Here is a 121,793-nt window from a genome sequence, read left to right as displayed (position 1 = left end):
AAGCTTCATGAAGAGATCCCCTCCACTGTACAAGATCATGAAGAATCCAAAGAGGGTGACTCTTTGGAGCAAGACCAAAAGGAGGATTCCGAGGTTGATAGATGCTCAACCTCCGAAGAAGAGGAAATCCAAGATGCTTCATCCTCAAGGGAATGCAACGAAGGGAACAAGGAGGGAGCATACTCCTTGTTTCATATTCAAGATGATGAAGCCTCCACCTCTAGGATTGAGGGGGAGCAATCCTTGGTGACGCCGGATCAAGAAGAAGGAGAAGCTTCTACATCCGGGTCAAGAGACGAAGAGGAGGAAGTAGATTCTACCTCCACAAGTCAAGAAAAATCAAATGGAGGAGAATCAAAGTCCGATCAAGAGGAAGCTTCTACCTCCGGATCCAAAGAAAAAGATGTCACCCCTACAAGCAAAGGTATAAATATTTCAATTAATAATAAAAATCATATAATATGTTTTGAGTGTAGGGAACATGGGCACTATAAGAGCAAGTGTCCCAACTTGGCCAAGAAGAAGGGCCAAGTGGCACAAAAGGGCAAGGAGAAGCCCAAGGAGACCACCCCCGGGACAAAGAAGAGCAAGGAGCACATTGTGTGCTTCTTGTGTCAACAAAAAGGGCATTACCGAAGTCAATGCCCCAAGGGGAAGAAGATGGTCAAGGCTCAAGGAGGCACTAGTCAAGGGGGAGCCTCCAAGGTAAAAAGGAAGGTAACTTTCATTGAGCCTATTCCCTTGTAAAATGGTAAAAAGCATGCTAGGTCAAATTTTTATCATTTTAATGTGATTTACCATAAGAATAGGAAGCATGAGGGCTTTAAGGAAAAGCATGTGGCCCTACATGCCAAAACTACTATCCCTAAGGCTAGGAATGTAGGTAAAAACCTAGGCAATAACTCTAAGGATGTAAGATACAAGCCTAGAAACAAAAATGCTCATGGATCAAATGAAAAACCTAAAACTAAGGACTTAGTGATAGAAAATCAAGTCTTGAGGTCAAGACTTGATAAAATGGAAAAGACCCTAAAAAGGATGGAAAATATCCTATTAGGGCAAAATGAGCATAACCTAGGTTTAGGGGTACAAAAGCCATCCAATGGCCATAGAGGTTTGGGATACAAACCAAATGCTAAGAAGGATGTGTCCTCTTACCATAGAGTTCCATATAGTTATGGAACAAACCCTAGGTCTAGTGGTCAAGCCAAAAATACTAGGGAAGTCATCCCTAAGAGTACTTTTGCAACAAATGTGACTAAGACTTCTAAGAAGTCTAAGAAAGTCACAAACAAGGTCACAAGGGAGGCTATCCCTAGAGTTGACCTAGAAAATGTGACCAAGGCTTCTAAGAAGCCCAACAAGGTCACTAGGAAGGTATCTAGGGAAGTTATCCCTAGTGAGTACCTAGAGCATCCAAGGAGCACCAATAGGTGTTGGGTTCCTAGGAGCATCTTCTCTACCCCATATATGGGTTAGAGAGTGTCAACTCCGATTAGAAGGGTAGTTAACCCAACTTTGAGGAAATTGACACTCAAGGAGCATTTTCAAGATTTTAGTTAACCTTTGAAAATGAAATGGAATTATTGATTACTCTTTGAAAGAGTAAATGTGCCAAATTGGAGAAGTATTGATTTTAATCTTAAATGGCACATATTGAAAAATTCATAAGAACTATCAAGTTGGGTTTTTGGTATGTTCTTAGGCAATTTAAGGCAATCCGGGCCTTAAATTTAGAAGTGCTACTCTTGAGGAAAAATGGAATATGCCAACATTTGAGGACATGTTTATTTTAATTGGCATAAATTAATCAAGGGAATAAGAAATGCAAACTTAGGCTTTGGCATTTTCTTGAAGCACTTTAGGGCAATCTAGGTTTAAGGTGTAAGTTTAGCTAAGACTTTAAGGATACTTAGATAGTTAATCTAGGTATATTTTATTTATGCTAAATCTTGCCATGATTGTTTGCCCATCCTATGCCATGACATCATGTCTATTTTTGCATTCATGTTTTCTTATGAAAAATCCAAAAATACCATGTCATGACATTCATACATCATGTAGTAATAGGATATTTTCTTTTGAAAATTATTTTCTTTTGATGTATGCCATAACATAATCATGCATTAAGTTTAATTCCTTGTAATTAAGGACGAATGGCATTTAACGACACTTATTAACAAGTGACATCCTGGGTGGATGTCTAATATCTCTAAAATGCCTAGATAGATATGCATGATCCCTAGAATAGGGCAAAACCAAATTTTACATCTCACAAAGACCTCTAAGGTGACTTGTATGTGTTTTAGTGCATATTATATACAAGTGAGATGTTAGGATGATGAACAAAACTCAAGATGTTGATTAAGTGCATTCTTTTGAGTTTTAGGTTCATCAAAACACATAGTTATGTGTTTTCCCATCATTGGGAAAGCTAATGTACAAGTCATGTGCATTATGCCCAAGGAACATGATGGGATATTGGTTTTGAAAATGTTTTTAAAATGTTTTTGGAAAACCTTGGTGAAGGCTATCTTTTGATAGTAATCACCATTGAATAGTTAGACACAAACTTGAAGAAAAACACTAAAGTTTTTGCAAGTTTTCAAGTTTGTGTCAATCTTTGAAAATATGATGTATTTTCATAGAAAGCTATTTTCCATGATTAAGTATGCCCTAAATAATGTCTACACGAAATTTCATAATTTTTGGATTTTTGTAGAATTTTCTAGGGGTTTCTGAAGTTGACTGAAATGGAATTTCAGCAACTATCAGAGCTCCGATCGATCCATGGATCGATTGGAGTTCCATGAATCGATCCATGGATCGATTCAAACGGCAATTCCGCCGAAGCTCGCTGGATCGATCAGCCGATCGATCCAGGGAGTCTGAATCGATCCGTGGATCGATTCAGAAAGGTTCAATCGATTGGAACCCAACTCCAATCGATCCAAGTTGCTGATTTTGGCTGGGAAGGCCTGATTTCAGCATCTTTGAACCTATTTTAGTCTAGGTAACCATTCCAAACCCCTTAAATACATTTGTATACATACAAAGGGTGTTTTCATGTTGAAAACAAGGATGGATTGGTTAACGAAGACTAAGTAGAAGTTTAGGTTGAGGTTGTTTCAAATTTTGAATATTTGAACCTCAAAACTTCTAAATTTGGGTTTCCTAAAGGTTTAGGGATTCCAAGTCATTGTTGGTGCAATGACAGAAGTTACCACCATGTCTTTAGGGGGAGGGACTCTTTAAAGACATGAAAATTATTTTTCATGAACCTTGGAAGGTGGTTAACCTTCTGTTGTGAACTTGCTCAAGGTTGAGCATTTAAACTTGAAATGGGGAGAAATGGGGAGTGGATATCCTCATTATTTCAAGTGGACACTCAAGTGGTAGATAATGCTCAAGGTTAGGTAGTTGTCTACATTGAGGGAGAAGTTAAGGATAAATGAAGGGTATGAGACCTTCATTATCGTGTTGATCACAACGAGTGATGTTGTGAACAACGATGAGCAACTCTTCGGGGAGAGTCTTCAACAAATGGATTTGTTGAAGTGTGCCCAGAATTGGAGCATAGGTTGATGTGTGTCCAACGATGGGTTGATGTGTGCCAATAGGGGGAGAATGTATGGTTAAGCTTAGTCCTTCATTACCTATGGGAAGGTCATAGGGGGAGAATGAAAGGACTCATGAAAGGGTGTAAGTTAGGCTTTCATTACCTAGAGGGAGTTTACCCTCTTAGGGGGAGAATGAAGAGCTTAATTTATGCTTTCATTACCTAGTGGCATGAAGAAGGAGGCTATGGGATTAGCCTAACTTACATATGGGATTGTAAGTGATATTGTGGTATTGTCAAACATCAAAAAGGGGGAGATTGCTGGTGCAATATCCCTCAAGGTTGACTGGGTAACCAAGCTGAGTCTTGGTTTGAGTTTAGATGTTTGACAATAAGATATTGATTGAAGAAGAGTCAAGTAGGTCAAGGGTTGATTGGATACTTGATGGGAAGTCCTAACTGGGATGTTAGGCAAAATGAAAGTCTGGTGAGTGAAGCCAGACGGAAGAAAAGTCCCGTGAGTGAAGCCGAGCGGAAGGAAAAGTCCTAGTGGTGAAGCTAGGCGGATGGAAATCTGGTGAGTGAAGCCGGTGAAAGTCCTAGTGGTGAAGCTAGGCGGATGGAAATCTGGTGAGTGAAGCCGGTGAAAGTCCTAGTGAGTGAAGCTAGGCGGATGGAAAACCCTAGTGAGTGAAGCTAGGTGAAAGTCTCGTGAGTGAAGCCAGAGGAAAATCCAGATGGATCAGGATGATCGGACATCCGGTCTTGGGAAGTCAAGTAGGTCAAAGGATTGATGGATACTTGGCATGAAAGAAAAATCCAAGTAGGTCAAAGTTGGCCGGATACTTGCACGAGAGAAAAGTCCAAGTGGGTGAAAGGATTGGCCGGACACTTGGTAAGGGAGTCCTAGCAGGTCAAGGGTGACTAGATGCTAGGCATGACATACCAACAGGTCAAGGTTGACCGGATGTTGGTTTGGGAGGTTTGGGACTTGGTTTTGGACAAAATCAACTCTTTGGATCGATCGATGGATCGATCCGGCAGTTGTCGATCGATCGATTCGATCTCAATCGAGCCTCCGGATCGATCCGTGGATCGATCCGAGGTCAATCGATCGATGGATCGATTGGGGCTTGCCAATGGAATGGCCGGATCGATCCGTGGATCGATCCGAGGCCTTCCAAGAAGCGCTGGATCGATCTGTGGATCGATCAAGCCTCCGATCGATTGGGAACATTGAATCGATCGGGATCCGACCGTTGGCGTCGTTTATAGGTGCTGGCGTTCGATGGCTTCAGCAGAGCTTCACCGATTCACTCCAGCTCTCGCCAACTCCTCCACAGCGCTCACAAAGCTCAGATCGCCAGTTCTTGAAGGATCTTAGAAGCTCTCCAAGTCAAGAGGCGGATCAAAGCCAAGAAGAGAAGCTAGGGTTAGGGTTTTGTACTCATTGTGAGCTTGTAAGCTTGTATTTCTTGTATCCCTTCCCTCTCTTCTTGTATTGAGTATTGTAGGGCTTCTCCGCCCTTGGTAGTTACCACAAAGGAGAGTTTTATTTAGTGGAGGGTGTGTGTGTTGGTGTGGATCCTTGGATTAGTCACCTCTTGTGAGGTGGATACCAAGTAAAACCAACCGTGTTAGCGTTGTGTGTTTGTTTCTGTATTTTCCGCTGCACATCTTTGAAGGAACAAGCAACGCTGAGCAACGAGCGAAGCGCGACGAGCTATTCACCCCCCCTCTAGCTACTTTTGGTCCTAACAATCTCTTCATGCTTTTCGATTTCCTTTCTCCTAGCGCCTTCACCATATCTTGTTGCACCAACCAGTTCTTAATCCTTCTCTGTTATAATCCGAAGTTTTCGGTTCCATCAAACTTCACCATATCAAATTTAGCAGAAGTCGTCCTCGACATGTTGAAGAAATCCACCAAAACATATAGCTCTGATACCAATTATTACGCAAAGAAGAGGGGGCAACACCTCTCAACCTCATGGTTCAGAAGAAGATAAAGAGAGAAAGAGATCGCGCGGAGCAACAAGACAAAGACACACAAAAGGAGAACAAACACGAGGAAGGAGAAGAAGAAGAAGAGCAAGAAGAAAAGTTACTATGGTTCGGCGACGTGCCTACTCCACAAAATGACCGAAGGTTTATTAGAATTCTCTCTACACAAGATAATCATATTACATGATTCTTGTGATTGTTGTTGTACAATAGATTTACAATGATCCCTATAAATAATGCATAAACTCCAGGCCCTATAAAATCATAATAGAATTTTGTTATGAAAAATCGTAATAGAATTATATTATGAAAAACCATAATAGAATTCTGTTATATAAAATCACAACAGAATTTTATTACAAAAAATCTTAACAGATTTTTCTTCCATAACATCCATTGTATTGGTCTTCATCCAAATATAAGTCATCCATCAACAGAGAGGTTGTTAATCTAAGACAAATAAAGCTTATTAAAAATCTCCTTTTGTCATAAGCAAAGAAGCCTCTTACAAGCGTTGAAACATAGAACAATGAAGACAGAAAAGAATAATTTAAGTACAAGTGTTATTATAAAATAAAGAAGATCAAAGCTCTATTTATAGTTTACTGGTTGAAACAAGTCATTTGCTAACATGGCATCTCCGGGAGCCTATACCCTCTCCGAGCGTCCCTAGCGAGGTAAACTTTATCTCCATGCAACAGCTTAGAGATCAAATTTTTCCATGTTCGAGCGCCTGGACCATGTCCTGGCGCCCCGATCATTGCTGACATATACCAAAAGGTGATCCACAGTAAGAATACTGCGACGAGGCATTGTTAGGCGCCTTGGTGGTCCGGGCGCTCGGATCAGTTAGCCATATGCTGACCATCCGATGCCTTTTCATGTTGTTGGCTTCTTCTTAGGTCGCTTGGGTGATCCTCTAGTCTTCTAGAGTTAAGCTCACCTGAACCTAACTCCGACATTCTCCTCGAGCAGTCTTCTGCTCCGGCTTCTCGTCTATCGGAAGTATCACGCCTGTCCTTCTCGCTCTACTGGTGTACTCTTCCGTAGCTTCTCGTCCCTCGGATGCACCGAGCCTACTGACCTGATTCTCATGTTATCCTTCTCGTCCATTGCGTCTTCCTCTCAACTTCTTACATTTCTAAATCCTTGCACACTCAGACGCAAGACATCAAATACACAGAGCCTAACTTGACTTGGTTGATCACATCAAACTAACACAAGATACTTACAGTGTCTCCCTTTTTGATGTGATCAATCCAAGTTAAGTTAGGGCTTAAACCAAGACAGTAAAGTGAAATGACTATGTAAAATTTAAATGTAATAAATAAATATGCACCATTTAATGAATGCAAGTAATAAATTGAGAAAAAAATATTTCTCCCCCTAAACTTAACCTTATTTCTCTCTCTTTAATCACATTAAAAGTAAGGGTAAATATTCAAAAATAAATTTGAAAATAATTTTAAGGGTTACACATATAGTTATTAACCCTTAGAAAAATTTGAGAATTGTTTTTCGAAAATCTAAATTTTCATAAAAAAATCCAGTTTTTGAAGAATTTTTTTAAAAAAATATTTTTATTATTAGAAAATTTTTGAAATTTTTTGTCACAATTAAACATATGTATCCAATTTCGAGATAAAGTTTTCACAAGAAAATAATATTAATATTAGTGAAAATTAATTATTTTACTCAGTAAGGCTTATTTGTAAAGAAAAAAAATACTTACAAAATCAATTTTGAGCTCGAAAAACCTGAACTATTTTTAAGTATGTAAAACAGGAAGTATGTTTGTAAAAAAAATAAATTTTCAAAGATTTACTTTTTAAAAATTTTTAATATTAAAAATTAATATTTTAACAAAAAAAATAGTAGAAAATTAATTAATGGTCACAAAATTTTTGAAAAAAAAATCCAACAGAGGACATAATATTTTATCAAAAATAAATAAACTTTTCAAAAATAAATCTATGAAATAATTATAATTTAAAAAATATGTTTTTTTGTTGAAAAATCATAAAAAATAATATAGTGGTCAGAATATTTCAATTTTTTTTTTTAGTAGATAATATTTTTATTTTTCACAGATAAAATTTTGAGTAGAAAATATGACTAGAAATTTGATGAAATAATTGATTTTACCAAATAAATTAAATCTAGCAATGCATATGAAATTAATTTATTGAGCTAAACATGATTCTGATATCTAAAATAAATTATTTTCTACTGTATTAATCAAATATATTTTTAAAATTAATTTTTTATCTATTTTTATAATTTAATCTTTATGATATCTAAAATATCAATTAAGTCTATCATAATTTCTAAACTTTGAATTTTAAATAGAACTTAATTTAGGCATGCATCATTCTTTTTCAATAATTCTATTTGATTTTTTATTTTTTATTTTTTATTTTTTATTTCTAATTTACCAAAATATTCTAAATAATAAAATTTTTCTAAAGTTACTTTTAATTCTAAGTTTTCCTTTATTATTTTTTCATTTTCTATTTCTAATTGATAAGAATTTTTAGCAAGCATTTTAACAAATTTATATAATTTGTCAAGAGGTAGAGATTGTATATGACTTACCTTGTCGATCTCATTATTCGACGCTCCCGCTTCATTATTGCTTCCCTCTAAGGTAGCTTCCCCTTCTTCGATACTTATTTCGAATGAACTTGCTTCGTTGTTTTCTTGGTTACTTGCCATCAGTTCAAGTCCGATGTAGGCTTCAATTTCTGACACTGACAACGATGATTCATCTCACGTCGCTTTTAGGTATGTATGTTTTGTCCGAGTTGGTCTTTTGTTCTGATGCTTGTCCTTCAATTTTGGAAAGTTATTCTTGATGTGCTCTTTTTCTGCACCTTTCATTTGCTTCATGAATGTTTCTTAGCTAGCGACTTGTTAAACTTGTTAAACATAAGGAATTTACTAAACTTTCGTACTATAAGTGCAGCCATCTTCATCGAGTGATGTGTCTAAATTTGGTTCGTCCTTCTGGTTAGCTTCAGTGCTAGGTTATAAGCCGTCTTTTTTTCTTTATTTCTTAAGCCTGCACATCTCGATTCGTGAAGTTCAAAAGTAGAAAACAAATTTTCTAATTTACTAACCTCAAGATCCTTAGAGATGTAAAATGAGTCGACTATAAATGTCCATTCGGGTGTTCTCGAAAATTCATTTAAGCTTATCTTAACAAATCTCGGTTTGTTATCATTTCTCCGAGATTCGTGAGTCCAGTGATCACTCCTTGATCTTTGAGTGTAGATGTGCAACTGATTCACCTTCTTCCATTCGAAGGTTGACGAGTTGGTTCCAGAGAAGATCCCGTCTTATGAGTTTCGCCTCCAAGGTCCCTTCGTACAACTCCAGGAACTTCTCCCAGAGCTCATTGGCTGATCTGTAGGCATCGATTCTGTTGACCTCATGCGGCGGTAGCATGCTTAGGAAGTAAAACTCTGCTTGTCCGTTTGCTACGAAATTAGCTTGTTCTTTCTTGGTCCACAAATATTCTTCTTTTTCTTCTCTTTGTGAATCTTTGGGAACTACAAAATCGTATTTGATTATTAACAAAATTTTAAAATCAATTTTAAAAAAACCTCCATTCATTTTTTTTCCATATGACAAACTCCTCAAACTTAGGCGGGTAGATATTTGGTCCAGCCATTTTTTTAGTGCTTCGATCGACGGTTAGTCCCTTTGAAGCGTCCTTGCTCTGATACAACTTGTTGGTCCCGTGCGGCAGACAAGAGAGAGTGAATTGCCTGAAAAAGAAATTTACCCTTCTAGATTCTTTCGATTTTATATTAAAAATTACTTGTTAGAAAAACAAAATTAAATTGCATAGAAATGAAAGAGACTACTGGATTTTATTTGGTTACAACTGGGGAGGTTGTTAATCCAAGACAAATGAAACATACTAAAAATCTCCTTTCATCGTAATCGCAAAAGCCTTTTACAAGCATCGAAAGCAGAAAACAATGAAGATATAAAAGAATAATTCGAGTACAAGTGTTGTTATGAAATGAAGAAGACCAGGACTCTATTTATAGTCCACTGGTCGAAACTAATCATTTGTTGACGTGACATTGCCAGACGCCTTGATCCTCTCCGGGCGCCCCTAGCGAGGCAAACTTTATCTCCATACAACAGCTTCGCAACGTTTTGGAGATTGAATTTTTCCATGTTCGGTCATTGCTGACATGGAGTCGAAGGTGATCCACAGCAACGACACTATGACGAGGCACTGTTAGGCGCCTTGGTGGTTCGGGCGCCCAAACCATCTAGTCTGGGCGCCTAGATCAGTCAGCCATGTGCTGACCGTTCGACACCTTCTCTAGTCACTGGCTTCTTCGATTGCTTGGATAATTCTTCGACCTTCCAAAGTTGAGCTCATCTGAACTCAATTCCAGCATTCTCCTTAAGCAGTCTTCCGTTTCGGCTTCTTGTCCCTCGAAAGTGTCGCGCACGTACTTCTCACTCGACCGATGTACTCTTCCATAGCTTCTCATCCGTCAGATGTACCGAGTTCGTCGACTTAATTCGCATGCCATCCTTTTCGTTCATTGCGTCTTCCGCTTGATTTCTTGCATTCCTAAGTCCATACACACTCAGACGCAAGACATCAAATACGCATAGCCTAACTTGACTTGGTTGATCACATCAAAACTAACACGGGATACTTATAAGTAGCTAGGAAATTGTAATTGTTACAACTGTGTAGCAACTATGAAACTGTTGCTAGTACAACATGATCTAATTTAGATGGAAATATAGACAGGAACGTGCGCGTCAAAAACATGTCGTGTGTTAGAGGGTATTTATGTTATTTTACAAGGGGTGGGACTCACTTTTGATTAAAAAAATCAAAGTAGGATGCTCGTTGATGATTCAATAAAAAAATAGACGAGAGTGCATATCTCAAAAGTATACCACGTGTTAGAAGGTATTTATGTCATTTTATAAGGATAAAATTCCTTTTTGATAAAAAATCAAAATGGGATGCTTCCTCAACGATTTGATAAAAAAAGAAAGATCCTTTGATTTTTGCCCAACAAAAAAATTTATGAACAATACCATTCTAACCCGTTAAAACAAACTTGTTTATAATTTTTAGGGTCATTATATCTAATTTTTAGGATAATATTATATTTTATGAGTCAATTATATTCTTTTTCATCTATTTTCATATTTAATTTTTTAAATAATTCCTAATTAATTTTTATTAATAATATTTAATTTTTTAACTAGCTTAATTAATTTTTAACTAAGTAAATTTATTTTCTAAATGGTCAGATTTTAACCACTCAGATTTACCAAAATTGTATATATATCATATGTTCAAGAATATAATATTCCGACGCTAGACGCGTTTCATATAAGATAAAATGTATATTTGAGTAAACTTCTAATGTCTGATAAGTATAGATATTAATAAACTTCTAATGTCGCATAAAATATGGATACTAATAAATTTTTAAGGTGTATTTGGTTCATGATATGTCTGAGAGTTGAGTCGATGGATACTGGGAGCGTGACGTTCTCTGCTGACTCCGCGTAGACTCTGAGCTGACGTAGAATCCGGTGAACCTGTAGCAAAACCGAGCAGGGAGGGAGATCCCGGCGACGGCCCTCCGACGCTCAAGTCAGGCGAGAAGAAATTGAAACAGAATAACGAGACCAAGAGCTACAGTAGATGAGAATGCATACCTCCGTCGAAAGTTGGGGGCCCTTATATAAGGCTCCCAGGATACGCGTGCACGCTTTTCGAGGCGTGCACGCTCCTCAAAGCATACCTAGAAATGGTCGTGTCAGAGAAAGTGTGTATGACGTCATACCTCAACCGTCCGAGCATATCTCTGACATGACAGTAGAAACTTTCATCGTACAATTTTCTGTCTGGTCTGGCCGCCAGCCATGTTGTTTGTCGGCGACACATGTCTCAAGAAGGATATCATCGGCTGCCCCCTTTGTCCTCTTCTGCTCCTTTTGTCTGTTACTAGCCTAACCGGGAGAGATGCAGGGACCCACTGTCGTCCGGGAGGGGACGTGTATTGGTCTGAGCGGGAAGGCCGCTCGGCCACATACTCGGACGGGAATGTCTTCATTGATTCGCAACTTGTCCGAGCGAACAGGCCGCCCGGCGCCTCAACTTTCCTAGGCGGACTCATGAGTGTCAGAAACCCGGCCCGCGGCCGAGCTGTTTCTGCGCCGCACCGGGCGCGGTTGTGGCCGATCAACCAGGTGGCCTTCCGATCGGCCACACTTTTAGGTTGACTATCTTGGCTTTGACCTCCACGTGTCATTGACCTCTATCCCGCACGGGACTCCACTCTTACTACCGGATCACGTGTCTTCCCCTAAGTCTAGTCGAAGGAGGCTGAAAATCCGACTGACTGGACTGCTAGTTTGGTGGTGTACCGGTCGTTCAGCTACCGAAGTGAGTGCTTCTCCGTTCGGGCACTGTGGGGGCTCCATGCAACCACCCGGCGGCCTACCTGCTAGGCCTTCGGTAGTTTTGCTTGCCGCTAATTGCCTTGTCGATATGAGGACGATTAATGTTGACGTCTTCCGAATCTCCTCGAAATTCGTGCCAATCCTGGCCATTAAGGTTGAGCACGCACCCACGCTCGAGTAATGACGTTCATTAAATGTTGCCCCCTAACTTGCCGCCACGTGGCGCCGCCGCTGTCATCGTACGGCGAGGGTGTCAGCTCCGATGGGGCAGGCGGCGGTTTGAATTCGATGGTCAGATACAACTTCGCTTCCGATGACCTGGATCGGACGACTAAGGTTGATCGAGCCCCGAGTTTATAAGGCACCGGCGCTGACTCCCATTCCATCGTCCCTGCCTCCGCGTGCTTCTTCGACTTCCCTGGCCTCAGTGCTCCGGCGATCTTCGACCTCCCTCTAGGTTCTTTTGTAAGCTTTCTGACCCTCTCTTGTGTTCGTGTTTACTTCCTTTTGTTTTCCTCGATGTCTCCTCTATCGTTGCTCTTTCCGTCAACCTTTTCAACGAACCATTTGTGTTTTCATTCTCCGATTATGACCAGTTCATCTGCCCCCTCTCCCGGCCTTTGGTACCAAACCATGGAGAGTCGGTTTGACTCAGGGGATGCCTTTAAACTGATCAATGCATATGACATCCCTACTGACCACAAACTCACTCTGGCCGAGTCGTCCGACAGGCCTCATGTCCCGCCGGTCGGCACTGTTACCTTCTTCCGCGACCAATTCGTAGGTGACCTTAGGTTTCCAATCCACCCATTCATCATAGAAGTTTGCAACTACTTTCGTATTATGCTCGGCCAGCTCATGCCCAATTCCTTTAGGCTGCTGTGTGGCGTAGTTGTGCTCTTCCGAGTGCACAACATCCCCCTTAAGCCTCAGATTTTTCATTATTTTTACTATCCCAAATAGTCTGAGCTGGGCACCTTCTTGTTTCAAGCTCGGATCGACTTAGTTTTCTTTGATAAAATGCCTACCTCTAACAAGCATTGGAAGGATCATTTCTTCTTTTTGAGTTTTCCCGAGACGCCACCTTTCCGAACCCCAATGGCAAACTTCGCTGTTGACTCCCCCCGACCTGAAAAGGTACAGGACCGAGCCCGCTTTTCTACACGCGGCTAACCTGCTGGCTAGGTTGAAGCTGGACATCCATAAGCTGTTGCCCGAAGGGATGATGTACCTATTCGGTTTAAGCCCGATCCGAACGCGACTTTCGAACGACCCTGGTAAGAAATAACTTTCTCTCTTTTTCTTTGAGTCTAACTATTTCTTTTCTCTTTCTTGCAACCGAGACCATGATGAAATCGGTGTTGTTCGGCATGCTGAAATGCAAGGCCGTTGAGATAGAAGCGGCTGCAGCGCAGAAGACAGAGAGACTTGGCATCACCCCGATCGACTCACATGAAGGCGAGAGTGAAGAGGTGCAAACGGCGGGTGATGCGTCTGTCGCTCGGACGATCACTACTGATGCAGCCGAGAAGACCGCTCCATCGACTACGCAACCGGGCACTCGGCCTGAGAAAGCCGAGTCTACTGATGACGAACTCCCGTTGGTTGGGCGCAAACACCGTCGAACGGTTACACCAACCCGCTCGGCCACCTCAGCTGTTCACATGTCCGAGCAGATGGACGATCCTCCTCCACTGGCTCCAGCGACTGTGGAAGCGCTGTCTTCTGACCGGACCCTATCTCAAGGAGATTACCCTTCTGACCCCATCGCTGCTCGGCCTCTCAGCTCGCTCCCTTCGCCTCCAAGGGTAATCAAGCAATCTCTTATTCCGCTCAGTCTACTCCGGGCCGGCACCGGACTATCAAAGCCTCGCTCCACCTACCAACAGAGGAATATATGCAGGTGGTCGAACAGCCGACGAGCCCCGAACACTTAATAACCATCCGGGGACCCCTTGCAAAAGTATGGGAGGACGCCCGAGCGCACGTGAGTGTGATGCCCCCTGGGCTACTCGGCAACAGCTATTTGCAACAAACCACCGGGGTAACTTTTATTGCAAGCCTTCATTTCTTCTCCTCCGTTCGGTACTGACTGCTTTTCTTTTAACCGGGTTGTAGCATTGGGTGGAAAGTATAGCGGTATGCCACCGCTTAGCTTTCCTTGAAAAGGAGTTTAAAAAGCTCAAGGTTTCTGGTGGGGCTCCCCTTCAAGGCCCTTCTTACGCCGACGTGAAGGCCGACCTGGATAAGACTAATAAACTGCAAGAGGTCGAGCGGCACAAATCTTCGGGCTTACAAACTATGGTGGACCGGCTCGAGACCCAGGTCAAAACATACGACAAGAAGATCACTTTGGCCACCAACAGGAAGAATCAGGTCATCACCGACCTGGAGGCGAAGAATGTTGAGGCCCGAGCACTTGAGCTAAAAGTCAACGAGTTGACCGACCTACTCACTGTCGAGAAGAATGGTCGTTCGACGGAGGTGGCCGCTCTTCAAAGTGATCTGAAGACCTTTCAAGATACACTAGAGGCCTCCCGAGCCACCTTCAAAGAATATCAGGAGGTCGAACCTGGTCGAGTCATGATCATGCAGCAGAATTACATCCGCTCGGAGAAATTTGTTGAAAAAGCTTCCGCTCGGCTCGTCCATGCGTTCGAGTTGGTCATCTCCGCCATGGCTGACTATCTGAAGACAAAGGGTCGGCTTCCTGAAGACTTCCCTATTCCCGTCGGCGATCATGTTGATCTTCTAACCACAATTCCGGATGAGATTTTTAATTATTTAGAGTGAAGTCGTGGATATGTATTGGTCGTTCGACCTATTTCACTTTTTGTACCAGCCGTTCGGCTAATTTTGATCAATGAACCTTCTTTGGCCTTTCCTTGGCTGCTCGTCCAATGGCCGTGTGTATTCGAGCGAGCTGTCTGATTCGTGCGAGTCTTTGCCTCCCGATCTTTGAGCTACCGCTCGACAGTCGAGTACCAGACCATTATTCTTCCGTAAGTTCCATTAGGATTACGCGATGCCAAGGCTGAACCCTATGGTTACCGCTCGGCGGTCTACGAGCCGGGGGTTTACAGTCGCCGGTTCGACTCTGGGGTTTAACGTCGCCGCTCGACGGTTTTCAGGCCGGGGGGTTTATAGTCGTCGGTTCGACTCTAGAGTTTAACGTCGCCGCTCGACGGTCTTCAGGCCGGGGGGTTTACAGTCGCCGGTCCGACTTTAGAGTTTAACGTCGCTGCTCGACGGTTTTCAGGCCAGGGGGTTTATAGTCGCCGGCTCGACTTTAGAGTTTAACGTCGCCGCTCGACGGTCTTCAGGCCGGGGGGTTTACAGTCACCGGTCCGACTCTAGAGTTTAACATCGCTGCTCGATGGTCTTCAGGCCGAGATGTTTACAATCACCGGTCCGACTCTAGAGTTTAACGTCGCGGCTCGACGGCCTTCAGGCCGGGGGATTTATAGTCGTCAGTTCGATTCTAAAGTTTAACGTCGCTGCTCGACAGTCTTCAGGCCGGGGGGTTTATAGTCGCGGGTTCGACTCTAGAGTTTAACGTCGCTGCTCGACGATCTTCAGGCCGGGATGTTTACAGTCGCCGGTCCGACTCTAGAGTTTAACGTCGCCGCTCGACGGTCTTCGGGCCATGGGGTTTATAGTCGCCGGTCCGACTCTAGAGTTTAACGTCGCCGCTCGACGGTCTTCAAGCCGGGGGATTTATAGTCGCCGGTTCGACTCTAGAGTTTAACATCGCCGCTCGACGGTCTTCAGGTCAGGATGTTTACAGTCGCTGGTCCGACTCTAGAGTTTAACGTCGTCGCACGACGGTCTTCAGGCCGAGGGGTTTATAGCCACCGGTTCGACTCTAGAGTTTAACGTCGCCGCTCGACGGTCTTCAGGTCGGGGGATTTATAGTCGCCGGTCAGACTCTAAAGTTTAACGTTGCCGCTCGACGGTCTTCAGGGAGCCTAGTCGTTCGACGTGTTCTTTTCTTTTTGATATCCTTCCTGCATTTAAAGGGAGCCGAGGAATGGAAAGTACATAAAATGAATTACATGGGCACACCTTTCATTTGACTCGATGCGACTGGAAATGTTTAGCGCTTCATGGTCGTTCTAGCTGCCGTCCATCTTCATCTTCGAGGTAATAGGTGCCCGATCGAAGTTTCTCGATGACCTTGAAGGGCCCAACCCAGGGTGCCTCCAGCTTGCTCACATCTCCGACCGGCTTCACCTTCTTCTATACAAAGTCGTCGACTTGGAATGCCCTGGGAATCACTCACCTGTTGTAATTCTGCTTCATTTTTTGCGGTACGCCATTAGCCGGATGGCTGCTTTGGCTCGCGCCTCGTCTACCATGTCCAGCTCCAGTTGCCTCCGCTCGGCGTTACTCGCGTCGTACTATTGTACCCGATCGAATTATACTCCGACCTCCACGGGAACGATAGCCTCCCCTCCATACACCAAGTGAAAAGGCGTGACCCCCGTTCCCTCCTTAGGGGTAATGTGAATCGCCCATAACACGCTCGAGAGCTCATCTACCAAGCTGCCACAGATATGGTCGAGCCGAACTCAAAGAATCCGCAGGATCTCCCGATTGGCAACCTCAGCCTACCCGTTGCTCTGTGGATAAGCCACGGAGGTTAAGTGTTGTTGAATGTCATGCCCCTCGCACCATTCTTGGAGTTGCTGCCCGACGAATTACCGCCCATTGTCGGACATGAGCCGTCATGGAATGCCGAACCGGTATATTATGTGCTGCCAGATGAACTTCTTGACCATCTGCTCGGTTATTTTCGCGAGCGGCTCGACTTCCACCCACTTTGAGAAATAGTCTACCGCTACTAGTAAAAACTTCCGTTGTCCGGTCGCCATGGCGAAGGGTCCTACAATATCCATGCCCCACTGGTCGAACGGGCAGGCTACTATAGAGGCCTTCATCTCCTCCGTCGGTCGATGGGAGAAGTTGTGATATCTTTGACAAGAAAGACAAGTGGCGATGGTCCGAGCGACGTCTTCTTGGAGGGTTGGCCAGAAATATCCGGCTAGCAGGATTTTCTTTGCTAAAGATCGGCCGCCCGAGTGTCCTCTGCAAGATCCTTGATGCACTTCCTTTAGTATGTACTTCGCATCTTCCGGGCTGACACACTTTAGCAGCGGACGGGAGAAAGCCTTCTTGTAGAGCTGGTCCCCAATGAGGGTGAACCGACCTACCCTCCTTCTTAGCAACTGTGCCTCAACCCGATCAGACGGAGCAACTCCTGATCGTAAAAATTCCACTATGGTCGTCCTCCAGTCGCTCGGGAACGCGAGACCCTCCATCTTATTAATGTGAGCCACTAAGGATACTTGCTCGATCGGTTGCTGGGTGACGATCGGTGTTATCGAACTCGCCAGCTTTGCCAACTCATCTACCACCTGATTATCCGCTCGAGGGATCTTTTGTATGACAACCTCGCCGAAGTTGGCTTTGAGCTTGTCGAAGGCCTTCGCGTACAACTTCAGCCGTGTGTTGTTGATCTCGAAGGTTCCCAAGAGCTGCTGAGCGGCCAACTGTGAGTCTGAATAAATTAACACCTTATTGGCTCCTACGTGTCGAGCGGCCTGCAATCTCGCTATGAGGGTCTCATACTCGGCCTTATTGTTGGTTGCGCGGTAATCCAGCCGAACGGACAGATGCATCCGCTCTTCTTGTGGTGAAATCAACAGAAGACCGATGCCGCTTCCCTGCCGTGTGGTCGACCCGTCCACGTACACCCTCCAAGTGGTTTCAGGATTGGGGTTTTGCACTTCGGTGATGAAATCTGCCAAGGATTGCGCCTTAATTATCGTCCGGGGCTGGTATTGTATGTTGAACTCGCTGAGCTCGGTTGTCCATTTGATCAATCGTCTGGACGCCTCAGGATTGAGAAGCACTCTTCCCAAAGGGTTGTTCGTCATGACAACGATTGTGTGTGCGAGAAAATAGGGTCAGAGTCTCCGGGCGGCGAGGACTAACGCGAAGGCAAGCTTCTCGAGACCAATGTAACAGGATTCAGCGTCCTTTAGGATGTGACTCAGAAAATACACAGGTTGTTCTTCGCCGTCCGACCTTACCAATGTCGAGCCCACAGCGTGCTCGGTCAAGGATAAGTATATACGGAGCGGCTCGCCGATAGCCGGCTTGGCTAATACAGGTAAAGAGTTCAGATAAACCTTCAAAGCTTCGAACGCCCGGCCGCATTCTTCGTCCCACTGAAATTTGGTGGCTCGGCGAAGAATCTTGAAAAAGGGCATGCTCCGGTCGACAATTTTGGAGATGAACCGCGAGAGAGTCGTTATCCGACCGGTAAGGCACTGTACCTCCTTCAAATTTCTAGGAGGTGGCATGTTCTGCAATACCTTTACCTTGCTAGGGTTCGCTTCTATGCCCCGCTCGGTGACGATGTAGCCCAAGAAGCGTCCGTTTTTTGCTCCGAACATACACTTTTGGAGGTTCAACTTGACTCCGTACTTCCTCAGCGTTTGCAAGGTCTCCTCTATATCTGCACAAAGATCTGCCGCTCAGAGTGATTTAATAAGTATATCGTCAACATAAACCTCCAGGTTGCGCCCGATCTGCTCCCGGAACACTTTATTCATCAGCCACTGGTATGTTGCCCCGGCGCTCTTTAGACCGAATGACATCACGTTGTAGCAGTAGGTGCCGTCTGCAATTATGAAGCTTACTTTTTCCTGATCGTCACGGGCGAGCGGCACTTGATGAAATCCTTGATATGCGTCCAGTATGCATATCAGCTCGCACCCAACCGTCGAATCCACCATTTGATCAATCTGGGGCAAAGGGTAAAAATCCTTCGGGCATGCCTTGTTCAGATCCTGGAAGTCGATGCAGACTCTCCACTTGTTACCCGACTTGGAGACCAGCACCACATTCGCGAGCCAGCTCGGGAATTGCACTTCCCGTATATGGTCGACCTCCAGAAGCTTCTCGACTTCCGCTCGGATGATGACACTCTACTCCACGCTGAAGTCTCTCTTCCTTTGCTTTACGGGTCGAGCGTCCGGTCGGACATAAAGCTCATGCTGCGCGACGCTCGCCGAACACCGGGTAACTCGTGAGTTGACCATGCAAAGACATCATGGTTGCGTCGCAGGCAACCGATCAGCTCTTCCTTCTGGTTTGTCTCCAGGTCGGATGCAATGAATGTGGTGGCTCCCAGTCTGCTATCCTGGATCTGTTTCTCTTCCTTTTCTTCATAAACTAAGGACGGAGGCTTCTCGGTTATGGAGTTTACCTCAAGGCGTGGTGCTTTCCGAGTGAACCTCGATTTAGCTCGGATCATTTCCACATAACATCGTCGGACGGCCAGTTGATCGCCGCGAACTTCTCCCACCTTGTCCTCGACAGGAAATTTGATTTTCTGACAGAAGGTTGAGACGACTGCTTGGAACTCGTTGAGAGCCGGTCGTCCCAATATCACGTTGTAGGCGGAGGGGGCGTCGACCACGATGAAGTTAGTGGTCCGTGTCCTCCGCCGTGGCTCCTCTCCCAAGGAAATAGCCAGCCGGGCATGCCCGACCGGAAGAACCTCGTTGCCGGTGAATCCATATAATGGAGTTGTCATTAGAAGCAGCTCGGCTCGATCAATTTGCAATTAGTCGAACGTCTTCTTGAAAATAATGTTGACCTAGCTGCCTGTGTCAATAAATATACGATGAATAGTATAATTTGCTATTATGCTCGGATGAGGAGGGCGTCGTCGTGCGGCACTTCGACCCCTTCTAAGTCTCTAGGCCCGAAGCTGATCTCGGGTCCTTGTGCCCGCTCCTGGCTGTAGCCGACCGCATGGACCCTTAGCTGCCGAGCGTGTGCTTTTCTGGCCCGATTTGAGTCACCGCCCGTTGGTCCACCAGCGATGATGTTGATCTTGCCTCGAGCTGCGTTGCCTCTATTTTCCTCCTCCCGAGAGGAAGGCCTTGCTCGCTCCTGTGAGGCTCGGGGATTGACCCTTGGCGGATGATGATGATGCCGCTCGGGCGACTCCCTGGCCACCCGCCGTCCGGTACTCTGGTGCCGCGGTCGTCGCTCAGGTGAAGGTGATCGGCGGCGATAACTTCTCGGCGTGGGGTGAGCGATCAGGGGAAGGCTCCGATAATCATGGGTGTTGTGGGTGGTTGACTGGTGAAGCACACAAAACATGGGGGTCCATACCTTCCCTTTTTGCTTAGGTCGGTCAGTTGACACATGTTGGACGGCGTGCGACCTTGTTTCCTGTTGAAGGCGTGCTACCTCCGCACGGGGCCCACTCGGTGGCTGATAGTTGGGTGGTGGCCTCCGCTCAGCCGGCACTGAAAGTTCGGACGGTGCTCCTTTCCTTCTGGCCGTCTGGGCTTCCTCGACGTTGATATACTCGCTTGCCTTCTTCAACATGTGGTCGTAGTCTCGGGGCGGCTTTCGGATGAGCGGGCGGAAGAAATCCCCGTCAACTAAGCCGTGCATGAAGGCATGCCTCATTGTCTCGAACGAGACCGCGGGAATATCCATGGCCGCCTGGTTGAAACGCTGGATGTAGGTTCGTAGGCTCTCTCTCGGCCCTTGCTTCATTGAAAATAAGTTGACACTGGTCTTCTGATAACGTCGGCTGCTGGCAAAGTGATGAACGAATGCCGCTCGGAAATCCTTGAAGCTCTGAATTGATCCTTCCGGCAATCTCCGGAACCAACGTTGTGCCGAGCCGGACAGGGTGGTGAGGAAGACCTTGCATTTGACTCCGTTGGTGTACTGATGGAGAGTAGCTGCATTGTCGAACTTACCGAGGTGGTTGCCTGGTCAGTTGTACCGTTGTACTCTCTGATCGCTAGTGGGGTGTAATGCTTTGGGAGTGGGTCTTGTAGAATCGCCTCGGAGAACTGACGATTGATTCGCTCGGGGGATGACTCAGTCCGAGACGCCTTCCCCTTCCTGGCATCCCGCACGGGCGCTTTATCGGATGATCCCTAGTTGGCTTGGGCCAGTTTGGATAGAGTCTGGAACAATGCCCGATGGAATGGAATAGGGGCGGGCGACGCGTCTCCCAGGGTACCGGTCTGCCCCTTATTCTGTGCCTATGTGGAGTATTGCTTAGGTCGATCTTCTTGCGCCGCTCGGCTACCTGATGCCGAAGTTGCCTGCTGTGCCATCCACTCAGCTAATGCCTTTTGCTGTTGCTGCTCCATTATTTTTGCTGCTCTCGCCTCGATAAGAGCGTCGAGCTCTTCCTGAGAAAGCGTCACGGTATGCGGTCGTCCAGCTCCTTCCATCTTCTCCTCTCGGATTCAGGTGTGTTCCCACAGACGGCGCCAAATTGATCCTGTCCGAGAGTTGAGTCGATGGATGTCGGGGGTGTGACGCTCTCTGCTGACTCCGCGTAGACTCTGAATTAACGTGGACCCCGGTGAACCTGCAGCAAAACCGAGCCGGGAGGGGGATCTCGGCGACGACCCTCCGACGCTCAAGTCAGGCGAGAAGAAATCGAAACAGAGTAACGAGGCCAAGAGCTACAGTAGATGAGAATGCATACCTCCGTTGAAGGTTGGGGGCCCTTATATAGGACTCCCAAGAGGCGTGTGCACGCTTTTCGAGGTGTGCACACTCCTCAAAGCATACCTAGAAATGGTCATGTCAGAAAAGTGCGTCTGACGTTATACCTCAACCGTCCGAGCATATCTCTGACATGACAGTGGAAACTTCCACCGTATTATTCTCTGTCCGGTTCGGTCGCCAACCATGTTGTTTGTCGGCGACACATGTCTCGAGAAAGATATCACCGGCTGTCCCCTTTGGCCTCTTCTGCTCCTTTTGTTTGTTACTAGCTTGACAAGGAGAGATGTAGGGACCCGCTGCCGTCTGGGAGGAGACGTGTATTGGTCCGAGTGGGAAGGCCGCTCGGCCACATACTCGGACGGGAATGTCTTGTTGGATCGAGAAGCGCTAGAGGGGGGGGGGGAATAGCGCTCGTGGCTATTTTTCTTGATTTAAAACATAGTCGAAAATACGCAGCGAAATAAATAGAAAGAATCACACAAACACAAATCTTGCAAAACAAAGTTAGCACAGAATATGATAAATGATATCGACAGTCATCGGACTGTCCAGGTCTGACTTCGGATTTCCAACCGAAAACCCTAGGTCGTCCCGACGCCTACTGTTCCCTCTACGGGGAACGCGTCCTCACCTACTCTACTCAAGAGATTTACCTGTTGCCAATGCGATCCTCCAGATCGACTGGACTTTTACTCAGCGTTCGAAGCTTCCGGACTTTCTGCTGGACTTCCGCTTTCCGACCCGTCCAGTCTTCCACCTGGTTTGCGACACCAGAACTTTCCACCTAAGGTTACCCCCCTAGGACTTTTGCCTGAAGCTGTCGACCCACCAAAACTGTCCGCATAGGGTTACCACCCCCTATGACCTAGGGTTACCACCCCCTAGGGTTTTCCACCTGCCTAACCGCAGCTAGGACTTTTGCCTAAGTATCACTTAGGACTTTCCTGCAAGCTCCATGAATTTGTTAGATCACGACACTACTTAACTTTGAACCCTTTGTCATTATCAAAACTTGGGTTCGATCGTCTAGTGCTTCCCGCACCAACAATCTCTCCATTTTTGATTATGACAACTCAAATTCAAAGTTAAGTAAAAAATACATAAATAAACCTAAGCATGCTTTAAAATTATAAGTTTAAGCACAAACATAAGCATACTTAAGTAACAGGTTATGTACAAGCAAAAAGGATTTTAAAATTTAAGGTAAACTTAAAATTTCCAAAGTTAAGGCTCCCCCTTAATAAGAGAACTCTTATCCTTAGTTTGAATTTTGAATTTTTTGTCCTACTCTCCCTCTTTGCCATATATTAAAAAAGACTTTGTAGGAAAAACTTAGTAAAAATGTTGAAGCCCAAAGAATAACATTTAAAATACCTGGCTTTTAAAACTTTGTAGGAAAAAACTTAGTGAAATTTGGCTAAGTAAAAAATAGTTTAAGTGCAAAACAACTATGTTTAGTCAAAATTTTGGAAATTGAAGCTTTTAAAGACTTTATTTAAAGATTTTCCATTAAACTTTTAAAAGTCTTTTTAAAAGGGATTTTTTTAAGTACGAAAATTGAATTAAGTTTTGAAAAAAAAAAATTATAGAAAACTCTTAGCTTTAAAGAAAGGATGTTTGGCTAATTTAAAAAACTTTTCAAACACTTAGCTTTTTATAATTGTTTTCATTGTAAAGCTAAATGTCTAAAGAGATAATTTCAATTAAGCTAGTAGAAGGTTTACTTTGAAAAGTAACTTTAGCCAATTTTGAAACTTAGTTGAAATCTTTGGGGAAAAATACATTTTTCAAACTCTATTAAATAGATTCTAAAGGCTTTATGGGTAAATATGCTTTTTTTAAAAAAAAAATACATTTTGAAAAGTTTAAGACTATTATGTATTTATTTTTTTTAAATGAATAATGAATTTCAAAATATTTAATGGCCAAGGAGGAGCAATAAGTTTAAACCTTAATGTCCAAGCATGAGTTGAGTTGATTGTAATTTAATTAGGTTATTTTGGTAAGGTATTAGAGCCCTAATGTTTAGGCATGAGAGGTTAAAACAAAATATTTATTTGTCTAACTTTCCATCTCACTCATTCTAGATTAACAAGCATGTTCAGCTTATGAGTGATCGTGAGATGGAGTTGTCTTTGCATTTGATATAAAACATAAGTTTTGAATTTCAAATAATTTTAAAAATTATTTTCAAATATATATATATATATATATAATTATTTTCAAAATGATTTTTCAAATAAGTTTAAAATGATTTTTCAAATAAGTTTAAAATGATTTTCAAATATTTTTAAAATGATTTTTAAATAATTTTCAAAATGATTTATCAAATAAGTTTAAAATGATTTTTAAATAATTTTCAAATAATTTTTAAGATGATTTTTTAAATGATTTTTCAAATAATTTTTTAAAATGATGTTTAAATATTTTTCAAAAAAATTTTAAAGTGATTTTTAAAATAATTTTTCAAATAATTTTTAAAATGATTTTTAAATAATTTTTAAAGTGATTTTTAAAATAATTTTTCAAATAATTTTTAAAATGATTTTTAAATATTTTTTCACATATTTTTAAAATGATTTTTAAATAAATTTTCAAATAATTTTATGATGATTTTTTAAATGATTTTTCAAATATTTTTTAAAATGTTTTTTAAATAATTTTTCAAATAATTTTTAAAGTGATTTTTAAAATAATTTTTAAAATGATTTTAAAATAATTTTTCAAATAATTTTTCAAATAATTTTAAAAATGATTTTTCAAATATTTTTTAAGATGATATTTTAAATGATTTTTCAAATAATTTTTTAAAATGTTTTTTAAATAATTTTTCAAATAATTTTTAAAGTGATTTTTAAAATAATTTTTCAAATAATTTTTAAAATGTTTTTAAAATAAATTTTCAAATATTTTTAAAAATGATTTTAAAATAATTTTTCAAATATTTTTTTAAAATGATTTTTAAATATATTTTCAAATGATTTTTAAAATAATTTTTAAAATAATTTTTAAATAATTTTGAAATTAAGTTTTAAATAATTTTTAAATAATTATTAATTATTTAATTTAATTTGATTTGATTTTTAGATTAATTTGATTTACTTTTAATCCTTAGTCATCTTACCCGATCTAGATTTCAAATCAGGGAATCTTATAATTTTGTGAGATGAATAGGTTCAATTTTAGAGTTTTGGTTTAACTTTGTGTTAGATTCAGGTTTAGTTTTGGGTTCAACAAATATACATTCTTTGGATAAACTTCTGGGTTATGGTGAGTCACAAGGACATCATTAAAGCAACCATGCCTTCGAGGTTTTCCAAATAGTCCTACCCATTGAACTTAGTACAAAACCTTGGTCTAACTTTTTAGGATCCATAAAGAGTAGCTTCGGTTAGTTCCACTTAGCCAAACGCACCAGGTCGAAGCCATATCTTCCTAGACATGCGATGACTAAGCTTCCCCAACGTACTATTATCCAATACTTCACCAGTACCGTGAGTCAAGTTAAACCTAGCCCATTTTAATCTAACCTTAATTACCCTGCCGGGTAGTCTACTCTTGGTTACCCTTGTCGGGTAGATTAAGTTTTGGAGATGCCAGCTATTCTGGAGTCTTCCCTTAAGATTTTGTAAGAATTTGATATAAATTTTATTTGTCTTAAATTTAGAATTAATCTGAATTTTTAGTTTGAATTTAATTTGAATTTTAAATTTAATTTTATTTTTGATTTAATTAAATTCTTTTTATTAAGATAGTTTTTCTACTAGCTCCCCCTGGATCATAGCCTTGATATGGTCTATCAAGGTAATAGACTTGATCCTTGGAGACCCAATATTGACCAACTCCAACTTGATTGATCAGGTTGGACTTAGGTACTCATGCTTGGACTACCTTTCTATTTGATCTATTAACGAGTGATAAATATGATTGGTATTTCCTTTTAATCTTGAATCTAAGTCCGGATCGGTTGTAAACGACTTTTTATTTTTCGAGAATCAGATCAAGATTCTTGGAACCCAAAGTAAACTGTTTCAACATGTTCTTGAGTTCTTTAACTTGAGTTTTCAAATTGAAATTTTCTTCCTCAAATTGTTGGACTTGGGTTGAATTTCTAATTTGAACTGGCTCAGTTAAAGGACTCGAGTTAGTCACTTCCTTAAGGGTTGTTACCTCCTTTTGGAGTGACTTGACTCGGACGTTGGATTTAGTCAATTTCTTAAGTAAGTAAGGAATTAAGTTTTCCGAGTCATCTAGGTTAATACTAGACATTATAGAACTTACAGTTGGTTTGGGTCATTCGGAAATGGATATGGATTTGTGGCTTCGCTCGGACTCGGTGTCTGATTCGTACTCGGTTTCGGATTCAAACTCGGACTCGATTTCGGCAACATGTGCTAGTACTGGTAGAGCGAGGAGGCTTGGTTGTTCTTCTTCATCAGATTCAGATTCGTCTGATGACTCGGACCATGTTGCCTTTAACACTTTCTTCGTCTTGCTTGTACCTGCAAATGATGCAACACCTTTCTCGGCCGGAGTAGTATTAGTCTGCTCAAATAATTCGTTAATTAAAACATGCTTACCTATTTTCGTATCAGGAATACCTTCGTGAAGCTCAATCACTTGAGAATTTTCCAACTCGATCAAGCTCTGAATTTGTTAGTCCGCACTGTAGGGTGTAGGTTGTTTTGGCATTGGCCTCTACTTTCTTGATTAGGATAGGATCCCAATTCTCGCATGGTGTTGGTTTGTCGGTTCCGTCAGTTGATAGTTCGAATCCAGTCTTGACTATCATCCATATGTCGAATTGGGCCTGGAGAAAAGACTCCATTCAGCACTTCCAATAGCCGAAGTCTTCGCCAGAGAAGAGCGGGGGACGAGCAGTGCTGTAACCTTCTTGATGGGTCATTTGAGAAATGAATCTTGCACACAAAGAAACAAGAAAACTTGTTCCAAGACTTGGTCTTGGATTAGTAGTGCAGAATAAAGATAGAAATAACAATTTACAAATTTTGAGAAAAAATAATAAAATAATAAAAAAAATTAAAATAATATATAAAATATTATTTCAAAATTTGCTAAATGTGATATTTCTTTAATCCCAATCAATTGTGAAAAGATGAAAATGAAGTTTTTGAAAACAGTTTTGGAGGGAAAAAACGAAAGGCGTAAGGTTTTATTTTTAGCCTAAACAGACAAAAAAGTCAAAAAAAAAAAAAAATGCTCGAATGGTGGTTTCATCTATTCAAAGCGACCCCGCTCTGATACCAATTGTTGGATCGAGAAGCGCTAGGGGGGGTGGATAGCGCTTGTGGCTATTTTGCTTGATTTAAAATAGAGTCGAAAATACGCAGCGAAATAAATAGAAAGAATCACACAAACACAGAAGACACAGATCATTTACTTGGTTCGGAGCCTGTGGCGACTCCTACTCTAAGGCCTGCGATTGTTGATCGCTTACTGTGGGCAACAACTATATCACGCAAAGTTTGTACAAGTGTAAGTTACAATAAGTGCAATAATTAAAGAAAACTTATACCGACAACAGAATCTTAAAGTAGCGGAGCTCCAGGTCGTCGGAAACTTGTAGCAGCACTTCAGGGTGTTTTTTGAGGCAGCGCGTTGTAGCTTGATCACTTAGAAATTGTTGTCCTGAGCCTCTGCCTCACCCCCCCCCCCCCCCCCCCCCTTCTTTTAAACAGTGCTGGAGGTGCCTCCAAGCCTGTCTGAGGCGCCTCTAGGCCGCCGAGTCACACGCGTGGATCAACTCTGATTTGGTTGCACCTTATCCCATTGAAGGCACCTCCAAGCTGCTCCAAGGCGCCTTCAACTTCCTTCGAGGCGCCTACAGTGCCTCTGGACAGCTGGCTTCGGCTAGCACCCGAGGCGCCTCCAAGCCCCATGGAGGCGCCTTGGACAGTATTCATCCGAGGTTAAATGTGCTCCTTTGTTCCTGCAAAATGTGTTAGTCCCAAACACAAACCTTGCAAAACAAAGTTAGCACAGAATATGATAAATGATATCGATAGTCATCGGACTGTCCGGGTCTGACTTCGGATTTTCAACCGGAAACCCTAGGTCAACCCGACGCCTACTGTTCCCTCTACGGGGAACGCGCCCTCACCTACTCCACTTAGGAGATTTACCTGTTGCCAGTGCAATCCTCCAGATTGACTGGACTTTTGCTCAACGTTCGAAGCTTCCGGACTTTCTGTTGGACTTCCGCTTCCCGGCCCGTCCAGTCTTCCACCTGGTTCGCGACACCAGGACTTTCCACCTAGGGTTACCCCCTAGAACTTTTACCTGAAACTGTCGATCCGCCAAGACTTTCCGCATAGGGTTACCACCCCCTATGACCTAGGGTTACCACCTCCTAGGGTTTTCCACCTGCCTAACCACAGTTAGGACTTTTGCCTAAGTATCACTTAGGACTTTCCTGCAAGCTCCATGAATTTGTTAGATCACAACACTATTTAACTTTGAACCCTTTGCCATTATCAAAACTTGGGTTCGATCGTCTGATGCTTCCCGCACCAACATGTCTTCGTTGATTCGCAAGTCGTCCGAGCGAACAGGCCGCCTGGCGCCTCAACTTTCCTAGGCGGACTCATGAGCGTCAGAAACCCGACCCGTGGCCGAGTTGTTTCTGCGTCGCACCGGGCGCGGTCGTGGCCGATCAGCCAGGTGGCCTTCCGATCGACCACACCTTTAGGTTGACTATCTTGGCTTTGACCTCCACATGTCATTGACCTCTATCCCGCATGGGAAAGCAATGCAATAAAAATTTATTTGTTTAAATTTTTTAATAAATAACTATTTTAATATTTTACTATATTATCCTTCCATACAAAAACCAACTATATTATTATTATTATTATTGTTATTTTTTAAACTCTATGTTTTTTTTTATTTTTTCTTTTTCATGTTTTTTTTCATGTTTATGTGTTTTTTTTAATTTTTTTTATTTCTTTTCATTTTTTAAAGTTTTTTAATTTTTGTTACCTTTTTTTCTATTTTTTATTTTTATGTTTTTAATTTTTTATATACTTTTTATTTTTTACGTTTTTTTTATTTTTGATGTTTTTTTTCTTTTTTTTCTTTTTTTTTAATGTTTTTTTTTCTATTTTTTAATTTTTAATGTTTTTTTATATATATTTTAAAGTTTTTTATTTTATTTTTTTCTTTATACTTTTATTTTTTATCACATTTTTCTCTTATTCGAGGATATTTTGGGTACATTTTTTTGTTAACCCCAGAATCAAGAAAAATCTCAATTTTCCGAGGTTTTCCGATTCCGGGTTGCATGCCCTTTTGCCGACGTGTCGGGCATGAAACATTACTTAAGAATCATCGATTATCTAAATCAAATAAGATTTTAATTGATAATCTAAAATAGATAATCAAGATTATCAAAGATAATCCCGAACCAAACACACTTTTAATGTCATGTGTATTTTTTTTTAAAAAAAATATGTATGTAAAAGAAATAGTAAAAATTACAATTTTTTTTTTAAAACAAAAGACAAGAAAACAGAAAACAGAAAACAGAAAACAGCAAACTGTGGACAGACAGTCCAAGGACTAAAATGAGTTCTGCACTGTCAAATATTACATATCTTTCTAACCCGAACGAGAACGAGAACGAGAACGAGAACGAGATAGATCGAGCTCGAGCTCAACAGGTGAGAGGCCGAGCGGCGATATCCACCATCCGCAAAACCCTAAAACCTCACTCAACTGTTACCACCATCACCGCCTTGGCGACGAGGAGCTCTTCACTCAGAGGTCGCATCGGCAGCACTTCCTCGTCCTGCCTACCGCCGCCCATTTCCCATTTCCCATTTGAGAAGGGAATCGAAAGGGGATCCTGCTTCGACGAATTTGAGTCTTCCAGCCGCAACTGCAGGTAAAAGATTTCCTCAAGTTGGTTCCAATATAATGCTTCGGAGTGGAGTGCTCCGATGCGCTCATGACCGCCGTCGTGGATAAGGTGACAATGCCCTTTGTCATTAACAAACCTATCTTGTTTAATGGATGTTTTTAAAATTTTAACTAATGTTAGACAAATTGAAAGGATAAAGAAGGTGCCTTGTCTCATTGTTTGTGGTATTTGTTTCTTTGTTGCGTTCCTTTTGGTACCTTGGTGATTCTTCCACTTTTGTGCATAGAATATTTTGTTTAAAATGCATGCTTGCTATATACACTGAGACCCAGTTAACGTCTGGCTTAAACTCCTTGTTTCCACTATGGCTTATGTTTGTTTGCTATGGTGTCTGAAGAACAATGGTGGTGGCATCAGCAGTTGCCGGTTTACAAGTGGTAGGAGCAAACCATTGCGCCTTCACTTCTAGGAGGGTGTTCATGTCTATGACAACAATCTCCCAGTTCAACTTGAAAGTAGCCAGTCCAGGGTTCACAAGCTCGTCAAATGCCTTCTTTCTCAAATCTCTTTCAAAGAGACATCCACCTTCTGTAAAACATTCCAGAGTCATTACCAGGGCAATGTCTGGGGAAACTGAGAAAACATTGGCATACGGCTTACCCATTGATCTAAGAGGTATTCGATTCTTTATACATTTCTTTCCCACTCGGTATAATTTAAAATACTTTATTTTTTCCGTTTTATTTGTGGTAGCATATTAAATATTTTGGCATCTTAAATCAAATATTTGTTGCATCAACTTATAAAATTATTGTCTCAAGTGAATGTTAAGTGCACAGTGTTTGCATATTCACCACCCAGATCAAGAAAACCACTTTTCTAGATATTCTAATGCTTGAATTCCCTGATGGTATTGACTGGAAAATTTGGTAGTGCATAGTTCATTGCTTACAAGATGATAAATTGTCATTTACCGGTAAATGGCTTGCTGTGCTTTTCATCTTTAGTGAGTTACTTCTTCTGATTTTTAAGGTAAGAGAGCTTTTATTGCGGGTGTGGCTGATGACAATGGCTATGGTTGGGCAATTGCAAAGGCTCTTGCTGCTGCTGGGGCAGAAATTCTTGTGGGCACATGGGTTCCTGTATGTGAATTTGCATTCTCATAGCATTTTGCTTTTAATACTGAATAACTACTAACAAAATTTCATTATTGAGGCTTAGGCTCTAAACATTTTTGAGACTAGCTTAAGGCGTGGCAAGTTTGATGAGTCTCGCAGGTATGTGGTTTACAAGAATTATGAGCATTCACGTATTGTTTTTCCTGTACCTTATTGTTGTAGCTTATACATATATCCTTACACAATTCATAACTTTATTTGGGTGATTATGATAATGATTCTATTTTGAAGATTGCCAAATGGTTCTCTTATGGAAATTGCCAAAGTATATCCTCTTGATGCAGTTTATGATACTCTTGAGGATGTGCCAGAAGATGTATGGAAAAAAATGCCTGGGATACTGTTTCATTGAACTTATCTTTGCCTTTTCCGCTATATAATGACTTGATGTTATATTGCATTTTAGGTCAAAGCAAATAAACGTTATGCTGGGGCCTCAAACTGGACTGTCAAGGTAGATTGTTGAACAATTGTATTTGTTTATTCTCACTCATACCAAAGTCATGCTGTGGAATTAAATTGGCTCCTTATTGTTCAATGATTTTCTCGTTTGCACAGGAAGTAGCTGAATCTGTGAAGAATGATTATGAAAGCATTGATATCCTTGTGCATTCACTTGCTAATGGACCGGAGGTCTTCCTTTATCTTCTTATTTGAGCACATACATGCATGTATGATTTTTTTCCCCTTCAAAATTTCAGTGTCCATAAATAGGTAACAAAACCACTTTTGGAGACATCTAGAAGAGGATACCTTTCTGCAATCTCGGCTTCGAGTTACTCTTTTGTTTCATTGCTCCAACACTTCCTTCCAATAATGAACCAAGGTATATTCAGAGTAGACTAACTATAATAAAATCAGATTTTCTTTACTGTTTCCACTTTCCACAGATAAATGTAACATCCCTTCAATGTGATGCATGTGATCTTTCAAAGGGAACTGATTATAGGCATTACGTGAGATATTTTGACTCTGTCTGCCCATGGCAGGCTATGATTTTAAGATTTTATAGGAATACAAATCTACTCTAGTATCTCTAGCATAATCAAACACCATTACAGATAGTTTGTACGATTGCCAAAAAATAAACTAACAAAGTTAACATACACTAGATACATATTTTTCTTGATTTTATGGATATCATTATCATTCATTTTTTCTTGCTAGACAGTTTTTGATATTCTGTTTTTTTTTTATGTTAATATAGCAATTGCCTGTATCCATTAAACTTTTAAACTCCAATGTGGCAGGGGGTGCTACATTGTCATTAACATATATTGCCTCCGAAAGAACCATTCCAGGGTATATTCTGTTCTCTAGCTTCTCTAGTTAAACCAGTTGAAGTTGTTTAAATTGTGTATGCCCGTTTTTTATATCTATATGCAGATATGGAGGTGGAATGAGTTCAGCAAAAGCAGCCTTGGAGAGTGATACTAGGGTGCATTTGCTTTCCTTGATCTTTAATGTTATACTATACTGATGATGATTTGTGGTTTAAACTACCTGTTTTCTGTTCACTACATTTACTTCTGGCTACAGGTATTGGCTTTTGAAGCAGGACGAAAAGGCAAAATTCGAGTAAATACAATATCAGCAGGTATAGACTTCTCAGAAATATCATTGATCCCATTAATATTTCTCCGGATTGAAGTGTGTTTGTTTTGTAGTTTTTTTTTTGGGAAGGGGGGGGGGGGGGGGGGGGTAAAATGTGGACATTTATGAGGAAAACGAGTTGACTCAAGATGGGTGGTAGTTTTTTTTTTCCACTTAAGTTGCATATTTATCACTAAAGCATGTAGTCAGCTCAGCAAGCCTATGCTCGAATTATTTCTTCAAAGTTTAGTATCTAGGGAACTAACATTACGTCTAAACCGACAAATATATATTATATTATGAATATATAATAAGTCAAACCAAAATGTTCCATGGAAATTGTTCATGAAAATTTTACAAGCTACAAATATATATTATATTATGAATACATAATAAGTCAAACAAAATGTTCCATGGAAATTGTTCGTGAATATTTCACAATTTTACAAGTAGTGAAACATAACAGTTTTTGCTTTATTGTATTCAAGTGAAGGGATATGCCTGATGCTGGGTGTGCTAAAACACGTTTTGTAAACATGCACAGTGGAAGACTAAACGTAAATAAATCTAATTTATTACAACACACACCACATGCATATAAGGGTACAACATACCAAACATGATCGCATAATTAAATTTTTACCGAAAGTAAATTTACGCTAGGTATATCTTATGGATGACCTGTAATGAGAAAGGCATCAACCGTTAGCGACGTTGTCGAACCTCGCCTCTATTCGTATCCATGCCGAGCTCCCCAAGACAACTCCTCGAGTACAAGCCTCTCCTTTGAAAGTTATTAGCCACGAGCGAAGAAGAGAAATCAAGAGGAAGAAGAGGAAGCAAAACAAGGAAGATGTCTCTTCCTTGCTTGGTGGTCACAACAATGAGAATTTTTCTCCTTGTTGTTGTGTGGCCGGCGACAAAGAGAGAGGAGAGAGAGAGGAGGATTAGGTTTCTAAAACCCAATCAACCAAATAATGAAAATTGTATATAATTATCTCCCAATTACATCTATATATAATTCTCTTTAATGTGTTGGATTAGAAAGTACAAACCCAACTCATTATCCCTTAACTAAAAATTAGTCTATTAACCCCCTGGTTTGCTTCACAACTAAATCAAGTTGGTTCATGATTAATTCATGATTAAACCAAATATAGTCCAACTCTTCCATAAGAAATGTGATTCATCAATGTTTCCATTGCGACAAATATTTCCATATTTGTCTTATGTATGGTTCAATCAAACATTTATCTCTTGATATAAGAATCCTATTCTTTAACTTGTTTTATGTCTTTTAAAGACTCGTTAGTGCATGTGACTCAATTGGTTCCCGGTTTATTTTGACTGTCCACAATTAACTACTTAAGTATAGAGCGATTATGAGTGACACCTAGTAGTACATCATGATCATCAATTATCCAAAAAATCATAGTTGATCTTAGAATTAATTCTAAACCCTTCAACAGCTATGAGTTGTGCCTCGTTCCTTTCGCTTGTCTTATACCCACTTGGTTTAGGACATGGTCTATGTGTCAGTCCCCACTAGACTGATTACGTTACACCTAGTCTAAGTAATACTTCCTTATTCTGCGAATTCAAATTACTCGTACATGTGTCTAAGAGTCTCGCACTCTTAACATGTGATGCTTTGGCCAAAGATTTTGAGTAATAATTATAACGAGTGGTCATAGGGTATACGTCTCCTCGCAAGGAGCGGTGAATCCTCTGTGGGCTATCCAAACACCTTCGGGCACTTCGACTTATACTCAATCATCCTGGGTCCACACCTCGATGAGATGCGTGCTTAAGATGTCAAAGTATAAGTCTCCATGACTAAGATGACTTGTATACCTCAAGTCGAAGGAAACTTGCACTCATGATGCAGTAAGAACTTTCAGCGACATATCTATATATGTAGAGAACCATATGAAGTCTTTTAGCGAATCACTCTAATGAACTAGCTACCATAACTAGCATCCACGTTTAACTCTCGACATCCCAATATCTCCAACCTGTGAGAAAATAACTGCTTGGCCTAACCAAGGAGTATAACCCGTGCTAGTCTCACAAAATTGATGATATCCTAATGCATCAATTCGATGACTAGGAAATTTCAATACGCTCATAATTACACATGTAGAGATAATCACAAGTGATGATCCAATCACAAATTCTCACATGCTATGAATTGTATTGCGGACATTTAGTAAATGAGTTTAAGATAATCAAATATATAATATGCACTCAAATAGTGAATCTATATTTATCAAATAAATAGTAAAAAAATTATAAGACGATTGTCTTAGGATATTCCTCAAAATCTAACATCAAGTTCAGATGTTTCATTTACTCTTATTAAATATTTGTTCACTTAGATTTCCAAATGACCAAGAAAAAAAAAAGAGTTTCTACCAATTTGAATTTCGTTGTGTTTAGTATGTGCATGCAAACATTATGTTCCCTCCTTTTTTGTTTATGTTAATATGTTCTCAGGGCCATTGGGAAGTCGAGCAGCAAAAGCTATTGGATTCATAGAAAAGATGATAGATTATTCCTACGCTAACGCCCCATTGCAGAAAGAACTGCGTGCAGGTTGAAACCATAAGCTTTACTGCATAATTTCTATTGTATTGCATCCCAGTTCCATTCCACATTTTTCTTCCTGTTCAAATAATGACATGTTTGTGCAGAGGAAGTTGGCAACACGGCAGCGTTCTTGGTGTCACCTCTGGCTTCAGCAGTGACTGGTTCTGTAGTTTATGTGGACAACGGTTTGAATACCATGGGGCTTGCCCTTGACAGCCCAAGATTCACAACATAAGATATCGAACCAGGTTCTGATTTTCTTGTCCATGGATTCAATTCATTATATATCACTAAGGAAGAATTGTTTCTAAACATTTCGTATGAGTTATTTGTGCACAATTAACAACGTCAGTATTGGTGCTGGTGATACTTAGCATTTTGCATATTTTTTCTTCCATCTTATGTTGACCTAATTGTATAGTCTTGCATAAAATTCGGTATTCATTTTTTGAGCAAAGATGAGGCAATAATACCTGCAGAGATGACATTATTCACCTCTACAATTGGTCTTGCAACCCAAGCATCTGATCTCCATTTGAACCTTAGCTATGAACAGGAACATAACAAGAACAATATTTAACTTCCTCATGTGCTTCTTTCCAGCATCTCTTGGTACCTCCTATAAGATTCCTCCTTCTCCAGCCTAAACTTCTCATGGCAGCTAGCGATAAACTTCTCTGCAAGCTGGTCGATCTCATTCTCTCCATCCTCCTCCCCTAGAGCCTCCAAATCGTCCTCAACCCATTCGAGGTGTCCTGCAAGCGACATCTCTGCTTTGTCATCACCATCCTCAGTCAAAATTAATGCTGAATTCCAGGGAGAGTCATAGCACAAACTAAGTATCTAACTCACCAAAGACAGGAAGCTCGGGGATGGGACTGATGACATTTGGGGGTGACCAGTTCAGTTGCAGATTTAGCAACTCGAACTGTTGCTCCTTCTTTTGCCGCCTCCACTTCTTCTTAGAAAGGGCGTGTATCAGATGACTGGCATACCGAAAGACGCAACCCTTGAAGAGGCTCTTGATCTTGAGAGAGCCTGAGTTAAGGGAAGACTCTCTCTCTGTGAAATCAAAGAATGATTGTAGAAATCTTTTAGGATTTTGGTTGGCCATTAGGCTTAACAACTAATTCTTTGAGGACCCTTATAACATCTACACTTGGTAGCCTCATCCACTGTAATTTAATAGCACATGTATTATATAATTATATAGTTCTACATTTTTTCACCGAAGTAAAGTTGAACATAGCTATCTTTGCACAGGGACAATAGACATTTTCCACTTGAGGTTGGAAGGTAGGTTAGAATGGAGGTTTCAAACCCAACTGAGCCAGAGGTTGAGACTTGAGATCGACCTGACTAGTTTTAGGTAAAGTAGGATGTCTTGTTTGAGAAAAAAGATGAAGCTAGTTTTGTTGAAAACAGCCAAGCAAAAAACTATTGTATATTCATTCTAATATATTGTTCTAGTATATAGTTTGATTCGATCAGAATGTCTCTACTGGTTAAACCAGACTAGGTTTACCTCTGGTTTCTAATAATTGGTTGAATTGATTGGTCTGATCTGACTAGCAAAACATTTGGCATTGATAAAGTGATAAGAAACTCCAGGACAAGGGAACAAAGCAATGAAAGTAGAAATCGTAGGTACTAAACAAATATATTATCCACGGAGCAGTACTAAACACTGAAGTTATTAGGTTTGAGATAATTGTTCTACAAAGTTGGTAAGAGCTTTAATGACCAAGAAGTTTTTTTTTTTTAAATTTCACATGGAAATATTTTAGTAGTTTCTAGTCTTGCACACTTCCATGCTAATCCCTATGTAATTTGATAATGTTATTATAGGTGAAACTGAATTGTTTATGGTATACATTAATGCTTGTCTAGATAAAATTTTCACAGTATTTTTAGTTAATACAGATTTATAATTCTTGCATTTGAGAAGGGAAAATGGAAGAGGAAATAAGTTATTAATGTATTCATTAATTCATATTCGATAACTTGGGGATGGCTAATGGCTTAACCAGATAAAATTTAGATGGTCGAGGAAACGACACACTTTACACTTTCACTTTGACCAGAAAATGGTGGTAAAGGTGAATACGTTCGTCCCCAGCATCCCTGTCAACCCATCCGAGGGTCAACACGGAGGAGATAATCACGAGCGGCTATTAGTCTTTGGAATAATGACTAGCATATAAGGAAGATATTTACATCGACTTTGTCGAGATTTGAATCTCAGATCTCATGATGGTAACACCTTATGCACTAGCTATTATGTGAAAGGGATTTGAGGAGAACCATAAGAAAAATAACTAGTTGAAGGGTGTTTGCCCAATAAGAAGTTAGCGACATTGCAAAACCTAGATATGGCCATATTCGTATAAGTTTAGACATGAGAATGGCTTAGAAATACTTATATCATTGGTCAGCTGAAGGCTCTAGAATCCAAACTTTTCCATGCTATTTAAATTCCTGTGACATGTTTATGAGGCCACAAGTCAATAATAGAATTCCACAGGGATCTGCTTGAGTGAAAAAATAACTGCATTTACTCAACAAAGCACTCAATCTAAGACGATGCGCAGCATGTCGATTTAGAACCAGCAGGCTCTTGACCGGAGACTGCTATTTGAGTTCCTTTCAGTAGGTTCGTGTCCCCGGTAGGCTCAGCGTCGTCGTTGGCCACAAGGGACTTCTTGCTGACGATCCGGTAAATCTCGGTGAGAATGGTCACGAAAGCGCTCTCGACGTTGGTGGCATCGAGGGCGGAAGTCTCCATGAAGAAGAGATTCTCATTCTCAGCGAACTCCTTGGCGTCCTCGGTCGGCACCGCGCGAAGGCTTCCGAGGTCGGACTTGTTTCCGATGAGCATGATAACGATGTTCTTGTCGGCGTGTCCTCGCAGCTCCTCCAGCCATTTAGTCACATGGTCGAACGATTGGCGTTTGGTTATGTCGTAGACTAGCATCGCTCCCACTGCGCCTCTGTAGTAAGCGCTCGTCACCGCCCGATACCTGCTGGCCAGCATCATAACGACTTTGTCGCAGCAAATTAAAATAGAAGGCAGCTCAAGGAAGAAGATGACTGAAGATCTTCGTAGATCATTTAAACCATAATTAACAGAGAAAAAGTCCATTAAAAAAAAAACTGATTTTTGGAGTCAATGAAAATTTTGGACAGAGAACGAAGTAAAAAGAGATCCTTCATAACTAAGTTTTTGTTTATGTAGGATAGATCGAAAGAACAAAGCCACAAACAATCTGAGTTTTGAAATGGTAACTTAGGACGAGCAAATTAGGGCGATAAATCACGGAAAAAGCAGGGCGGGGAAAAGGGAAAAGATCGAGGAGGAAGATGAGGAGATGACCTTTCTTGGCCGGCGGTGTCCCAGATCTGGGCCTTGATGGTCTTCTGGTCGATGGTTAGGGTGCGGGTCTGGAACTCGACGCCGATGGTGGCCTTGGAGTCGAGATTGAACTCGTTGCGGGCGAACCGGGCGAGCAGCTGCGACTTCCCCACCGCCGAGTCGCCGATCAGCACCACTTTGAAGACGTAGTCGATCTTCTGGTTGAAATCGGGGTAGTAATTCCGACTGCTCGAGGACATCCTGCCTGCGTCCGATCGTTCGATCCCGGCACCGATCAGCTGATGGTTCAATCGATGGCCAGGGCGAAGAAATCGCCGCCGCAGCGAGGAACAGGAAGACAATAGTCAACGTCGAAGAGGAGGAAAAAGAAGAAGAAACAAGGCGCCAAATAGATCGGTAAACGAAAGGGGTTCGATTTGGTTGAGTCGAGCCGTAAACGCGTCGAGCGTGCTCGACCAAAATAATTAAAAGAAGATTTTTTCAATTGTACCCTTAAAGTTTATACTTCGTACTCCACGAGTTAGCCAAATAGTCAATACGGGAAAATCTTTTTTGTTTTTTTTAAATACTCATAATTTTGTATTTTCAAAATGCTTCTAATTTTCATGGGTCGAACTAATCACCCAAGTTCAACGTTACCGAGCCGAGCCTGATTAATTTTTTTTTAACTATAATGCAATCAAATAATACAAATAAATTTAATTTAATCTTAAATTTATATGTGTTTTAAATACTAGATATAAAAGTGTGATGGCAACTTCAATAATATTTATTATCTCTTTAATTTTTCAATTTAATATTCTTCTCTAAATGTTTTACATAGTATGTGAAAAAAAAATGACTTATACTAATAATAAAAAAAGGGATGTTATTCAGATTATTATCTAGGTATCTATGGTCTGATCCTGAGTAAATAGGGACATAACTAAAGGATACTAGATTTTTGGACTAGTCGCGGTGTGCGCTTCCTAACTTATCTTAATGGCCGATGAAAAAAATATATAAGATCAAACCGATCACCCTATGAATATCAATGAGGATAACAAATATATATATATATATATATATATATATATATATATATATATATAAGTGCATTATTTAAATTTTTGAGGCAAAGAAAATTTTCAAAGTGTTATGGTTTTCTTGTTTTTTAAAAATGCTCGTGAACATTTCAGAATAACTAAAGCATAAGCCTGAAAAATATGAAACTACATGGGTCAAAATGAAGTTATCCTAAAAAATTCATCGACCACTCCCATATTTCTAATTTAGTCCTCATGCACCGGCGATCCCAGTTTATTCTCCGCCGCCACCTGTCCCACCTCCACTTCCATTCCGGCGAGTCCGCTTCCCATACCTTTCCCCGATCGATCCCTCCTCCATGCTCCACCGCGATCTCCTTTCGCGTCTGCGATTCCATCCCTCCAATGGCCACTTTCGGCCTCGCCGACTACGACGATCTTCTGCGAGGGTGCACCCGCAGGCGCGCGATAAAGGAGGGCCGGGTCGTCCACGCCCACATGATCAAGTCTCATTTTGTCACTTCCGTTCGCCTAGCGAACCGGCTCCTTGTCATGTACGTCAAAGGCGGTTCCTTGGAGGACGCCCGACAAGTGCTCGACGGAATGTCCCAGAGGGACGTGATCTCCTGGACTGCTATGATGTCGGGGTACTCTCAGCACGGTCGAAGCTTTGAGGCCTTGGAGCAACTCCCCAGGATGCTAAGAACAGGTAACGTTGAATGCTTTTTGGCATTTTGATAATGTTAAGTCTTCTTTGTCTGAATTGTGCAGCTTATTGTTAAAACAACACGTTCCGTTTTGTTGTATCGAGATGTAGTGTTATAAATTAGGTTTTGGAGGCCCAAATACTACTGTGTGCATCACAACAGAGCTCTGAGGCTTTGGAGATGTAGTTTAAGATTCACGAAAGTGTAGCATTTGGTTTCCTTCATTGTTTGATGATAATTTTCAAAAAATTTTCTGGCATCAGTTCAGACATTGAAAGATTTAGAGTCCATTGGTTCTGTAATGAAAATGCTCAAAAATAGATGTGGGGAATGTGCTCGACGAGGTCACATTTTGACAATCAAGTCAAAAAAATGAACATTAGGGACTTAGTGCATACGTAAACTTCATTGGCCGTGGTGCCTTTCATTGGCTAGATTGTCCAATTTTCAACTGCTGAAAGTGTTGCACTTCATCGGACAGTCTTAACAAATATCTGTTTCATGTTGGTTGGAGCACAACTAAAAATGATGGTTCTGCTGTGCCATCTAGGTTATCAATGGTTTGTTTTTTTCATTGGTTATGTGTGATTTTGGTCAAGAGTTCTGATATATGTGTTCGAGAGAGGATTTTGAACATTATTTCTGACCAAAATGCTCTAGTCATCAAGCTGTACACAGCGAGTTCTTCTTATATCCACATAGATTTACATAGTCCAAATATATCTATTGACGTGCAAACATAGTCTATTTCTTCAAGCTTGATCTCTTCAAATATGTGCCTCTTGCATGGAATAATGTTTTTAGATATTCATATGTAAATTTTCTTGTCATTGCATATCATAGCAACCAATGCCGATGCACAAGAAGTCAAAAACAATTTCATTTTATCAAATTGAACTTGTAAAAGAAATAGGGATCTATGGCTGCACCAATTTTCTTCCTTTTAGTTAGCTTGCTAGATTTGAAGTCCTCAATTATTTTTTCCCAGAATCTACCAATAATTTGAGGAGCAGATCTAGTGGAACAAATCAAACTGCCCTCTTTGTTTAGCAATTGTTTCCTCAATCTTACTTAGCAGATCTAGTGGAATGAATTATGCTGCCCTCTTGGTCTAACAATTGTTTCCTTGATCTGACTATTCTTGGATCGGTTGGACCGAGTAGAGGGGGTGAATAGCCCTGTAAAGTAGAATTACAAATCTTCTCTTGCTACTTACTTAGCAAGGACACATGCATTAAATGTAAACAAATAACATAAAAATAAAGTAAGAGACTCAGAACTTTTACTTGGTTTGCAACCAGGAGATTGTTAATCCAAGATATTGAAATGCGCACTAAGTGGCTCCTTTGACAACAGTTGGAGACGGAGTAGCCCCTTACAACAGTTAAGTACAAAAGCTTCTAAACTCGAATTAGGAAATGAAATACTGTGTTGTTAAAACCAGTGTTTTAAATTGCGTGGCGTTGGTTCATAGCGTTTTTGTCTTGTCATCGCGTAGCGTAAATAGCGAAACGCATAGCGCAAGCTTTTCGTGCACGTCAATGTTTAAATTAAAAAAAACAAAATATACTTATATAAGTAAAATAAAAATAACATAACATAAAATTAATCATAATAATTCATTACATGTCAAAATATCCCATAACAATTTAAAAAGTCTTATAATTAAAACAACATAACATAAAAATAATCAATATCATCCAAATCTATATCACTATCATCATCAATAGTGTCTATAGTTGGAAAATTTCCACTATCAAAAGTTGTTGGAATTACTCCACCATAATTTTTAGCATTAAGATGATTATCTTCCACATCAACAAGACTCAACTTTGCTTGTTTGTCTTTGCTTCCACCTATTATATAAGAGATACGACATTTAAGAATCAATTATAGGTGAAGTAGATATAAGTAAATAATTTGCATATGCTTGGTGCTTACTTGAATTTTCAACAAATTTTTTTTTTTAATTTGTAGAAGGAACTTCAACTATATCCTCAACATCTTCGACTCGCTTATCTGAGTCGAAAAGACTTTCAAAGGTAGCCGACGGCACACTCACAATAGGATCACTTTCAAATAATTCATCATCTTCAAGCATTTAGTAGTTACGAGGAGGACTGGACCTTCTTTCTTAGTTATCCATTCATCATCCGAATTAATTTCATCAACTACAATGGGATCAATCTTGTCTCTCCTCCTAATGCTTCTCTCCCTAAGCTTAAAGTTATATTTCACAAACACCAACGCATTCAACTTTGCATGTTCAAGCATATTTCTCTTTTTTGTATGAATCTAATATTACAAAGAAAAAACATATATAAAAAAAATTAAACAATGATATGAGAATTATAAAACAATTAAAATTCAAGTAGAGTTAGAAACTTAGAATACTCACTGATTCAAAAGTGCTCCAATTTCTTTCACATCCCGAAACACTATAAGTGAGACCATGCACTCGAATTGCAAATGTAGTAAGTTTGGGTGTCTTACTTCCAAAACATTCCCACCACGAGACTAATAAGTAATAACATAAAAAAAAATTACAAGAATGTATATAATTTTAAAATACGAATGCTAGTATAATTTTACAAGAATGGTTACAAGAAGAAAATTTTACCCGGAGTTCGTAACATTCTTGTTCGTTTTGCTATTGGAGTTCCAAAATCTCCTGCAGCTTTGTTATACAAGTCCAATTAGATGTCCTCTTTAAGACGATCATCAGAAGACAACATCCTATCCATGCAAGTATACAATCCATCTCTAACTTCATCACAATAAGAAAATCTTTCTTCATAACGCAATTGCGGGTTTAAATAGTATCTGACCGCGTGTAGAGGATGATGAAGTTGTGGAGTCCATCGTGAATCAATTTTTTTCCAAATGGGCTTGTATTTTCTGTCAACTCCCCCATAATTAAATTTTATTATCTCTTTTGCCTTATCCATAAGTTCATAAATATATCCCATGGCCGATCTCTCCTCCGAATCAACTTCCCTTAATACACTTACAAGAGCAATAACACTCTTAACACAAAATGCAACATGTGACCAAAAGTTGGGATCATTAACAACAATTCTCTTCACGACCTTCCCCTGAGTTGTTTGAGATAGTGGTGAACTAACTCAATCTTCGGAAGCAAACATTTGTTCAAGTGGCCTTTTAACGTTATACATACTCTGAAGAGTGAGAAATAAAGTAGCAAAGCGAGTAACAGCGGGACGGAGAATTTCCTTACCGTTTGTATACTTTCTCATCAAAGAAAGTATAGTCCCATGACCATAAAGGAACTTCACAACCATCTTAGCATGCTCAATTGTGTCAGAAAAAATCTTCAACTTTGCAATATCCTCCAACATTAGATCAATGCAATGCGCCGCACAAGGTGCCCACCAAATTCTATGTCTAGTCTCCATAATTTTTTCCCCAGCCTTAATGCAATTCGAAGCATTATCCATGACAATTTGAATCACATTTTCCTCTCCCACCTCATCAACAACAACATCAAGATATTTAAAGATCAATTCCCCATTTTTAGTAGAAGTTGATACATCAATAAATTTTAAAAAGAAAGTGTCGACGGGACTATTTACCAAAAAATTGATCAAACTTCTATTCTTTCCATCCGTCCAACCATCAGACATAATAGTGCATCCATATTTTTTCCATGCCTTTTTATGCTCCTCATATATTAGGTTGATGCCATCAACCTTAGCTTTAAGTATCCAAGTTCTTAACTCATGCATTGAATGAGGCTTGAACCCTCTTCCATATTCCGCAATACCCTCAACCATAGGCAACCCAATAAGGATCATTCACAACATTAAACGGAAGTGCGGCAAAGTAAATAAAACGATCAACTTTACGCTTCACATCAACCAGCAAATCTTTTTTGTATACCGAATTTAGGGTTGTTTGTCTAAGTTCAAAACTAACAAACCCATGAAGAGTACCTTTACCTTTTGATTCACCACTACCAGAACATCCAATTGCATTTCCCCCTACACTTCCAACTTTTGATGATTGCGTACTCATACAATAGGGACCCTCACCAATCTCTCGTAACAATTCGGTTTGTTTGCTTTTAGATGCTTTAATTTGGTCAAGTGATTCCCTAATTTCTTTCTTAATATCATCCGGAGCACTAACACAAGGTGCAACCCCTTTATGAGTTTGAGCTAAATGTTCCTTCAAGTGAGTAATCCCTCCATTCGATATATGATGACAAAATTTGCACCGAACAGAATTTTCTCCCTCATTTTGATAACAATACTTCCAACCAATATCTTTTTTATCTTTTTTTTGACAAATTCGTAGACATTGCAAATTCTAACTAGACAATCAAAATCCTAGAAGAACAAAAGAAAAAAATCAGAACAAATAATTAATTAATTAGAAACAAATCAGTAAAAAAATGGGAATCGATCGATCCTGTGATCGATCGAGATCCCTTCTATTCGAACAGATCTTGATTGATCGAAATACCCTGGATGGATCAAGTGATCGATTGAGATCCTTTCTGTTCGAACAGAAAGGATCTCAATCGATCGATCCAGATGCCTGACTTCTGGAAATCGCGAAATCACTTTTGCTCCTTCGAGAAACAAAAAAAAAAAGGAAAAACAAAACAAAGAAAATGAAAGGAAGGAGAAAAGCTGACCTCCAATCGTTGTCCCTTGCCGCCGCCCACAAGCCACCGCTCGCCGATCGCCTCTCACAAGTTGTCGCTCGCTCGTCGCTAGTCGCCCGTCGCTTGTCGCCTCTGCCCTACCTTCTCGACGGTCACGATTCCACTCGCATTTGCCTCCTCGCCTTCGCCCTAGCTATTTTGTAAGCAATTTGCAATTATAGCGCCCGCTAGGTCACGATAGTGCACACTATGTGCGCTATTGACGCTTTTGTCCCGCATAGCGTGGGCTATTTGGGACAATCGCTAATCAGCGAACGCTCTATAGCGTTGGCTGATCGTAGCGCGCGATTGTGTGCTATGTAGCGCGTTATTCGCCGCTATTGAAAACCTTGGTTAAAACTAAGAGGATAAGACCTCTATTTATAGCATTCTGGTCGAAATGACCATTTTGCTGATGTAGCACATCGAAGGAGCCTTAGTTCCATTAGAGGCGCCTCAGTTCCATCAGAGGCGCCTCAGTTGTGCTGAGGTTGATCCACGCGCAATGGTTCTTTGTTGATCTGTCAACATTGGAGGTGCCACAGTTCATCGGAGGCGCCTCGGGTCGGCTGACGTGGATTCTGCTACTTATCTTTGCGGCAATGGTTGCTTCCTGCATGTGAGGCTCTTGAGATCCATCTGAGACGTTTTGACTTTTGTTCATCCGAGACATCTCAAGACAAATGAGGCACCTTGAGTCTTCAGGATGCCTCGGGTCACCCGAGGCGCCTCAAATGGTTAACATCAGAAGTTGACGATTCTTTGATCCATTCACTTGGGTGATGCTTTGGTCGTCTGGAGTTGAGCTCACCCGAACCAAACTCCGACTTTCTCCTCGAGTAGACTTCTTCCCGGCCTCTTATCCCTCGGATGCACCATGCGCCGTCCTCGCTCCACCGGTGTACTCTTCCGCAGCTCCTCGTCCATTGGATGCACCGAGCTCATCGGCTCCCTTCGCATGTCATCCTTCTTACTCGCTGCGCCTTCTGCTTGATTTCTTGTGTTCATAAGTTTCTGCACACTCAAACATAAGACATCAAATACAGAACTTTACTTAATTTGGTTGATTAACATCAAAACTAATCTGGGATACTTATAACTTTTGCTTTAGTGGAAATATATGTTGAAACTTTTGTTTAGCTTATTGTTAACCATATTCATCTGTTTCCCTCTAAAAAAATGTTGGAAAATAAAGTTATTCAATCTTAAAACTTGCATAATTTGGCAGGTATATTGCCCAACGAATACACATTGGCTACAGTTCTTCCTTCTTGTACTGGACACTCTGGTCAAGATCATGGCAGGCAAATACATTCTCTAGCAGTGAAAAGTAACTTCGATTCTCATATGTTCGTCGGGAGTTCACTGCTTGACATGTACTCCAAGGTTGGTGAAATCAAAGACGCTCGAAGAGTTTTCAACATGCTGCCTCATAGGGATGTTGTTTCTTGTACTGCTATTATCTCTGGATATGCCCAGTCAGGCCTCGATGAGGAAGCTCTGGAAGTGTTCCAACAGCTGCAGAGAGAGGGAATGGAATGTAACTATGTTACTTTTGTCAGTCTATTGACTGCAATCGCCGGACTTGCTGCTTTGGATTTCGGTCGGCAAGTGCATGGCTTGGTTATCAGAAGTGAGCTTCTGTTTTATGTAGTCCTCGACAACTCTTTGATTGACATGTACTCTAAATGCGGAAGCTTGAAGCATTCAAGAAGAGTCTTTGATAACATGCCTGAGAGATCAGTGATTAGTTGGAATACAATGCTTATGGGTTATGGTAAACATGGTTTAGGAAGAGAGGTTGTTCAGCTCTTTAAGTCCATGTTTCGAGAAGTGAAGCCCAATGGTGTTACTTTCTTAGCTGTGCTATCTGGCTGCAGTCACGGTGGATTGATCGACGAGGGTCTAGACATTTTTGGTTATATGGTCAGTGATCAAAGGTTGAAACCAGAAATAGGGCATTATGGATGTGTCGTAGATCTACTCGGGCGTGCTGGCAGAATAGAAGAAGCGCTAGATGTGATCAAGAACATGCCATACGAACCGACATCTGCCCTATGGAATTCACTTCTAGGTGCGTGCAGATTGCATGCTAAGATTTCGATTGGCGAAGTTGTTGCTCGAAAGCTTCTCGACATGGAACCTGACAATGCTAGTAACTATGTGATACTTTCGAATATTTATGCTGCTTCAGGAAGATGGCAAGATGTTGCCAGAGTGAGGGAGTCAATGAAACTGAAAAAACTGACGAAAGAACCAGGGAGAAGCTCCATCCAACTCGACAAGGTCATGCACATTTTCTTTTCCAGCGACCGTTCTCATCCCCAAAGGAAAGAAATTTTCGATAAGATTACAGAGGTGTGCGAAAGGATCAAAGCGGCAGGTTATGTTCCAGATCTTAGCTGTGTGCTACATGATGTAGACGATGAGCAAAAGGAAAGCATACTACTTGGGCATAGCGAGAAGTTGGCCATAGCATTCGGGCTGATGGGCAATGCTTGTCGCGAGTCGATTCGCATCACAAAGAACCTCCGAATCTGCATTGATTGTCATAATTTCGCAAAGTATGTATCGAATGTATATCAAATGGAGATATCTTTGAGGGATAGCAGCCGGTTCCATCTAGTTGCCGGAGGGACGTGCAGCTGTGGGGATTACTGGTGATCCACAGCGATCTGAGGGATCAGTCGGAGATGGAATTTGAACTGAACCAATTGGGCAGGCCGGAACCAGCCATTTGAAAGCAGACGGTGTTGTCGACATGACAAACTGATCGAATCTGACACAGTAAACTGTCCAACATGTCGAACGAAGTGGACTATCTGGGGAGCTCAACCAGGCTGAGTGAACCATAATCCATCTCATAGAGTGATTTTATTATCACCAAAGTTCGTTCATTTCCTATGATTATAACTTTCCTTTTCCTTGAGATTTGGAAAGATTTTAGGGCAAGAATCAAAAGAGCAGTCCTATATTTTTGAATATCACATGAGCATCTTTTTTCAGTTTTTTTTACCATCAATCCCATGTAAAATAACGCACATGAGTTATAGGTTACGTATGCATGGTAGCGATTATGAAACTATAATTATGTTGTTGAACAAGTAGGATTTAAATTTAAAATCAATAGTCAAAAAAATCAAAATCGATCAATAAAATATCATAATTGATCAAACAGCAGTCGTTAGAGAATAATTAATGGGTGAGATTTGATAAAAAAAAAATATATATATATCCTTTATAATTCCAATATAAAAAGGAGTTTTTTTTTATTGCTCTAGATTTTATATACAAAATGCTTTCTCCAACATGTGTTGTTTAGTAATTTCAGAATGTTGACTTTACATAGAACCCCTGGAAGAATGACCGAACTGATTAGTCTTCTAATCTCAATCTTTCCAATTAATGAGATTATCAATGACACTTTGATATGAAGAAAAAGCAGGCTTACACCATCCATTTAGTTAATGATCACATTTTGCAACATTAATATTAATAAAATTAACACAAAAACAAATACATGGAATATAATTTTCAGAATTAAATTGACAATTCTTTTTTCAAGGAAAAACAAAAACCCTAACGTAGTCCGATATTGATCGACTCGATGAACCGATTAAGATCGCGAGCGATGGTCAAGTTGGACTTGATCTCCTTGTCCTCGGCCATGACCATCACCAACTCCTTCGCCACCACGCACCGCCCTTCCGCAGCCAATTTTTCTTGGACACGTGGCGATGATACCAGAGCTTGAGCCTTTCTCTCTGTCTCCGGTGGAGCAGCCCAATTCTGCAATATAATAAGAAAAATAAAATTAGTTCATTATTTCTGTATTAAAAAATGAGTTAAAATTGTGCATTTCTAATTGGACCTTAATTGGGCCGGTGAATAATAGCCCAAGAAGGCCAACTTGGGCCTGCATGAACTTGACGTAGCCGCCGGCGGCCTGCAGCATCTCCGCCGTCGTCATCCTGTTCCCGCCGGGGATCAGCCGGCCCAACTCCTGCGTCTTCTCCGCGATTCTCTTCCTCCTCGCCCGTGCCGCCCGGCTCTGCGCCGACAGCTCCGTCCGCTCCTCCCTCGCCGGCGTCGGGAGTTGGTGGTGGCGCAGGTCGTCGCAACTTCGGTGGCGCTTCGGCCAATGCTGGAGGAGGCCGCTGCCGCTGGGTTCGTGAAGTGGTAGCGGGGCGAAGAGGGAGGAGGGGGCAGAGAAGGACGGGTGGATGCCAGCGGCGGAGGACTCCGAAGCGTGGAGGAAGTCGTCGAGGAGGAAGTGGGAGGGCTCGGAGAGGAAGCCGGTGAGGGCGTCGGCGACTTCGGAGTGGGCGTCGAAGGCGGCCGCCACCGCCGCTTCCATCGTTTGCTCTGTTTCCTTACGTAGCAGCCCAAAGTCGATGGTCACTTCTGCTGCCACCGCATGGTTATATTTCTGCGCACGTTCCTATAATTTCGGCACGTCATTTTGATGACAACCGACTCCGATGGAAAGAGCAACCACATGGATCCGACGGTCAACAATCGACATAGATTTCAAAGCAAATTCATGGTTAAATAACTGTTTGCAACGTGTCTTCATCCAATTATTCCAGAAAAGAAATACCTAAATATCTCTCAAAATTTAAAATAATTAAATATCTTGAGTAATTAACAGTTAGCATTTAATTTAATTACAAATTTTAAAAGTATAAAGTAAATGCTCATTTTAGTACCCTCTCTACCCTTCTTCCATAGCAAACATCGATTATGAGAAAAAAATACCAACTAAAACTCTGTTAACTTGATATTTATTGATATAATTAACTCTTTTTGTTTGGATCTCATTTCTCAAGGTTTTCAAAATGTGGAATTATCTCAAAATTGAAGAAAAACATTTAATTAAATTGATGAAAATGATAACTAAAGCGACATGGCAGTAGAGCACTAGGGATGACTGCAAGTAAACAGCTAAGTTTTTGAAGCATAAGAAAAGAAATAGTGTAGCCTAATTCAACAGATAAGAGCTTATGGTGTATACTACACTGAGATGATCGAGATGCAACATCAAGGAAGCTTAGGGCGTACCGAGAAACATTGCTCATCCGAAGCTACTTCTTCAGGAGTGGAAGGTGCAATCTGTATTCAACTCGCAAAGATGACAACCACATGAATAAGAAATTTGTCTGAAATTTCACAGCTGAAATTTAGCTAAGTGATAGTGTGGTATGCTACAAGCAGAGATCATTGAGCACAACCTACCGCAAAAGGTTGTCAATAAAAGGTTAGAGTGGAGGGGTTGCAATCTGTATTCATCTATCTCCGAGGTATTCCATATACATTGCTAGAAGATAGCAACGGCCAATGCGATTTCGATAACCATAACGGAAAACCAAGCATTGTAGGTCAACTATAGTGACTAGGAACATTGGTAAATATGTTACATAACAACCTAGTTAGAAACTACTTTCTAAAATTATAACATACAACCAGTAACAAGTCTTAGTAGAGTTCTTTTTCCACCCTTGTAAGTGTTAGGATCAAGCTGATGAAACCGAAAAGTGTCTGCAAAAGTAAGAAGGTATTAGCAATATACATCGGTCATCCATGAATCTAAGAACCAACTATATCATCGATCATCAGCATTAGTCTACCAGATCATCAATAAAGCAAACTATGGAAAGATAATGATCAAATGGTAAACAACCATAATTAATATGCATGACAAATCGTGAAAGGAAAGATAAATAAAGCAGCAGCAGATGTTTCAATGCATAACATATATTTCCAGGATAAGAATGCAATTATGAAGTAACTTAAATTTGTATATAATCTGACTTTCCACCTAAGCCAAAGTTAGAAGTTGACATTTCATATTATAGAAGATGGAGAGAATGGCTCAAGCTTAAATAAAGATCAATATATGGAGAATGATAAATATGCATGGCAAATCATGAAGAATTCATTCATCTTTAATAGAAACTGAAAATAAATACAGCAGTAGCAGATATGTTCAAATATATGTTTCAAGGGTAGGAAGGCACTATAAAGTAAAAAATTGCAAATAAACTAGCAGTCTTGTTAAACTAAATTTAGAAACAAACATTTTATATTATAGGTAGCAAAACGTGAAACCATCACCTCGACGGCCCCTCTAGGGTGGCCTCCACTGTTTGGGAGATAAATCACGGGGAGTTTTACCCAACAACAACAACACAAGCAAGGAGAGGGTGAGGCAACCAACGGAACATTTCGCACTCACTGAGAATCAACTCCAAGCCTATTAGTAGTAACACCCTTACATGAGCCAACTGTATCAGCCCATCAGGGCAACATTTTATATTATAGAAAACTGAGAGAATGACTTCGATAATAGATAAATAAGATGTACAAGTTGACAAAAGGAGATTACACTCGCCCCCAGTGCCCCCGCCAACCCATCCCAGAGCCAACAAGGAAGTAAATCATGAGTGACTACTAGCCCTTGAAATACTAACTAGCGCATGAGGGAGACATTTACCTCGACTATACGGAGATTCGAACCCCAGACCTCAAATTGGCAACACCTCATGTGCTAGTCATAGGAGCAACATTTTATATTATAGAAAACAGAGAGAATGGTTTCGATAATAGATAAATAAGATGTACAAAAGATGATATAAGGTGAATAATCTTCATGAAGAATAAAGTTGGAACACTAACAGGATTTTCTGCCAGGATTTTCTGCATGAGCATATACCATATTATCTGTGACAACATAGAACAAGTGCCAAAAAATTGGATCACAAGTTCAAGATAATAGTCCATCTTTGTGCATGAAGAAGAGAGGCATGCGGATGATTCCCTTCTCAAGAATGAAAGGAAAGAAGAATGAGAAACATACGCTTGCAACTTGTGCAATTGCTATAACTAGGAGGAATGGAAAATTGAAATGTGTCTGATCGCAAGGCATTTTCAAGTCTAGATTTTCTTTTTTTTTATTGACCAGAATGTTGTTGTATGTTATTTCATATGATTAGGGACAGAATGAACCATTGCTTAAGCAGGGGTCCAGAGCCTAAAAGACATCGTGGAGTGCATTTAGAAGTTGTGGCCTGTGGGTAGGTTAAACTATAATTCAACAAATAACAAAGTTTAGAATAGCGAAAATAAAGACCAGCCAGCTCAACCTGAGATTTTGGCAATCTCAATATGGGAAGGGACACAATAAGGACTGACGGTCTAATTCTTAGAGTTTTCTTGTTGATGTAGCTAGTTTTCTCACTATTAATCTGTAAAAGAAATTTCAGATTGAAGTGTGATTTTCTTTCTTGATCTGTTGTTAAGACATATGTATACATGTTTTTAGTAGCCAGAGTTTGTACATTGTTTTAAATTTACTATTACTATTCCCTTTTCTCGCTTCAACTAGCATCTTCTTCTTCCCTGCTATCTTTTTCTTTACTGTTTTTTGTTCCTCGTTTTCTTCTTCCCGCAACAAAAGCAAATGCCTTGATGGAGGACAGGTGATTAGGGAAGAAGTTGCAAGAAGAAGGAAAACAAGAAGAAAGCATATCATGAGAAAAAAGAGGATATTTTCCCACTTTTCTCTTGGATTTTCTCTTAGCCAACTTTTCTATGCAAACCTCCAAAGCAATCACTTTGATGCACAAAGAACTCAAACAAACTGATTTTGGGTCAAAATCAATCTTCACTTGTAGAGAATTCTGTGTCAATCATAACCAAGCAAATTGATTCTGAAATATGTTTGCACAGTCAATTTCTTATATTTATGCTCCATTAGGATGTGAGAACACCCAAAACGATCAATTTAGGCAGAAGTTAACTAAATAAGCCAATTTTGAGCTAAAATCAGTTCGTGGATCATCATGGGCTAATTAGGATGTGTGACACTCCAAAATAAATTTTGTAGGTGCAAAGGAATTCAAACAAATCTATTTTGAGTGATAATCATGCCTCAAACTGAATTGTCAAACAGGATGCATACCATTTTCTAGCAATTAGACCTATGCAAGCCTTGCATGGAAATTTATCTATATTTATGCACAAAATATTTTAATATCGACATTTTAAGTGCAAATGTACTCAAACCGGCTGATTTTGAGTGAAAATCATGCCAAAGTTGATTTGCAAATCAACTTGCAAATATGGTTCCATAGTTTTGAAGGGTTTTTTGAAATTGAGGAGTAAAACAGGAAGAATAATAGTAAGGGATGAGTTTTGGTAAAGGTTAATTAAAAGGGGCATGATCTGGTAAATTGACCTATATATGGCACCTGTGAAAATGTACACCTCACTTTTTCTAAACATGGGCATGCCTTTGTGTGTTTTAGGTAAAGTAAATCACAACAAGTTAAGGATTACATTAAATATAACTACATGCATATTAAGGAGATATCTTATCAAAATTCAGAATATGACATTTTAACTTCAACAATCAACATGAAAAATGGAAAACATAATTAAAAAATAATACATTGTTCTTTTATGATGCCAAACTCAAATTGCAAGGTCAAAAAAACTTAATATAGAAAGATGGAGCATAAGAGTGGAACACATGTCAACAGAAGATTTACAAAGCATTACAAAATTCTACAAATTCTACACAGAAGACTGCAGCAAAATTTTCCTCATGAATAATGATTACAGTATTCTAGCATAACACATTAATAGACAGTAAACATCAACTCATCATCAGCATGTAAAGAGTACTTATGACCAATAACAAGGCTTCATCTCAAGTAATGTCAGCTATCCTCAAATCAGCAAAGAGGAAAAAGGCATCTAGAGAAAAACAGCATACTAAAAAAAACAGTGTAAAGAGGAGATGATAGTTATAGATCATCTAACCAGCTATTTAATAGGATCATGTTTTTTTGAATAAATGGTTCTTCAGCATGTCGGTTACGCCTGTGACAGGGAAACTTTTACAACCAAGCAATTCTTCAAGCTTGGTATCGCATGTAATCACCATATTTGTATCATCCTACAAAACTTAAGGAATCAAAAATTTGATTACAAATAATAAACTCCTGGCAAACAAGGGATATATCAAATAGATGCAGGTGATCCCAAGTTCACATGAAATAATAAATGATGTTGGTACAATACCAATTATGTAAACACAAAATCATTATATAAATCTTATTTGTAAAAACAAAGTGAAATTTTCCTTAAGACTATGATCAAACAAACATAACCTAAACATGAATCAAGGGCATACAAGTACTAACGTAGAAAATGAGGGTGAAATAAAGATGGATACATAAGATCGTAAAAAGGAACATAGCATCTTGCAAGGGGAAAAGGAAACTGATTCGCTAAGCATGGAGGAAGAAATTGACTTTATACTGCCATCATCATGTGTCCGTTAGATTAAATGGCAAGCAATTCAACAACTCTTGATAGTGACAACTAGTTCACCACCCAAACCCCGAGTATCAAGTAGATAAAGTATTTTGATTGGTGTAACAAAGCATTCACTGAACCTCCTAATAAATTACAATGTTTCATAAGAGAATCAAAAAGCAGTTTTTCAATCAGAATAAAAAGACTGTTGGCGACTGATACAGTGGAGAAATGCTACACTAATCTTTCATGAATGTGGTATTGAGAGGCATATTGAACTAGCATCCTCCTAACCCAATCTTTGTAGGCATATAGTTCATGCCATGAGAAGGGTATATTAAGTAAATAAATGCTTCTAGTGATAGCATCCAAGTGCAATGTGAAAGTAAAAAATCTTTGACATAGAGAAAAAAACACTATGATTATTGATTGATATAAAAATCAGATATCATTAAGATTAAAAGGGCAACATTAGCTATCATCACTGACTCATTAGTTCTAACTGTATGGAGTCAACTACCTGTGTCTCATCTCTCCATTAAACTCTGCAAAAAGTTACATGGCTAATCATTTTAATTATTAATTAACACAAAACTCGGATATCTTGAAGAGTGAAAGGCAACAATACAGATATCATCGAATTGAGTTAGCCCAAACTATATGGAATTGATTACATGTATCTCAATCCTCCATTAAACACTGTACAAAGCTATACTAAAGATCTTAAATCACCTCTAATTGCATTAACTATAATCTCTCTCTACCCTTCCATCTTCAATTTCATCAGATCAATTTTCCTAACTAATAGAATTCATTATTACCTCGAACATATTCATTCCACCTCAACCTTTTTTCTTGGAACTACATCTAATTGCTCTTGAATGTTAAATCTTTTCCAAAATCTTCACATCTCTATCTTAGCAATCCTTAAAAAATCAAAAGTAATTATGCAAGCAGAAACTATTGGCCTCTAAGAAAAATATAAACGTGTCAATAAGTAATGAACTATGCATACGTGATATAAACCGACAATGTCATTTCATGCAAATAGCTAGAACTTACCTCCAGCTGATTGGATTTTATGTAGTCCCATACACGGCTCAAAGCATCAGATTGGAGCATCTCTCTTTCTTCACATCCAAAAAATTTGGCCAGAGCAACAGAAATAGAAAGAGGATATCCATCAGAATCAAGTTGAGAAACTTCAGGTGTAGTAACCTCTTCAGCCTTTAGCCTTTTGAATTCAGAAGCAGTCTCTTCTGAAAAAGAGAAACAAAAAAGTATTGTTCGGCTTTGCCTGACAAAGATGCACAATTAAATATGCAAGATAAACCATCATACTCGCACAATCAAGTGGAAGAATATGTTTAGCTAACAGCTTGTTCATTTTAAACATGTCAGTACTGTCAGTCTCAAACACCACCCTAAGTTCATCATTACATATGATCTTCCTCTTATTATTAGGATCTTGGAGATTGTTTTTTCGGATGTAAGCCCAGAGTTGCTTCACAATCTGCATTGAGATGAGTGATGACTAATTAATATACAGAACGATAGCAACTGTTGGAGCAAGGTTTTGCAACAGTGAATATGCTGATTGTAAGATGAACCTGAGTTCTTGACATTACTGCCTCACCAACAATAGGCTGGAGTTCAGGTGAAACACCACAAACTTTGTTTAGACCCCCAGAACCACCTTTTCTTTTAGCCTTAGGTGGTGCACTGCACAGTAGATGAAACAACAGTAACCAATACAACAACTACAGAACAATACGTAAATGGCACAACATATATGCATTTCTTTATACAATCAACTGTAGGATATATTGATCAGCTATAAATAAACTGTGAAATTTTAAAATGAAAAAAATGGTTGGACACAAAGCACATGAGACTGCACAACACTACCAATCAGAACTTCATACTAATTGATTACCTCCCCAATAAAAATAGAAAGAAAAAAAAAACCCACGAGATGAGCCTTAAGTCACGCACGCACGCGCACACACACACACAACGAAGGGGTAAGTAGATCTTTTTTTTCTGGATAGTAAGACCACACACACACACACAACGAAGGGGTAAGTAGATCTTTTTTTTCTGGATAGTAAGACCACACACACACACACACACAACGAAGGGGTAAGTAGATCCTTTTTTGGGGATAGTAAGACTAATATAATAGATTACTAGTGATGTAGCTTTTATATGGTTCACCAAAGGAATAAGATCCGTGTAAGTAACCTCAAATAGTTGGAGTAAAAAGGATTGGTCCTTGTAAATTATAATGATTATGAAGATGACAATCTGAGTAGATTAAGTTATCAGTGTATATACAAAAAAAGGAACAAATCTGCCCTCAAGAAATCTTAAGAATACGTTCAATCTTCTCTGTTACATACAAATCAGTCTAATCATCAAAGAGCATAGCATTAAGGCTTAAGTACATTGCATTTCAAGTTTACTCATTCCACGCCAGTGCAAGAATTGTGGATTGGTAAAAGCCACACAAGGAGTAAGGAAGCTTGGAGATAAATAAGTAACCAAGGTTTTTTTTTCAAGTCTTTAACATAGATAAACAGCTAGGATCATGAACGACTTGACAAATAAAGTAACAAACAGTTAAATGCTAGCATAACACTTCAGTTCATCCAAAAAAACTGCAGTTCTAAATAATGTACTTGTGACTATAATCTTGCAGTACATTCTTTCTCCATTTTCTTTTTGATCTCTTTTTGTCTAAAAGCTTGGATGTTCCAAATCTTAAGATGATCGCAGAAAATAACAACAAGACAGGATACTCGTTTAACTCTATCCAGTCACACGTGTTTAAGATAAATTAATATGTCAGACCAAATCTCCAACTTCTTACTACGGACGCCTAAACCATTAATCACCGTACTCATTAGCAAAGGGAAACTCAAAAATAATAAAAAATGGAAAAATATAATCACATAAGAAGTGGAGCAAAGCAAGGGATAGTTCGATATAAGCCCCAGAGTAACGTGGTTGGTGTATATGATGTATTATAAGCAAAAGGCAGAACCTTTCCTTCAGCGCAGACACAGCGACAGCTGCAGGTGGGGGGAGGTTGGCAGAATGGACGCCCTGCGGTGTCTGGTGGAGCTGCTGCTGTAGGTGGTATGCTGCCATGACGGCGGCAGCTGGCAGAGGCGGGGGCGGGGGATACTGGAAAGTGATTCCGGGGTGCTGCTGAGGGGGGAAAGGATCTGAGGGCGCGGAGGAAGTTGGCTGGTGAGTGGAGAACTGCTGTTGCAACGGCAGGTAGGGCAGGAGGATGTAGGGGCTATGCGGGGAAGCCGCAGGAGGAGGCTGCTGGGAAGCGAGAAAAGTGGCCGCCGGCAGGCGAGAGGGGCCCAGTAGGATCTCGATCTGGTCGCGAATGAAGGCGGACTTGTGGGAGAGGTCGACGCCTAGCTTGGCTTCGACCTGGCGGACGACGCCGGAGAGGGTGGCGGCGGGGTCGGAAGTCTGCCGGAGGATGGACTCGATGCAGCTGGCGATAACCTCGTCGGAAACCATGGCGATGGCTGGTACAGCGCCGTCCAACGGCGGCTCCAGCGAGACGGAGCAGCGACCTAAACTCAAATCGCCCGCTCTCCGTACCTCTCACTCAAATCCCTCTTTTCTCCGTGACAGGTAGCCAAGGAGGCCTTTAGAATATAAAGGACGGTGCGGAATGACCATAATGCCCTCAGGATTTTTTAAACATAAAATCTAAAAATAAAATAAAATAAAATAATTCTTTTTAATAAAACAGCCTCAATGTTTTATGAATGCCGAAGTACTCCTTTCCTATTAATGGTAAGAGTGAAGAGAATATTCTTCGCATTTAATAATCTCTTTGTTACTTTTTAAATAGTGGGTGTTTTTAGAAAAAAAATATATAAGGCCAATACTTACTGATAATAAATATTTAAGAAATAACTTTTTAAAAAGTAAAATATGTTAAATATTTTTTATACAAAATATATTCATTGCTTTTGTCTTTATTACATTTTCATTTTCATATATCAATTCCTTATAAAAATTATACTAACTGCACCTGGAAACTAAAAAGAAAAATGCAGTAAATATATTTATCATGAATCTTTTGAAATTTGCTCTAACAAATTTAAGATATTTATTTAATTTATTTTCTTTAAAAAAAATAATAGTAAATTATGGTTGAGAAAAAAAAGAAAGTAAATTGAATTAGTTGAGAAAAACGACCGTGATTTCTTAATTTGACATTGACATTTTCCCAATAAAAAGTCAAATTAGTAGATGGTGCCGTGGTGGTGTAAAGATCGGATTTGTATTTGGAAAAGTTTAATAAAGTTAGAGTAATTTTGAAAATAATTTTAATAGATATTGAAATATTTTTAACCATAATTCTTATATTAAAGCAATTTTAATGATATTTTTAATGTTTTATCCAGGTTAGAGCAATTTTAATGATTATATTTGAAGCAATTAGGGCTAATTACGGCATCTAATTACATTTGCTTTGTTGACTTTTGAGATAACTTCCAAAAAGTAGCTGAGATTTTCTCAACTTTCTGGATGTTGACGATCTCGATCTAAGATTTTGCTATTTTTAGGATGGAGACCTAAAAGATGACTTTTGGATATCATGCTATTTTTGTTAAAATGACTTTTAGATCTTTACACATTCTCACATTGGGTCCCTACTGGGTCCCTATTGAAAACCAATAATAAGTCCGTATCAAAGTCGAGTGAGATTTCACTACACCGATAGAAGTGAGATTCAGCCGTTGCCCTCGTCCCCAACCGAACGGCTACTTTTTCCTCCTCTTCTTCTCAAATTTAACCCTTCTTCCCCAGCGTCATGCAGATCGAGGGCGATCACGATGTCCGGTCCTCCATGCCTGAGGCCGATCTCTTACCGGCTATGTCCGCCAGAAGGCAAGGTGCTGCCGAGGACGCTTCATGCAGGGCGTACGTCGACCAACTCCATCTGCCTCCGATCTCTGAGCTCGGCGTTGCCTGGCCGTCAACAGCAGCACCCTCTCAATCTGAACAGATCCGTCGGTAGCTGCTCTTTTCGCTGAAGCCGCCACAACCCCAGTGTACTAAACCCATTTCAGGGTTGAAAAAAGCCCCCAAATCATCTTCTCGGCAAGACGATATCCACATGCTTAAGCTACTAGAGAATAGTTACACTCAGTGAAGATTTATCAATGCAAAAGCTCAGGCAGCTGAGGAAGCTAAGAGAGTCTCTGCGAGGTTAGAACCCTAGTAATTCAAAACATTTAATCTCTGATTTCGTCAAACCAATATTGAATTTTGGGATGGTTTCCAGAGATCATTATATGGAACATCAACGAGGATTGCTGTGATTCCATCACTCATCAAGTAGGATATGTTGGAGTACAATCTGTTGCCGGAAATTTTACGGGATATTAGCTGAATTTAAATTCACTTATCTGTTGAAAAGACCTGAACAGATAATCTCAGGCTGCCAGCAGGGGTTGGTTTCTGACCTCGGATCGGACGAGCGGTTGGATCGGTCGAGTGAAGGTCGGGTCGGTCGAGCGGAATGACCGAGGTCCTTGAAACAGATTCGCCCCCACCTCAGGCGGTGCTTCGAGGCTTACTCAGGTCGTCTGTTTCCCAGGATACAACAGTCTGACCGTGAACTCCACCAAGCACTGGTAGTCAGTGCGAACTGAGTTGACAGAGGAGGAGAATAAGGTGGAAAGCTTCTACTTGTTGTGTTTTTTTTTTTTTGCCTATGATCAGAGCCTCCTTATATAGGAGCTCGAATCAATGGCCAGAGTTAATGCCCATTAAGACCATTATTAGCCGAGCAGTGAAACGGTCACCGTTCCATTTGGGCAAATTTTTGCCCCGACCAGTCCGGCATTCATGTGCGCAGGTCGCGTTCAACTTGATTCAGTGCAATCCGGACCCTGGATTTGCACCCCCTGCGCACCCACGCGTAAAAAAAAGTCTCTCCCCATGCATTTATTCACATCCACAATGTATGTGACTCAATATAAATCAACAAAGATGTCAAAAAAACTCCCAATGTGGGACCAAAGTCTCATGCACAATAGAGCTTCTTCTCTTCCACCTCTTCTCCATTCACAATTATTCAACATGATACTGCTATGATTCCATCACTCGCAGCTTTCTTTTAGTTTCATATATATTTTTGGTTTGAGAATTGGATAATTAACCATGTCCTATCATTTTGAATTTTAGATGCTGCATTTGGACAAGTGGGACAGTGTTGAAGATGATTATTCAGTCAGGGATAACTAAAGCTCTGCAGGATGCTTCACTTCGACTCCCAATTACTGATGATGTTAAGGTATGATACCTGTGTAACTGTGTTAATAATCCTACGACGTATGTTTTGTTTCTTGGGTTGATTAAAGATGGTTAGTTTACTGAATTTGTAGGTTGATATAAGAGAACTTGAAGAAGTTATGAATGTGACATTACTAGAGCTGGTATCATTGTCACCGTGCACGGGAAGATTTCAACCAAAGGTAACAATTTGGAAGAGAAATAATGAGGTGTTACTTGAAGAAGTTTGTATATATTCATTTTGTTTAGTGAAAAATCACTCCTCCAACTACTATAGATTTTGCATCAGTAATTCAGTATACTTCAACATGAATAAGTATTTCATGTATTTAAGTATCTCTAGCATAGCTTGTTCTCACCTTTGTGTTGCATCTTTCTACCTTGAGGCTATAGTGTCTCTGTGCTGTTGTTTCGATCCTTCACTTTCTAATTTTTGTAAGTTCGATCATACTGTGCTTAGATTGTTTAGTGGAAAATCACTCCTGCAATTAACTAATACAGATTTTGCATCAGTGATTCAGTATACTTCAACAAGCACACGAATAGGTATTTCATGTAGTTAAGTATCTCTAGTACTTCTTGTTATCGCCTTTGTGTAGTTTCGATCCTTCACTTTCTAATTTTTGTAAGCTCTATCATCCTATGCTCAGACTGGTAATGTCTTATGTTAGTAGACTACTTTTGCAACAGGCTGAAGATATTTACGTCGGAGCCTCAAATTTAGGAAGTTGTACCAGTAACGAGAGGGTTTTGATCGAAGATTGAGGAAATCTATCATTGACTTCAGGGATATATTGACTAGGAATCTAGAACAAAAGTTTCACAAATTGTTTTTCATATAGGTCAAGGAATTGAGCTTGAGATCCCAACTTATTCAAACAAAGGAAAGCAGTCAGTCTGTGATCAATTCATCAATCGATTAATCCTCCTGTTCGATAGCCCTTATTCTTTTTTCAGAATGAACAACACGAAGTGCAGATACTTGCAGTTTGTGAAGGGTCGGCTTAGTTGATAACCCGTCGATATAGAACATTGAATATAGATTAGCTCAAAGCAAATAGAAATATCTTCTTTTTGTATCAAACAACTTGTATTCATGCGTTTTGTGAAATTTTCACTGTGAATACTTAATAATCAAATAGAATTCTTGAGTAGCTTGATGATAGTTGCTACTGTTGGTAGTTTTGAGAGCATGAAAACTAAAACAATACAAAGATAAAATAAAACGATGCGGTAATTATAAACACTCACAGTGATCTCCCGAAGAACCGCAACCGAAGACGCCGACGGTCGACGAAGAGGTTGCCGCTGTCGGAAGCACGATCACGGAGCAACCGGAAAGTGCTTCAACGTTCACGAACCAAATCCCAGCCGAATGCTCTCCCTTTGCTCTCCCACGATCTCTCGATGCTCCCTGATCACCTCGCTAAAAAACTCACACCCTCGATCTGCACTTGGACGCCTCTTATAAGAAGGCTAAGGAAGACGAAGGGGAAAGGACGCCCCTTCGTCTCCCTGGCGTTTGCAGCAGCGAAAGGGACGAACCCTTTCGTCTGCCAAGTATAACGCCCAACATCTCCCACTCGTCCAAGTCAATCCATATGGTCACATAGACCATGTCTGTCACATAGACTACAAGGTGATCAAGTCACGAAGACCGGAGCGAAATTAGTCACAAAGACCAAATAAGTCACGAAGACTTTATGAGGATCAAGTCACGAAGACCAGAGCAAAATTTAGTCACAAAGACCAAATAAGTCACACAGACTTTATGAGGATCAAGTCACAAAGACCAGATCAGAACATCCATTCCATACATTAGGGAAAATGGTTCGTGCGACAGCAAGCACAGTGAGCATTCAATTGCTAAGAAGATTGTCACACCTTACTTAGCTGCTCCATAGAACAAGTCAGAGACATAAATGTCCATAGAACGAATCAAAGACATAAATGACTTGCCTTTACCCCAGATTAAATTATTTACATCATCATGAACATCTCTAATCCCTCATATTGACCATATGTCAAGAGCATGTTCAATACCTCCAATCAAACAAATTATTCACAATTACATTTTATGTACTGAACTAAAAATGTAACCGGTACCAGTGAATAAATGTCGCAGATGTAAATAAATATTAATCTTCCTTTTTAGCTAGAATCCATTCACTCTAATCAGTTGCTTTCCTAGTTATGCTCCATAGACCGAATCATCCATAGCCAATAGGAAACATGCTAAAGTAGCAGACACTGATCAGAACTTCAAGTAGACAGCTAAATAGTCACTTAGGGTAAAATCGAGATTAACTTATAATCTCAAGGGTCTTACATAGTAGAGAAGCAGGGATCCATTCTCCTACAACCCTTCTTGTCGCCATAGCACATGTGGTATGAATCACATGCTACGATGTTATTCTCTTTACCAAAAAGAGCGCATGTTTATCCTAATTTTAACATCGTACAGATTATGATCTAGACATTCCCAATGTCTAATCCTGAATTCAACATATGAATTTTAATCTGGCTTCAAGCAGATTTAGTAAATGGTGGGTGCATTTACTCTAATCATTACACAAATGATCTCATCTTGACACAAATATCAAGGCGACCTTAACTTATGGGTATGTCTCTATTCACAGCTACAAAAGTTGTCCCATAAGCAACGGTCTTACCTCTATTCGTACTCAACAAATAGAGATGATTGTCCATGTGAGTGGACCAATCCCAATCTGCCAACATGCTTATCGAGACTTTTATTCGAATGTAACCAAGACATATACACTGAATAGATCATGGAAATTTTCATTTATCAAAATGTCTTTACAATTGTTACATTCTCCGAAGTTCCAAAGACTTCATATGCCCATGAAATGACTCTTTAGTCAATGGCTTAGTAAAAGGATCAGCAAGCATATTCCGTGTAGGGATGTATTCAAGAATAATCTTTATCGTGTCAACAATATCCCTTACAAAATTATACTTAATTTTTATATGCTTGCCTTTGCTGTGGTATTTGGGATCTTAGGAAAAAGCTATCGTAGCTTGACTGTCTCAGTACACAGTAACAGGACTCCCACCATCCTCAGTATTTTTCAGATGCTTCAGGAACCTTCTTAGCCAGACAGCCTCTTGCACAACCACTGCACAAGCCACATACTCGGCTTCCATTGTCAATAAGGCTACACAAGCCTGCTTCTTGTTGTTCCATGAGATGGCACCATCATTCAGCAAGAAGACATAGCCAGATGTGGATTTTCTGTCATCAAGGTCCCCAGCCCAATCTGCATCTGAGTAGCCACTTAGGCTCATATCTGATCCTTGGAAACAGAGGCAATAATCAGCTGTTCCTTTAAGATATCTGAATATCCTCTTCACCGCTTTCCAGTGTCTCGATCTTGGGTTTGACTGAAAACGACTAACTAAGCCAACAGTATAGCTTATATCGGGACGAGTACACAACATAGTGTACATCAAACTACCAATAGCACTGGCATATTTCCTCAGGAGTCTTGGGATACATACTTTTGCTCAAGACAGTACCTTTTGCAATAGGCGTCTGTTCAATATTACAATCTGACATATTGAAGTGTTGCAGTATCTTAGTGATATAAGCTTCTTGAGACAAACCCAAAAGCCTCTTTGATCGGTCTCTAACGATCTTCACTCCTAAGATGTACTCTGCTTCTCCCATATCTATTATGTCAAATTGTGATGAAAGCCAACTTTTAACTTCTATCACACTCTTTATGTCACTTCCAGCTATTAGCATATCATCAACATATAATGATAAAATGACAAGCTTTCCTTTTTCCTTTCTTAGGTAAACACAATGATCCTCATTGATCATTTCGAAACCATAAGATAATATTACTTTATTAAATCTTATGTTCCATTGTCTTGACGCTTGCTTTAGCCCATATATAGACTTCCGAAGTCTACATACTCTTTTCTCTTGGCCTTCAGCAACATAACCTTCTGGTTGTACCATATAGATTTTTTCGTCAAGATTGCCATTAAGGAAAGCCGTTTTTACATCTATCTGATGTAATTCCATGTCATATTGTGCTACTATAGCTAGAATGACACGTATTGACACAAACTTCACAACTGGAGAGAATGTCTCTTCAAAGTCAATACCCTCCATTTGGGTATATCCTTTTGCAATTAATCGAGCTTTGTATCGATTAATCGATCCATCTGCTTTCCTCTATACTTTGAGAATCCACTTATTCCCAATAGCCCTTTGGCCTGGAGGAAGATCGACTAAATCCCAAACTTGATTCTTTCTCATTGACTCCATTTCTTCATCCATTGCAACTTTCCATTCTTTTCTAACTGAGCTGCTCAAAGCTTCCTCAACTGTTCGAGGTTCCTCATCATCAACTGGGAGAACCATCAATGCCTCATTCTCAATATCAAACCTTCTCCGAGGAATAATCTGACGACTACTTCTTCGAAGGTTAGACTGTTGAGAAACTGAATCATTCAGTGACAAATTACTCCCACTCGGTTGACTAGATTCAGACATCTCCTGATTTGTTAATAAAGGAACATTATCCTCCTCCTCTATCTCATATAGAGGAATTGTCTTATCAACTTCACCTCGTATTGGGAACTCAGTTTCTAGAAAAGTAGCATCTCTTGATTCTATTTCAGAGATGGTTCCATCTTGTCGCTCACCAATAAAAACATAACCCTTAGAAGTCTCATAATACCTTATAAAGATACACTTCTTACCTTTGGGTCCTAATTTTCTATATTCGTGAGTCTTATCATAAACGTAGGCAGCTGACCCCCAAGGTCTCAGATTACTCAAATCCGACTTTCTTCCTGTCCAACATTCATGAGGGGTAGATGGAACTGACTTTGAAGACACTTTGTTAAGTATATAGGTCGCAACTAATAATGCATCTCCCCAATAGGAGATTGGCAAATTAGCCTGCGCCATCATAGACCTAACCATTTCAAGAAGAGTCCTATTTCTTCTTTCAGCAACCCCATTTTGCTGTGGAGTTCCAGGGATAGTAAGCTGTCTAATAATCCCTTTCTCATTACACATTGTCTTGAACTGATCAGACAAATATTCTCCTCCACGGTCAGTGCGCAAGGTTTTAACCTTACGTTCCAATTGATTCTCAACTTCATTCAAGTAACGAATAAAGTAATCCAATGCTTCAGATTTGTAAGAAATCAAATACACATGACCAAAACGTGTGAAGTCATCGATAAATGTAATGAAATAAGAACTCCCATTTCTAGCCTTCACATTCATTGGACCACAAATATCCGAATGAATTAATTGCAATGGTGATTCAGCCCTAATAGCCTTACCAAACGGTTTCCTAGTCGTCTTTCCAGCAAGACAATGCTCACATACAGACAAGTTAATCTTAGCATGAGTGCCTAATAGGCTCTCCTTAGCTAATCTATTCATTCGTTCTTGTCCTATATGTCCCAATCTAGCATGCCAAATTTCATCATTAACATCAGCATTACTAGTAAGAGCAATGTTTGAAAAACAACTATTATTATTTGGTTCTACATCAAGAACCATAAAACCATTTGTTACATAACCATATCCAATTAACACAGAGTTAATTCGAAGTTCCACACAACGGCTATAAAAATTTACATTGTAACCTAAATCAAGAAGACAAATAACAGAAACCAGATTCCGTCGAATCTCAGGAGCGTACAGGACATCATGTAGAAACAAGGTGCCTCCACCACGTAGGTTGAGCTTGCAAGTGTCAATTCCTTTGACTTCTATTCTTGCATTGTTTCCTACATATATCCATTTGTTGCCAGCTGGTACCCGACGGTACTCCACATATGTAGCTCGATCACGAGCTACGTGGTTCGTTGCTCCTGAATCTACAATCCACAAAGGATACGAATCAGCTAACAACACTGTACTTGCAACATATTGCTCGTGGAAAGAAGACAAAATTGTTTTTACCTTTTTAGGCTCAGTACAATCCCGAGCAAAATGACCCTTCTTGCCACAGTTGAAGCAGGTCAACTTGCTCCTAGGTTTTTGTCCATTTTTCTTTCCTTTCTTCTTGATTTGGTTTTTTGCAGCAACAACATTAATCTCCTTTCCTTTCCCCTTTCCTTTCTTGAACCACTTGTTCTTATTCTTGGAACCAGAACCTTCAGCTACAAAAGCTTGACCCGAAATCCTTGCGGATTCAATCCTCTCTGCCTCAAGTTCCACATGGCGTGAGACATCAGTGAAAGTCTTGATACTCTCACTATGGGTCAGGTTCTGTTTCATCGTTTCCCAAGAATCAGGAAGGGAACGGATAACTGCCTGAACCTGATGTTCATCGATCAACGTATAACCTGCAGTCTTCAGCTCTCGAATCATGTTACCCATCTCCCTGAGATGTTGGGCCATGGTAACATTCGAGCGCTTCTTACAACTATCAAACTTGATAGTCAACTGACGGAGCTTACTCAGACTGACTCCACTGTACTTCTCTCTAAGGGCTACCCAGACAGCATGAGCCGATGGTAATGGCTCATACTCAAATACCAGGTCATCCACCATTGAACTAATCAATATACCCTTAGCAATGGAGTCCTTCCTTTTCCATGCCTTATAGGCATCAAGGTCACGTCTGTGCTGTGCTGTGGAACCATCAACCGGTTCATCCATGATTTGGTTTACAGCCTCCAGAACTTCTTGTTCCTCAAGAACATATTGTATCTTGAGGTGCCAGATTTTGTAGTTATCCCCATATAATTTCTCACCCTTATTGAGTTCAGCTATGATGATTTTAGTTGCCATGATCTACATAAATAAATAAATTATTTATTATTTCAGTGTAATTCATATATGTGCAACTATTTATTGACTCAGTGTAAATTAGAGTTAGTTTACAAAATCAAGTGATAACATCGTTTCCACTCATCATTTGTATGTTCTAATCTAATCAACACTGATCAATTATATTACACATATCCCAACTAATGAACAAATCATTTTATATGAACGAATCATATTTATATGAACTAATCATATCATGAAATGAACTAATCATTTCCAAGTTAGTTAACATATAACATAACTTTTATTATATAATTCTGTTCGTACAAAACAACAGAAATTATTTCATGACTCAAAATCTAGATGAGCTAGCACTGCTCGTACATAACGACAGCAAACAGAACACTAATAAACTAGATAGGTCAGCACTGCTCCCACTAGGACAAACACTAGTATAGCAGCCAACATTATCCCTATTAACCGGGACTCATTTGGGATAATCTCAGATGGGGTAGCTTCAGGATTCTCCATTAGATCCATTTCTGGATCTTCCTCGAGCATCTCCTGGTCCTTTTCAGACTCTTCAGGCTCTTCTTCACCCATATGGTGAAGTAGTTCCTCACACAGTACTGAATATGTGACACGCCCTTGATGACGCCCCCATACATAGTCTGCTATTATCCTGGGATACTCTGGCAATGAATGCATCAATGCCCAGATCCTATAACTGTCCATGACTGGAAACTCTTCTTGCTCAAGTTTCCAAAATAGTCTATCCAGCCGTCTAACATGTCCGTCAACTCCATAAGCAGACTTATACTCTATCTCCTGAATCTCCTCTCGGAGCTGGTTTCGCCGCACTTCGCGACGAGTCAATGTGGTAATCGTCCGTGCCATCTGAAAAATTGAATTTAAATAAGTCAGTACAAAACCGACTAACCAGTACAAAACCAGTTTAATTCAATTTATACAGGCATACCATCATTATAAATCAAGAAAAACAAATCTTCTCGATTTTCAGGAGTTTAAGTCGACTGATCCATTAGACCGGTCAATCAGGAGTCTGGATGTTAAACTTAGTTTATTGTCCTCATTAGAACTAATCTAATTGGACCTATGTTCTGTTCTTATTTAAACCCATTTGAGTCAATCACAGACTTATTAATCAAACTCAGGTTCGTTTGACTCGTCCAATTGTCCATTGGATTAAATCTGACTCATTAGAACAAATCCAATGTTTCAGATCAAATTTTGACACAACGGAACTAATCCGGTCACATTTGATCAGTCCAACTTCTGTAATCAATATTACCCTATTAATTCAATAATAAATCAGACTGGTTAAACCAACAAATGATTTAAACCTACTTTAAGTATCATTGAATCAAATTGATCTGCTTAAATTAACTAATAATTTAAACCAGACCGGGGTTTGATTAGACAAGTTGGTCTGATTTCATTTTTGATAAATTAGACCATAAATTAATTAAATATATTATTTATTAATCAATAATACATTTCTTATGTATTTATTTAATTAATAAATATATTTAATTAATTTCTACTGTGCATGCATGTACGTGAAGAAGAAAGAAAAAAAAAACATGCATGCATTTGTTTTTTCACTTTCCTTCACTGTGCTTCGTAAAACATACGGTGCACTTTTTTTTCAATTGATTCATGAATCGATTCATCAGAACTGTGCTTCGAAAAAGAAAAAAAAAATGAAAGCACTATACATTACGATTTTGAATCGATTGAAATTTATTTCAATCGATTCAATTAAATCAAATCGATTAATGAATCGATTCATGCACAGTGTTGAATCGATTCAGCACTTCTTCTTTTTATCTGTCGCGATTTTGAATCGATTGGAATGAAAATTCAATCGATTCAATTTACTGTTCATCTTCTTCTTCGCAATAGAAGAAGAAAAAACACGAGCTTTTCGGCGTCGTTTTTCATACTTTCAAAACTATACATGCTCTGATACCATTGTCGGTAGTTTTGAGAGCATGAAAACTAAAACAATACAAAGATAAAATAAAACGATGCGGTAATTATAAACACTCACAGTGATCTCCCGAGGAACCGCAACCGAAGACGCCGGCGGTCGACGAAGAGGTTGCCGCTGTCGGAAGCACGATCACGGAGCAACCGGAAAGTGCTTCAACGTTCACGAACCAAATCCCAGCCGAATGCTCTCCCTTTGTTCTCCCACGATCTCTCGATGCTCCCTGATCACCTCGCTAAAAAACTCACACCCTCGATCTGCACTTGGACGCCTCTTATAAGAAGGCTAAGGAAGACGAAGGGGAAAGGACGCCCCTTCGTCTCTCTGGCGTTTGCAGCAGCGAAAGGGACGAACCCTTTCGTCTGCCAAGTATAACGCCCAACAACTACTTTATTCGTATTTCTCTTCGTTAAGCCGATCGTGGTTTCGTGAATTTCCTACACATTTAAATGTATCGTGAGCAAATATATAAGCTTATATAGATGGTTAATATGTCTTATACAAATATATTATTATCATGAGATAACGTTAAATTTTAGATGATTGATTCGGTTCTATAAAAATTTTTTATTAGTTATCAGGATAATTAAAAAATGCTCACGGTGAATGATCCAGGAAGTTTAGTATATTTTGATTGTGCATCTTATTTGAAAGAAAAATTTATACAAATATAGGGAATCAAGGACACCAACAAAAGAATTTAATCTTTATAATTAAAAGTTACATATATTACATTTATTAAATATAGTAATATAATCAAATTATATTATAAACATTTATTACATTACAAGTTGATTATATTATCCCAGCTAAACGTAGTTGTAGTAATAATAATAAAATATATCACATTTAAGTCTCTTTATATTTATTAATATTGATTATTAAAAGAACATATGTATTTTTAATATTACCTTGGTAAAAATATCAATTCAATATTTTATTTATGATGGTAATAAAAAGTATTTACTATTTTACTATTTTCTATTTTTATTATAAAGTATTAATATCAAACTTTGGATATTATGTCACATTATCTTATCGTATACGTATTCTATGCGGGCGAGCCCATCGACTCTTGTATTCGGGCGAATGATGAGACTTTCTCTGAGGCCTCTTGTTTCTTCCCTCGCTTTTTATTTTTCTCTTCTTCCTCCGTTCAAACCCTAGAAATCCAACCACAATAACCCCCATCACTCACCGGCTTCTCCTCCCCTCCCAAATTCTCGGAATCCTCCAGTCTTCTCGGCCGCCCTCCGCTCCCGCTCCCAAACGTCGCCGGCTCCTCGATCCCGGGCCCTAACCGTCCTCGTTCCGGGAAGAGCTGTGGCTCACAAGCGCTCTTCAAATTGCCATCGGGTCGTCTATTGTCTCCCCCCTGCAAGCCTTCCTTGCACGCGAGGAGTCAAGTTTCGTTGAAAAATCCGGCGCCTTGGTGGTCTTCCTCGTCGGTTCGAATCTAGGGCGTTAGCATATTGTAGAAAAATTGCATTTTGAGCTGCGCGCACGTGTTTTTGGGACGGGTTCGGAGTTTGAAGACACTGAGAATTAAGGGTTTGACTTTGCTTGAGCTTGTTGTGGAATTCGGGCAGCTGAACTCTGCTTTGCCAAAACCTTGTCGTAGCTGGGGAGCCCTAGTAGCCTGGAAGGTATTCCTCTGTTCCTCAAGTATCGGAAGTGACATTGTAGCTGTGTTTGATTGGTTTACTGAGTCATTGGCTTTCATTTTACTCCGACGAGCAGAGTTGTGTAGTGAGCTGATCAGAGGAATCAAATTGGTACTGGAATAGGGATGAAGGTTTGATATGAGTAGACTGTCATTTAGGCCTCGTCCTCTTGACATTCACAAGAAGCTCCCTATTGTAAAATCTATTAAAGAGTTCGAGGAGGACGATGTTCCTACTGCCACTAGTTCAACCCGAAATTCTCTCCTGCCACGGGTTGCAACTGCCCATGACAGTGAGGTAAATCCAGATTCCTGGAAAATATAGTATTCCAACTATTCATTGTATGCTAGCAACTAATGCTGCCTTAGTTTTTCTTAGACAGTGATTCCATTTTGATTGTTGTATCTTATGTCATGGTCAGATCTATTCAAATACACACAGTGTTTAATATGGATACACCACACGAAGCACCTGTGCTCTCAGTTACATTTTACACTACTTCCGAATGCTATTTCTCCATTTACTTGAAGCCTTGAAGGTTCTTAACTTATACAGAGTGGAATTTCAATGAGGAAAAAGCTGTTTATCTGCAGATAGTTTTCTTTTAATTTAATTTAATTATATTATATTTAATTTTAATTTGTATATTTTTTAAATTTTCAATTACTTTTATTTTTATGTTTTGGGTGGAGTATGCTTGTTATTAATCTAAAGTTCTAGGTGTCAATGGCACTAAAAACTATCCAGTTATTCACTTGCAGTTGCATGCTTTCAGATTTAATCAGTATGTTCTTTTTTAGCCTTACTTGAGGTTCGTTCCTGTTTCAAGTCTAAAAGGATAAGTTCTCTTACATTTAATTATGGATCAGTTACATATTTGAATAGTGCAAAAAAAACCCATGCAAATTCCTAGAAGAAATGAACTGCCATAACTTTACTCTGAAAACTGCTATCGCTTATCTCACTCAAAATTTAGTAAGCATCTATTTACTCATAGTTTTGTACATTCTATCAATTTAGATATATAAGCTGATGAGACTAATGTTTGCCTCTTACAGAAGCATCGAACTCTTGGAAAGAAAATTTCACAAGAAATTCCTACTCCCCAATTCAGCACTGTGGAAACATATGAAAGAGATTATTCTCAGACCTTTTCTCAAACAACTAGTTACATACATGCAAGAGGAGGTAGACCACCTTATTGTGATAGAAATAGGACATACTAGTTTTCCTTCACATTATTTCTCATGTCGCACATGTATATTACACTTTACAGCCAGGGCTGAGATTGGTGAATTTGTCGAGTATGATTTGGATAATGAGGATGAGGATTGGCTTGAAGAGTTTAACAATGAGAGGAAGATTCTGTCACCAGAAAAGTAATGATAATAATTCCTAGTAACTGAAATTGCCTTGTATGATTAGCAGCTATTTTATCTTACATAATTTTGTAATATGATGTCTGGTTCTTAATCTAGAATCTTAGTTCCAGTAAAATCCAATTAGTTCTATGTTGATTCTATTACCAGAAAAGTAATGATATCAAATTTTCATGTATGTCTAGTGACTGTTTATTATGCTTAATTTTGAAATATATTGTCTCATTTCTAACTGTGAATCTTAATTCCAGTAAAATTTCAATTTCACTATGTTAAATTTACTTTCTTTAAGTTATTGTTTAGTGCATCACTATTGTACATTCGATATGGAAAAGAATATATTTGGTTATATTCCAGGGTTCCAGAATCTGAAATCTAGTTTTCAATTGACATTAGCATTTTCAAACAAAGGATATGCATTCTTACCTCCTCACGTTCAATTGCATAGATGAGAATTACATTTTTATCCCCGCTTATGTGTTAAGACAAGATATCTTCTTTGTCAAGATAGGAGTTGTTTTCAATCTTCTAGGGAAGTTTATTTGTGTTTCTTAGTACCTTTCTGTTCCTATTGTCATGTCTTATCTGCTTCATTTGTTTACATTTTAAGACAAGATATTATGTTTTTCAAGAGAAGAGATTTTTTCAATCCATCTGGGGAAGCTTGTTTGTGTTGTTTATTCCCTTTATGTTGCTATTGTCATGTCTTATCTGCTTCATTCCAGGTTTGAGACCCTCCTGTTCAAGTTAGAGATTTTGGATCATAAAGCTCGAGAAAGAGCAGGAGTTCTAACACCTACATTTGGAGCTCCTGTTCCTGTTCTTTTGCAGCTTGAATCTGCAGCAGAGGTTAATCAGTAATAACAGTATCATGGAACCTTATTTGACAAATCATAAGGAATCAACCTTTTCTTTTGTTAGCAAGCTTGTTCCATGATTATCAATCTCTCCATCACCCAAAGAATATGTTGGCTAGCACAGATCTTTATGCTGACGTAGTTGATTTCTTTGGATCCTTATTGAATGTACTTACTGTAAATACCTAAACAAATTTAGAATGGACTCAGAATATCAGATAATTTCTGTTCGTAACTTATTCTTGCTTGTTGATAGTTGGGTTGGAAAATAATTTAAATTTAGATAAGATGTCTAATTGGGTTAAGCATGTTACTTTGACAAATTTGTTCTCGTACAAATTGAATCTAAGTTGGACAGGATCTCAACTCTGAACTATTCATATCCCCACAAGTTAAGGATGAGTTATAGAAGAAGTTGGTTGGAGGCTGGTGGAGGAGAAGAGCCATCAGTGAACTTGTCAATGAAAGGGTAAAATTTGGTAAAGGATTCTCATATTGGAATAGGTGATGATATGGCGGCACAAATGGAAGGTGTTAGGCATTTTGTAGTGACTTGGTTTATCATAAACATGATCATATAGGAAAAAAAGAAGATCACATATGTCATAATATATCAGTATTTTATAATTTGTTTTCCTGTTTAATCAAGAGATTATTGAGGTGATATTTCCAAATTCTATGGCTTTGGAAAAAATAGTTGATTTGAGCATGTATTGAAAATCTGAAATGTGAGCTTATATTTAATTCCTAAGAAAAAATTTCAAGAGCAAGACTTACTAAAAGTTTACACATTTGCAGGCTTTGCAATCTCTATCTGTGCGTTCCATCATTTTGCAATCAATATATAATTACTGGAAATCAAAGGTATCATGTAATATAAACAATCAATTTGGGAATGGTACTAGCTATTAAGCATTGATATTTTTCATTTTTAATCCTTTTGTTATAAAAATGAAAACATAGTTTATAATCTTGTTCACTTTGTTTTCTTCTCCGTAGTGCAAAGAATGTGAAATAGTTCATTCTGACTAGAATTTGCAGATTTTCTGTACCTTTATCTTAATCCTTTATTCTTATACATGTCTTATCTTTTTGGCAGCGAGAACAGTGGCAAAAACCTATTTTGCATCACTTGCAGGTTAGCATGGCTAATTAGATATGTTTAATTTTTGATTGATAGTTATTTTTTCTCACTTTTAGCATTATATATTAATATATTGACTTAACTTTGAGAAGACGGGTTGCTTTTGTCTTTAACAGTACTGGTCAAAAGTTTTAGAAGACAGCTTTAAATACAAAATGAGCATTTGTTGTCAACATAGATTGTGATTATACTAAAAAAATGCTAATACAGTGAGGTTGCTCCTTACTTGCAAGAGCAGACACTGAAATCTTCCTGAAACTTTAGTCTCTTCGTTGCGCCCAATGCTCTATGGAACTAGTACTATATATGTTCTTTCTACAGTTCAATAGAAGAAGTTTAACAATACACTCTTCCTCGTTGCTTGATGTTGATTATACTGGCTTCGTTGTTTAAGAGTTTGTTTCTTTAATGCAATTCTCTGCAAAACAGTCAACCTGAACATAGCTACTTCTGCTCTTGTGCAGCCTCCTCCCCCAGTAAACGACACTAATCCATATAATGTGTTTAGACCCAGGGAAAAGGCACATCGCCTTCATACAAGAAGGGTAAACCTACTGAACATGTCAGAATTGTTTATCTTCATACCATTTTTTTTCAGAACATCAATATGCCAATAATGTATATTCTTGACATTCATGAAGATTCTGTTTCTCAGATGCAAAGGAGGGAAAATAATGTTCAATCCTTTGAAAAGCTTCGGCAGGTAAATGCAACTCTTTCACTCTCATTGGAACATTATTTTCTGAAAAAAGCTTATCAAGCATTTATATGTGAAGTCATGTTTGACTTCTCACTTAGTCAATATTAATGTAAATGAATCTAGTAATTTCTCCTTTAGTGTTGTTTGGACCTTTACGATGTGGCCAATCCTAATTTTAAAGTTCATTTTAATTTAATATGAGATCTGAAAATGCTTGCTATGAAGGCATCTATATTTTTGTGCTATTTTAACCCAAAGAGATTGCCCACTGGACTCAAGCCATATTTCCTATCTGGTAGGGTGGCAAAAGAAGGCCTAGGAGTTTTAAGTTCTTATATGTGTTAGATTATACATGAATCTGTCATCCCGTCTATCTATTATTGACATATATGAGTTCATTCTGTTTGTTTCTACGTCCTTGTGGAAGAATATCTAGGAATTTTGTTTCTGACTAGTGACTATCAATATCAAGGATTTTCTTTAGTTCAACACAAAAACTTTTTTGTTTGGCTGCCAAGCATCTTTGCACTTCAAAACTGGCTTGTAAAGTAACTGCTCATTTGAGATTGATGTTTATAAAAAATCATATCGTTTGCAATTGTAACTGCATTAAAATTGAACACATTACTTATCAGTGTTTTGCTTGTAATCAATCACTTTCCAATAGTTTTCTCTCAAAGTAGCTATTACCATTTTTGCAAGTGGGAAAAAACATTTGCATTTGTGAGTCAATACCCAGCAACAAAGTATCATATGCAAACCTTGTTTGTGATAATAAGAAGAAAATTTAGAGCCTGATCAGTATGTTATTGCAGGTTAAAAAATTTGTTAGAGCCAAATTATCTTTTTCTATTGACCTCATGACTTCTCTACATCTAACTGTTCTGCTTCCTACAAATTAATGGGCCTAATTTTGACTGATCCTGAAAGCTCAAACAACGATATATTATTGGTGAGGTCTGACAGAATTAGCCATATGGATGATAATTACTTTCTTGGTCTTTTGGAATGCTACCAGCTTTGCATATTCCAATTGCTTTTGTTCAGTGTTGTTCCAGTATATATTTACTTCATTTTAGCAATGTTAGCTCTGGTACTTGTTATCCTGAATGAAAGCATTCAATTTCAGGTCAGGCTTAGCTTGGAGCAGGCCAAGAGAGTGGTAGAAGCCTTGATTAAGGTTTATAGTTACACATTCATCTATTATTACTTTGTCTGTATTCAATGCAGTGAAAAAAAAAAGTTAGCGATTCATCACTAGCATGTGTGCAGAGGGAACAGAAGAAACGAGAATTCATGGAATGCGCGGTTAATCTCCAACGCACCAAGTTGAAGTATAAGGTATATCCAAATACAAAAAAAAAAAAAACTACTTTTCTCCTTTAACTAGGCTATTCTTCGAGTTAATAATTCTATTTGAAGTGTTGATAGTTTTTTTATGAAACGCTTTTATGTGCAATATATTTGTTTCAAATTGAATATCATCGATTGCTTGTTAAAGGGCCTTCTAGTTTCCCGGCTTAACTAAAACTTGTTTCAGCATGAGGCACAACTTGTCGACGACAGAATGGCATTGTCTGGTTTTCCAGCATCATGGAAGTTTACTTCCAGTGATGATGATGATGATGATGATGATATGGATACCGACTACACACAATCTTGGCCCGCCTCATTTTATCCAAATTATGCAGATTCTAATCTTATGGTTGTTCGCAAAGAGCCAATAAAGCGAGAATTAAAACAGAGATATGTATCGGATGGATGGCTGCAGAGAATGGTATGCATTCACTTTCCAGAATTGTTTTGTTTTCTATCTGCGAGTTAGTAGAAAGTTTCAAACGAACAATCTTGATGACTTTGAAATAGTTAAATGATATAACACTTGAGTGTCCATATCTGTGGCAGGATCCTGATGAGCCAATAATGCTTTTCTCAAAACCTCTGGATTCAGATAGACTCGCAGCCTTTGGCATTATGCCACCATCTCATCCGCCCACTGATGATGGATCAGTCATACCGGCCTTCCGTGCCAGGATTGGTCGCGGAGGACGTATAATCTTTGACCGTTGTGATCCGCATTTGTAAGTTTCATTCGACCAAAAGAGCTTTCCTTTTGCTCCCTATTCAAGGCCTGGTCCTCGTCTGTCAAATGGCTAACACTATCGCTTGCATTTTTTATGTATAGGCCATTAGATTAAGCCTTTCGATAACACTGATTCTATAGCATTAGGGTTCTTTGATGCAAGCCAAGAAGCAAGCGCGACTGACTCAAAGGTCGTGTGCTGATTTAAGATGAAAGAGGTATGACTCGTGGCCAGGCATGGAGAGGTTTTTCGAACTGGCCATGGTGATCGCTTCTCGGTCTCTCTACCATTGGACACTTATTTGTCTTAGATTAAAGGCTAAGCATTCTTTGTTCCTTGTTCTACTATTGTGGATTTGAGTTTACTTCCAATGCTTGCTATTTTGGGTTAACTCTTTGACGCGATGAATATGATGGCTCGTGCTTGGATAGGGGCTCAGGATCAGCTTCATGAAAATCTTATATTCTCCAAGGAGGTTTTACCATGTGTAAACACTCTTTCATGGAACTTTAACTTTAGTCGGACGTGACCAAGAAACCACAAGTTTCGCTTGGTTAGTTCGGAATGCTAAACTTATTAATTTGTCCAGTATAATACTGCAAGGATCCGGCTTGATTTAGGCATTTCATTATTCTCATGTTTCTTCATATTTTGACTCAACCTAACGCACAATTCACATGAAACAAACCGTTTATATGTTACAACTTGATTGATTATAGTTACTCCACTAGCTTGATCCATTTAAACGCAATTCATTTTTAAATAAAAAATAATAAAATTTGAGTTTTTATTTAGACAATTAAAATTGAAAAGTCAAATTATACTATTAAGAGTGAAAAAGTTCATTCTTTTATTTTTGGCAATAAATCTTGATGCATTATTGAAAAGATAAAGTAAACTAACAACTTTAAATAACGATTATTGTGAAAAAAAATAAAGAGTTTCGTTAATCTATGTATTTAGTAAATTTATAATTTTAATTAATTTATTTTTAAAAATAAAAAATTTCAATAATCTACTAGCAATAGAACAGTCAACCAAACAATAATTAACATGTTTGATTTATCAAATCTAATATTAAATAGCTTTGTACATGACCCAGTAAACTTTCTGTAATACTTAAATCACTTATTTTATTTTTAAAATTATTAAACTCACTTATTTTATTTTTAAAATTATTAAATTAGGTACCCAATATTTATTTTATCTCTTGGTATTTATCCCAGTGCTTGTTATATTTTGGTTTTTTTTCAATGCGTAGATTTATTTTAAAAAGATTTTTTAGGAATCACTGTTCATAATAATATATCATCTTAAATTAATATTTTATTTAATATTTGAGAGTATAAATATAATCAAGAGAATTAGACGAATATATATGATTTTATTTTATTTTATTTTGAACTTTAAATCTATCCATTGACTTCAATTAAAATTAATTGATACATCTAGAAAATTCAAAACGATATGAATTATATATTGTTTTTTTTTCATCTATTTTCTCGATTATATTCACGTTTAATTTTTTTTTTTATCAATTATTGTAATTTACTGTTTAGGAATATAAAACCAATTTTAATGGACTGAGCACTCTTTTATTTTTTTTCACAATTAAAAAATTAATTCATGTTCTAAAACAATGATTACACTTAATATATTTAGCCAAATTAATACGTTATATATATATAATTAAGAAAATTAGATTAACACATAAATCAATCAATCGGTTTCGATTAAAATCGGATGATGGAGATAAAGAGCTTAGAATGATATAAAAAAGATTCTATGTATTCGTCTAGTTCTCCATATCTATACCATCAAAAATTCAATTTTGGATTAATATATTAAGAGTAATGTTTTTTTAATATGAATATATAAAAAAAACTAATTTATGTTAAAAAAAATCATTACATTTAATATATTAGGTCAAATTAATATTTGAGACTAGTATATAAACATTAGAATTAGACAAATATATAGAATATGATTTCATATCATTTTGAGCTCTCTAGATTATTTTAAATAAAATCATACATGTTTCCATGTAATTTTAAATGGTTTAGGTATCAACCAATTTAATTAATTTTAAATAAAATCGGTAGATTGATATAGAAAATTTAAAATGATATGAAATCAGATTATATATATTTCTTTAGTTCTATTTATTATATTCATACTTTTAATTTTAGTTTGATCCAGTATATTGAACGTAGTAATTTTTTTAATATGAATTAGTATTTTTAGATATATTCATGTTTAAAAAAATTTACTGTTCTCAATATATTATGTCAAATTAATATTCGAGAATATAAATATAATTAGAAGAACTAGATGAATATAGAATCTGATTACATATCATTCTGAACTCTTTAAGTACATCAGTCGATTTAGGTTAAAATCGACTAATGAACTTAGAGAGCTCGGAATAACATAAAACTAAGTCTTATGTGTTCATCTAATTTTTTTTTTATTATATTTATGTGTTTAAATATCAATTTGGTATAATATATTGGAAACAATATTTTTTTATTTTTTTTAAAAATAAATCAGATATTTTAATAACATCTGTGCATTTAAAAAAGAATATTAACCTAAATAATTGAGATAAATGTGAAGAGTTAAAATAAGTATTGAGTATGTATTTGATAATTTTAAAATAAAGTATGATTTTCGTATTTCAAACAATTTCATGCGCGTAAAAAACTGAATAATAAATTAACTTTATAATAGCTTTTAATTAGAAATAAATTACAACTTTTAACTAATATCATAATACTAAATTATATAAGGAAATAATATATCTTAAATTATTTGGTAATATATCTTTGAACGCAATTCAGTAACTTTGTTAAAAAATATATTAACTATTATTTAATAACAAAATATGAGTTTTCTTAAATTAAAATTTCTAAAAATCAATTAAAATTTTTAATATTTAATATAAACAATTTAAGCTATTCTTAATTTAATATATATATATATATATATATATATATATATATATATATATATATATATATATATATATATATATATATATATATATATATATATATATATATATATATATATATATATATATATATATATATATATATATATATATATATATATATATATATATATATATCCATCACAATTATAATCATTTACTATCTATCTCAAATTTATATATTATTATTTTTAAAAATAATTTTTAAAACTTAAAGAAAACTAATATTTTTATGAATATAAAAGTTAACAATACGTGGTTTAAACATGCCAAACCAACTAATATATCAGTTCTCAATTTAATTTAAAATTTATTTGAAGTGCATAACGTATGAAATTCTTGATTCTCACCGGGATCATTTGTATCGTATGGACATGAGAAATTCATCCAATCACATAGAGAATCATGCGTCGACATTGCTGTGGCTGTACTGCCAATGGATGAAAAGCGTACCATTGAGTTTGGCCTTATGAAAATCGATGAAGAAGGATGGATCATTGAGTTTGCAGAGAAGCCAAAAGGCGAGCAACTGAAGGCAATGCGGTGAAGTTGGTTTCTGGTTTTCATCTGAATTTACAAATGATCAAGAACTAGTTGGTTGATTTTCATCTTAAGTAGAGTAATTTCATTGTTCACAAATTGCAGGTGGATACCATAATTTTGGGTCTTGATGTAGAAACAGGAAAGACGATGCCTTTTATTGATAGCACGGGCATCTATTTGATCAACAAAGACATAATGCTTAAATTACTTCGCGATAAGTTCCCTTCAGCAAATGATTTTGGTAGCGAAGTAATTCCTGGGGCTTGCAACCTCGGATTGAGAGTATGTCTCTCCCTTCTAATTGTTTTTCATCTATTTATGATGTTATTAGTATACTGTCTAAGTACTCTGATTTGTTAGATGCTAATTTACGATTAATTTGTAACCAAAGGTACAAGTTTATCTATATGATGGTTACTAGAAAGATATTGGTACCATAGAAGTATTTTACCATGCTAATCTTGGGATTACGAAGAAGCTCGTACCTGAATTCAGGTAAATTAAGATAATTAGAGAATTATTTGCTTATAATTTTTTTTTATTGTAGTTACTAAAGTGTGTTTTTCAATTGCAGTTTTTATGAACTTTCATATTGAATATATACTCAAGCTCGATATTTGCTTCCATCTATAATGCTTGATACTGATGTTATCGATAATGTCATCGATGAGGGATGTGTGATTCAAGTAAGACCTTTTGAGATTCTTCATTTTAACACCTTTTCCTCCCTACAAAGTTTGCTAAATACTCGTCATATACTTTTGTATTTGTAGAAATGCAAGATTCATCATTATGTAATTGGCCTTCGTTCTTGCATTTCGGAAGGTGCAGTGGTAGAAGATACTTTACTAATGAGAGCTGATTATTATGAGGTAAAATTTACATTTGGTTGATGATCAGAGTTCGATAAATTGATACTTAGAAGTAACATTTTCAGTATTTCATGTTGTGTTTTCATTTTGCTTATGAATGAATCCAGAAAACACTGTTTGTGAATGTAATTCATCGTTTTCTTATATGCAGACAGAAGCCGACAAGATTCTATTAGCCGCATTTTAAGGTGTTGTGAAACCCATTGATCTTTCAACAATAATGACTTGTGATTCCCTTTGAAATATAAAATATAAAAAATTCTAACACACTCTTTTAACGATTTGCTATTGCATATCATTAATATTGAAAATGTGCCAGAAGCATCAAGGGATTCCCATGATACTTCATCAAAAGTGGCATTGTCACCCTAATAAAGCACCTCTTTTATTTTAATTTATAAGTTTTATTTTTTATGTAGAGTAAATGATAAAGTTTTTTTTTTTTGGATGTTATGTATTTGAATTTTTTTAACAGTATATATTTCTATCAATAAATAAGTTGAGATTTTGATTATTTGGTTGTGTTTTGAGAATTTAAGAAATTAGGTTACATTAAAAGAATATCTTTCAATTGATTTGGTAAAGTCCAAAATTAAATTATTTTAATATTTTTTATGAAATGAATTTCTAGATGCAGAATTTCTTAACATTAAGTTGGTAAAAGGTGTCAAACCTTTTTTGTTGTTTTGTTATACTTTTTTTTTCGTTTTGCAGTATATCTGGAATTCATTAATTGTATCCTATTCTTTGTAATAGATACACAAGCAAAGAAAATACAAGGGAAAGATGGCAAAAGCGAACTCTTTTATTTAGATTGATAGGGAGTTGTGGACAGACAAAAAGAGATAAAAGCACCAAAAATAATTTCAATTTAAAACTTATTAGTAATTTTAATTTTTTTTTTATTCTCAAATCATATTTATATCGCTTCTTCATCATTCTTTCTTCCACTCTAGAAGAATATTATTCCGAACTCTTTAATTCCATTAGTCGATTTTGGTTAAAATCGACTAATAAACCTACAGATATCAGAATAACACAAAACTAAGTCTCATGTGTTATTCTGATTATATTCATGCGTTTAAATATCAATTTGATATAATATATTAGAAACAATATATTTTTTGTATTTTAAAAAAATAAATCAGATATTTTAATAAAAATATGTGCATTTAAAAAATAATATTAACCTGAATCATTGAGATAAATGTGAAGAGTTAAAATAAGTATTGAGTATATTATTTGATAATTTTAAAATAAAGTACAATTTAGGTATTTGTTTGTAAAAAACTGAATATTAAATTTATAAAAGCTTTTAATTAGAAATAAATTACAACTTTGAACTAATATCAAAATACAAAATTATATAAGGAAATAATATATCTTAAATTATTTGGTAATATATCTTTGAACTTTCAAAATTGCAATATAGTAACTTTGTTAAAAAAAATATATTAACTATTATTTAATAACAAAATATGAGTTTTCTTAAATTAAATTTTTTAATATTTAATCTAAACAATTTAAGCTATTCTTAATTTAATATCTATATCTATCTCAATTATAATCATTTACTATCTATCTCAAATTCATATATTATTATTTTTAAAAGTAACTTTTTAAATTTAAAGAAAACTAATATTTTTATGAATATAAAAGTTAACAAATAGCATGCCAAACCACCATATATCAGTTCTCAATTAAATTAAAATTTATTTTATTTTACTTTTAAATTTTATTTAAATTTCAATTTTGTTCATAAATATTTAAACTTAAATAAGACTTTTCGATATTTCATCTTTATTCAAGCCCTTCACCGTACCATGAAAGAACCATTTATATGTTACAATTAACTCTATTAGCTTAATCAGTTTAAATACAATCCTTTTAAAAATAAAAAATAAAATAAAAGTTAATTTTTTATTTAGACAACTAAAATTGAAAAGTCAAATTATACTTCTCCAAAGTAAATTAACAGCTTTAATTTATTATTACATAAAAAAAGAATTTCATTAATCTATGTATTTAATAAATTTACAACTTTGATTAATATATTTTAAAAATTAAAGAATTTTGTTAATCTATTTATTTACTTGGAAACTATGAATCTTAAAAAGTAAAAAAAAACAATAATTAAGGTATTGGATTTATCAAATCTAATACTAAATTTCAATAAAAAAATTCTTAACTTAAAATTAAGATTTGTAATATTGAATCTAAACACTACTTTAAATAAGTGGTCAAAGAATGCTAAGTCACCTAATTTACCGGATTTTAATTTAATTTAAAATTTTTTTTTTCTGAAATAAAACAAATAGTTGATATTTAGGAGTAACATTTTCAATATTTCATATTTTATTTTCATTTTAGTTATGAACAAATCCATAAAACATTTTTTGTGAATGTAATTTATCATTTTCTTATATGTAGACAGAAGTCGACAAGATTCTATTAGCCGTGAAAGGTAATTTTTCAATCGGAATTGGAAGAGATTCTCATGTTAGAAAAGTTATTATTGATAAGAATATTTGAATGGGACAAAACGTTAAGGTGTTGTTAAACTCATTGATCCTTCAACAATTATGATTTATGATTCTCTTTAAAATATAAAAAATTCTAATACACTTTTTTAACAATTTGCTATTGCAGATCATTAATACTGAAAATGTGTAAGAAATATCAAGGGAGGTCCATGGATACTTCATCAAAAGTGAGATTGTCACCATAATAAAAGATGCTTTAATCCCAAGTGGAACAATAATTTGATGTCTTTCATCTTTCATTTCAATTTACAAGTTTTATTTTTCATTTTTTATGTAGAGTAAATGATAAAGTTTTTTTTTATGTTATATATTTGAATTTTTTTAACAGTACTTATTTCTATCAATAAATAAGTTGAGATTTTGATTATTTGGTTGTGTTTTGAGAATTTTAGAAATTAAGTTGACTTTAAAAGAATATTTGTTCTATATTGTTATTACTACAAATGTTTTAAAATAAATTAACATAATTTTGGATTTTAAAAAGATTAAAATTTTATGACATGAATTTTATTAATTGTTAAAATAAATTTAGTATGATAAATAAATCTTTTTATTTAATTAATAATTTAATTAATTGATTTGATGAAATCCAAAATTAAGTTACACTAATATTCTTTTTCTTTCCGCTCCCTTTCCAATTTTGCTAATTTTCTTCTTATTATTTTTAAATCACAATATATTATTTTTCTTTCCGCTCCCTTTCCAATTTTGCTAATTTTCTTCTTATTATTTTTAAATCACAATATATTAACTCATCTATGTAGTGGCATTAAACCATTTATATCTGATCGATTATTCAAAAAAAAAAAAAAAAAACTATATTTAAAATTTTCTGGTTCAATTGACAAAGCAATAAATAAATTAACAATTTTAGACAAAATCAATAAATGAACCTAAAAATTCGAAATAACATTAAATCAGATTATATATATATAAAAATAAAGAATTTTATTATTTTATCTATTTATTCGAATCTATGAATTTGAAAACTAAAAAAAACAATAATTAAAGTATTGGATTTATCAAATATAATACTAAATTTCAATAAAAATGTTTCTTAAATTAAAATTTAGAAAAAACTAAATTTAGATTTTTAATATTAAATCTAAACAATAATTTAAATAAGTGGTCAAACCATGCCAAGTCACCTAATTGACCGGATCTTATTTTAATTTAAAATTATTTTATTTTATTTTTCCTGAAATAAAATAAATATGAGAGATGGAAATAAATAAAAAAATTATAATTTTTCTCGAATCTATATAAACTCCAGAGAAGGCCTTTCGATACTCAATCCTTTCTTCTTCGAAATCCTCAAACCGCAATGGCTTCCTCGATCGGCGTCTTGTTCTCTTCCCCCAACGTTCTCGCCGTTCGTTCCAAGCCCTCGCCTTTCGCAGAGGACCGCACCTTCCTCGGCGGCCGCAATGGCCGCCTTTCCTTCTCCGACAGTCTCTCTGGCGCTAAATTAGTCCGCCAGAGGCCGGTGGCTGCGACGAGAAGAGAGGCGAGGACGAGGAGCCCCTTGGTCGTCTCCCCCAAGGCTGTAACCGACTCGAAGAACTCGCAGACTTGCCTCTTCCCCGACGCGAGTCGAGTGAGTCGATTGATCCTTTTACTTGTTGTTCTGGAATTTTGAATACTTGAAATCTGATAGGGTTTCCTTGATTTTGTAGTCGCTTTTCGATTTATTTTTTTTACGGATTGCTTTTGTTCTCAATGCACAAACTGATCTGTTGTGGTTAGATCCCTTTTTCTTCTCTTCTTGTGAATTATCTGATTTCAAATTTCTGAAATTACTAGTAGATTGAGGAAAAAGGTGTTCCTTTCCTTCGTGGATTTTTCTTTTCAGTATTTCAAGATTGGTGCATGTGATTAATCAAAACTCATTTAGAACTAAACTTATTGTCTCCCTTCGTGGACAGAGTGTGTTGGGTATTATTTTAGGTGGTGGCGCAGGAACGCGGCTGTATCCACTGACAAAGAAGAGAGCTAAACCAGCAGTTCCTCTCGGTGCCAACTACAGGCTCATTGACATCCCCGTTAGCAATTGCTTGAACAGCAACATCTCCAAGATCTATGTTTTGACACAGTTCAATTCAGCTTCGCTAAATCGCCACCTCGCACGGGCTTATGGAAGCACCATGGGTGGTTACCAAAATGAAGGATTTGTCGAAGTTCTTGCTGCCCAACAAAGCCCCGAGAATCCCAACTGGTTTCAGGTATTATAATACATAATTCAGTTGTCTATATTAAGGAAATTTTGTTCAAAATTCGTACAAGTTTAGATATAATTGGCTTGCTCAATACTGTATTTGAATATCATATTCAGGGTACTGCTGATGCTGTAAGGCAATACTTGTGGCTTTTTGAGGAGCATAACGTGATGGAATTCTTGATTCTTGCCGGGGATCATTTGTATCGTATGGACTATGAGAAATTCATTCAGTCACATAGAGAATCATGCGCCGACATCACTGTGGCTGCACTGCCAATGGATGAAAAGCGTGCAACTGCCTTTGGCCTCATGAAAATCGATGAAGAAGGACGGATTATTGAGTTTGCGGAGAAACCAAAAGGCGAGCAATTGAAGGCAATGCAGGTGAAGTAATTTCATCTGAATTTTCAAATTATCAAGAACTAGTTGGTTTTAATCTTAAGTAATTTCATTGTTCACAAATTGCAGGTGGATACTACTATTTTGGGGCTCGATGTAGAAAGAGCAAAGAAGATGCCTTTTATTGCTAGCATGGGCATCTATGTTATCAGCAAAGATATAATGCTTAAGTTGCTCCGGGATAAGTTCCCTTCAGCAAATGACTTTGGTAGCGAAGTAATTCCTGGGGCTTGCAACCTTGGATTGAGAGTATGTCTCACCCTTCTAATTGTTTGTTTGATCTATTAATGATGTTATTAGTATACCGTTTAAGTAATCTGATTTGTTAGATGCTAATTTATGATTAATTTGTAATCAAAGGTACAAGCTTATCTATATGATGGTTATTGGGAAGATATTGGTACCATAGAAGCATTTTACAATGCTAACCTTGGCATAACGAAGAAGCCCGTACCTGATTTCAGGTAAATTAAGATAATTAGAGGATTTATTTGCTTATAATTTTCTTCGTTGTAGTTACTAGATTGTGTTCTTCAATTGCAGTTTTTATGACCTTTCATATCCAATATATACTCAAGCTCGATATTTGCCTCCATCTATAATGCTTGATACTGATGTTACCGATAGTGTCATCGGCGAGGGATGTGTGATTCAAGTAAGACCTTTTTGAGATTCTTCATTTTAACACCTTTTCTTCCCTACAAATTTTGCTAAATACTCGTCGTATACTTTTGTATTTGTAGAAATGCCAGATTCACCATTCTGTAATTGGCCTTCGATCTTGTATTTCGGAAGGTGCAGTGGTAGAAGATACTTTACTAATGGGAGCTGATTATTATGAGGTAAAACTTACATCTGGTTGATGAACAGAGTTCAATAAGTTGACACTTAGAAGTAATACATGTTGTGTTTTCCTTTAGCTTAGGAACGAATTCATAAAACATTATTTGTGAATGTAATTCATCGTTTTCTTATATGCAGACAGAAGCCGACAAGATTCTATTAGCCGCGAAAGGTAGTTTTCCAATCGGAATTGGAAGAGATTCTCACGTTAGAAAAGCCATCATTGATAAGAATGTTCGAATGGGAGAGAATGTTAAGGTGCTGTTAAACTCATTGATCCTTCAACAATTATGACTCGTGTTTCCCTTTTAAAATATAAAATATAAAAAATTCTAACACACTCGTTTATCGATTTGCTCTTGCAGATTATTAATACTGAAAATGTGCAAGAAGCATCAAGGGAAGCCCATGGATACTTCATCAAAAGTGGCATTGTCACCATACTCAAAGATGCCTTAATCCCAAGTGGAACAATAATTTGATGTCTTTACTCTTTCATTTCAATTTAAATTTATAAGTTTTATTTTTTTTTTATGTAGAGTAGATGATAAAGTTTTTTTTGGATGTTATGTATTTGAATTTTTTTAACAGTACTTATTTTTATCAATAAATAAGTGAGATTTTGATTATTTGGTTGTTTTGAGAATTTTAGAAATTAAGTTACCTAATATTTGTTCTATATTGTCATTACTACAAATGTTTTAAAAATAAATTAACATAATTTTGGATTTAAAAAATTAAAATTTTATGACATGGAATTTATTATATGTTATAATAAATTTAGTATGATAAATAAATTTTACTATTTAATTAATAATTTGGATCTTTAAAAATTAACTTTCAATTAATTATATTCTTTTTTTTTTCTTTTCATACTAAAAATAATTTCAATTCAAAGCTTATTATAATTTGCTACTTTTTATTCTCAAATCATATCTATTCCAAGCTTATTATAATTTCAATTTCCTTTTATTCTCAAATCATATCTATAAAGATCTTGATTATCCTTTTTTGCCACATGATTATTCTTTTCTCCACTTTTTACTTTTTACATCAATCTTATTAATTCATCTATTTTAACTTTTTTTTTTGCATATCAATACAGTCAGTAAAATAACATTTGATGCACAGGTAAAATACTAGTTTACATTAAATTTCTCTGGTTCAATTGATAAAATAATAGATAAATTAACAATTTTAATGGATATATCATGAAAAATAAAGAAGCTTATAATGATTTAACTATTTGATTATCCAAATTATTATAAAAATATTTTTAAAATTAACTTCATAATTAATTTATAAATTTAAAATTTGTCATAGAAATTTGGAAAATTATTTCCTATTAAACAAGAGATTAGATATACACATTTGTTTTCATCTTAGTAGTAATTTATGAGGAAGGAAATTCTATGAGATCTTTAACCTGCTTATATTTATCTAGTCGGGAGTTGATGTTAAGGAAACAAGATGTCCATACGGTGAATTCATGCAAACAAATCTTGATGTCCAAGAACAAACTAGTTATGTATTTAATATGCTAAAACACGGGCGACTAACTGAAAAAAACATTAAAATTAAAATCAAATAATACTTTAATGTTTTAAAGGATTACTCAATTTGGTTTAGAAAATTAAAACTTAGAAAAAAATTGAAAATTTTTTTAAGTTAAAAAAATTCAATTTTTTTTCTTTTCTTTTAAAAAATTTTGTAATTTTAGAAATTTTTCAAAAATATTTCTTTTTACAAAATTGTCTAACTTAAATTTACTAATTTAAGAAAGTTTTTTTTACTTACAAAATACAGTATTTGAATTATTTTTGTTAAAATATTTTTTTAAAGTTAGTTAATCCGTTGCACATATTTTTAATTTAAAAATTAAAAATTTTCCTACTTAGAAATATTCTTACTTAGAAAGTATTTTGGCACATTTTTTTTAACCTTAGATTTGTTAAAGAACCATAATTTTTTATGTGATAAAAAACTTACTACAATACAGACACTTCTTACTTTAAACACAAATGGGAACGAGTTATGAACAACACAAAAACAACACGACAGAGATGAAAGAACACAAAGAAAGCAAACGAAAACCAGGATTGAAGTAAAAGGATAAGTATTTAGGAAATTTACTATAATATATACACTTCTTACTTCTAAGTTTGCCTGAGTAAGGCTCAAGTTAGGCTTGAATGCCTTGAAGAGGCTCCTCAACTCGTCTTTTATAGAAGGAAAGGAGAAAGCCCCGGGTGCACAGTGAACCCCATCAATAGGATTTCACCTTATCTGCTAAGATCGAGTATGAGGTGGCTTATTTAGAGAAGGATATTATTCCTTTTGTGACATGACTAAAGAAGGATTTGATTCCTTCTTTTACAACACGCTTAGATCTATTGACATCATTAAAGAAGGATTTGATTCCTTCTTTTACAAAGCACACAGTACTCTTAGATTTATTGACATGACTAAAGAAAGATTTGATATCGTACCGGTTTCACTGTACAAATTTTTTTTGTACAAGTGTCGAACCTTTCTTTAAATAACCTATTGTGTTCTTTAAAAATTAAATTAGGAATCGCAGACGGAACTTAACATCATTGATTCCAAATTTAACTTATCTGTTCTTAATGGTTTAGATTTGAATCGCAAGCGGAACTTAACACTATTGATTCAAATCTACCTAAATTATTAATTCCATAAATATTAATTTCCAAAATTAGCTTCTAGGACTGCATGGCGAGGCACATGACCTTCTTGGATATGGGAGCAACCACCACCGCCTAGGCAAAGCCTTTTAAGGAAAGCTAATATTTATTTCCTTAAATAACTCTAGGTTAACCAAAAAGAACAATCGAATCACAAATTCAAAAAAGAAGAAAACACAAACTCGAAAAACTATTTCGAAAACTCTAGAATCATATGCCTTTTGTATTTGGTATTTCCAAAAATAACAATACAAAGAAAACTAGTATGATGCGGCAAACAATTACTAGTTATACCTTTCTTTGTAAGCAAAAATAACCTCTTGATCTTCTACCGTATTCCTCTTCTAACCTCGGACGTTGTGTGGGCAACGATCTTCCGAGACGAGAACCACCAAGCACCTTCTTCTTCCTTCTAGGTTTCGGCCACCAAAAGTTCCTCCAAAGATGAAGAGGTTCGGCCACCACCAAGCTCCAAGGGATGCTAGAAATATCACCTCCTTTTCTCTTCTTCTTCTCCAAGCAAGATCCGACCACCACAAGGACTCCAAAGAAGAGATGAGGTTCGACCAAAAGATGGAGAAGAGAGAAAGAGGAGGGGCCGACAACACCAAGGAAGAAAAGAGAGGAAGAAAAATAGAATAGAGGTTGTACTACATGAAGGCTCCTCTACCTCCTCTTTTATAATCTTTGGTCTTGGCAAATAAGGAAATTTTAATAAAAACTTCCTTAATTCTTTTGCCATGAAAAGGAAAATCTATTTAATTAAAAAATAATTTTCTTTTTATTATTTCAATGGTCGACCACTTTAAAATCTCCAAGTAAATAAAGTTTTAAACACAAATTAAAATTTCCTTATTTGCTTCCTAAAATTTATAAAAAATTTCTCCAATAATTTTAATCCCATCATGATTGGTTAGTAAAAAGAAAATTTTATAAATTAAAATCTTTCTTTTAAACATGTGGATAATTTCCAAAAAGGAAAGTAATCTCTAAAAATTAAAAACTCTTTTCAATCTACAAATAAGGAAAGATATCAAATCTTTTCTTAATCTTTTGTAGAAACTTATAAAAGAGAATATTTAATTTTTAAACTGTCTTTTAAATTATGAACATGGTTAAAAAAGGAAAGTTTTCTCAAAATTAAAATCTACCTTTCAATCTACAAATAAGGAAAGATTTCAAATCTTTTCTTAATCTTGTGTAGAAAGCTATAAAAGGAAAGATTTAAATTTTAAACTCTCTTTTAAAACCATGGAATCCACATAAGAAAAATTTATAAATAAAATCCTTTTTAATATGATGTGGCCGACCACCTAAGCTTGGGCTCCAAGTTATTGGCCGGCCACCTTAAGGCTCAACCTTTAGGCTTGGCCGGCCCTAAGCTTGAGCTTCAAGCTTGGCTTGGCTGACCCCTATTGGTTGGGTAAGAAGGTGGGTATGTGGTGGGTATAAATCTCTCTATATAAGAGGCTACGATAGGGACCGAGAGGAGGAATTGGTTTTGGTCTCCTGATGAAATTAAGCTTCCCGTGTTCGCCCCGAACACACAACTTAATTCCATCAATAATAATTTATTCCACTAAAGAACTATTATTGAACTACCGCACCAATCCCAAATTACATTTTGGGCTCCTTCTTATTATGAGTGTGTTAGATGTCGAATGCCCACTAATTAAATGAGTTACTGACAATTCACTTAATTAATATCTTAGTCTAAGAGTAGTACCACTCAACCTTATCGTCATGTCGGACTAAGTCCACCTGCAGGGTTTAACATGACAATCCTGTTGGAGTGTATACTGAAAGCCTAAGATTTTGTAAACATTTATGTTAAATAAAGAATCACATTTAGTCAATTTATCTACATTTGTTTGTAGTTGTTCAATTAATTTATATTGTAGATAACATAGTATGTGGTGTCACATATAGAAGATGATGTTATCAGTACCTTATAAATTATAAACAGTAGCTCACGACCAAAATCGAAAGGAACAAACCATTGGGAGGTCGTAGTGTAATTAGGAATTAGTTTATCTTGACTATATAATTACACTAGTACACTTAGAGTGTATTGAGTAGGACCATTTGAGGTCGTTTCTTTTATACTGACTTTATAAAAAAACAAAGACCTCGGTTATTATGGAAGTGTGTGCTCTTAATCCTAATATAATAACAAGCACATATATTTGATATTTATTTCTTTAATTTATCAATGGGTGAGATTTAGTTCGATGAATCAATAAGCCTGATAAGTTGGGAAATGGTATCATTTATAGTGTGTGTTGTTGATTATAGAAGGAAACTGTGTCCTAGAGATACTAGGTTGATAATGTCCTCAAGAGGAGCTCATAAGGATTGTCATGTTAAACCCTGCAGGTGGACTTAGTCCGACATGACGATAAGGTTGAGTGGTACTACTCTTGGACTAAGATATTAATTAAATGAGTTGTCAGTAACTCACTTAATTAGTGGACATTCGATATCTTAAACACAGGGAGACTAACACACTCATAATAAGAAGGAGCCCAAAAATGTAATTTGGGATTGGTGCGGTAGTTCAATAATAGTTCTCTAGTGGAATGAATTATTATTGATAAAATTAAGTTGTGTGTTCGGGGCGAACACGGGATGCTTAATTTTATCGGGAGACCAAAACCAATTCCTCCTCTCGGTCCCTATCGTAGCCTCTTATTTATAGAGTACTATACCCACCTTCTATACCCACCAATAGGGGGCCGGCCAAGCTAGCTTGGGAACCAAGCTAGGGCCGGCCTAGGTATAAGATTGGGTGGCCGGCCCTAGCTTGAACCCAAGCTAGTGGGGGCCGGCCAAATTAAATTAAAAAAGAAATTTAATTTTAATTTTTATTATGTGGAAGATATAATTTATTAAAGAGAATTAAAATTAAAATATCTCTCTTGTAAAAGATCTACAATAGATTAAAGAAAGAGATTAGATCTCTTTCCTTATTTGTAGATTGGTGAGATATTTTATTTTCTCTTTAAAAATTATTCACATGTTGTAAAATTAAAATTATGTAAATTTCTTTTTATCAACCATGAAGAGATTTTTGAAGAGAAATTTTAATTTTAAAATTTCCGGAAACAAATTAGGAAGTTTTAATTGTTGATTTAACTTGTCCAATTTGTTCTTCATGATGTGGCCGGCCACTTGAATTTAATTGGGGAAATTTTATTTTATTTTTCTCAATTAAATCATGTCAAGGAAATTAAGGAAATTTTATTGTAATTAAATTTCCTAATTTGCCTAGGCCAAGGAATATAAAAGAAGGGGTGAGAGTGCCTTTAAGAGAAAACCTCTATTACTTCTCTCCCTCTTTTGTTCCTTGGTGTGGCCGGCCATCCTTTCCCTCTCTTCCTCTTGTGGTGGCCGAACCCCTCTCTTTCCTTGGAGCTCTTGTGGTGGCCGGATACTACTTGGAGAAGAAGAAGAAGAAGGAGAGGAAGCGAGCATCTCTTGGAGCTTGGTTAGTGTTTTGATTTTCTTCCTTGGTGAAACTTCTTTCTTTGTGGCCGAACCTAGCTAGGAGGAGAAGAAGGTGGTTGGTGGTTTCTCATCTCGGAAGATCGTTGCCCACACAACGTCCGAGGTTAGAAGAGGAATACGATAGAAGATCAAGAGGTCTTTTCTAGAAGGTATAACTAGTAGTTTTTCCTTTTTTGCATCATACTAGTTATTTATGGAAATAATACCAAATACAAGAGGCTAACGTTCTAGTATTTCGAATATGTTTTTCGATGTTGTGTTCTTTTGTTTTATTTATCCTTGTGATTTGATTGTTCTTTTCGGTTAACCTAAAGTTATTTTAGGAAATTAAATATTAGCTTTCTATAAAAGGTTTTGTCTAGTCGGTGGTGGTTGCTCCCATATCCAAGAAGGCCATGGGCCTCGCCACGTCGAACCAATTATGGAAATTAATATTTAATGGAATTAATAACTTAAGGTGATTTGGGTCGAACGTGTTAAGTTCCGCAGGAGACCCAAGTCAAAACCTAAAAGAACGAATAGATTAAGTTTTGGATCAAACGTGTTAAGTTCCGCAGGCGATCCAAAATTTAATTTAAAAGAACACATGGTAGCTAGGAAAAGGTTCAGACCTTTGTACAAATTTTTGTACAGTGGAACCTCTAGGTTTTCCGAGTAGCAACCAACAATTGGTATCAGAGCTAGGGTTTTGCCTCTGTGTATTTGGTATTAGTTTAATTATGCACATGTCATACATAATTTAGGCAGGTTAATAGTAGGATGTGCTAACTTTGTGGATGCAGGATCCAACTATTATGGCTTTTAGTTATTATGTGTGTGATTGGACCCTTGGACATGTCAAGGGCATTTATATGTGTATGCATGATTGTATTAAAATACAGCAGGAGCTGTATTTAGTTTTATTAGGATTTTATTTTTGATCTAGATACATGTACATTCCTTTTATGGAATATAGGATCAAAAATGTAAAATTCTATTTATGTCGCGGATCGAATCTTGCAAAGCGTGGAACCTTCTAAGGACCAGAGGCGCATCGGATCTAGGAGCAGGATAGACCCGGTGGCGGTGGCCAAATATGGCAGCAGCTTGAGATGACAACACACGGAGGACAACTAGAGATAAAAGCCATAATAGTTGAAAATTAGATTTTCTATTTATTACTTTTATATTGTGCTGTGTGTATATGTTAGTTTACATGTTTAGTAGGCTAGCATAGTTAAAATTCCTTATTTATAAATAACTAAGTGGGAGATAGATTTTTAAATAAATCTCATGGTCTCCATTACTGGTTTGTAAGTGATGCAAACAAGCTTGCGCGTTGGCTCTGAGTGCCTTCCTCCATAACAGATGAGCTTGTTTGTGGATCACTAGAACAGACTTCCATTTTTGGATGACTATATGAAGTTAATTAAGAGCGTGTGATCTTCCCCAACGGAAGGGGCATAATCTTATTAATGGACTTAGTGTCAAGTAATGATATACACTTAGACACATCTAATAGTATCCTCCCCATCGGAGTCACTGCTATTATTTGTGTGACCAAAAGACACCAACTATTAATTTTATTTGTCAAAAAGTTAGGTTGACAAGATAATAAAATTAATGGGATAAAACCCTCCTTTTACAAATGTTGAATTTGTATACGTCCACACTAACGTGGCATACAAAATTCACGGTGTTATGAGGTGTTGGTTAATTTAAAATAGTATTGTTTGAGGAATCAATATTATTCTAAATTTAGAGTTCTAACCAAAAGTTATTTGTGATTCTTAGGATGACTTTCAACCCACTGTCCATCATACTTCAACAGAATAGACTTACTGGACCTAATTACATAGATTGGAAAAAAACCTAGACATTGTTCTTACTGCTGAAAGCTATAAATTTGTACTGACTGAGTAGTGCCCTGAAGCACCTACTGGTGAATCTATCCAAGAGGAGATTGAATATCATAGGAAATGGGTAAAAGCAGATGAGATGGCGCGGTGTTACATTTTGGCTTCAATGTCAAATGTATTGCAACATCAGCATCAAGATTTACCAACAACCTATGACATTATGAACAATCTCAAGGAACTCTTCGTCATCGTGATAGGGCTTCTAGGCAAGAAGCCATGAGAAAGATAATGACACCACCATGCAAGAGGGTACTCTGTGAGGATCATATCCTAAAGATGATAACTTATCTGAACGAGATCTGATCCTTGGAGGAGAAATTGATGGGAAACCGGATCGATATGATCCTCCAAACGCTACCTAGAAGTTTTGAGCGGTTCCGTTTGAACTATAATATGAATAAGAGGATTTATTCATTAGGGAAACTACTGACAGAAAGAAGGATTATTCGTCACAATTCTCAAATTCACTATCTTGAAAATTTTACTTCTAAACCGAGAGGAAGAAGAAGAAGAAACAATGGCTCCGGAAAGAAAGTGAATAAATCTCAGTGTAAAGAGAGTGAAGAAGAAGAAGGGCAAGTGCTTCATCTGCAAGGAGGCTGGGCATTGGAGTCCTCGTAGGAATCAGAACAACAAAGGTATATCTCATGCTCTAGTTGTTGAAACATGTTTAGCGGTGTTATCTACCAGCACCTGGTGTGTAGATACGGGAGCCACTGATCATGTTTGCAATTCTCTGCAGGGGTTCCATGAAACCCGACGACTAACTGAAGGAGAGATTACCGTCTGCATGGGTAATGCTACTAAGGTAGCGACTGTTGCAGTGGGAGACGTCTACTTATCTTTTAGTAGAAATAGAAATTTGGTTTTAAGAAATTGTCTTTATGTACCCAGTTTTAGAAAGAATTTAATTTCAGTTTCTAAACTATTTTTAGATGGATATTCAGTTTCTTTTAGTAACGATGTAGTTATTAAAAGAAATAAAGTGATTATCTGTTCTGGTGCATTAGTTGACAATTTGTATACTTTAAATCCAAATTCTTCCACAAAGCAAAATATTGAAATTTATAACTCATCTTCTAACTCTAATAAGAGAAAAGAACCTTCGGAAATGAACCAAGCATATCTTTGGCATCTAAGGCTTGGTCATATTAACTTAAGTAGGATTCAGAGGCTTATAGCCGATGGACTTTTGAGTTCATTAGAGTTGGAAAATTTTCCAACTTGTGAATCTTGCTTAGAAGGTAAAATGACCAAGAGACCGTTCAAGGCCAAGGGGTATAGAGCCAAAGAAGTGTTAGAATTGGTTCATTCTGATTTGTGTGGTCCTATGTCTGTTCAGGCAAGAGGTGGTTTTGAATATTTTGTCTCTTTTATAGACGATTATTCAAGATACGGATACATTTACCTAATGCGCCGCAAGTCTGAGTGCTTTGATAAGTTCAAAGAATACAAGGCTGATGTGGAGAAACGACTAGGTAAAAGTATCAAGACACTACGATCTGATCGTGGTGGCGAATACCTCTTAGGAGAGTTTAGGAATTACTTATCAGAGGCCGGGATTCAATCCCAATTGTCTGCACCTGGAACACCCCAACAGAATGGTGTAGCAGAACGAAGGAACATGACTCTTATGGAGATGGTTAGATCGATGATGAGTTATTCAGAATTACCAAATTCTTTTTGGGGATATGGTCTAGAAACAGCAGTATACGTTCTGAACTTAGTACCTTCTAAATCAGTTTCTTCTACTCCCACAGAATTGTGGAATGGGCGAAAACTCAGTCTAAGACATATTCGGATTTGGGGTAGTCCAGCACATGTGCTGAAACCAGATGCTGATAAGTTAGAATCTCGTACAGAAGTTCGCGTGTTTGTGGGATATCCCAAAGGAACGAAAGGAGGTTTATTTTATAGTCCTAAAGACCAAAAGGTCATTGTTAGCACCAATGCCCAGTTTTTAGAAGAAGACTATATAATGGATCACAAGCCCAGTAGTAAAGTTGTTTTAGAAGAACTAAGAGAGGACACGTCTACTTTAGTACCAAGATGAAGTACCACAAGAGACGCAACACGTGTCACACATGATACACAACCACGGACATGCCTCGTCGTAGTGGGAGGGTTGTAAAGCGACTGAGAGATTCATGTTTTGGGAGAGTCTTGGACTTGATCCGGGTAAACATGAACTGATCCTGACATATGATGAAGCACTCCAAGATATAGATGCAGCATCTTGGCAAAAGGCGATGAATTCTGAAATAGAGTCTATGTACTCTAATAAGGTCTGGGAGCTTGTAGAACCACCTGATGGTGTAAAAGCCGTTGGATGCAAGTGGATCTACAAAAGGAAAAGAGGGACAGACGGGAAGGTAGAAACCTTCAAAGCTAGGCTTGTTGCGAAAGGGTACACTCAAAAAGAGGGAATCGATTATGAGGAGGCCTTTTCACCAGTAGCTATGCTTAAGTCTATCCGGATACTCTTATCCATTGCTGCTCATATGGATTATGAGATTTGGCAAATGGATGTCAAGACAGCTTTCCTTAATGGAAGTCTTGAAGAGAACATTCATATGAAGCAATCAGGAGGATTCATTGAAAAGGGAAAAGAGCATTTAGTGTGTAAGCTCAATCGGTCCATTTATGGACTGAAGCAAGCTTCAAGGTCTTGAAACATCCGGTTTAATGAAGTAATCCAGTCATATGGATTTATTCAGTGTCCGGATGAGTCTTGTGTATATAAGAAGTGTAACGGAAACGTAGTGGTATTTCTTGTACTATACGTAGATGATATTTTGTTAATTGGCAACAATGTCAAGATATTATCAGACGTAAGGGTATGGTTATCCAAACAATTTTATATGAAGGACTTAGGAGAGTGTGCACACATTCTTGGGATCAAAGTAATAAGGGATCGCAAGAAAAGAATGTTGTGTAGGACCGTTAGATTCGATAGAGGGGGGGTGAATATCGATTAGAAATTTTAGAGTATAAACGCAGCGGAAAAGTAAAATAGACGCAAATGTTTTTTACTTCGTTCGGAGCCTATGACGACTCCTACTCGAAGGCCCGTGGTCCTTGACCACTTTCGTTGGGCAATCACTAACAAGTCGAAATATGATTACAGAATGAATACAGGAAATGCTAGTGAAAATAAAGCAATACCGACAAGGAAATTAAATAAAAACCGAAGGAGCACTTTGTCGAAGCGTTGTTGGTGTCGCACTGAACGTCGAGCAGCAAGACCAGCAGTAGAAGAGTTCTCAGATTAATTATTGATTCTGAAGCTCCTGCCTGGGGCTTCTTTTATATGCTGCTCCGGGCGCCTGGATTCCTTCCGGGCGCCTGGAATGTGATGTAGCTGCTCAAACCGAAATGCTCCACGTGGCGACGACTTGGCTGGATAGAATTTGCCTTTCCGGGCGCTCGGATCCCTTCCAGGCACCCGGACCTCCGGGCGCCCGGATCCCCTCCGAACGCCCGGACCACCTTGTTCCAGAAATCTCCTTTTTCCTGCAAAATAAAGTTAGTCCGAGGCAATATATATCCTGCAAAACAGATTGTTAGCACATTTTATCATAGTAGGAATTAGCACAAGTAGCATGGCTTAGATTCCGTCTTTCTGAGACCGGAATCTAGTCACAATCTCGACTTAGACATCCGAAATGGTTCTAAGCCGGATCGACGCCTAATGTTCCCTTCCCGGGAACGCGTCCTCGCAGTCACTCCCCTCCAGTGACTTACCTCACTTACCTGCCAGACGTCCGGTCAGCCCGTCGACCCGTCTGGACTTCTCGCCAAGCGTCCGGTCAGCCCGTCGACCCGCTTGGACTTCTCGCCAAGCGTCCGGTCAGCCCGTCTACCCGCTTGGACTTCTTGCCAGCTATCCGGTCAGCCCGTCGACCTAGTTGGACTTCGTGACAGGCGTCCGGTCAGCCCGTCGACCTGTCTGGACTTCTCCTGCACACTCGATCAAAGTATCAGACAAAAACAAACTAACTTAATCTGATTTGTCATTCATCAAAACCTGCGTTAAATCGTTAGTGCTAACCGCACCAACATGTTGTGTCTGTCCCAAGCTTCATATATAGATACAATCCTTGCTCGTTTTAGCATGCAGGATTCCAAGAAAGGTTTCTTACCTTTTAGGCATGGAGTAGCTCTATCTAAAGAGATGTCTCCGAACACATCAAAGGAGATAGAGGACATGAAAGCAGTTCCTTATGCTTCGGCTGTAGGAAGTCTAATGTATGCAATGCTATGTACGAGACCTGATATCTGTTTTACCGTAGACATGGTTAGCAGATATCAGAGTAACCCTGGACAAGGACATTGGACTGCGGTAAAGCATATATTAAAGTACCTGAGAAGGACTAGAGATTATATGCTAGTTTATCAAGCAGACGATTTGCTCCCTGTGGGTACACGGATTCAGATTTCCAATCAGATAGGGACAACAGTAAGTCTACATCAGGCTATGTGTTTACTTTAGGAGGTGGAGCCATTGCATGGAGGAATGTTAAGCAAAAATGTGTTTCGGACTCAACCATGGAAGCAGAGTATGTAGCAGCCTCTGAGGCGGCTAAAGAAGCAGTATGGCTCAGGAACTTTCTAATGGACTTAGATGTGATTCCTGGTTTGCCCGAAATCATCACAATTTATTGTGATAATAGCGGTGCAGTTGCAAACTCGAAGGAACCATGAGCTCATAAGGCAAGTAAATATATAGAGCGCAAGTACCACCTGATACGAGATATCGTGAAGCAAGGAGAAGTTGTCATCGCCAAGATTGCATCAGCAGATAACCTGGCAGATCCTTTCACTAAGGCCCTTCCGGCGAAAGCTTTCGATCGGCATGTGGAGGGGATGGGAATCAGATGTATGGCAGAAGATATAGCAGCTTAGTCATTAGTATAAGTGGGAGATTGTTGGAATGTATACTGAAAGCCTAAGCTTTTGTAAACATTTATTTTGAATAAAGAAACACATTAGGTCAAATTGTCTACATTTGTTTGTAGTTATTCAATTAATTTATGTTGTAGATAACATAGTATGTGGTGTCACATACAGAAGATGATGTTATCAGGACCTTATAAATTATAAACAGCAGCTCACGACCAAAATGGAAAGTAACAAATCATTGGAAGGTCGTAGTGTAATTAGGAATTAGTTTATCTTAACTATATAATTACACTAGTACACTTAGAGTGTATTGAGTAGGGTCATTTGAGGTTGTTTCTCTTATACTGACTTTATAAAGAAACAAATACCTCAGTTATTATCGAAGTGTGTGCTCTTAATCCTAATATAATAACAAGCACATATATTTGATATTTATTTCTTTAATTTATCAATGGGTGAGATTTAGTTCGATAAATCAATAAGCTCGATAAGTTAGGAAATGATATCACTTATAGTGTGTGTTGTTGATTATAGAAGGAAACTGTGTCCTAGAGATCTAGGTTGATAATGTCCCCAAGAGGAGCTCATAAGGATTGTCATGTTAAACCCTGCAGGTGGACTTAGTCCGACATGATGATAAGGTTGAGTGGTACTACTCTTGAACTAAGATATTAATTAAATGAGTTGTCAGTAACTTACTTAATTAGTGGGCATTCGATATCTTAAACACAGGGAGACTAACACACTCAAAATAAGAAGGAGCCCAAAAATGTAATTTGGGATTGGTGCAGTAGTTCAATAATAGTTCTCTAGTGGAATGAATTATGATTGATAAAATTAAGTTGTGTGTTCGGGGTGAACACGGGATGCTTAATTTTATCGGGAGACCAAAACCAATTCCTCCTCTCGGTCCCTATCGTAGCCTCTTTTTTATAAAGTACTATATCCATCTATACCCACCTTCTATACCCACCTAAAGGAGGCCGGCCAAGCTAGCTTGGGAAACAAGCTAGGGCCGGCCTAAGCTTGGTTTATGAGTGGTCGGCCCTAGCTTGAACCCAAGCTAGAGGGGGCCGGCCATAATAAAATTAAAAAGAATTTTAATTTTAATTTTTATGTGGAAGATATAATTTATTAAAGAGAATTAAAATTAAAATATCTCTCTTAAAAGGATCTACAAAAGATTAAAGAAAGAGATTAGATCTCTTTCCTTATTTGTAGATTGGAAAGATATTTTATTTTTTCTCTTTGAAAATTATTCACATGTTGAAAAATTAAAATTATAGAAATTTCTTTTTATCAACCATGAAGGGATTATAAAGGGAAATTTTATTTTTTTAAATTTCCAAAGACAAATAAGAAAGTTTTAATTGTTGATTGAAACTCTCCTAATTTTTCTATTTGAGGTGGCCGGCCATGATTAATTGATTAAGAAATTTTATTAAATTTTTCTTAATTAATTGTTGTCAAGGAAAGTTAAGGAAATTTTATTATAAATAAATTTCCTTATTTGTCAAAGCCAAGGAATATAAAAGAAGAGGTAGGGGTGTCTTCATGGTGGACAATTTCTATTGTTCTCTCCCTCTTTTCCTTGGTGTTGTGGCCGGCCATCCTCTCTTTCTTTCTTCCTCTTTGTGGTGGCCGAATTCTTCATCTCCCTTGGAGCTCTTGTGGTGGTCGGATACTACTTGGAGAAGAAGAAGAAGAAGGAGAGAAAGCTTGCATCCCTTGGAGCTTGGTTGGTGTTTTTTTTTCTTCTTCCTTGGTGAAGCTTTCTTGTTTTGGCCGAACCTAGCTAGAAGGAGAAGAAGGTGTTTGGTGGTTTCTCATCTTGGAAAATCGTTGCCCACACAACGTCCGAGGTTAGAAGAGGAATACGGTAGAAGATTAAGAGGTTTTTCTAAAAGGTATAACTAGTAATTTTTCTTTCCGCATCATACTAGTTATTTTTGGAAATAATACCAAATACAAGAGGCTTACGATTCTAGTATTTCGAATATGTTTTTCGATGTTGTGTTCTTTTGATTTATTTTTCCTTGTGATTTGATTGTTCCTTTCTGTTAACCTAAAGTTATTTTAGGAATTAAATATTAGCTTTCGATAAAAGGTTTTGTCTAGTCGGTGGTGGTTGCTCCTATATCCAAGAAGGTCATGTACCTCGCCACGTCAGTACTGGGAACCAATTACGGAAATTAATATTTAATGGAATTAATAACTTAAGGTGATTTGGATCGAACGTGTTAAGTTCTGCAGGAGATCCAAGTCTAAACCTAAAAGAACAAATAAATTAAGTTTTGGATCAAACGTGTTAAGTTCCGCAGGCGATCCAAAATTTAATTTAAAAGAACACATGGTAACTAGGAAAAAGGTTCAGACGTTTGTACAAAATTTTTGTACAGTGAAACCACTAGGTTTTCCAAGTAGCAACCAACAGACAACACACGGAGGACAACCATATATAAAAGCCATAATAGTTGAAAATTAGATTTTCTATTTATTGCTTTTATATTGTGCTGTGTGTATATGTTAGTATACATGTTTAGTAACTAGCATAGTTAAAATTCCTGATTTATAAATAACTAAGTGGGTGAGGGATTTTTAAGTAAAACTCATGGTCTCCATTACTGGTTTGTAAGTGATGTAAACAAGCTTGCGCGTTGGCTCTGAGTGCCTTCCTCCATATCGGATGAGCTTATTTGTGGATCACTAGAACAAACCTCCATTTGGGATGACTATAGAAAGTTAATTAAGAGCGTGTGATCTTCCCCATTGGAAGGGGCACAATCTTATTAATCGACTGAGTGTCAAGTAATGGTATACACTTAGGTACAACTAATAATATCCTCCCCATCGAAGTCATTGCTATTATTTGTGTGACCAAAGGATACCAACTATTAATTTTATTTGTCAAAAAGTTAGGTTGACAAGATAATAAAATTAATGGGTTAAAACCCTCCTTTTACAAATGTTGAATTTGTATACGTCCACACTATCGTGACATACAAAATTCACGGTGGTTTGAGGTGTTGGTTAATTTAAAATAGTATTGTTTGAGGAATTAATATTATTCTAAATTTAGAGTTCTGACCAAAAGTTATTTGTGATTCTTAGGATAACCTTCAACCCACTGTCCATCATACTACAACAGAATAGACTTACTGGTCCTAACTACATAGATTGGAAAAGGAACCTGGGTAATGTTCTTACTGCTGAAAGCTATAAGTTTGTACTGACTGAGCCTTGTCCTGATGCACCCACTGGTGAATCTACCCAAGAGGAGATTGAATATCATAGGAAATGGGTAAAAGCAGATGAGATGGCGCGGTGTTACATTTTGGCTTCAATGTCAAATGTATTGCAACATCAGTATCAAGATTTACCAACAGCTTATGATATTATGAACAATCTCAAGGAACTCTTTGGTCATCAGGATCGGGCTTCTAGACAAGAAGTCATGAGAAAGATAATGACAGCCACCATGAAAGAGGGTACTCCTATGAGGGATCATATCCTAAAGATGATGGCTTATCTGAACGAGATACAGATCCTTGGAGGAGAAATTGATGGGGAAACCCAGATCGATATGATCCTCCAAACACTACCTAGAAGTTTTGAGCAATTCCGCCTGAATTACAATATGAACAAAAGGGTATATTCATTGGCGGAACTACTGACAGAACTTCAGGCAGCAGAAGGTTTGTTTCGTCATAATTCTCATATTCACTATACTGAAAATGGTTCTACTTCTAAACCGAAAGGAAAGAAGAAGAAGAAACAAGTTGGTTCAGCAAAGAAAGTGAATAAATCTCAGAGTACGGGACCTAAAGCCGAAGGGCAAGTGCTTCATCTGCAAGCAGTCAGGGCATTGGAAGGCAGACTGTCCTCGTAGGAATCAAAACAACAAAGGTATATCTCATACTCTAGTTGTTGAAATATGTTTAGCGGTGTTATCTACCAGCACCTGGTGTGTAGATACAGGAGCCACTGATTATGTCTGCAATTCCTTGCAGGGGTTCCAGGAAACCCGACGACTAACTGAAGGAGAGATTACCGTTTACATCGGCAATGCTACTAAGGTGGCGGCTGTTGCAGTGGGAGACGTCTACTTATCTTTTAGTAGAAATAAAAATTTGGTTTTAAGAAATTGTCTTTATGTACCCAGTTTTAGAAAGAATTTAATTTCAGTTTCTAAACTGTTTTTAGATGGATATTCAGTTTCCTTTAGTAACGATGTAGTTATTAAAAGAAATAAAGTGATTGTCTGTTCTGGTACATTAGTTGGCAATTTGTATACTTTGAATCCAATTTCTCCCACAAAGCAAAATATGGAAATTTATAACTCATCTTCTAACTCAAATAAGAGAAAAGAACCTTCAGAAATGAACTAAGAATATCCTTGGCATCTAAGGCTTGGTCATATTAACTTGAGTAGGATTCAGAGACTTATAGCCGATGGACTTTTGGGTTCATTAGAGTTGGAAAATTTTTCAACTTGTGAATCTTGCTTGGAAGGTAAAATGACCAAAAGGCCTTTCAAGGCCAAGGGGTATAGAGCCAAAGAAGTGTTATAATTGGTTCACTCTGATTTGTGTGGTCCTATGTCTGTCCAGGCAAGAGAAGGTTTTGAATATTTTGTCTCTTTCATAGACGATTATTCAAGATATGGATACATTTACCTAATGCGCCGCAAGTCCGAGTGCTTTGATAAGTTCAAAGAATACAAGGCTGATGTGGAGAAACGACTAGGTAAAAGTATCAAGACATTACGGTCTGATCGTGGTGGTGAATACCTCTTAGGAGAGTTTAGGAATTACTTATCAGATGCCGGGATTCAATCCCAACTGTCTGCACCTGGAACAACCCAACAGAATGGTGTGGCAGAACGAAGGAATAGGACTCTTATGGAGATGGTTAGATCGATGATGAGTTATTCAGGATTACCAAATTCATTTTGGGGATATGCTCTGGAAACAGCGATATACGTTCTGAACTTAGTACCTTCTAAATCAGTTTCTTCTACTCCCACAGAATTATAGAATGGGCGAAAACCCAGTCTAAAACATATTCGGATTTGGGTAGTCCAGAACATGTGCTGAAACCAGATGCTGATAAGTTAGAATCTCGTATAGAAGTTCGCGTGTTTGTGGGATATCCCAAAGGAACGAAAGGAGGTTTATTTTATAGTCCTAAAGACCAAAAGTTCATTGTTAGCACCATTACCCAGTTTTTAGAAGAAGACTATATAATGGATCACAAGCCCAGTAGTAAAGTTGTTTTTGAAGAACTAAGAGAGGACACGTCTACTTTAGTACCAGCAGTACAAGACGAAGTACCACAAGAGACTGCAACACGTGTCACACATGATACACAACCACAGACAGTACCTCGTCGTAGTGGGAGGGTTGTGAAGCAGCCTGAGAGATTCATGTTTTTGGGAGAGTCTTCGGACTTGATCCCGGGTAAACATGAACCTGATCCCCGGACATATGATGAAGCACTCCAAGATATAGATGCAGCATCTTGGCAAAAGTCGATGAATTCTGAAATAGAGTCTATGTACTCTAATAAGGTCTGGGAGCTTGTAGAACCACCTGATGGTGTAAAAGCCGTTGGATGCAAGTGGATCTACAAAAGGAAAAGAGGGACAGACGGGAAGGTAGAAACCTTCAAAGCTAGGCTTGTTGCGAAAGGGTAAACTCAAAAAGAGGGAATCGATTATGAGAAGACCTTTTCACCAGTAGCTATGCTTAAGTCTATCCGGATACTCTTATCCATTGCTGCTCATATGGATTATGAGATTTGGCAAATGGATGTCAAGACAGCTTTCCTTAATGGAAGTCTTGAAGAGAACATCCATATGAAGCAACCAGAAGGGTTCTTTGAAAAGGGCAAAGAGCATCTAGTGTGTAAGCTCAATCGGTCCATTTATGGACTGAAGCAAGCTTCAAGGTCTTGGAACATCCGGTTTAATGAAGTAATATAGTCATATGGATTTATTCAGTGTCCGGATGAGTCTTGTGTATATAAGAAGTGTAACGAAAACGTGGTGGTATTTCTTGTACTATACGTAGATGATATTTTGTTAATTGACAACAATGTTAAGGTATTATCAGACGTAAGGGTATGGTTGTCCAAAAAATTTGATATGAAGGACTTAGGAGAGTGTGCACACATTCTTGGGATCAAAGTAATAAGGGATCGCAAGAAAAGAATGTTGTGTCTATCCCAAGCTTCATATATAGATATAATCCTTGCTCGTTTTAGCATGCAGGATTCCAAGAAAGGTTTCTTACCATTTAGGCATGGTGTAGCTCTATCTAAAGAGATGTCTCCGAAGACATCAAAGGAGATAGAGGACATGAAAGCAGTTCCTTATGCTTCGGCTGTAGGAAGCCTAATGTATGCAATGCTATGTACGAGACCTGATATCTGTTTTGCCGTAGGCATGGTTAACAGATATCAGAGTAACCCTGGACAAGGACATTGGACTACAGTAAAACATATATTAAAGTACCTAAGAAGGACTAGAGATTATATGCTAGTTTATCAAGCAGACAATTTGCTCCTTGTGGATTACACGGATTCAGATTTCCAATCAGATAGGGACAACAGTAAGTCTACATCAGGCTATGTGTTTACTTTAGGAGGTGGAGCCATTGCATGGAGGAATGTTAAGCAGAAATGCGTTTCGGACTCAACCATGGAAGCAGAGTATGTAGCAGCCTCTGAGGCGGCTAAAGAAGCAGTATGACTCAGGAACTTTCTAATGGACATAGATGTGATTCCTGGTTTGCCCAAAATCATCACAATTTATTGTGATAATAGCGGTGCAGTTGCAAACTCGAAGGAACCACGAGCCCATAAGGCAAGTAAACATATAGAGCGCAAGTACCACCTGATACGAGATATCGTGAAGCGAGGAGAAGTTGTCATCGCCAAGATTGCATCAGCAGATAACCTGGCAGATCCTTTCACTAAGGCTCTTCCGGCGAAAGCTTTCGATCGACGTGTGGAGGGGATGGGAATTAGATGTATGGCAGAAGATATGGCAGCTTAGTCATTAGTATAAGTGGGAGATTGTTGGAATGTATACTGAAAGCTTATGCTTTTGTAAACATTTATTTTGAATAAAGAATCACATTTGGTCAAATTGTCTACATTTGTTTGTAGTTGTTTAATTAATTTATGTTGTAGATAACATAGTATGTGGTGTCACATACAGAAGATGATGTTATCAGTACCTTATAAATTATAAACAGTAGCTCACGACCAAAATGGAAAGGAACAAACCATTGGAAGGTCGTAGTGTAATTAGGAATTAGTTTATCTTAACTATATAATTACACTAGTACACTTAGAGTGTATTGAGTAGGACTATTTGAGGTTGTTTCTCTTATACTGACTTTATAAAGAAACAAATACCTCAGTTATTATCGAAGTGTGTGCTCTTAATCCTAATATAATAACAAGCACATATATTTGATATTTATTTCTTTAATTTATCAATGGGTGAGATTTAGTTCGATAAATCAATAAGCCCAATAAGTTAGGAAATGATATTACTTATAGTGTGTGTTGTTGATTATAGAAGGAAACTGTGTCCTAGAGATACTAGGTTGATAATGTCCCCAAGAGGAGCTCATAAGGATTGTCATGTTAAACCCTGCAGGTGGACTTAGTCCGACATGATGATAAGGTTGAGTGGTACTACTCTTGGACTAAGATATTAATTAAATGAGTTGTCAGTTACTCACTTAATTAGTGGGCATTCGATATCTTAAACACAGGGAGACTAACACACTCATAATAAGAAGGAGTCCAAAAATGTAATTTGGGATTGGTGCGGTAGAATAGTTCTCTAGTGGAATGAATTATTATTGATAAAATTAAGTTGTGTGTTCGGGGCGAACACGGGATGCTTAATTTTATCGGGAGACCAAAACCAATTCCTCCTCTCGGTCCCTATCGTAGCCTCTTATTTATAAAGTACTATACCCACCTTCTATACCCACCTAAAGGGGGTCGACCAAGCTAGCTTGGGAATCAAGCTAGGGTCGGCCTAAGCTTGGTTTATGGGTGGTCGGCCCTAACATGAACCCATGCTAGAGGGGGCCAGCCATAATAAAATTAAAAAGAATTTTTATTTTTATTTTTATTATGTGGAAGATATAATTTATTAAAGAGAATTAAAATTAAAATATCTCTCTTAAAATGATCTACAAAAGATTAAAGAAAGAGATTAGATCTCTTTCCTTATTTGTAGATTGGAAAGATATTTTATTTTTTTCTCTTTGAAAATTATTCACATGTTGAAAAATTAAAATTATAGAAATTTTTTTTATCAATCATGAAGGGATTATAAAGGGAAATTTTATTTTTTAAAATTTCCAAAGACAAATAAGGAAGTTTTAATTGTTGATTGAAACTCTCCTAATTTTTCTATTTGAGGTGGCCGACCATGATTAATTGATTAAGAAATTTTATTAAATTTTTATTAATTAATTGTTGTCAAGAAAATTTAAGGAAATTTTATTATAAATAAATTTCCTTATTTGCCAAAGCCAAGGAATATAAAAGAAGGGGTAGGGGTGCATTCATGGTGGACAACTTCTATTGTTCTCTCCCTCTTTTCCTTGGTGTTGTGGTCAGCCATCCTCTCTTTCTTTCTTCCTCTTTGTGGTGGCCGAATTCTTCATCTCCCTTAGAGCTCTTGTGGTGGCCGGATACTACTTGGAGAAGAAGAAGAAGAAGGAGAGAAAGCTTGCATCCCTTGGAGCTTGGTTGGTGTTTTTTTTCTTCTTCCTTGGTGAAGCTTTCTTGTTTTGGCCGAACCTAGCTAGGAGGAGAAGAAGGCGTTTGGTGGTTTCTCATCTTGGAAGATCGTTGCCCATACAACGTCCGAGGTTAGAAGAGGAATACGGTAGAAGATCAAGAGGTTTTTCTAAAAGGTATAACTAGTAATTTTTCTTTCCGCATGATACTAGTTATTTTTGGAAATAATACCAAATACAAGAGGCTTACGATTCTAGTATTTCGAATATATTTTTCGATGTTGTGTTCTTTTTATTTATTTTTCCTTGTGATTTGATTGTTCCTTTCGGTTAACCTAAAGTTATTTTAGAAAATTAAATATTAGCTTTCTATAAAAGGTTTTGTCTAGTCGGTGGTGGTTGCTCCCATATCCAAGAAGGTCATGTGTCTCGCCACGTCAGTACTGGGAACCAATTATGAAAATTAATATTTAATGAAATTAATAACTTAAGGTGATTTGGATCGAATGTGTTAAGTTTCGCAGGAGATCCAAGTCTAAACCTAAAAGAACAAATAGATTAAGTTTTGGATCAAACGTGTTAAGTTCCGCAGGCGATCCAAAATTTAATTTAAAAGAACACATGGTAGCTAGGAAAAAGGTTCAGACCTTTGTACAAAATTTTTGTACAGTGGAACCTCTAGGTTTTCCCAGTAGCAACCAACATATTTGTCCCAGCATTAAAATATTTTCAGGGAGTATTAACGTTTGTATTAACCTTTGTAGATCATTCGTTTCCTCTTTCTCTGAAATGCTGTAGATGGCATCACTAAGGTTTTCGCCTTATTGAACAGAGAGGATTTCACAGTCATCTGGATTATCAAGTTGCTCAAACATAGAAACTCTTTTGTTACTTCTTTTGTCATTTGGACAATCTCGTGCAAAATGTCCTTCCTGTCCACAAAGATAGCATTTGCATTTTTTATTCTTTAATAAATGCTTACGATTTTCTACCCTTGCATGTGTATCATGTAGCTTTCCTTTGTAAGTCTTGCTTCTTTATAAGTCATACTTCTTTGTGCCTGATCCTGATCCTTTGTAATACCCTGGGATAAGTATTTGACTACAAAAGGATAGGTCATTTAATGATCTTTTAAAAGCAGCATCCTTACATCCCTGTTCTAAAAATTTATAAGCAAATAGTACTCTAGGGATTACACCAATTGTTTGTCCCTTGTACTTCGTATCAAAAGCTTCTTTAATCCTCTTACCTAAGTCTCCGAACATTTTGAACCAAAACTTTTCAGATAATTCTGGTCCCGTGTATAAGCGTCCTGTCTTTGATGCAAGGCGCATGTAATCATTCATGTATTGGAGGATAGTTTTGACATTTTCACAGGAGAGTTTTTCAAGATCTCGATATGCTTCATCTTGTATCAAAGTTGATCCTTGTGTAGGATCCTCGAATGAAAAAACTCACCTCATTTGAGAGAGTATATTTTGAGTACCTCGCCTGCCTTTTGCTGCTTGGATTAGTGCATCATATTCATTGAGATATGTCATCCTCCATTGAACCCAGACTAGCTTTTCCATTTTCCCAAGTAGATTTTCCATATATTCAATTTTTTCTACGGGATCAATAAATCCTTGAGCAGCAACATGATTTAGGGTAATTGATTCCCATCGGGAGAAAACATCTTGGAATAGTCCAAGTTGTTCTGGTATTACAAAGATCGCTCCTCCTTGTTGTTGTGCTAACGGAAGGGTCCACATTTCTGTGTTTCTATCTCTTTGGAATTTAGGGTTTCTGGAAACAGGTTGTGCAGCTGGTTGCTGTGGGGTCGTACCTATTCCTTGCACAGCTGGGGGGTAGCCTGGCAATCCCATAGCTGTATCTACTGGTGGTTGATCCGGTGAAACCATTGTGCTTGTTGAATAGACTTGCTGATTTGGCTCCTCCCATGGTAAAGAGTTTACTAAGCTCTGGAGAATTGGATACTCCATCTCATAACCCACAGTTAGTAGTTGGGAGATGGCAAAAGGATTATAGAATTCTTCTTCTGATACTTGTTTGGGTTGGGATAACTGTGCTAAATATTAGATATAGAAAAGGTCACTATCTTCTTCAAGAGTTACATCAAAAGGATCCTTGGACCGGGGTACAGAGGCCCATGGGCTTGTAGTCCCTGCAAGGTCTTTGGATGCTTCTTGTGGATAGAGAGCTTCCTCCTTAAAGAATGCGGATAATGTGTGTTTTTCTTTTGGCAAAAGCACATCCCAATTTGGATTTGGGTTCTTGAATTCTTCTATAACTTTATCATCCCATGATGGATCATCCCATGATGATGGGGAAGTTCTACATTCGAAAGTGGCTTAGGGATATCATAATTAACATAATAATTAAATTTTCCACTGGGTAGTCCCAAAGTATCCCATCTTCCTGTGGCATATTTGGATTTTACTTTAGATTTCTTCGTAGAACTGCTTCCTGCTGGTGATGAGGTGTTGGTGGATCCAAAACCTCCCTTTCCTCTTGCCGCGGTTGATAACTGAGTGACTTCATAAATATTTGGATGAATAATTTGTTCAAAGATTATTTGTGCAATAGTCATATTCTGTGGGATAAAAATTCTTTCATCATAATGATTAAAGATTAAAACAAAAATTTCACCTCGATAACCTGAATCAATTACTCCTGCTCCAATATCTATCCCGAGATTCCATGCTATGCTTGACCTAGCTGCTATTCTTCCATAGGTTCCCAGGGAATTTCCAGGTTGAGTCCTGTTGAGATAAGAGCTCACCCTTTGGGTTCTATAACAGTACTTTGATCTGCAGCAAGGTCAAAACCTATGGCACCAGTCATCTTATTTTTTGGTATTACAGCAGTCTTGGTTAACTTGTGGACTAGAATATAGGGAGGATCTTCTTGATATGAAGCTTTCGAATTTTGTGTATAATTGTCATCATAGTCCTCATTTTCTTCAATGGCCTTATATGGTTTTGTTAATACTGCCAAAAGCTCATGTTATACTTCATCATTTTGTTCTCGAGCTGCAATGTAGTTAGTAAAACTAACAGATATTCGGCCATCTACAAGATTACGGCTATTTACCTCAGTTGGTTGCATGGGTATGCAAATTTTTGTTGGCTTTATTGTCCAGTCCAGGCCTAGTAATGGTGTGGTTGAGTACCGTCTTCCTGGTTAGGCTCGAACACCATGGCTGGTTAAATAATCCACCACTCCTTGAATTTCATATGCAAGACCGACGTTTGGAGTGTTTGGTTATTAAAAGATTTGCTTCTCCTCCTTGCCATTGGTCATAGCCTCTTGTGAGAATTGAAAGCTGTATATTTCTGTAGAAATCATTAATTGTCATCATAATATCCGGAATAATATATACCATTTGGCTACCTCTGGTTAAATCTACTTCCATGGTTGCTAGAATAGCTTGATCACCCATCCAATGGTTATCTCGAAAGATAATAAGTGCTAAGACTCCTTCTTGTCGATGAAGTGTTTGGATACACACCTGAAGAATACCAAGGTGGATATACTGCATACGGCTATGTTGAAGTTGTCTAAAACTTTCTTCCTAAATGAAATGTCTGTCAACTTGATTGTTATTGACAACTAGGAGGGGCTCTTCTGAACGATCCATATAGACTCGATGATGTTCATCATCCCTTCTGGAGTGGTATAATACTTCTGTAGGAACTATAGATGCTCGCTCCGTCATGGATGATTGTAACTCAACTTGAGGATCCAACTGCTGTTCGATAGTATAAACAGGAGAGCTTCTTCCTGTTACCGTTCAGTTGATTCTCTGGACAACTCTTTTTGCATTATGTATCCTTCATTGGGATTGCCGATATTCTCAAATCTGATCTTCAAATAATGGTGTCGGCGTTATAGATCCCATTTGTTGTTCCGTCATTATTTTTGCTTGAGCTTGGTCTGCTCCTGTTTTAGTATGGAATAAGGGTCCTTAAAAACCCATAATTTTCCTATTGTTTCTTTGGTTTTGTTTTGAGTTCCTAATGACAGGTTTTGGAGTTTACTAATGATATCCTCAAGAAATTGGTTCTTATGTTTGGATTTATCAAGGTTGGATACACTAGCTTGGATTTCTTCTAGTTTTTCTGAGATTTGGACCAAAAGTTGTATTTGGGTATTGTTTTGTTTGATAATGGTAGCTAGTGATGAGCTCGCTCCTTGATAGTCACTTGGTTTTGCAAATCCTACGGCTGGGGATTCTATGGGATCAGTTGCTTGGAAGGCTTCACGATATGGGGTTGTGTTTTTGGTTATAACAAAGTTGTTCATAACAAACTTAGGAAGGGCAGTTCCTCACTAGCTTAGCTCACACAAGTGATCTCCTAAGTCACAAGCTTCTTGCTGTGATCGTTTAGGGTAAAACTTGTTCTTTTGCTAATTTAGTTTGCATAATACCAACTTCATAAGTAAGCCTAAACAAACCTCGCTCTGATACCAAAACACGAACAGGAATGGGTTATGAACAACACAAAAACAACACAACAGAGATGAAAGAACACAAAGAAAGCAAACGAAAACCAGGATTGAAGTAAAAGGATAAGTATTTAGGAAACTTACTACAATACAAACACTTCTTACTTTAAACACTAATGGAAACGGGTTATGAACAACACAAAAACAACACAACAGGGGGAGAAGAATGTTAAGTCTAGGGGGAGGTGTATTCAAAAATTTTCATTGAAAAATCTTATTTACACTTATTTGCAAAATTATTTGTTTATACATTATGCTTATTTTACTCTAGCTTAACTTGGGTTGGTCACATCAAAAAGAGGGAGATTGTTGGAACCCCAAGGTGTTTTGATGTGATCAAACAAGTTAAGTTAGATCCTGTTTGGTGTTAACCCTTATGTCTAAGTGTGCAGGAGCTTAGGAACACAGGAAGTCGAGCGGAAGACGTGGCTAGCGAGAATGATGGCACGGGGAGAGAACCGACAAACTCGGTGCATCTGGGGGACGAGGTGATCGCGGAAGAGTACACCGGTGGACGAGAAGAACGTACGCGACGTTTGAGGAATGAGAAGGCTGCTCGAGAAGAAGGTCGAAAGTTGGGTTCGGGTGAGCCTTATTTCGGATGGCCGAGATCATCCAAGCTAGGGAGCCGGAGCGAAAGACCCGGATTAAGGCGAGCTGAACCGGAGCAGAGGTCCCGAACGAAAAAAGTCAACCAGAGTTGACTTTGGGTGTTGTTACGAACCACAAGTGAACGGATTCATCGTCAGTAATAAAAATATCGATCCCACAGGGACTGGTTATAAGCACTAGCAACTGTTCACTAAGGGTTAGCTAGACTACCAATGGTTGTGAATAATCTAGGGAAGAAAGGTCAGGAAGAAGAATCGAGAGCTGGTGAGTCGAAGTGTTCACTTGGTTATGAGGTGTTCTAGGAGGTCGATTTCATTGTGGTGGTATTAATGTGTCACGTTTTATCCTACATCCGCTGTCCTTTAACATGCAATTGCCGGAAGCTAAAGCGGCTAATCTTAAATGCCAGAATAAAGAGGGACCCTAAGAAGGCCTGTTATGGTTTAACCCTATCACTAGGCCACCTCGGCAAGTCTTGAGGGCACGACTCTAATTGGTAAGTCAAGAATAGTGTTTAAGAGCTAAGGTTGGTCTCTCGCTTCCTTAAGGAGAATTTGCCTTTCCTTTCAAGGGGATATCCTAGATGTCCGTGAACGGGTTACCCATGCCACTAAGGCCCCTCAGGTGTACGATCTAGGGATAATCCCTCTACGAGGTTAACAAGTTCTACACAATCAAGCAATATGCAATTGAGAAAAAGCATAAAAGATCATCCAATGAGTATAAGCATAATACGAGTTTTACATCAAACCGAACCATAACTACTCCCTAGTCCTAGAACAAAGGATCTACTCCATAAGTATCAGAGAAATATCCAAAGACATATTGTAGATAATCACATAATCTTCAGACACGGAGAAAGAAAGAAAGAATATGCTTATCCGGTGACGACGAATGGCCTTCGGATCCAATCCTCTACTTCTGGAGTCGATATGGTGGTGGAAGATCATTAGGCGGAGGTCCAAGATGGCGTGGGATGACTTCAAGATGTTTCTCCAATTGACGGCTCGCTTCCCCGTGCTCTCCCCTAGAGAAAAAGGGTTAAAACCCTTATATAGACTAGGGTTTGGCTGCGGCGACACGGTCGTGCCAAGGTGGCACGACCGTGTTCATTCTCTTCTCTGGTGGCGCTGCACGATCTGCCAATTGGCACGGTCGTGTGGTGTCTGGCCTCGGTCCCTGCTGCACGGTCGTGCAAGGATGCACGGTCGAGCACTTCCTGGTCTCGATCAAGGGGTGGCACGACCGTGCAGGGTTGCACGGCCGTGTGTTGATCTGCCTCGGTCTTAGCCACACAGCCGTGCAGGGTTGCACGACTGTGCACTTCCCCTCTTCGGTCTGGTCACACGGCTGTGCGAGATCGCACAACCATGTTCTTTGGCTTATTCCGGTGCGTCGATAATCGTCGTTTTCACTCCGAAAGATGTCCCTGTCAACACGAAACCAAACAAAGAGCAGATATCCGAACAAAAGAGCATATATAATGAATACAAGATGAAAGAGGCAATCATGCAACGAATATATATGCACAAAGTATGTAAATGTGCGCTAAAACATGCATAAATGATCATAATATTTGTGCACATCAGGTGTCCAGGCGCCCGAACCGAACTTTTATCCAGATAGCGGTCAAACCATGATTCGTGCAAAAGGGATAAAGTTTTATCCCCCCCCCCCCAGCGCCCAGAACCCTTCAGGGCACCCCGAATAGTGCTATAAATATAGCACTAATTTTCACAGTTGAAACAACTCGATTGTAATCAAATTATTTCAGTTCTACATTTTCTTTTGTGCTGTCAACATTGTAAAGAGGCTACTCCACCCGAAGGAGATCGTCGGATATTGCGCCATACTTTCCTTGGATTAGCAATCCTCTGATTGCAAACCAAGTAACTCTTTTGTGTTTGTTCTCTTTTTTAGTCTCTTTTTGTTTTAATTACAAGTGCTATTTATTTAGTTGAAAATCCGAGAAAAGTTGAATTTATTTTTCAAGGCAATTCACCCCTCCCCTCTTGCCGGCCTCCAAAGGGACCAACAGCAAGGACTGTAGGATTGAAAAGAATTTAGATATCTCCACAATGGCATGATATTGTCCACTTTGGGCCTAAGCCCTCATGGTTTTGCTCTTGGGCTCTACCCAAAAGGCCTCATACCAATGGAGATATCTTTTCTCTTTATAAATCCATGATCTTTTCCATGTGTTTTCAATATGGGACTATGTTTGCAACCCCAACAATCCCCCCCTCAAATAAAGGACCATAGACTTCCCACGTCAGGTCTTCCTGTCCCTCGGTCCACCCGACCTACTAGGACTTCCTTGCCTAGCCGCAACTAGGACTTCCTGCCTGGTATCTGGTCCTGTTGATCCGAACATAAGCGCCCTCACTTTCTTTGTTCGAGGTTAATATTGTACCCACATGGCTCAATAAGACCATAGCTCTTGTGCACAGTCGGCGGTTAAACCTTCTGGTAGCCCGGGCTCTGATACCAATTGTAGGATCGAAAAGAATTTAGATATCTCCACAATGGCATGATATTGTCCACTTTGGGCCTAAGCCCTCATGGTTTTGCTATTGGGCTCTACCCAAAAGGCCTCATACCAATGGAAATATCTTTTCTCTTTATAAATCCATGATTTTTTCCATGTGTGTTCAATATGGGACTATGTTTGCAACCTTGCAACCCCAACAAGGACCTCCAGTCTTCCCTTTGTCTAGAGATGGAAGAACTTTGGTTAGTAGCTAAGTCTCCGACCCTAGTTGAGGCGGCTTTGAAGCATAAGGCTCATGCAGATCTGGAGAGCCGAACTCACTTTATCGCCTATTTGAAGATAAGACATGAAGACTCTCTGACCCTTCTCCAAGAAGAAGGTCGGCTAAAAGATGAAATTATCGCCCAGCAATATCGCTCCATTCAGCGTATCAAGACAGAACTGATACAGGTACAAGCCCAGCTAGAGCAAGCAAGTCGGGCAAATCATTCCAACTGTCTGTGTCAATCTGACCCTGCTAACTGAGAAGGGATTGGGCTGTTGGTTGCTACTCGAAAAACCTAATGGTTCCACTGTACAAAAATTTTGTACAAAAGTCTGAACATTTTTCCTAGCTACCATGTGTTCTTTTAAATTAAACTTGGATCGCCTGCGGAACTTAACACGTTTGATCCAAAGTTTAATCTATTTATTCTTTCACTACAAGAAAAAAGTCTAACAACAACGGTTTTTCACCGTTGTCGTAGCCCCTTTCGGACTGTTGTTAAATGTCGTGTTGTTAAAAGGGGTGCCCAAAGATAATAGATTTTAACTGTTGTCTTTGAAGGCAAAGACAACAGTTTTACAACGGTGAAAAACCGTTGTCTTTTCATTCAACGACAACAGTTTTTCACCGTTGTCTTTGAGCGCCTACCTTTAACAACAGGGTCTTCAACAACAGTTTTAAACTATCTATGACAACGGTGAAAAATCGTTGTCTTTTTTAGATAAAAAATAAAAAAAATTAATACACAATTTTCCAATATTATAAATCATTCAAAATATTAAATTTTAAAATAAAATTTAATATACAATTTTCTAACATTCAAAAATAATATCTATAACATTCTGAAGAAATTTCATGAACAACCAACAAAATGATAACACTATTAAAACAAAGGTAGAACAATATAACACGAGATTTTCTACTTAGATGTGTGTGAAGAGGAGGGACTGCAGCTCCTAGTGCTCCTTAATTTGTTAAAGTCTCTCCATTTTTTTTGGCTTTTCGACATTCTTCCCAGTACTCTTGAGGACACCTATTCGAATAAAGATATATATTACAAATTAGAAACTAAACTGTACGCGTGAATCTAATTGCACTGCATAAATGTTACATAACCATAAAAATCATTTGATCTAGTCATCTAACAGAAGTGCAAAAAGCGTTATCTATGTAACATAAATGGTAAACTCTTGAAACAATATGGTGGCTCTTAAAGTCATGAACACGTTAAGGTTTTCACCAACTATATTAGGTATGGCTGCAGTATACCTGTGCTTCCTCTTTCTGTGTATGGAGCTGTTGCCATGGCACATAACATAGACACTGAGGAGTACTCTTCACCATCTCAGTTCTTTTTCTATCTCTATGATAAGAGAAATGTGAGCAAATCAATATTGTTCTTTATCATGTTTTAGTCAAAACTCTAACTTATAGATATGCTTCGGTTAAATTTCATCTTAGACAAAATAATTGAGACTTAAAACATTAATCACTTGACTATTTAGATGAACCAGGAAATGTGAAAGATTCATATGGAGTCAGGGCAACTTTGTTTGTCAGATGATAAGCATTGCAATATTTATCATAAATACATAATCAATATAGTCAATTTGTCGATAATATATCATATATGGTACTATAATACTTCATGGTCCTTTGCTCATGTTCCTGGCCAATTTAACATGTAACTACTATTCATATAGTTGGCATTATGGATGTTCTTCATTTTATCATTTTGGTTTATGTGATTATTATCTATCGTTCATCTAACTTCAATTGCCAAGTGTTGGCATATCTATAGTTGGCATTATGGATGTTCTTAAAATCAAGTTAACATTATGACAAATTGTTGAATTTTAAAATGCATATATACTAAATTTAACATTCATAAATAAAGAACTAAGTTACAAGTGAAATTCAAGTATAATAAGAAAGGTAACAAGGAAAGACCTTTAAAGCTTAAGCTTCTGATGTCTTAGGCCAAAACCTCCACTCACTACTTTCTTCTATTCCTGCAATTGAGGTTTTAAAGTGACTTGCTGAAGAAGCATAGAAAACAAGCAAGTCTATGTGCTAAGTTTATGTGCTACTAAGTCTATGTGCTACTAAGTCTATGTGCAACTTTTATTGAAACTTAAGAATTTGGCTAGCTATTTATTCGTAGAAATAAGGATTGTTAGGGATCAAGCAAATTAACACGTGTTGGCTAGAATTTGACTAGAATACTACATACATGTTGTTAGGGATCAAGTTAACACATGTACAATTAAAAAAATAGCTTAGTTACAGTGTTAGTACGGTAATGAAGTTGCAATTTTAGTACTTATGCCATAGTATTCAAATATGCGCTAGTAAACAGATTGACTGCAGATGGCAACCTATATCCGAAGACATGTACAATAAAAAAAATGTTGTTAGGCTAGAATTTGGCTAGCAAATTTTTGGAATGCAACTTGCATGTTAGGGGTCAAGCTAACAAACGTACAATAAAAAAAATAGCTTAGTTGAAGCTCTAGTGGCAATCTCCCTATCTATAAATCTATTGTTCTACAAGCTTGCCAAGGAGAGTCGGCCTGATTGAAAAAAAGGTGGATCACCACCTTAGCAAGAGTTCTAAGACTTGCATTATGAAAATTGGAATTCATTAAGCATAAATCAAACCCTGCTAAAGCATCAAAATTAGCATATATCTGCCTTAGCAGCACAGCTTCCTCCTAGTGCATATCTTCCAGCTTGCACAGAATGCAGTGATGGAGGGTCTGAATATTCTATAGTGAACGTTTTAATCACCTGAATGATAAAAAAAATCTCCAAATGTTCTTGTCATATCAGTAATTATCCAAGCACCTTATTAACAAAATCAACAGTACACAAGGATGCTTAGGCTGCTGGAGGCGGATCAAAAAGTTCTCTCTAGGGTTCCAAATATTCTTGCCTTTCTCTCTAGGGTTCAGATTGACAAAATCAAAAGTACACAAAAACAAAAGGTATCAGATAACAAAGAAATACCTATAAAACTTCATATTGCTTAGGCGGCTGGAGGCGGTGGCGACAAGGATGCTTAGGCGGTTGGAGGTCGGCGGCTGGCGGCGCCTGGAGGCGGCACAGACAAGGATGCATGAATGTGGGTGAGAGGAGCGGCGACGGCGAGAGCAGGTCAATTAGGGAGGAAAAAGGGTGAGGAGCAGCAATAGAGATGATGAGCATGGGTGAGAGGAGTGGCGACGGCAAGAGCAAGTTAAGGAGGAGAAAGAATTGGTGCTCAGGAGGAACAGCGACGACGACGAGAATTAGGGATTGCGCGAGAGAAAGAATCGGCGCTGAGGAGGAACAGTAGGACTCGGGCAAAAAAAATGATGCGGCTGCTGAAAAAATAAACGCTAACTCATATAACTCGTATAAGTGTATAGGTTATATAATGACATTATTAAAATTTGTCACCATAAATAACCTAAAATGATATTTTAATATTAAAAATAACATCTTTGGTTACATGTCATTAAAAATTATTTATAATACCATTTAAAATTAAATGTCATAAAGAAAGTGTCATAATAGATCATATTTCTAGTAGTGACTCCAGTGATCAGTGGAGAAGAGCCTTAGCCGGCGGTGGACGCTTGGTGCTAGCACGATCGATTTCCTCATGGCTCCGGCGTTGGGGAAGAGTTAGGGCTCGGCGACGACAGCTATGGCGTTGATTGGAGCAAGGAACGACTCAATGAGGCTTCAGCCGACGTCGAGTAACTCTTGGCTGGTGGTTATGTATGCGGGGAGAAGAAGTATCGGGTTGGGAAGGAGGGGAAAGGGGAATCGGCAGTGGTGACCTAGCCTCACGCGAACAAAAAAACTCTTTGTTCGTGAGTTTTTTTTCGTGAAGTTAAAAAAAATTATTATTTTTTTGGGATTCAACAACATTCAATAGACAACAGTTTAATAAAACTGTTGTATATTATCATGTAAGCAACGCTAAAAGATAACAGTTTTTTAAAACCGTTGTCTTTGACATACATTAGACAACAATTTTTTAAAAATCGTTGTCTTTGACATACATTAGACAACAGTTTTTTAAAAACCGTTGTCATTTAAAAAAAATTATGATGAACAACAACGGTTTTCAATAAAACCGTTGTTAAATGGCAAAAAGACAACAGTTTCTCGAAAAACTGTTGTCTATTAGGTGTGGTTAAATCTAAAATTTCTTGTAGTGTTTTAGGTTTAGACTTGGATCTCCTGCGGAACTTAACACTTTCGATCCAAATCACCTAGGTTATTAATTCTATTAAATATTAATTTCCAAAATTGACTTCCAATTCTGACGTGGCGAGGCACATGGCCTTCTTGGATATGGGAGCAACCACCACCGACTAGACAAAGCCTTTTAAGGAAAGTTAATATTTAATTTCCTTAAATAACTTTAGATCAACCGAAAAGAACAATCAAATCACAAGGAAAAGAAAAACAAAGAACACAACATCGAAAATAAATTTGAAATACTAAAATCGTATGTCTCTTGTATTTGGTATTATTTCCAAAAATAACTAGTATGATGCGGAAAGGAAAAATACTAGTTATACCTTTTAGAAAGACCTCTTGATCTTCTACCGTATTCCTCTTCTAACCTTGGACGTTGTGTGGGCAATGATCTTCCAAGATGAGGACCACCTAGCACCTTCTTCTTCTTCCTTCAAGTTTCGGCCAAGCACCAAAATCCAAGGATGAAGAACTTTTTCCACCAACTAAGCTCCAAGGGATGCAAGCTTTCTCTCCTTCTTCTTCTTCTTCTCCAAGTAGTATCCGGCCACCACAAGAGCTCCAAGCAAAGAAGGGTTTCGACCACCACAAAGA

At 37.8% G+C, this 121,793-nt stretch overlaps 8 protein-coding genes, 1 long non-coding RNA gene and 1 pseudogene across 14 annotated transcripts; 6 read left to right on the top strand and 4 right to left on the bottom strand.

Annotated features, from left to right (window-relative positions):
• Positions 1-29,217: 29,217 nt before the first annotated feature.
• Positions 29,218-36,327, top strand: LOC122043180 (enoyl-[acyl-carrier-protein] reductase [NADH] 1, chloroplastic-like). Of its 3 annotated transcripts, XM_042603671.1 has the most exons (14): positions 29,218-29,491; positions 29,865-30,142; positions 30,500-30,609; positions 30,689-30,744; positions 30,877-30,961; positions 31,052-31,099; positions 31,204-31,278; positions 31,360-31,471; positions 31,896-31,947; positions 32,032-32,083; positions 32,185-32,242; positions 34,735-34,833; positions 34,932-35,075; positions 36,091-36,327. In XM_042603671.1, the coding sequence occupies exons 2-13, from the start codon at positions 29,869-29,871 to the stop codon at positions 35,060-35,062; spliced, it is 1,152 nt and encodes a 383-aa protein (XP_042459605.1). In that variant the 5' UTR covers positions 29,218-29,491; positions 29,865-29,868; the 3' UTR covers positions 35,063-35,075; positions 36,091-36,327. The 3 variants fall into 3 exon arrangements, with proteins under 3 accessions (XP_042459605.1, XP_042459603.1, XP_042459604.1); XM_042603669.1 differs by lacking the exon at positions 36,091-36,327 and having other exon boundaries at positions 34,932-35,224; XM_042603670.1 differs by lacking the exon at positions 36,091-36,327 and having other exon boundaries at positions 29,218-29,575; positions 34,932-35,224.
• On the bottom strand, positions 35,251-36,708 carry LOC122043182. 2 transcript variants are annotated; one of them, XM_042603673.1, is made up of 2 exons: positions 35,680-36,708; positions 35,251-35,597 (listed from the first exon to the last, which is right to left on the bottom strand). In XM_042603673.1, the coding sequence occupies exons 1-2, from the start codon at positions 35,939-35,941 to the stop codon at positions 35,413-35,415; spliced, it is 447 nt and encodes a 148-aa protein (XP_042459607.1). In that variant the 5' UTR covers positions 35,942-36,708; the 3' UTR covers positions 35,251-35,412. The 2 variants fall into 2 exon arrangements, with proteins under 2 accessions (XP_042459607.1, XP_042459608.1); XM_042603674.1 differs by having other exon boundaries at positions 35,251-35,582.
• A 564-nt stretch (positions 36,709-37,272) lies between these two features.
• LOC122043181 (ras-related protein RGP1-like) lies at positions 37,273-38,575 on the bottom strand. Its single transcript, XM_042603672.1, has 2 exons — positions 38,201-38,575; positions 37,273-37,847 (listed from the first exon to the last, which is right to left on the bottom strand). Exons 1-2 carry the CDS (start codon positions 38,437-38,439, stop codon positions 37,403-37,405), a joined length of 684 nt encoding a protein of 227 aa, XP_042459606.1. The 5' UTR covers positions 38,440-38,575; the 3' UTR covers positions 37,273-37,402.
• An 881-nt stretch (positions 38,576-39,456) lies between these two features.
• Positions 39,457-47,654, top strand: LOC122043179 (putative pentatricopeptide repeat-containing protein At3g13770, mitochondrial). Its single transcript, XM_042603668.1, has 2 exons — positions 39,457-39,934; positions 45,830-47,654. Exons 1-2 carry the CDS (start codon positions 39,481-39,483, stop codon positions 47,263-47,265), a joined length of 1,890 nt encoding a protein of 629 aa, XP_042459602.1. The 5' UTR covers positions 39,457-39,480; the 3' UTR covers positions 47,266-47,654.
• A 433-nt stretch (positions 47,655-48,087) lies between these two features.
• Positions 48,088-49,609, bottom strand: LOC122043177 (transcription factor bHLH52-like). Its single transcript, XM_042603667.1, has 2 exons — positions 48,473-49,609; positions 48,088-48,390 (listed from the first exon to the last, which is right to left on the bottom strand). The coding sequence occupies exons 1-2, from the start codon at positions 48,956-48,958 to the stop codon at positions 48,181-48,183; spliced, it is 696 nt and encodes a 231-aa protein (XP_042459601.1). The 5' UTR covers positions 48,959-49,609; the 3' UTR covers positions 48,088-48,180.
• A 493-nt stretch (positions 49,610-50,102) lies between these two features.
• On the bottom strand, positions 50,103-57,589 carry LOC122043176. The gene is made up of 6 exons (XM_042603666.1): positions 56,969-57,589; positions 55,533-55,644; positions 55,264-55,435; positions 54,985-55,181; positions 53,425-53,560; positions 50,103-50,139 (listed from the first exon to the last, which is right to left on the bottom strand). Exons 1-5 carry the CDS (start codon positions 57,463-57,465, stop codon positions 53,441-53,443), a joined length of 1,098 nt encoding a protein of 365 aa, XP_042459600.1. The 5' UTR covers positions 57,466-57,589; the 3' UTR covers positions 50,103-50,139; positions 53,425-53,440.
• Positions 57,590-58,765: 1,176 nt separating this feature from the next.
• On the top strand, positions 58,766-60,599 carry LOC122040262. Its single transcript, XR_006128568.1, has 4 exons — positions 58,766-59,172; positions 59,249-59,640; positions 60,154-60,262; positions 60,354-60,599. It is a non-coding gene; the product is annotated as an uncharacterized LOC122040262 (long non-coding RNA).
• A 9,547-nt stretch (positions 60,600-70,146) lies between these two features.
• On the top strand, positions 70,147-77,359 carry LOC122043175 (enhancer of polycomb-like protein 1). Of its 3 annotated transcripts, none has more exons than XM_042603663.1 (14): positions 70,147-70,693; positions 70,788-71,008; positions 71,770-71,899; positions 71,988-72,090; positions 72,816-72,939; positions 73,746-73,811; positions 74,047-74,085; positions 74,556-74,636; positions 74,747-74,794; positions 75,921-75,971; positions 76,064-76,132; positions 76,332-76,568; positions 76,697-76,872; positions 77,016-77,359. In XM_042603663.1, exons 2-14 carry the CDS (start codon positions 70,850-70,852, stop codon positions 77,029-77,031), a joined length of 1,299 nt encoding a protein of 432 aa, XP_042459597.1. In that variant the 5' UTR covers positions 70,147-70,693; positions 70,788-70,849; the 3' UTR covers positions 77,032-77,359. The 3 variants fall into 3 exon arrangements, with proteins under 3 accessions (XP_042459597.1, XP_042459598.1, XP_042459599.1); XM_042603664.1 differs by having other exon boundaries at positions 76,977-77,359; XM_042603665.1 differs by lacking the exon at positions 73,746-73,811.
• On the top strand, positions 77,279-84,048 carry LOC122044234 (annotated as a pseudogene).
• A 1,101-nt stretch (positions 84,049-85,149) lies between these two features.
• On the top strand, positions 85,150-87,841 carry LOC122043174 (glucose-1-phosphate adenylyltransferase small subunit, chloroplastic/amyloplastic-like). Its single transcript, XM_042603662.1, has 9 exons — positions 85,150-85,422; positions 85,751-86,047; positions 86,158-86,427; positions 86,512-86,691; positions 86,803-86,906; positions 86,986-87,097; positions 87,186-87,284; positions 87,424-87,543; positions 87,651-87,841. The coding sequence occupies exons 1-9, from the start codon at positions 85,150-85,152 to the stop codon at positions 87,765-87,767; spliced, it is 1,572 nt and encodes a 523-aa protein (XP_042459596.1). The 3' UTR covers positions 87,768-87,841.
• The last annotated feature ends 33,952 nt before the right edge of the window (positions 87,842-121,793 follow it).

Source organism: Zingiber officinale, chromosome 2A (genome assembly GCF_018446385.1).
Source record: "Zingiber officinale cultivar Zhangliang chromosome 2A, Zo_v1.1, whole genome shotgun sequence".
NCBI classification, from domain to species: Eukaryota; Viridiplantae; Streptophyta; class Magnoliopsida; order Zingiberales; family Zingiberaceae; genus Zingiber; species Zingiber officinale.
The sequence above is the reverse complement of the archived record's forward strand: the minus strand, read 5'-3'. Positions and strand labels throughout refer to the sequence as shown.

What these genes read in the sequence shown, in the direction of transcription:
- LOC122043180 (XM_042603671.1), top strand. Translation starts at nt 29,869, where the DNA reads ATGGTGGTGGCATCAGCAGTTGCCGGTTTACAAGTGGTAGGAGCAAAC. An exon ending in TTGAGGATGTGCCAGAAGAT is followed by an intron (nt 30,962 to 31,051) that starts GTATGGAAAAAA and finishes ATTGCATTTTAG; the next exon opens with GTCAAAGCAAATAAACGTTA. An exon ending in CCTTCCAATAATGAACCAAG is followed by an intron (nt 31,472 to 31,895) that starts GTATATTCAGAG and finishes CCAATGTGGCAG; the next exon opens with GGGGTGCTACATTGTCATTA.
- LOC122043182 (XM_042603673.1), bottom strand. Translation starts at nt 35,941, where the DNA reads ATGGCCAACCAAAATCCTAAAAGATTTCTACAATCATTCTTTGATTTC. An exon ending in CCCCGAGCTTCCTGTCTTTG is followed by an intron (nt 35,598 to 35,679) that starts GTGAGTTAGATA and finishes ATGACAAAGCAG; the next exon opens with AGATGTCGCTTGCAGGACAC.
- LOC122043181 (XM_042603672.1), bottom strand. Translation starts at nt 38,439, where the DNA reads ATGTCCTCGAGCAGTCGGAATTACTACCCCGATTTCAACCAGAAGATC. An exon ending in GACACCGCCGGCCAAGAAAG is followed by an intron (nt 37,848 to 38,200) that starts GTCATCTCCTCA and finishes GCTGGCCAGCAG; the next exon opens with GTATCGGGCGGTGACGAGCG.
- LOC122043179 (XM_042603668.1), top strand. Translation starts at nt 39,481, where the DNA reads ATGCACCGGCGATCCCAGTTTATTCTCCGCCGCCACCTGTCCCACCTC. An exon ending in CCCCAGGATGCTAAGAACAG is followed by an intron (nt 39,935 to 45,829) that starts GTAACGTTGAAT and finishes ATAATTTGGCAG; the next exon opens with GTATATTGCCCAACGAATAC.
- LOC122043177 (XM_042603667.1), bottom strand. Translation starts at nt 48,958, where the DNA reads ATGGAAGCGGCGGTGGCGGCCGCCTTCGACGCCCACTCCGAAGTCGCC. An exon ending in TATTCACCGGCCCAATTAAG is followed by an intron (nt 48,391 to 48,472) that starts GTCCAATTAGAA and finishes ATTATATTGCAG; the next exon opens with AATTGGGCTGCTCCACCGGA.
- LOC122043176 (XM_042603666.1), bottom strand. Translation starts at nt 57,465, where the DNA reads ATGGTTTCCGACGAGGTTATCGCCAGCTGCATCGAGTCCATCCTCCGG. An exon ending in GTGTCTGCGCTGAAGGAAAG is followed by an intron (nt 55,645 to 56,968) that starts GTTCTGCCTTTT and finishes TCTACTGTGCAG; the next exon opens with TGCACCACCTAAGGCTAAAA. An exon ending in TCTTCCACTTGATTGTGCGA is followed by an intron (nt 55,182 to 55,263) that starts GTATGATGGTTT and finishes TCTCTTTTTCAG; the next exon opens with AAGAGACTGCTTCTGAATTC.
- LOC122043175 (XM_042603663.1), top strand. Translation starts at nt 70,850, where the DNA reads ATGAGTAGACTGTCATTTAGGCCTCGTCCTCTTGACATTCACAAGAAG. An exon ending in ATAATTACTGGAAATCAAAG is followed by an intron (nt 73,812 to 74,046) that starts GTATCATGTAAT and finishes TCTTTTTGGCAG; the next exon opens with CGAGAACAGTGGCAAAAACC. An exon ending in CTATTTTGCATCACTTGCAG is followed by an intron (nt 74,086 to 74,555) that starts GTTAGCATGGCT and finishes GCTCTTGTGCAG; the next exon opens with CCTCCTCCCCCAGTAAACGA.
- LOC122043174 (XM_042603662.1), top strand. Translation starts at nt 85,150, where the DNA reads ATGGCTTCCTCGATCGGCGTCTTGTTCTCTTCCCCCAACGTTCTCGCC. An exon ending in AGCAATTGAAGGCAATGCAG is followed by an intron (nt 86,428 to 86,511) that starts GTGAAGTAATTT and finishes CACAAATTGCAG; the next exon opens with GTGGATACTACTATTTTGGG. An exon ending in AAGCCCGTACCTGATTTCAG is followed by an intron (nt 86,907 to 86,985) that starts GTAAATTAAGAT and finishes CTTCAATTGCAG; the next exon opens with TTTTTATGACCTTTCATATC.